Consider the following 104195-nt stretch of genomic DNA (forward strand, 5'->3'; position numbering starts at 1 on the left):
TAACCATCTGAATGCATATATTAATGGCTTGTACACATCTCCACATCTCACTGGGAACGTTAAACTAGTCTCTCACTAATACAGTTAGAAACATAGATAACGGTGCTGTAGAAAGCAGTGTTTAGAGGCAACACCTGGTTGTAAGTACAGTACCTAAGCTCTATAGGAACAGCTGTTTTGGATAAGTAAGAAGATTGTATTCACAAGCTGAAGAAAACAGATTCAGTGATAAGGTCAGAGAAAGATTACCAAATTGTCTTCATTGCTGTACAGATAACAAGAAAACACAAAAGACACCCCAAAGGAGAAAAGTAATTTCAACATACATCATGATACTGGTAAGGTGGAGGCTAAAGTTCATGGAACAAAGAGGTTCATTTCATTTCTTCTGTATCATTTCCAGTGCAGTAAAAACTCATCCCTTGTCATGTTTAGGTGGGTCTTCAGATGGTAAACCTGTTACTGTAAACAAAATAAAAAATCTTCAAATACATTACAAAAAATATAAAATCCTATCATTTGCACATGATGCAACTAATCAGTCCACTACAATAGCTATATAATTATCATCAAAATTCTTAAATACTTATTCTAAATATTATAATCACTTCTGAGCAAGAAAAAAATATATGATAAATGTGTTTTTCTTATAGCAAAACCACATCAAACTATCTGCTGTGTCTGCAGAGAAGAACTGAACCCCTGATTTTAGTGTTGTAAATCTGTAGACTTACAGTTGCAAAAAAATGAAAATTAGCATTTTACATCACCATATTTTATTTCTAATTGCTAAAATTGTAAATATTTCCAAGATTCACATTCCTGGTTATAACAACAAAATTACATTATTTGCAGCAGTTTGTCCACCAAAGAGTTTAAAATAACATATTTGTAGCAGTAATGTTTACTTTTCAAAACTTGTATCTTGTGGTGAATAAAGATAGCTAAAAACGTGCATTTTAGCTTAAGGCTGAATTTTAACAAAAGCTTAAAGTGAAACACCTAATCACCTTTGAGACTGCTGTTAGGGATCAGTAACACAGATTTTATGAAAAGCTACATGAAAAGTAAATGGATATCTTAACCTGTTGTTGGTTTCATATTATTTCTGATGTATGAAAAAATACAACCATATAACCTCAGCACTTACAAAAGTGCTCTGGTTATAGAGTTTTGTATTATTATTTTAAATTAAATTTTTTTAACCTACATGTTTTCCTCACATTATGAATAAAAAAAATACACGTCTGAACTCAAAGTTAATCCATTTTCTTCTTGTAATTTTATAAACACAAAACCTGGGAAAAACATCTTAACAAGAGATTAGATGTGGATGGTCAACAAGATGTATTAATTAATATAAATTCCTTCTACATCCAATAACATATATATTATCATAAATACCAGGACAGCACACATCTCTGGTTGATATCCCCAACTGAATCATATGGTGCACTGTTTGTTCCCTAGTAAAAGCTAAAATGCAGTTCAAAGAACTTCAAAGAGAAATGGTATTTGGATACAGCACAGGTGGTATACAAAGATATGTCATACTAAATAGGTTACATCTATGCAGCAGTAAATCCCCCTGTAAAGTCAGAGTGAATGTGCTGTTCAAAGCATCTCAATAAACCATGTTGCTAGCTCATCCTGGTAGGTCAGAACACAAAGATAAGATACCCTGACAAGTTTAGTTGACAGTTAAGAGCAATCCAACACAGACAAGAACTCAATCTGTACATGGTGATGATAAAACATTATCTTTGTAGCATGGAATAGTAAAAGAGCATCCTAGTGTAAACCACTGCTTTCAGTTGGCAACATTTATCTGACAAAAGCAATAAGTTTCTGAGATGCTGTACTAACCCTTAATTTTTAGGCCATGGCCATTTCTTTTGATGAATCATCCCTGTTAGTTTCCTCAAGTGAATGCATGTTAAGTTGGAGGAGGTCCTCAAATAAATTTATCCCATAAATAGCTGTAATAAAGAATGAAACACAAGGGCATTCCTGTAACAGTGAAGGGACCAGTTCTGTTGTTCCAGTCTTGCTCCAAATTACAGAACAGCTAAATATGTTGAGTGTACAACTGAGTATGCCAGTGGAGAACCAAGGAATTTGTGTTATTCAGAATGAATCATCACTGGGCTTTAAAACCAGTCAGTCCATTAATACCTGATGGATGTCACTCTGAAAACCTTTTCCCAACCCAACAGAGTTCTATCCTTCATATATGATGTCTTTGAAGTTTTGAACAATATAATTTACAAGAATATTCCAGAAAGTCAGTCAAGTTATTACAAGATAACAGCCATGATGCCTTTGTTGAGCTATTTTTTTCAGAACATAAAATGTACATTTTACATGTTCTAGGTGTCTATTTACTTATGATTCTTGCTTGTACCCACCTCAACTGTGTTGAAAAAAATGTAAAACTATTGAATGTTCTGAAATCAATTCCTTTACAATCCACATTATTTCAAAAAGTATTGTGCACTGAAACTTCATTATGGGGCTTATTCCATAAACCAAGACATTTAATGAAATTTATGGAATGCATACACTCATACATATTGATAGCAGCCCAAAAACTGCTCTTCACATAGGATCATATGCTAACTTTATAACCAAAACTGGAATAATACAATAGAAAATCATCATATTAGGTAATACATCTTGCTGTATTACCTGACCAAATACTGCATTAAAAATCAAGACTGCTATAAAACAACATAAAAAACTTCATGTAAAGTAACATATCTCTTTCTCTGTACTTTACTTTCCCAATACCCTGTCTGATAGAGAGTATACCTCAATTTTATAGTACTAAATATGATGGAGATTACAGCTTAGCTGTATAATATCAAATACTGTTGAAGTATAGTTTCATTTTGAGTTTAGTAAATGCTGTAATTTGTAATATAATACTACTGGAATTATAACATACTAAAGATATAAACAATGAAATAAAAGTGATATTCTTTCCAAGTTAAGTCAATATCAGACAATGCTTCGTGGTAGAAGCATTGTATTACCAGTTGATGCATCAATACAACAGCATACAAGATATCAGAGTACAAAAAGTGGACAATCTGCAGGCTTATTGATAGGTGGCTTTAATTACTTACTAAATAAAGTTTATTTATTTTTTCAGGTTTGTTCATTAATTTCTTTGTGAATAATTTCACATCTTAAGTATTTAATCCATGGTTGGGGATCAAAGTGTACATGATCCTTCAATAGAGTGTCATTAAATAATGTATTTGATGTCAGCATTTTCAACTATTCATTTTATTCTACAGTGGTGATTTAGGGATAATTCATGATATATGAGAGTAAATACAAAATACATGAAAAAATCTGTAGATATGTATTCTGAAGTTCTACAAATGTAATACATAAATTGTACAACGGACAAAAATATTTTTATTCTTCACATAAACATTAGTTTCGCCCCAACATGTCAGAGTCAGAGTGATGTGTCAGTTCAAGACATATTTTAAAAATAAATACTTTATTAAACATGTCTGATTTTTTTATGTATAGCACACTTGTACTGTTCACTAAAAGTTTGCTACATTTCATAAAGTTACGTGTGATAAATTTAGAATTACAGTCAACATTATTTCTACAAAGTTGGTTTAATGAAATGACTCTATGCACATTACTTAAATAATTAATTAGTTTTACTTGTTAGAAAAATATGAGACAAAAAACAAGGATGTTCCTTTAATTTACCATTAATTCTTTTTTTATAAAAAAACCTGTTAAGTTTTTGTGATCAATTTTGTAAACAGAACCACACTTGTTGTAACTAGAATATATATTTCAAAGAAATGTGTAATTTCTGGCCTGGTTTAAATCTAAACTGACACAAGTTTTTTTTAGCTATCCCAAACCAAGTATTTTTCAGAGTTAGGAACATAAAATACATTAGAACAGAAGAAGGAATAAGTTTACTCTGGTTTAAAAGTTGTGTTGTGAATAAATACATTTACTCTGGTTTAAGAGTTGTTTTGTGAATAAACATATTTACTCTGGTTTAAGAGTTGTTTTGTGAATAAATAAGTTTACTCTGGTTTAAGAGTTGTTTTGTGAATAAATAAGTTTACTCTGGTTTAAGAGTTCTTTTGTGAATAATTATGTAAAAATTTGTTAATTACTTCATTCATGAAAGGATCAAATAATCCATTATATAATATAAAACAAGTTTTAAATTAACTGATCTTTCCTTTCATGAATCATTTCTGCTATAAACAAAAACAGCATTGTGGAGGACAGTAACTAATTTTTGAATGCGAGCATAAGCTGATTCCCAATGCAGAATCAAATTCATGTAAAATTATGTAAAACTTGATGAACTAAAATATTTCAAAAAAGAAAGTTGTTGATCTTATTCATTTTCCTTAGTAAATTGAAACTTGTATGAATAGTGTTGATATGATCAAGGAGAGATAATCTTGTAAACTGTTGCCAGTGGAAGTAACAAAGACAGAAGTGTAGAGGTAAAATGGAAGGTTTAAGGGCAAGACAAACTTTTATCATACGCAAGTTACCAAGGGTAGCAGAAACCGAATTTCTCATCCTTAGCCCTTGAGTTTCTTTTAATTTAATGCCATTAAATTGAAAACTAGTAATAACAGTTGCAAAGTTAAATTTCAGAGCTGAACCAGGTACCATTATCATAAGTAACACATTCCAAAGCAAGCAGTACAGACTGTATAAAAGGCACTGTTATACATACATTGGTGAGAAACTAAGTAGTGGAATGAAAAGGTTGGATTAATCTTTTTCAATTTTTTTTTTACATTACCTCAGCATATAATCAATACTAGCTTCTGATCAAAAGAAGCTACCTTTACAGAACAGAGGTAGTGATCAACCCAGTAGTAAGTACAGCTTATTAAATAGACTGTATTTAGATTCTTACTTATACTGATTTTAAAGCAATGATTCATCAGTTGGATACCCTTGCTCTTTGTGATATTTTACACTATAATAAAATGATGTTCTAGTCATATACAGGGAAAAAAAAAAGGCATGTAAGGTACTTCAACTAAATTTTAATAACTGGATATCATGCATCTAATGGAACAATTAGCATTTTACACCAAAATATTTTATTTCTAATTCCTAAAATTGTAAATATTTCCAAGATTCACATTCCTGGTTATAATAACAAGATTACGTTACACTCAGCAGTTTGTCCACCAAAAAGTTTAAAATAACATATTTGTATAGTAATGTTTACTTTTCAAAACTCATATCCATGATGAAGATTATAGTTTAGTGCAATGAGGATTAACTAACTTTTATAATACCCAATACTATGTGTGATGGAGATTACAGCTTAATTTTATAAATCTCATTTATCAAATAAATCAAATTTGGTATAATAACTACGACTTACCTTTATAATATTTAATACTTATTATGACAGACACAACAGCTGACTTTTGTAATACCTAATAAAATAATAAACTTTTATAATACTTAAATATTCAGTGGAACTGAAACTAGTATTGGCTTGTGGTGAATATATCTTTTAACTCTCTCTCTCTCTATACAAAGTTGGTCATATTGACTGACTTCATAACCATTTTGCATTCCTTACAGTTTCTATATTATAACTTTTAATATAGTATGTGTACATTTACAAAATTTGAATGACTTTTAGTAAACATTATAAGTCTTTAGTACACACACACACACACACACACACAAAAAAAAAAACAGATTTTTTTAATGAAGTATTTTTACTAAATATTGGTCTGTGAATATACATAATTTTTCTATACACTAGCCTGAGTACTACATGGTTTCCATGTTAAGATTAAAATTACTTTTTCATCTCAAAAAATCTCCAATTTTATTATGCACAATCTCTAAAATCTTCTAAATAAACTTGAAACCTTGCTTTCAGTACAACCTTATACCTTATTTGTTATCATTTCTACCTTAATTTTTATACAAATTTCACTGACCTCATAGCTACAAACACATAAAAAACAATAAATCTAAATGACCTTTTTTTAATTCTAGAATAACTTCAAATTGTAATAAGGAACTAGATTTGTTTATCCAAACTAGCTTTATACTCAAAGCAGTATACATCTGTTTGTATTGAAATTTTATTACTTGACTGCCCTTTGAACCCTGTCTAACTACTATTCATGTCATTATAAGCTGTAAATAACTTGGTGAACATGTAGCCCATGTTACACTATCAAGTTAAATATGAATAAGCTATTTGTGAGCTGCTTTTAAGTGTACCTCTTGAAAACATTTTATTATTAATATTTATTTCACTTAGTGTAACCTCAACTAAAATAAATAGTTTCTTATATTTACATTTTATTTACTTTTATAACAACAAATAAACAATATGTATAAAAAACAAAGAAAAAGTACTTTCCTGAGTTTTATTTTTTTGCTGTTGACTGTCAATGACATTTAGCCTTACTTTTTATACTAATGGTAGTTCAGTATTAACCTTTTCATGCAGGTCATAAGTCAAAAGTCATGTCATTCACTCGATGACTTGTATTCAAAAATTTATTGAACTACTATTTTATGAATTTATATCAATAAGATTGTAATGAAATTGAAGATTATAATTTAAATTTTAATATTATATACATGTCAATTTCTTAATTTAAAAGTAAATATTAAAATAATACACCTAAATATAGATTTTACTGAGTCACATGGTATGTTGAATGCAGCACTGTTTAAAACTAACCGGTTGTGATGTCAAAGTACTAAGTCTACAGTTTCATACAAATTAAGTATTTAAATTACCAATAATAACAAGCTAGAATATAAAATAAGAGCTCATATCTTTTTATTTTGCTGAAATATAGCTTATGTACTGAATAAAACACAGTGGCACCATTCACCTTTTTCCATTTTTTGAAAAGGTCCCTCACATAAACTTATTTCAATATAATGATATGTGAATATGACAGCTTAGAATTTCCCCTAGTGCTTTTTTTAGCCATTTTAATCTGTGAAAAGGCTTTCACATTCTTTTGAACCAAGATTTCAAGATGATAGGTTGTGTCTTTAGTCTGCTCGAAGTTTCGTATTTTTTAAAAACCTAAAATACAGCTTAGTTCCTAAGCTTAATAAATTATAGGGGAATTCTATGGTATCAGTGTAGTTATTTATGATTTTTTGGTTATTCAAATGTACATATAAAACCTAAAAACAATTTTATTTGATATCCTCCATAAGCAAAATTTTAAAAGGCTTAGCAACCTATGTCCAGTAGTAACCGAGTGTAAAAGTCATAGCGACCAGAGATAATTGTTTGCTTTACTTCTTGCCATGAAAATTTTTCTTTGCCTGAACAATAGCAATATTATAGTAAGTAATATGCATTAAATTTCATACTTTATCAAAGGATTGTAAGTAAATTACAGAACAGGGATATGGAGAGAGCAAATGTCATAATTCTCACAACTGGGGGTAAAATCTGAATTATTTTTATAGTGCTTTATAAAAGTAAGAATTTAAAACCTATATATTATTACAATATGATTTATTAGCTACTTTTTATGGTATGCATATTGATACATTATGAAAACAAAATAGCTCAATTAAATATTGAATGTAACTCACTAAAATCTTGTGACATGCACAGTTAAAAAATGTTTATGGAGAGAGTGAGAGTTGATATAGTGTAATTATATTATGTTTTAGAACAAACAAGTATTTATTTCATCAATACATTTATATGACTTAATAGAATTTTCAAGTTTTCGTACAAGAGCATAAAGCATAAATTCTAATAAAATATTCCACTGAATATCAAGAAATGACTATTTCAACTTATTGTGGTATTTTACTGCTTATAAAATACAATACTCACCAGACTTCAAATACACTAAAGACTGATTAGGTCCTAAGGAAGAAAATGCTTCAATATCTACATTTTCCATAACAGAGAACTTGGTCGTATTTCCAAGCAATCCTTTAGTTCTAGATTCTACAGTGGAATTTGCTGACAGCAGTGAAGTAACCGATGTACTTTCCTGACTTTGAATCGAAACTGACTCATCTGCCTGACTATCAAAAGCCACTGGACTATTGACTGAGCTTGTATGATATGTTTCAGGTTCAGATGCTAAGCTGTAGATAGAAGCCATGGAGCTTCTTCTGTCATCAGAGGGATACTCAACTTCAGGAGCATCATTAGGATAAAAACTTAAATCCCCATCAGGAGGGGAATATTTTTCATAGTCACTTTCTTCACTTTGTGTTGAAATATCTGAAAACCTATGAGCCTGGAGATAAGACATTGGTGGAGTTGTCCATGTAGGAAATGACAATGGTGAATGTTGAGAATTGTTCAGCTTGGATGACAAAGTCTCAGATGGTGAAATTCTGTATATCAAAGTGTCATTTTTGGTATCAGTGGAATTCCACTCATGAATATGTGCCTTTACAGAAGTTTCATGAAATGTCTGTTTACTGAAAGTTGTGTTTGGAAGATTCCCTGTCAAGTTAGATGGAGAAACAGGGTATGTTGGGCTTGTTAATGCTGCATGCAAGGCTGGGAAATTTTGTGCTTGATCACAGCTTGGTAACTCTGATGTTATGAAAGATGTAGTATTATTTACATCTGAAATATTATGACATGACTTTATTGTCTGCAAGGTTGATAAAGCCTCTTGTATTTTCTGTAGGTGAAGACAGTCACCAAACTGTGCTGCTTGGATGGACTGGAAGAGAAAAGGTTTCATTTTACCACTGATACGAGGCATGTAATGTTGGGTAAATTCTTGTAGTTCACGTTTACCATCTTCTTCACTGTATTAAAGAAAATAAGAAAACTTGCATATACAAGTTACTGATATTCTTTTCACTCTTACACCTTAAGTGAAAACATCCAAGCTAAAATTCTTTACTTAATACATATTTAGCAGTATTACCTTCTGTTATAACTTATGCAAGTTAAAACTTGTATTAATTCATATTTATTTTAAACACATTCATCACTGTTGCAATTTTTACTTAAAAAAGTGATTATTTTGGATTATTTTAGATCATACTGCTTACAACAACTACTCAAGTTTACACCTACATCAAAACGTGATTGATGCACACAAAGTGATCCACTTGATTAGTACCCTTGTCATATTTCAAATGTCCAAAGCTCTTTAGGTATACCCAGTCTTGGTTTCTGCTCAGAAGTCTGTACACAACTACAGTCTGTTCTCCACTATTTGAAAACACTAGATGGACAAAAATAACTGAGAATCACTATTTGGTACACAAGTCTGTAATCAACTACAGCCTGCTCTATACAATTACAAAATAGTAGAGAGAAAAAGACAAAGAGTTTCTATTTCAGCTGAGATGTTAGTAAACTGCAGCATTTTCATTAACTGAAGGTACTAAAATGACAAGAAAAAGTGAGACTTACGACTTAGATATCTGAAATTACTGCAGCTATAGCCAATTTCTAATATTCAGAAACACTAGAATAAGAAGAAAAACTGAGGATCACCATTTAGTTCTCAGACTTACATATACAACTTAAATTCTGAAAATATCCAAAAATTAATATTAAATGCCACAGATGATTAGTACATTACTCAGTAAAGTTTTTACACAAATGAAGTGTAAAAATCAACTTAAGTTTAATCCTATTTATACACTGGGTAAATAAGTTAAAGACTATCTATAAATACATGACACATTAAGAGAAAGAAATAACTGAGGATTTTTTTGTTTACATTGTTCACACACAATTACTCCCACCAATAAAGTAGCTAAGTTGGTTGGTTGGTTGATTTAGTGTTTTATGGCACAAAGCAGCTAGGCTACCTGTACCAAACATCAGGTAAAAAGTTAAAATTAAAGTAAATTTAGTAAAATTCATGACAGGAAATTAAGGTAAACCAAAACAAAGTTTAAAAAAAACATTATTAGCATAAAACCAATGTTTATATCTAGTTTACAACATTAAGAGAAAAACTACAGTAATACAAGTTGTAAAGGACTTTCTGTAGCATAACTGTATTTATCATAACTCGCCAGGAAGACTAACAGGTAAGTACAAAAACCACCGCCAGTCACCTGAAGTTGGCCATTCCAGTCCGGGTTCCAAGTTATTTTGACGTTACGGCCATTTTCAAAAAGTAAAGTAATAAAAGTTTTAAAAAACGTGTAGCAAAATTTTAATAATAACTTGCCAGAAGGGCGAATGGGTAGTTCAAACACCAGCGTTAGTTACCTGAAGTTAGCCTTAACAGTCCTGGTTTTGAGTTATTTACCATTACAGGCATTTTCTAATTTCAAATCGAATTAATTGAACTTTGATTCTTAAAAGGGAACCACATCAATGTATAAATTAGAAAAACTTAAATAGCATTAAAAAGATTAATGGCCTTTAAAAACTAAACACATTACCAAGGAGGACACTGTCACCATCACCAATAACACTGTCTAACGTTATGGACAAATCTTTGGACAGAACATGTTTAAAATGGTGCTGCTGTTGACAGTCGTAACGATGGCAAAAGAGTAAAATGTGGCTTATTGTAATCAGAATGTCACATAGAATACACACTGGGACATCAGTTCCAGATAAAAGAAAACAATGAGTTAAAAAACTGCGACCAAAGCGTAGTCTAGTTAGAACAACTTCCTCTTTCTCATCCTTACAGGAACAAGATGGCCAAAGCCCAATATGGGGTTTTATTTGGAAAAGCTTGTTTTTCTGTTGCTCACTCCAAGTCGACTGCCAGCTGGCACGGAGCCAAGCCTTGAATACATGTATGGGGCAGATGCATCAGTGATAGTGTCAGAGCAGATACATTTAGCTGCGGTCTCGGGAAGCTCATTCCCGTGAATACCAACGTGGCCCGGTATCCAAAAAAACTGGATAGAAGTAGATGTTAAAGAGAAATAGGCCAGTCGGTTTTGAACATTGGCGAGAACAGGGTGTGAACCAACGTGAAGCGATTCCAGGGCCAGTAGAGAACTAAGCGAGTCAGTATAAATAGTGCAGTTTGAGTACTGCTTAGCTTCTATGTGATCCAGGGCAAGAAAAATGGCATACAGTTCAGCAATGAACACAGAAGCTGTAGAGGGGATTCTGCACACAACCATCGAACCGCAACAAACCATGGCAGAGCCCACAGAGTCACCTGATTTTGAACCATCCTATAAATAGGAATGGAAAGATGGTTTGAAAGATGTTCAGCAAATAAAGAACAGTACTTCAGATCTGGGGTGTCTGCTTTTCTCAGATGACTTAAAGAAAGGTCACATATGGGAATTGTAATAAGCCATGGTGGTAATGGGCTGACCAGTGGATACAGCAATGTTATTCAAGAGCAGACCCAATTCATCCAACTGCACCTGGACATGAAGGCCAAAAGGAGCAATAGCAGACTGTCTGTTCTGAAAAAGTATGGCCCACCGAGGAAGGAAAACACAACCCCAGGTGGGATGCTTTGGTAAGGAACGAAATTTCGAAGCATATAGTAAAGACAGTTGCAAACGGCAGAGGTGCAAAGAAGGTTCATGAGACTCTATGTATAAGCTCTGAACTGGGGAAGTGCAGAAAGCCCCAGTGCAGAGCCATAGACCAATCATCCATAGTCGAGTTTTGATCGAATAAGAGCACAAAATATCTTTAGTATTGAACATCGATCAGTTCCCCAAGTGGTGGTAGAGAGAATATGGAGAATGTTCAGTGGTCTTGTATATTTGACCCGTAGCTATTTGATGTGTGGTATAAAGGTCAGTTTACGGTCAAAGATAAGTGCATGCAATCGGTTTTAGAGAGAGAGAAATTAAAGCCATTTGCTGTGGTCCACTTCAGTAAATGACGGAGGGCAGTCTGTAGGTGCTGCTCAATATACCTCAGGTTCAACAACTGACAACAGTGAGAGGGAGTTGTTCAGTCATGGCATTAATTCTTATACTGAAAAATGTGACACTCAGAGTGCAGCCCTGAGGGACTCCAAGTTCCTGTAGAAAAGAACCAGAAAGTGTTGAACCCACACGAACTCAGAATCTCCTGTCCATTAAAAGGTTTTTACTAAAAATGGGCAAAGGATTACCTAACCCACATATATGGAGGTCTCGCAAAATGCCATACCTCTATGTTGTATCATAAACCTTCTCAATGTCAAAGAATATTGACACAAGTTGTTGTTTAAGAAAGGCTTCTCTGATTGATGTTTCAAGTCGAATCAGGTGGTCCATGGTGGAGCGCTGTCGTCGGAACCCACACTGGGTGGGTAAGAGAAGGTTGTTTGATTCAGGAACCAAACAAGATGAGCATTAACCATCCTCAATAAGGTCTTACAGAGACAGCTCATCAAAGTAATTGGATGGTACTTTGAAGGAATCTTGGGATCCTTCTCAGGCTAAGAGAAAGGTAGGACAACAGCCTGGTGCCAGGCATCAGGAAAAACATTCTCCTATCAGATCTAGTTAAAAACAACCAGAAAGATAGCAAGAGAAGCAGGAGATAGATGGTGCAGCATCTCATTGTGTATATCATCAGGTCCAACTGAGGTACTGTCAGACCAATGAAGGGCCAGTTTGAGTTCCACCAGTATAAAGGGACAATTTATTGAAGCAGAAGTGCGAGATACCTGGCAAAAGCTTTCACCTAGAGATGCTCTGAGTACCAGTTACTTCCTGGCCATCAGAGAGGAAAATCGAGTGATATTGCCCACTGACCTTTCGACTCTTGTATCAAATGACTCTGGAACTGATGGTAGAGGATATGCTGGTTATGAACTTAATCCAAGATTCCTTCTGGCTTTGATGTCTAACCCATCGAGCACATGCACAGGCCCGCTGGAACGTGATGCGGTTTGAGATTGTAGGATATCTATGGAAAGTATCCCAGGCTCATTTTTGAGCCTTTCATGTCATGTGGTAGGCAGGATTCCACCATGGACAAGGATATAGTGGAAAACGTGTCAAGGGTTTTAGGAACACATTGAGCAGCTGCTTGTATAATACAGTCAGTTACTGCTGCCACACAGTCGTCTATTGATGCTTTACAGACAATGGCAGGATCAAATTTTGTGAGAGCAGTGAAAGAGGACCAGCTTGCCTGATCCAGCTTCCACCGGGGCACATGGGTCACGTGGCATCAACCACGGCCAGTCTCTCTTAAGATTATAGGAAAATGATAACTGCCTCATGAATTATTGTCAACCCTCCAAGATAAATGGGAAAATAATGAAGAGGAGCAAATTGAGAGATCAATAGTAGTAAAGAACTGACTAGGTACATGGAAATAAGTAGAAGAACCAGTCCCCAGAGGGTATGATGTCCATTAAAGTCCCACAGGATTAGAAATGGAAACGGCAACTGTTCAATGAGACCATCAAGCTCTGATTGATCACATGTCTCTCCAGGCAACAGGTAGAGAGAACAAACAGTGATGGTATGACCCAAGGAAACATGGATGGCTACGACTTCCAAGGGTGTGTCAAGTGGCAAAGACAGGTGAGCAACATGCTGATCAACCAACAGTGCCTCCCCTCCATGCACTCGTCCGTAACACAGCCTGTCATTTACGTACAAAGAAAACTGCCGAAAGGTGACTGTACTGGTAGGTTTCAGAAATGTTTCCCATAAGGAAGGACATACAGAATGGTAGGAAGCAATCAGTGTTTTGGTGTCATCCAGATTAGAACGTTAACCTCAACAGTTCCATTGTATCAGGGTGGCCATTTTTATTCACTTGTAGGTGAATTGGGTAGAGAACCCTTCTGTTTATGACCACGTCTTTTTTCCTTACGGTCCTTATTCAAGAGAGGTCTATCGACCTCCATGGATCCTGCCCTGGGTCACCTGGGCAGGTCTTTGCTGTTGGAAGGGGATTCCAGTGTCTGAAGCCGTGAATGAATGATAATAAAGAGAGGGAGATTTCGGTGCCTACTGACCCCACCTTCCATGGAGCAATATGAGGGGATGCACTACAATATCAAACAAGGACAATGCAGCAATGCCAGAGTTTCGTGAGCACTGTACCCAAACATCCAACACTGGTACTTGGTTGAGCCTAGCCTGAGTGGACAAGCTGACTGACCTAAGGGTGGCCACCTGTCTTCAGGAATTCTAGGCCAGAATGGTGTATTGTGGTTGAACTCCTCAACCATCTGGATCCTCTCCTCCCTTTCACAGGTCGCCGCACACGGTAGCCACGTGGGTGGATGTTTAGATCCCAGACTGGTAAACTGAAAGAACAGAACCATCTGTGGGAGGTCCCCTCACCATGTACAGGAATCTACACCAAGGAGAAATACAAACAGTTTCCAGGATCAACTTACACGTGTAAGTAAGTAAGTCAGGGGTTTATAACTCAAACTCCAGTGACCTGATCACAAATTGGTTTATTTTGGCTGTGAAATTGGTATACATTTACAGCTTCTTCTTCACTAATCAAAAACACTAAAATAGCAAATAACTTGAGAACCATTATTTTTGTCAAGAAGTCGGTACACAACTACAGCGTGTTCTCCATTATTCAAAAATATAACCTGAAAACAGCTACTGGCTTTCTAAAATTGGTACATATCTACATCATTCAGATCAGAAGTTTGTACACAACTAAAGCTTTAGTTTTATTGGTGACAAAAACTATAGTGACAAGAAAAACTGTGAATCACCCTTTGGTCCAGAAACCAATATACAGCTACAACCCACTATCCTCTACCCTAAATTAGTAGAATGATAAGAGAAACACTAGAGAGACAAGAAAACTGAAAATCATCATTTGGCTGAGAACTCTTCTTAAAACTACAACCTGCTCTCCAATAATTGCAAAAACAAAAATGGCAATTAAAATTGGTTCAAAAGTATGTATAAAATTATAGCCTGTTCCCTGCTATTCTAAGACACCACAGTGATATTAACAACAGTAAATTTCTACTACTGACAAAATACTTCAGGATAACTTCCTGTAAGTCTTGTAAAACTATTGAGAATCGATGATTTTTTGATGATTATTACTAAAAAAGAATAGTTGTCAATCAGTCAGTAATGCATCTTCACAAAGTGCATAAATGATACACAAACAAAAGGCAATTAGCAATGCACCTCCAGCACTTTTTAGTAAAAGCATGCTTCTATTTTATATTCAATATGTACACTGTAGGTTAAAAAAAAAAGAGTACAGAAATTAAACCTTAACCTGTTCCCAGTGAAATAAGAATAATCTTGGAATAAACTTACTTAAATTGTGCTTAAACAAAGCCACAGGAATGTCTTCTGGTATGATGTACTTATACGCAGAGTATCCTAGCACTTCTTGTGGCAAGTGACCTGTTATTGTAGAGATTCTACAAAAAAAACCAAAAAAAACTATAAATATGATTTCACCCATAGCTGAAACTATTGATCACTAGTAGAAATTTTTATATAATATTGGTTATTAAGTACTCATAGTACTTATAATCAAACCTCAGGTGAAAATTTTTTGGAAAGTTCTCCTGAAAAAGATAAATTACTCACTAATCTAGTTTGCTTGTCAACCAAATGGATATCTTAATGCTGTCTAAGTCTCTCAACTGAAACCTTTGTGAACTGATAGACTTGTACACTTTAGGAAGATACAAAATTTGATAATTTCTAAAAGAGCATAACGTGTCCAACAGAAAAATAACTATGCTTTAAGAAAGTAATTTCCACGTTACTTGTAGTGACATATTGATTCAGATGCAAGCCTATTGTCTATAACACAAGCAACATACTTAACACCAATATAACTGATTCACAATCAATTTCTGATAATATGGTAACCAAGGAATACTATATGAATACCTTGTAGCTGGAACAACATGCCACAGTATTTTCCTAGAAATGATGAAATTGTTAAATGATGTGCAACTAAACAATAAATTTCAAAGAAAGGAATATTCAAGTTCTCAATTAAAAAGAAAATTGAAAGGACACAATTAAGACAACAATAATTTCACACAATACTCCAAGCCAAACCTAGACAACAATCATGCTTAGAACATGAAGATTACGGTTATGAAGGACTTTCTGATCCAAAATGCCAGTGAAATGAAGATGAGCACAAATTTTTAGTAAAGTAAATATGAATCTGAAGTTGTGAAGAGTTCCAAGCCACAACTTACAATCAGTGACTGTCTTCAAAAGGAAAAGAATAGATTTCTGACAGTAAATTTGACAATATCAATTGAGCTTTTAAAAATTTTTATGGTTCTAGTCGGCTTAAGCTTATATCCATTTCCTGTGGAGTGTCTGTGGAAAGTCTTTCAGATGTGTAGTCAGAGATTGCACTCAGCATTATTAATAGAAATTGCAGTTGGGCAATAGCACATTAACATTACTAACAAACATCATAACTGCTTAGTAATTTTACTTACTCAGCATTTTCTAAGTCCACCACAATAAACAGTTGAAGCTTTATTAACCTTATTGTGACTGGTCAAGGATTAAAAGACATGTCATTAGATTTGTTGACTTGTATTCAAAATTTTATTTAACTACTATTTTACAAATTTAAATTTGGTATCAAACTGTAGATTACAATTCAAATTTTCATATTAAACATTATTTAATTTCTTAATTTAAGAGTAAGTATTGAACAAACACACCTAAACATTGATTTTTGTGTGTCACATATGTTGAATACAGCACTGGTTCAAATTAGATGTTTGAGTTTTATACTAATTTGGAACTCAAATTACAGATACTGACAAGCTAGAATATCAAATAAAAGCCTTTTATCTTTTCTAATTGCTGAGCTATCACTATATTTATTGAATGAAACACAGTGGCCCCCACTCACCTCTTTCCATTTTTGGAAACAATCTCTTGTATACACTCATTTCTATAAATGACATGTGAATAACCAATTGGAATCTCAGAATGTCTCCTTAGCAACTTTCTCAGCCATTTTCAAATGTAATGGTGTCCTCTCTTTCTCTTAAGACAACATATCAGCACAAAGGTTTGCCATCCTTGAGAGTCATAATGATGGCAAGACAGTAAAATGTTGCTTATTGTGATCTGAGTGTTACAGAAACTACACACTGGTGCATCAGTTCCAGATAAAAGAAAACGATGAGTTAAAAAACTGTGACCAATGCATAGTCTAGTTAGAACAACTTCCTCTTTCTGATCCTTACAGGAACAAGACAGCCACAGTCCAATATAGAGTTTTATTTGGAAAAGCTTGTCTTCACGTTGCTCACTCCAGGTCGACTGCTAGCTGGCACGGAGCCAAGCCTTGAATACAGGACCATAGTCCATGTATGGGACAGGCACAGCAGTGATAGTGCTAGAGCAGATAGACTTAGCTGCAGTGTCGGCAAGTTTGTTCCCACGAATACCAACGTGGCCCAGTATCCAGAAAAAATGAATAGAAGTGGTTGTCAAAGAGAAATGGGCCAGTCAGTTTTGTATATTGGCGAGAACAGGGTGTGAACCAATATGAAGCAATTTCAAGGCCAGTAGAGAACTAAGCGAGGCAGCATAAATCGTGTAGTTCGAGTACTGCTTAGCTTCTATGTGATCCAGGGCAAGAGAAATGGCACACAGTTGAACAGTGAACACAGAAGCTGTAGAGCAGATTCTGCATGCAACCACCAAACCACAACAAACTATGGCAGAACACACACAGTCACCTGATTTCGAACCATCTGTATAAATAGGAATGGAAGGATGGTTCAAAAGATGTTCAGCAAATAGCAGATAGTATTTCCAATCAGGAGTGTCTACTTTTCTCAGATGACTTAAAGATAGGTCACAACTGGGTAGGGGCATAGATCCTGGGGGATATCCCCCTTCATTTTAGGTGGGGGGTATGGTGCATACAATCATCCCCCCCCTACAGTTTGGTCTGTTGAATTGTTTTATTGCATCACAGGCCTACAAATTGTGTGTTTGTTCTTGTGATTATCATGTTCTTACCAACTGAATTACATAATTAGGCTTAGTCAAGTCTTTTTCTGTAGCCAAAATGTACATCTTTAGTATAGGCGTGCGTCTAAGCTTTTCGATCCAAGCGATAGTTCGTAAGTATCAGTCAGTAGGCATAAGCATAAATGCAAGGCTTGCAAGCACTATCATAGAATCTACCTACGACTTGTACGTAGTGTAAGATTAAGTAAAATTTTCATCACAACAGATTAAACAGAGCATGAAATTCGAAAATATTACTCCCAAGCATAAACTCCTGTGATCTAGATCTGGCAGGCCATTTGTAGCTTGTAGCAGCATCAATCTTATGTGTATATTGTGCAGTTTTCCTATGCCATTTGTTCTTATGCATGTCTAGCCGGTTGTATTGTCGAACACCTTACTCTACTTAGCTGCCAAAGCCACTGACTATAGTGTACGTTTAGTGTACAGTTAATTATAGGTTTGGGCCACTCAGATCCAGATGTGCACTACATCAACCCTCTCCACTCCCTTTAGTCTGAGCCTCGATTTTACAACAGGGCTCATTAGACCTGTGTTTGTGGCCCTCATTAATCTATGAAATTTCAGATTATTACTACCCTCTAATAAAGTGTTGGTGCTTTATGGTAAAAGAACAATATATTCTCTTATCATAGATAGTAAAAATATTGTATTTTCTTGTATAATTAGAACACAAAAAGAGCGATTTCAATGGCCTAAAGCCTCTACTCGAATTGTAATGCTAGTTTTTGTTTAGTTGTTTCTATTTAATAGATGTGCTTATAGACATTACATCACAATGTGTTTGCCTTTTGATGAGCTTTAACAAGAATATAATATATTTGTGTTTGTTTAAGTATTTTTCAAGAAACTTGCAATTACTTGTGTTGTAACTAGCACACATTATTGTCCCAGTGATGCCCATGAGGTCAGTCAGCTCAGTAGTCACTGTGAGGTTTGTGCGTTCGACTTAAATAGATTGTACAATTCAGTCCTACTTCAATTCTGTTCTATCTTACTTCATTGTATGTTAGAGTTTTTCAATAAAGACTGTATTTTAGCCTGTTGAGTCATCTGGGAAATAGATTCCAAATATGACAAGCAAGGATCTGAAACTTTCCAATATTAGACAGTTCTGCAAGCCAGTTACTAGTACTACAAGTGACAATGAAGATGCAGATAACCCAACAACCTCAAGCAAAGAAATAGAAACTTGCCATACAGAGGAAATACCATGTTCATCAGAGGACGAGTCTGAAAATGCTTGTGAAACTACTGAACATCATGAACGACCAGATAGTTGTGAAACAAGTTTGTGCAGTAATGAAAAATCTGATACTCTGCAAATACAGTGTGGAAAGCCATATCATCCAGATGCACAACTAATACCATGACAGAAAGCAAAATCTCAAAATATCAACCTTCCAGGGCAAGTGGTTTGATGAGTTCCCATGGCCAAACGTATCAAGGGTAATTACCAATTTTATTAATATTTGAAAATGTAATTCATGCAATGAAAGTTATTAGTAACCTTGTCAAGTATAATGGCCATCTTTTATACTTTGCAGTGTGCAGGAATAAATTTATGTGGCAGTTAATTTGTGACACATTTCTCTTTATTCTATTAACATTTTGAAAACTGTTCACAACACCTCACTTATACAAACCTACATGGAAACCTTGAAGTATCGTTACAACAAAATTACTCTGTGACTGCATGTTTACAGCTTTCAGGTTCACATAATCAGAGATTACTAATTTGCAAATTCAACAGACCACATAAGTGGTTGCAAAAATAATCCCCCTCCATCGGGTGTAAAAAATCTATGCCCCTGCAATTGGAGACAATAAGAAGGCATGGTTGGATGGGCTGACCAGTGGATACAGCAATGTTATCCAAGGACAGACCCAATTCATCTAACTGTGACTGGATACGAAGGCCAAAAGGAGCAATGGCATGGCCCATCAAGGAAAGAAAACACAACCCCAGGTGGGATGCTTTGGTAAGGAACGAAGTTTCAAAGTATATAGTAAAAACAGTTGCAAACAGCAGAGGTGCAAAGAAGGTTCATGAGACTCTATGTATAAACTCTGAACTGGGGAAGTGCAGAAAGCCCCAGTGCAGAGCCGTAGTCCTTGATGATGAATAGGGTCTAGCATCTTTAAGGCCAATGGTCTGGCAGAGACATAGACCAGTGATCCATAGTTGAGTTTCGATAAAATAAGAGCACAACATAGCATAGAACATTGATCTGCTCCCCAAGTGGTGGTGGAGAGGACACGGAGGATGTTCAGTGATCTTGTACATTTGACCCGTAACTGCTTGATGTGTGGTATAAAGAATCACTGTGGATCACAGTCAAAGATAAACCCCAAGAACTTTGTATCAGCGAAGTTGTGCTGCCTGTGGTCTCTGAGACTGAGTTCATGATCAGGGTGAATGCCAAAGAATATTGATACAAGATGTTGTTTGAGAAAGGCTTCTCTAATTGATGTTTCAAGTTAAATCAGGTGGTCTATGGTGGAGAGCTATCATCGAAACTCACACTTCGTGGACAAGAGGAGGTTGTTTGATTGGAGGAACCAAACAAGATGAGCATTAACCATCCTCTATAAGGTCTTACAGAGACAACTCATCAAAGCAATTTGACAGTAGTTTGAAGGAATCTTGAGATCCTTCACAGGCTTGAAGATAGGCAGGACAATAGCCTGGTGCTAGGCATCAAGAAAACATTCTCCTGCCAGAGCTAGTTAAAAACAACCAGAAGAATAGCAAGAGAAGCAAGAGAAGAGACGGCGCAGCATCTCATAGTGTATGTCATCAGGTTCAACAGATGCGCTGCCAGACCGATGAAGGGCCAGTTCCAATTCCACCAGTGTAAAGGGATGATTATAGTCATAGAGACAATCAGCTCAAAAGGAAAGAGGTGATTGCTCTGCCTGAGTATTGATGGCCAAGAAGGTAGAAAAAGAAGCAGAAGTGCTAGATACCTGGCAAAAGCTTTCACCTAGAGGTGCTCTGGGTATCAGTTACTTCCTGGCCATCAGAGAGGAAAATCGAGAGGGGACAGAGTGATATTGCCTATTGACCTTTCAAATCTTGTCTCAAATAACTCTAAAACTGGTGGTAGAGAATATACTGGTTGTGAACTTAATCCAAGATTCCTTCTGGCTTTGACGTTTAACCCATCGAGCACATACACAGGCCCGCTGGAACGCGATGCGGTTTGATATTGTAGGATATCTATGGAAAGTATCCCAGGCTCATTTTTGGGCCTTTCATGTCATGTGGTAGGCAGGATTCCACCATGGACAAGGATATAGTGGAAAACATGTTGAGGGTTTTAGGAACACATTGAGCAACTGCTTGTATAATACAGTTAGTTACTGCTGCCACACAGTCGTCTATTGATGGTTTACAGACAATGGCAGGATCAAATTCTGTGAGAGCAGTGAAAGAGGACCAGCTTCCAGCTGGGGCACGTGCGTCGGGTAGCACTGACCACGACCAGTCTCTCTCAAGATTATAGAAAAATTATCACTGCCTCGTCAATTATTGTCAACCCTCCGTGAAAAATGGGAAAATAATAAAGGGGAGCAAACTGAGAGATCAATAGCAGTAAAGAACTGACTAGGCACATGAAAATAACTAGAAGAACCAATACTGAAAAGGGAAGGTTGTAATCAAAGAGCATACACTTTTCAGAACAACATCTTCTATCAATACCAGCACTTCTCCAGATGGGATGATGTCTATTAAAGTCCCCAAGGTTTAGAAAAAGAGATGGCAACTGTTCAATGAGAGCATCAAGGTCTGATTGATCATATATCTCTCCAGGTGACAGGTATTGAGAACGAAGAGTGATGGTATGACCTAAGGAAACACAGATGGCTACAGTCTCCAAGGATGTGTCGAGTGGCAAAGACAAGGTGGGAACATGCTGATCAACCAACAGTGCCACCCCGCCATGGACTAGTCCATCACACAGCCTGTCATTTCTGTACAAAAAAAATGCTGAAAGGTGACTGTATTGAAAGGATTCAGAAATGTTTCCTGTAAGGAAAGACATACAGGATGGTAGGAAGCAATCAGTGTTTTGATGTCATCCAAATTAGAACGTAAACCTCAACAGTTCCATTGGATCAAGGTGGTCATGTTTATTTATGTATAGGCAAATTGGGCGGAGAACCCTTCTGTTTTCAACCACGTCTTTTTTCCTTACTTTCCTTATTCGAGGGAGTTCTATCGACCTCCATGGATCCTGCCATGTGTCGACTGGGCAGGTCTTTGCTGTTGGAAGGGAATTCCAGTGACTGAGGACATGAATGAATGACTGTTTTGTATCTTGGGGTGAGAAAAGAAAATGTATCAGAGGAAATGGCTGTACCTGGAATCAAAGGATGTGGATCGTGGGGTTTGGTGGAATGTATATAAGGAACAGAAATAGGTGTCAAGGTTGATTCATCAACTTTTTTTAACCATGGAGGTCAAAAGACTTTTGATTTGTTTGGAGAACGATTCTTTAGGATGCACAGAGAGATCTGTCTACACTCCCACAGTAGCTGTGGAACAAAGTGCATCAGCATATGTCGGAGATGAAGTGGTAGACAGCAATTTTCGAGCCTCATGACAGGTAATGTTATGAATCATTTTCAACTGCTGCACCTGTTTTTCTTCTAACCATTTAGGGCAAGAACGAAAGTAGGACACGTGAGAGCCATTGCAATTGATGCAATGAGGGTTCGTTTCACACTCATAGGCATCATGGTCCTTGCCACTGTAATGAGCATATGTCAAGGAACCACAACATAACGTCTTTGAGTGACCGCACCAACTCTGGGATTTTCTTGAAATCCCTCTCAACAATAACTCCTCATGATGAATTCAAAGTAGCATGAGCTGTAACCTCTATAGGTATATCCACAATTGCCTTTGAATGCAACAGGAGTTCACTGTGTTGAGATGTGGATGTTTCCACCAATACGTCACCTGATCAAAGGTTTTTTACTGACTTTGAAGAGCCAGCAAGTCCCTCTAGTCCATTCTGAATGAAAAAGGGAGACATTTGCCCTAAAAGTTAGTGCAATATAAGAAAATGAGGTACAACAGGTGGTATGGATTTTGAGGATTTCTGCTCAGAATCTGCAAGACGTGGTTGTTTACCTGTAGACTGTTTTTCACTATTTTATCAAGATTTTTAATTGGAGTATCCATAATAAAAGAAAGGGAAATTTCGGTGCACACTGACCCCACCCACCATGGAGCCCTACAAGGGGACACACTACAATGTCAAACAAGGACACTGCAGCAACACCAGGGTTTCGTGAGCACTATATCCAAACACCAGCAACAGTTATAATGTTCACAACACCTGTTGAGAACATCCAACACTGGTACTTGGTTGACCCTAGCCCGAGTGAACCAGCCAACTGATCCAAGGGGTGACCACCCCAAGGCTGCCCATCTACAGGAATTCAAGACCAAAGTGGTGTGTTAGGGTTGGATCCCTCAACCACCAGGATCCTCTCCTTCCCTTCATGGGCTGCCACGCACAGCAAACATGTTGGTGGATGTTTAGATCCCAGAGGAGGTAAACTGAGAGAACAGAACCTTCCCTGGGAGGTCCCCTCACCCCGTAGAGGAATCCATACAGAGGAGATGTTCAGCTGAATCATGTTTTTAATGTTTGTGGTTTCACAGTCTTGATAATGGAAATGTTCTAAGATTAAATGTATTTGTAACTACTGCTATGTCTGCCATATTTTATATAAATCTTCATTAAAACCTGATGAATCTATTCCTAACCACAAGATTGTTAATTTTGTTTGCCATATACTACAAGTTATGTGAAACTGTAACTTTACTCTACACGTTCCAAAAGAGTCTATAGAAGAACATTAACTATCTAAACTTGTAACTAGAACCAAACCACAATATTCATCATGATATACAACTGCATTGGAATATGTATATCAGCTGTCCAGCTGAAATCAAATAATATATTCAAAGTGAAAAACAATCAGTGATGTCGAGAAACCCACTTGTTGAGAAATTTATATGCAAAAACGGCTCGTTTGGGTTGAGAAAATATTTTACATAGAAGGTCGAAACGTTGTTCGCTCTTCTATGTAAAATATTTTCTCAACCCAAACGAGCCGTTTTTGCATATAAAGTGAAAAACAGATATGTAAGCAATATATTTAACTATTTCTACTTTAATTTTGAGATATTAAATTACAGTATCAGTAAAGTAAAATGAAAAATTTCTAACTAACATTCAGTGTTACAAGGATGAAAACAGTAAAAGAATAAAAGTGTGAAATATCTTGAATTATAATGCTAGTCATCTAAAGTTCTCACAGAATGCTAGTTGTTCCTGTAGGTAAGATCCCTTGAAAACACACTGAAAATTAGACGTTTTTTGGTGATTCTTGTCTTTTTTTTCATATATTTGTCAGATATAGTGACTTAGACATTACATTAAACTACATAAAAGTGGCTAGTTATTTGACAATTGTGACTTTTTTTCAGTAGTTTCATGTTTCAAAATGGATCATTCTGTGCCAACTCACCTTGTGCTTTCAAGTTCATGTCATGTATTTTTTTGAAAAAATTTAAGCAAAAACTTCATTTTGTTTTATTCAGCCATGCAAAATCCTAAAGCTGTACTGCATGGCTGAATAAATAAAAATGAAGTTTTTGCTTAAATTTTTTCAAGGAAATCTATGATGTGAACTGGGAAAAGTTCTTGCACAATTTATAAGATCATGTATATATCATGCACAGAGTAGCCTTTTTAATGAATTCTTCCATTTTCTACTTCACCGTTTAGTTTACTTCAAATAACAAACAATTTCTAGTTTGTACTTCAACCAGTTGCACTTGAAGTTGTTTTTAACCAAAGCACCAACTTCTTTACTCCGAAATTTGTTTTTTAACCAAAGCATCAACTTCTTTACTCTTAAAGTTTAGCCATTATTCATATTTATTTCATTTGTAAATAAATCTGACACACTAATGTTCAATGAAAAATCTATGCAATAAATACACTATTTTGCAAGACTGGGAAAATTAGATTTTGATTTATCCAAAATAACAGTAGTAATGCATTAAATACTGAAATGTAGAGAATATGTCATTCTTGTGTGGAGACGAAACATGATCGTAGTTATTCCTGAGTATGTTTACTGGAATGGTAAAACAGTAAATAAAGTAATAACCCTACCAAATGTTCTCTCCAGAATATTGTAATTTTTACGAACAATGCTAAAAAGTAGTAAAACTTTCAATGTTTGAAAAACAGCAAACTATAAATTTTGCTATGAGGAAGTTTCAGCTCAAAAACCTAAAAACATATTTCATGTTTCAAAAAAAAAAAAAAAAAAAAAGCAACAGAAGTACACATCTGTAAACATCTACATTTTACATTTACCAAACTTACATTTTAGCATATTGCTGAAATTTTTGAAAAACAGCAGTTATAGTTCTGGTTACTAACCTGTGGTCTGTGTAAATTATGGTGCCATCCAATTTGTGACGTGTTATATAAACATCTTGCAAAGCTTCAGGCAGAGACACTTCTGACAGGGGACTGGAATGTATGATTCGAACAAAGGCTTTAAATAATATCTGTGAGTTATTACCTGGAATGAAAGCAACAACGTTTCTTAAAATATGATATCTCCATATACAGCAGCAGCTAGCTCTGAAATAATTACCATAACTCTTACAAACTTATGTCTTTAGATATATCCTTTTAAATAGCATGTTTTATTATATACACAGCAATAAAATAAATACAAAATCAACTACACTGCAGTTTAGAATAAACACTTTTAACATTACAAGAAATACAGATAAGAAATGGAAATAAGTATTATAGAATACTGCCAAATTTAAAACAGACTAAAATTACCTCATGAGTCAAACACATGGCCTAGTGTTTTCCTAGATACTATACTGAGATTTAAAATAATGTATTATAGTGTAATACCAAATCTGAAAAAAACAAAAATTACCTGCTGAGTCAAAATCATTTTCTCCTTCAATGTGTCCTTTTATTTCAGCTAGCTGATAAGTTAAAATCTCTGAACGAGGCTGGTTGTGTTCTCTTAGTCGACAGTAAAAACTGATCTTTGATAAACATGTTAATTTTCCTAAATTATAAAATATTTTGTAATTATAAAAATGGAAAAATAGGAAGAATATTAACACCCAATATCTTGGAGCTTTTGCTTATTATATTATATTAAGATGGTCATGAAAATGTACAAGTGTTATTCAAATATTACTGTTACACAGTTTCAACTGGGTGCAAATAGCTTTGTTGCTTTGCACCGTAAAATGCCAAACCAGCTAACCAACCAGTTTCAACTAAAAAAATAACAAACAATCCATGTGTACTGAGTTAAATAACTGGTTTATCAACCACTTGTACAAAATATTTCACTTTTTGAAGCAATACTAAAATCAAGCACAATTACAAAGTTCTTTCTTGATTGACTCATTGAATAGACTTTCAAACTTCCAAATATTTCACTTCATTTTCTATATATCCAACTGTTAATAAAAACTGATTACAAAACTCAAAACTGGAAATTTGATTACATACAATTTTATCAAAACAATTATACATAAAGTTTACATCAATTTTTTTTACCAAATGAGACAATTCTTACAGCATCCTCTATCCAAAATCACTTAAAAACAGATAATTATAATGCAAGCTTTTTCAACAAACGATAATATAATTTAGATGTAAATATAAAACATTATTTTACTTGTTCACAACATCACTGTCTATGTGAAGATTAGCTAGTCTATCATCAGTGATACTAAAAGATGAAAACTGGCTTTGATAACTACATTTATGAAATTTGTCAGGTAGTTCTTGACCTCGACAATTAATTTTGTGTATTTTAAAAAATTATCTCTGAGGATATTTTCAATCAACCATCATACAGGATAAACCAGCACAGTGGCCAATTTTTTGAGAATATTTTTTTCATTTCATATTTCTAACAATAGACTCTGCAACACAATGTTATATGCTTTAACCATACACAGACTTCTGACTACTTGTGATGTGTTCCTTCTCCTTCAAGAAAAAGATCATTCTTGTTGTATCCAGCATAAGAAAATAGCTTAAAAGTGAGAAAACTCTCTTATGTATAAATTCAGACCAATAATTAACATTCTCAATTCAACAAATACATTACAGTTGAAGCTGTACAAATGTAGTGAATAGTAAATGATGGCCCTAATAAATCACCACTGCCCAACATTACAGTGTCTACTGTAACATATTTCTACAAATGACAAAAAAAAAAAAAAAAATCAATATTGAATCACACAACTTGACAGATTTCATAGGTCCTCCACTATAAGTGGGTGTTGGCTTCCTTGAATACTTTTAAGAAGATCATAAGAAAAAAAAAATAAAATAAAGTCAATTGCAACTATATCAGAGAATCTGACATATGACTGGTCAAATGGGGCTGTTATGATTCCAGTTCCTTCAATCCCTCTCTCTCTCTTGAAAATAGTTAAGAACTTGAGGGTGTAGCTGGAAAGTTGTAAGCCTTAATCAATTCAAGACCCTATTTATAATTTTGCTAAGTGTTCCAGAAGATACATCCAGCACATTTTTATTACTTTCTGGGTTGAAAAATTGTCTTTTGTGGACCATATCCTCCACTTTACAGATGAGGACAAGCAATGTTTCATACTGGTGTAGGATGTAGTTTTGGATATTTCTTAGAATTATATTTCTGTGAGAACACTAGATAGTTTAACAGCCTCCAACATTCAAGATGTGTCCTGTGACTCTGTACTGTTTAAAAATATTCCTTCTTTGAAATGACATGTCCACTAAATCCACATTGTTTAAGAGATTCACCACACAAAAACACTTTTTGGTGGAAAGTTGTATCAAATTCCTTCCACTACAAGATAACCTCTGGCAACATTACATAGTCAAATTGCTAAGAACTCTCACAGTGAATCAAATATATGTCATATATATTAATTAATCAACAAAAGTAAGGTTAATATACTCGTAAGCATAACAAGTAAATATCACATTACATGTGTTATGTGTAATCCCACTTTTTGCATTTGGTGAAGCAAGTACATAAGTACATATAAAGCTTAGATAATGTTCTGTATAGTCATACATTCAATACCTAGAGAAATAAGTGCATAAATATATACAAGTCTTAGTTAATGTTCATGTAATCTTACATTTAACACCAAATACAATAAGTACATACATACATGTACGGCTTAGACAGAGTCAAAAGTAATCCTAACATTTAATCACCATGTAAAACAAGAACAAATCCATACAAAGCTAAGATGATATTTTCAGTGAAATCCTATGTTCAACATATGGTAAAACAAGAACATAAATACAGATAAGGCTTAGAAAGTGTGTAGTGTAATTTTACATTTATTAACACCAGGTGAAAAAATTATATACATAAATGTAAGGCTAATGTTCACTGTAACCAAACAATTTGTATCTAGTATACCATACATGTTCATTGATCCACATTTCAATACTTCCTGCTACTGAACTTAATTTTGAACTATTCTGTAAAAAGGTAAATTGTAATTGAAACAAATCCACCCTCCATTTTTTCTCCCATAATGGAGGAAAAATATGTTCAACTAACAAAAAATTAATGAAATATACTACTTACATTAAAAACATTATTTCATTTTGCATGTCAAAAACTGTATAACACTTACTTGGTGAAAACTATCAGAACAAGTAGTGCCCTTTTTCTAATCTATCACTTTTCTCAATTGGATTGTAAAGCAGTTTTAATCTTTATATGCATTGCTAGATGAAAAAGGAAGTAGTTTCAGTAGGAAAGAAGCTTTTTCATTTGACCTTAATCCTATGTGGATTTAGGGTTGGCCTTTTGAGTATTATGTAATAGCCAAGAATATTTACATTGAGGTGACAGGTCCTGAAAGCAACCCTAATTGGACAACACGTTCAGTGATAATAATTTCTGATCTGCAACTCACATTACAAATTGTGCACCTTAACTACCAGGCCATGCCAGGCCTTACTTCTTTACTGAAACTTTTTTCACCAAGGCACAGTTCCTGATTACCAATCTTAACAGCTTTAAGCATTAACATCTATAAAATATAAGAAGTTCCTCTGAAAATCCATTGAGAGAGTTAGTTTATGGTAACTATTAGAAAAGTTTTTGTTGGCCATAATTTAATTTCTAAAAAGAGACTTTATTAACAAATGATGAATTCTTAGATATCTCAGAACAACCATAACAGAAATTTTTCTTCTTTCCCATTGATCACAGTAAAGCAATAAAGTTACAACATACCATTTTTTAGAACCATTCGAACTGGCAAATCTTGGAACTGCTGACGAACATAATCATCATCATCAGGATGAACAAATGAAAGTAATGTATGGCCAATCATTTCTATCTGAATAGAAATAATGAATATTACACACACACACACACACACACACAGCATTTCTTCATTATTCATTCTCCTGTTGTATAGTACTTGGGTTCATAAAACACTGATATCATTTACTTCATAATATAATATAATATAAATACAAAACTGAAAAGCACTTAGGTCTGTTGGTTAACTTTAACAGTTTAGCAATCTTAATTTTATACAAAAGAAAGTATTTAATATTCAGACCATAAATTCTGTAATTCATACATTATTTAAACAACTTAGAGGAAAAAATAAAAAAATCAACACATGTACAAATATGTAAACATTTACATAAATTACAAATCTATAGTTTTTGTAACCAATTCTTAGGTTGAGGTTAATGTATAAATTTAAAAGAGCTGAAAATCAACCTTATAGTGATGAGGTGTTTGATTACATTATGATCTATACAACGTGTACAACTTATTCAAAATTCAAGTATTGACATAGATTAAGTATATGCCTACATTAAGACTTACACAACATTTACGGTTTATGCAAAATGTGAACATAGGTAATGATAAGTGTATGGCTAGATTAAGATTTACTTAAAATTTTATGTTCACAGAAACAAATGTATTAACACTGATTAAGTGTACAGCAACAATAAGACCAAAACAATGTTCAAAGTTATATATATATAGTTAATGATTAAGTGTAAGGCAACACTTAGATTAACTCAATATTTAGGGTTTATTCAAAATTCATGTATTAATACTGAATAAGTGTATCACTACAATTCAAGACTTCTTGATACAACATAAGAAAATAATACTGAAAACTAAACACAGGGCATGCTTATTCCTTATGAGAGAAAAAATACTGGATACAACTATAGAGTAACCTGATATATTATGAGTGAAGATTACGGAAGACAATCTACAGGGCAAACTGACAGATTAAGAGAGATCAGTACTGTCTACCAACTACAGTGTAAACTGAAGCATTATAGAAATAAGTTTTATAGACCACCTACTGGGTGGGCTGATTATTTTGTCCAAAATCAATACTGTATTTACATGTGATAACAATAAGCTATTCAAAACTTATAATACTAACATGTTGGTGTCCTAAGAATCTCTCTACAGAATGAGAAACGTAAATTATCTTCCCAGTGGAGGTGGTGACCAATACAAAACCATCAACAGCCTAAATCAGAAAAGAGATGTGTTTTGTAAAACATTTTATCCTATATGATTATATTTATAGCTAGCCTGTACAAGAAATATAAATAAGTTAATTTGAAAATGATATTGTTTTATCATAGAAAACATTTACTAAGCTAATAATGAGTTTTTTTTTTAATATGAAGATGCTCATTATGAAACTTAAACTTGACATTTCAGCGAGACATGACTTAGCAACTATGAAATGCAATTCTATCAATTTTTCATGCAATAGTTAAAATCAAGTCTATGAGCAGGTTTCAACCAAACAAAACCACAAGCTTTGTTTTATTTGAGTCTAAAAGAGTTGGCAAATAATATTAAAATATCATAAAAACTAAAGTACAAAAATAAAGTTATTTTCTGTTATAAACAAATTTAATAGAGTACCATATGCTACCAAAGATATATTTTGATGTCTCCCATTGTAAAATAATTTACATAGAGAAATTCCCAATCATTCCACCAAAAACATGTTCTGAATGTCCAGGGATCTTCCAGATGGTGTAACTGTTCCCAAGCTACTCAAGTGGTAAATATGAAATGTTATCTTAACACTTTAGTTATAATTTTCTTTTAATGAAAATATGTGGGAGAACGCCACAAATAATTCTCATTATGTCACACTTTTTTTCTTCTTTTTTTTTGAGTAAAGTTACCATATTTGACTTGTTCAGAAACTGTTCATAATTTTTCATTTGGCTGTTTGTTTGTAGTCTTTCCAGCACCACTACCATGTGTATACATTACTTAAGATTTTAGACTCATTTTATACAACATTGCATATACCATGATATATACTGAGTGTTCTAGACCAACTCTAGATAACATCTTTGTGTATTTCCCAACATAAATTAGTTTAGTGCTTTGAGCTGACATTAAATAACTGCTTCAACTGGATATTCATGTGTACTTCTGGATATAATTTATTTGTGGGCTCTAGGATCATTCTAAATAACTTGCTAAGCTTGAAATCCATATGTAGTTGTGGATCAAAATAACTTACTTGTATGAACCTACAGCTTATCCAAATCATCCAATCAGATTGCTGTTGATGTAAAATGTTGGATTGCAGCCTCTCCAAACCATCCAATCAGATTGCTGCTCATGTAATATCTTGAATCACAGTCTCTAAAAACCATCCAATCAGGTTGCTGCTGATGTTATATCTTGGACCATATAGTGAAACATTTAAAGGGTATCTGATACACCTCCAAAAGTTTTTAAACTATTTATCCAGGTGCTCTCCTTTTTGTAAAACCATTTCAAACCATGTCAAATAGAATTCTCCTCTTATTATTTTACACTACTCCAGTCACAATCTTTCTTCCTACATAAAAATGAAGCTGATAAAGATTTACTGGATGTTTTACCTCTATTAGTTCCTTCAAATGAGCTTCAGTTAATAGTCCTTCCTGCCACCTTGATGCAAGCTTTGATGATTTACTTCCAAGGCCTAGAACAGAAGAAACAATAATTTCAAAATACCTACAATTTGTGAAAAGCATTACAAGTCAAAACATAATTTGAATTTTAAATTCTTGTATGGACACTCTGTACTTCATGCACACAGTTTTGTGCAACAGAAATGTAAGATATTGCATTTCCAGCACATTTCTTGTGAATGCTATTATATAACACAAGAAACAAACTAGAAAAGTGTTTTCTTTTTCAAATTATAAAACTTGGTAATAAATAACTGTGAATAATTTTATAATCTACTTAAACATCACTGATATCAATAAAAATAAATAGATTTATACTGTTATCTGCAATACTTAAACTTCATTTGAAATTACTCTGAAGGTGTGATGTTAATCTGGTTTGCTGCTTTGGCAGTCTTTTTCACTGGTGAGGTGTTGTTTCAGCAATATTTGTCGTTGTCAACTTGAAGTCCAACCTTCTTTGCCACCCTCCAAACATTTTGTGATGCCTATGAATTTTACTCAAAATACCATTGGTTACCTTTTTAAAGTTTTATAATAACTATAGACCTCTCAGAATTTTGTAATTGCACTTGAGTGCATTTCCTCACAAGATGTTACATTTGTCACTTAACTCCATGACTGGAGTGAAATTTCATTGTTTTATTTTTTACAATAAACAAACAAAAAATAAAAAATAATTGCATTCAAAGTTCTATTAACACAGGCAGATTTTGAAAAATTGAATTTACAAATCAGGAAATAAAAAATACTTAGGTGAAATTATTTTATTATTATTATTATGTTTGTTAATAAAAATGCAAACAAACTAAAGAAAAGGAGAAAACTGGTATCAAAAATCCTCATTTATCTGGATTTTTTTGTGAAACCTCTCTTTTAGTCTCAATCTATGTGTTGTGGTCTTTCTTCTATGTATTGCATTATGTTGTTTTGTGAAAAGTAGGTAGATAATGGAGAGAAATGGATATCATTTTAAGATTTAGTGTACAGAACTTACTATAGAACACGTAAAAATTTCAAGACAATAAAACCATCTCAAGATTGTATAATTGATATATCTTACTTATATAAAACAATACTTTCTATGTACTTGAAGTTTTAAAATTAAAATAAATTTTAGATTTTATGTAATACTAACAAAATGCAAATGGTTTTTAATACTTATTTATTGTTGCACTGGCATTTATGGCATATATTACAGTGGCTTCTAGCCTTCAGAGCAATCACTTAATTTAGGAATATGAAATCATATTACTTTTGTAAAAAACTATAAAACGCCAGTAGCAGTGAAGTGAACTTCACAACCCTGCTACTGGATTCATGTGTACAAAAAAAGGTTTAAAATCATTTAGCATTTAAACTTTAAAACAATTACAACTACACTCAACAAGGAAATACTGTTCCAATAAAATGCAGATTGTCTGCAAAAATCTGTAGTTAATTTTTCAAGTTTGCACATATATATCATTTTGAAATGTGCCAGTGTTTATCCAAATTGTCTATAATACACGTATAGCTCTGTGTATTTATCAAGGGTTTACAAGTGCATGCAAAGTTTGTGTTTGACAAAGTTTTACTATTTTAAAAGGTTTAAGACGAAATAATTTGTAAACTGTTTGGAGACATGTTTAGTTCTAGGAGCATAGTTCACCACATAAATTTAACTTGTGGTTATACTTTAAAATAGAGGATGGCACAAATCTTTGAATGATAGGAACATACATCACCCTAGAAATACAATTCAATTAAATACTTTACAGTGTATTATATGACGCAGACTCTGAACTCTAGAAACACATATATCACCAAATAAATCCAATTTACTGTAATACTTTATATTATATGATGACACAAACACTATATTGCTAGAAGCATATAGTTCTACTTCCTCTGCTCACTACATTACAGTATGATAAAGGTATCATATCAACTGCATTCATAGCTAGAATTATCACTAAAATTATTATTGTTAATAGTATATTTTGTAATAGAGTATTACAAACTGTTTATAATTTGAAAACATATCACAGTAATATTTACTCCTGATTATGAGTGAGCATTCCTAGAATCAAAAGCTCTGATTACAAACAATTTAAAATAAAGCACTTTTCTGTACTTAAAATAGTCCCACAGTTTTCTTTACGTGATACACAAAAATTTCTCTGTGTATTAAACCGTGAGTAGCAAGTAAAGCATGCAATTTTAGGCTACTTGTTAATAAATGACACACACATATATATATGTATCATACAACGAAAAGTATTACGTATATTTATTCATATCTTTCTAAATTGTAAAAATATATACAGATACAGAATAATTACCAGGTGTATGGTTCCCACCCAATTATTGCCAAGCCTTTCATTTATATAAGTGAACTTCTCAGGAGATTTCTAAACTATGTTAAGGAGATCTTGGTTTGATTGTTTAACACAGGGGCCTCCAAACCTTTTTGGATGAGGGCCAGGAAGTAGATGTTTTTAGGCTTTGCAGGCTGGATGGTCCATGGTAAAATTATATAGGGATGCATACATGATCAGAATAGAACATCACTAATTTATGTCTCATAAGAGCACATATTGATGCAAAATTTTCTCTTTTAACATCAGTGGGAAACATGAAAGTGGTGTTTTTCTGACAAAATTACACTTAATCAAGGTTCAAAGTTAGTGCTCCCCATCATCAAAAATGATTGCAAATGCCCACCAGATAAGGCTGATCTGTAATTAGATTTCACATACTTTATCTTTGAAAATGTCTTTTCACAGATATAGGTAGAGCCAAAAACTGAAATGAATTTACAAGCAAAAATTTTAAAATGAACATACTGATCACTTAGATGCATTTATCAGAACTTTTATCAGTTTCCCTTCTTTGTAATTGTCCTTCAACATATCACTGAATTGTGGATCAATCACTTTCATTTGAATATCAGCTAACAGTTCATCAATAACACAATCAAGTGGGTTTTGGAAAATCCTTATTTATGTTGCACTCTCACTAAGGTAGAAAAAAAAACACTCCTTGAACTGTAGTTTCAGGTCAGAAAAGATATCTTGTTTAAACCTGCACTGGAATGTGGATCCTGCTTCTTGCTTGAACTTTCACAACAGAGAAAGTGTATGAAGCAACTTCTTATCAATTGGGACTCAAAAAAATTAGTTTTTGCCAAAATACTTTCACCTCGGTGTACATACTGCAGATAAGCACAGTTTTGCCTTGTAATATAAGACTGAATTCATTCAGGTACATGGTCAAGTCTACAGAAAAAGCTAATTTCTAAAGCCAGTCACTGCTTGCGAGCAATGGTTGAGAGCAGTTCTTTTAATTTAAGATAACTTCAATCTCAGTCCTAAGCTCAAAAAATCATGACAATCTTCTCACAGCTAAGCCATTGAACTGAAATGTGGTAGGGCAAGTCAGAATTTGTTGCTTCTATTTCTACTAAAAATTCATGAAATATACGATGGTTGAGTCCATGAGAGCAAATGAAGTTCACTGTTGAAACCACAGGTTCCGTGACACATGACAGATCCAGATATTTTCCACACAGTGCCTGTGATGAATAATGCAGTGAAGAACCATAGGCTTGGAACAACCGTGCATTTAAACAGCTTTGTAAATTTGTCCAATCAAACCTTTTTCTGCACCACACGTTTTTACCACCATATGTTGTAACACACTTCAGCCATTTCCATTCCAGGTTCTAACGGGTTAGTGATATTTCAACCTCTTTGAAAATGTCCTCATCTGTGGTTGTTCCATGCATGCTTTTTCTGGGCACATTTCTTCAGCTGCTTCAATCATCTTTAATTTAATTAGCTCATTATCAGTAAATGGTTTTCCTTGCTTGGCTAACAGATGTGCCCCTTTGAAACTTGCTCTTGTTGCAGCTTTGTTCTCGGCCTTCTTCCTCTTAAATATAAACTGTTGTGAAAATAAGTTCCATTTAAGAGTTTTTAATTTTTCTGAACATAGCTTTCCTGTAAACTGATAATAGTTTAATGAATGCTTGGTTTGGTAATGTCTATGCATATTATATTCTTTTAGCACTGCAACAGTCTCGTTGCATATTAAACACAACATTTTATTACGAGATTCAATAACAAAGTAGTCCACACTCCACCGTTCCTTAAAAACACAGCATTCAGAATAAACTTTTTATCTTATTCTCTTGTCCTGACAAAATAACTAGGAATAGCTATGAACTTTAACATAAAGTAAACAGCAGCACTTACTAGCACACACTGAGTTACACAGTGCAGGTATGGGTAAAATCACGTTGCTTCAGAGCATTGGGATCAAAAAGTGAAATGATACAATACTAAGTAATACAATGTTTTACAGCAAGTGTATTGCATTTATATTGGCTTTTGCTTAATTATGTTTTATTTTTTGTTTTTATAATATTAAAAAAAACATTATTACTTTAACAAGCTGATGGCGGGCCAGATAAACCAAAGTTGCAGGAGACCCCTAATTTAATGTATGGGTTTGTACTGTACCAACCACAGATCCTGAAACCTAGTTTTTAGTGTCATAATCCTTCAGACTTACTGCTGAGCCACTAAAGCTAAACTTACTTTGATTCAACCTGAGATAAGCTGCACTGAGTCGCAAAATGCTAGTCTTATTCAAGTGCCTTGTTGCCATAGAAACCATAGGAACAATGTTTGTCAGCTCGCCAATGTATCCGTTTAGTTTCTCACGCCGATGTTTTTCTGCCAAGTTCCGCTGTAAACGAATAGAACTGAAAAACAAAGAATAAAACATTAATTCTAACAAAAAAACTGCTAAAGGTAAAAAAAATTATATTATTTATTTTAATAAAATGGGCCAAAATTAATTACACAATTTGAATTTGGAATTGCAACCCAGTGAAGTCCTCAAAACTATTTTATTAAGCCTGAAAGCCAAAACATTCAACTCTACACCCAATCCATTAAACTTTATAAACTTACTACATTTATTTATCTAACACCAAAATAACTAAATGTAGTAAATAATGCAAGTTACATACCACCAAGTTTTCTTTAGTTTGTACTAACACACTTAACTCTATCAAATAACCCAAGCTACCTACTAGCAAGTGTTGTTTAATTAGTACTTACATAATTAATTGTCACAATTAACACAAGTTACTTACCACTGAATTTTGTTGAATTAGTTTTAACATAACTAACTAACATATAACACAAATTACTTATGTGACTGGTTTACTATCATATACTTTTGTTTAAAATTGATGATTCTTTAAGTTGAATTTATCTTTAGAAATGTACATAACTTATAATGTTAAATCTATATTACAAAATTCATGCTTATTCACTAAAACTGTAGAAGATTTTTGAGTGCAAGCATCAACTATATATATGTTTATACCTAAACACTCGTAAAGTGTCCATATTGTCGTGCAAGCTGAAGCTTTCAATTCATGCCTATAAATGTAACCAACAATAAATATAGGATTGATCATTGACAAATGATGAAGGTTCAATTATGGATTTAACAACCAATTATAACTTAATACAATATTATTCTTCAAGGGGATGTTGTATGCATAATTCTATTATATCCTTGTTTTCAAACCATGTCACGAAAGAAACTAAAAAATACACAACACTCGTTTTTATACTAAATCCATGGGCATTTTTCACTGGTTAACAATCACTAAACCCAATGAAGCTGAACTATTGTAAGATATTACATGTATGAAGCAATTCTGGAAAATAATTCTGTTTGAAATGCAACCATGACAGTCTTATTGGTTCAAAATCATATTGTACAAAATAAAAACCAATAGTTCCAATAAAATATCTTTTCACAAAATTTAAGCCAATAATGTTTCGTGTTTTTCAAGCTACGAATTTATATTGGAAAGTATACTATAGAAAGATGGAAAATTTCTTAACAAATACAACTTACAATGTTTTCTCATTGAAGAAAACAGAAAAATGATGCTAAATGTTTCAATCAATGATCAAAAAGAATCCTTATATACCACCAAAACTCAACTTGCATATTTTCAAACAATATTATCCAATGCACATATTAATTCATTTTCTAACATTGTTGCCTGTTTTTGTTCTACATTACTCTTATAATTTTATTTAGTTTATTCACTAAGATTAACTACAGTTATACATTTTATACTTTTATTTTTATTCATTTTATTTCACATATGTTACTTTCCTTAACTCATTTGTAGCTTCAGGAACATGTTCTCGAGCCTTCAAGTTACATCTTATTTGCTCTTTCAACCTATCCCTTATATTAAGTTTCATTGTCACTGGTAACCTGATGAAGGACTGTTGCCTAGAAAACTGTTTTCTTATTAAAGTTATTTTAATTTGGCAAGTTTTTTTTTTACTTCTACACTATATTCCATTTTGAAATTTGTTATTTCCTCACCTATGGAACTATGTTATTACTTGAACTAATAACTCAGTTGCTGTCAAACTCTATATGTAGTTTACTCTATTATCAACACATTTTGTGCTTCACTTCACTATCATGAGAACATAACCAATTTTCAATGAAAATTATAAATACTCACAAAACACATCAATGTGCAACACCACCAGGCTACAGGAACACACCGTTCCCAAGGCATCCCACTTTTTGACTCGATTTTAAATATTAGAGAGGACAGAAGCAGTGTAGTGCAGATATAACAAAATACATATATGTATTACCTTAACTTTGTACAGCAAAATTTAAAACTTGTTTGGTTGGGAATATCCATGCAACTTGTATGATATGAAGTTTTTATTTAATATCACAAAAAGTAAGGATAATGTCTTGTTTATGGTGTAGGCTCAATTTCATTAAATGTACATACAGCATGAAACAGCATCAAACCACACAATACATCATCATCATCAAACTACATACTCTGATGAAGGTTAAGAAGAGTTTAAGTGTATATAAACTTTAGGGTAACTTTCATGTTTAAAAACATCTACTTGTTTCCTAATATAAATGTTTCAGGACTAGCTATTAAAATGCTACAATATATGTTAGCAATATTTTTAAAATCTTATGTCTCAGTCAAAAAATGTTTACACTACTGTTGTCATTTCTCTTAATTAGTGGTTCTCAATCTGTGAACCTGGGGCTACACCTCCAGGTATTCCAGAAAAGGTTGATTTGTTTTGAATTTCACGCAATGCTACTCAAAGGCTATCTGCACTAGCTGTCCCTAATTTAGCAGTGTAAGGCTAGAGGGAAAGCAGCTAGTCATCACCATCCACCACCAACTTTTGCACTACTCTTTTTATCAACGAATAGTGGGATTAACCATCACATTATAACACCCCATGGTTGAAAGGGTGAGCATGTTTGGTGCAACAAGGATTTGAACCTGTGACCCTCAGATTATGAGTCGAATATACCATTAAGAGTAAAGCTACAAATCAAAAGAAATATAACAGAAAGACATAGTTTACATAGCAGAAATGAATTATCCATGTGAAGTTAATACACTCTGAGGAAAGTAAGGTCATTATCAGGCTAACTATCTTTCATCATGTTGTGTTTATAATCAATACTACTTCAAAACAATGTGCCTGTTATGGTGATTGGCAGCAAATGTGTCTATAACAGTATCAATATTGAGTTGTTTTGTCCTCCTGGAGTTTACTGATATGACAGCAAGGTTGCTGGTGCAGTTGTTACCACTGATGTTGTGTAAATATGTCTTGAGAAGCTTTAGACATGAGAAACTTCTCTCACAGGCAGCTGAAGTGACAGGCAGGGTCACAGCAATGCATACAAGTTTGTGGAAATCCATGAAGGCATTCTTGTATGGTTCTAGCATGGTTGCAAGCTCCAATGGTGTGGATACTTCCTGCCCCTTGTCTTTCTTCTTGGCATTTAGCCGGTTCAACTGGTGGACCGCCACTGCAAGGTCATCCTCTGCCACACCACAGTTTGCTAAATTGCAGTTGACCTTCACAGAAAGGCTGGTTTCTTCATAAGTTCACATTATTCATACAGGCCAAACTGTGATTGTGATATTGTTATTATTATTATAAGTGTGACAAGCACTTGTTACAACAATGTAACTACTACATTACATTAAATTAGGCACTTCTAAATAGCCCAATGACAATTTCAAAATTCATTCTAAAATTGTTTAGAAATATTATTTGGTCAGTTAACATGTAAGGTTATTATCTAATCATAAGTATAACATTAATTGGATTGTAAGTCACAATTTTAAGTGTATGCTACAATCATCAGTACAATTTTGGATGGCTGATACACAATGCAAAATGATCTCACAGAGGACACAACACTGGCTAAATGCTTCATAGTTTTGATCTATACACAATACACTTATACATGCATGCTATGTTTTACTATTCAATAAAAGATAAATGAAATTAATGGGTAAATACCTGTGAAACCTTTGGTTTATCAAGAAATTCCCTGATGATCTGTTGTAACTTGAAATCAATGTGGTTGTCTAATCTTCATCAAAGCTTAATATAGAATGGCATTACACAGGGAGCAGCAATACAGGGCAGGAGTTTCAGTGCATTCAGTACGTTGTTATGGGACGCATGACACATACTTCCATCTTAATGAAAACATTGAGTTCTAGAAATCTATGTATCTTTGATATTAATTGTTAAGCAACAATGACGTTTGTGCTTTCCATATTTTATGAATATATGTAGGTAACAATATTGGGGGGGCTGAGGGGGGCTTGGCTCATTTTGGGGGGCTGCCACTGACATCAATTACTTATTATAGTATTGGCACTGCTTAGGCAAAGCATAATTTTTAAAGCTTTCAATTTTGTTTGGTTACAGAGGCATTAAATAGAAAATCAGTACCTTCTTGCCATAACCTTTCTTTCAGGATTTATCAACAGTTCTCTCTTACATTCAGTACTATATTATTTATAGCTAACAGAAAGCCAAATTTCTGATCTATCGATAAATGTACTATATTACATTGTTTTACGTACAAAAAATGTTAATTTCTCTTTCAGTACAAGTTTCATTCAAAAACAAACACACTGACTAGCTAGGATGAATATGTAACAACCATTGTTGTACAGTTAGAAAACAAAAGAGTTACAGCTATGAGACACTGTCTGCTTTTTACATGTTATTATTCTATGTTCTTTGGTGTATTATTTAATTAAATAAAAATTAAATAGTGCACTGCTGTCATTAGTATAATACAATAGGGTCATCAACAGCATAAAAAAGACACATGTAAATACTTTATTTCTTTTTTTTCATGTGTAATCTTTATTTATCATTTTGAAAATAAGTAAAATGTAAAATAGGAAACTCTTAGATTAGTTAAGGTTGGATTAGACAAAATAAGTAATAAGCTTTTCAAGAAGACACATGAGAGCAGCTGGAAGTAACTTGAGTAGCTAGAGAGTAATGTAATTCAATAACCTAATGTAAAATGAACATTCTTCAAGTGATTTAGAACATACATTATAATGGCACTAGTAGTACTATTACAGTAGAAGTTAGACTGGGTTCAAAGGACAATAAAAATTAAGTGTAAAGAAATGTGTACTGTTACCAGTTTAAAAATACTTAGGGTAAACAAATGTAGTTTCATGTTATAATTTGAAATTATTCTAGAAAGAAAGAAAAAAAAAAGATTTAGATTTTTTTTGTTACAACGTCAGTAAAAGTGACCAACCTTGTACAGAGGTATTGTAGAGAAAATAACAGATAAAATATGAAAAAAACAACACATTTGAAATGTATTTAGGAAATTTCAGAGATTATTCAATGCAAATTGCATTTGAGATTTCTGAGATAAAGAAAAAATTTCTAATATTGATATGAAAATGCAAATCTTAACATTTTGCATTAAGACTGTTCAAAAAAGACTCAGTATTTTCACAGACAAATCTTTAGTAAAAAATGCTTCTTCAAAACTTTTTTTTTCCTGTAGAAACATCTTGCAATGTTTATTAAAAGTCTGCCAAATTTTGTGAAGATACTCATAATGTATTAAAAGTTGAAGCATTAAAATTATATGCTAGTAAAAATGGTCACATGGTCTATCCTTGGAACTAAGTCCATATTGAGAGCTTAGTTGGTTCAAGGCTGAATATGCAGTGCATGTATAGCAAGTATGTAATCCAGTCCAGTTGGATAAACTGAGGGCAATGACTGGGTGCATTCCAAATGTCATGAGCAGACTACTGCAAAGTGTTTAAGCAGCATGTGCATGACAAAGTATCAAAACACTCTAGGTACAATTTAATGAGAATTTCCAATAAAAGGGCTTCAGTATATTAAATTGAAATATTATGCCACTTTCATTGCATTGTTGGAGGTCTCAACTACAATATACAGAAGAAATGAATGATTTGTCTATTATACTAAGCAAAGAGAAAAGTGATACATAAGAGGAGTTATTTTGATTAGCAATTTACAGTGCATATCAGAGAAAATACAGTATTGTGAGATTTGACATGACTGTTAATGATATTCAGGTAAACTCAATTTTATTTGCTTTTATGAGCCCCAAACAGCATGTTCAATGCAGGGAAACATAGTTCTTGCACAGGTATCTTCCTTGGAATTATTCAAGTGGATCATGACCAACTGATCCACTAAAAGATGAAGGAAATGGTAACATGCCAGATAAATGGTGAGATGTCCGAGTATATTGATGTGGAATTAATTCTCTTCTAGAGCCCACATGTCCAAAGTCCTGTCAAAGTTCATAAATATGCACTAGCTAAACTGGGAAGCATCTGTAAAAAAGATGTGTATCTGGTTGAGAAGTAGCAAGAGGATACCCACCATGTAATTGGTTACAATCAGATTATCAAGTTGTGAGTAGGTATGAGAAAAGCCTAAGATGGTCTGATAAGTCAGCTTAACTAAGTCACCTTTCACAGAAGAATGCAGTGGAGAAAGGAGTCCTCCCACAAAGGGGTGAGTAGAAGCTAACACCCATGTAATAATAAACTTCAGCCTCAATCTGTGAATACCCCCCATGATTCAAATGAATGCAAAGGAAACAGATATGATGAAGAAAAAAAAAAGAAGCAGAGAACTGAAAGACTCAATCCTAATGGATAAAATGAAGAAAATGTATCTATGACAGGGTAATATGAATGCATAAAAAAGGCATCTGAAGAGAAAAGAAACCTTATATACAGAACCTACAGATGACAATAAACCACATATTAACTGGGAGAGCACCTTGCCCTAAAAAGACCCAAGTATGGAGGGACAGAACAGAAGATGAAGTTTGAGCTAGTATGATGAAAAGAACAGAATGAACTTCTGAAAACCCCTCTCAAGTTTGATGAAGTATTTCAGACATAAAGTGAAGTGACAACAGCTAAGGTAGGAAGGTAGTAAGAAAAAGACAAAGATGTGAAATTTTGAAATTAGAGAGGTAAACAGCTGATAAAAGAAATTCCAAGCATTTGGAGATGAGAAACAAAAATTGCTGTAAGCCAGGAAGAAAAGAGTAAAATAGATGAGGCATATTAGTATGGATGAGTCGGGATGGTTTGTTTACAATTTTGTGCAAAGCTACACAAGGTCTGTCTGCATTAACCATCCCTAATCTAACAGTGTTAGACTAGAGGGTAGGAAGCTAGTCATTACCACCCACTGCCAGCTCTTGGGCTACTCTTTTACCAATGAATAATGGAATTGACCATCAAATTATAATGCCCCTGTGGCTAAAAGGGCAAGCATGTTTAGTGTGATGGGGATCAAACCTGCAACCTTCAGATTACAAGTCAAGCACCCTAACCACTTGACTATGCCAGGTGAATCAGGATGGGCAATAATGTTAGATAAAAAAGAGAGAATACAAGGCATTCGCTCTTTTATACAAGTTTAATTAAGTAAAGCACGTGAGGAATAAAAAGAGATGGAAAAGAGGTATAAAAAAGCATATCAGTGAATTCATATAAAGAAGAAATTAAAAGGGTGTGAATTTTTCTACAAAACTAAAGCTGTACCTAGAACAAGCTGTGATGGAAGAAATAGTTGGTAAAAATCATCCTCATCCTGGTCATATTCAAACTGGAAAGAAGAAACACTGGCCTAATGGAGGGAAGGAAGAGGAGGTCCATTGTGCATGAAGGAATTCACAACACAATGAATAATAGCTCTTACATAACCCATAGACAACAATCATCCAGTAGCTACAGTAGTTAGGAATATCATCAAATCTGTGGAACAAAGTGGTAGTTACTATCATTGTTTTCCAAGTTAACTTAAAGAAAACTGCACTCATTATGAGAAGCATGAACATTAATAAATTAAAAATTTATACAGCTGTAAGCTATCGCAAATGCAACTCCGAAACTTGTGAATTTGAAAAACATTGATTTGGGAATATCCAGATAGTCAGAGTTGTTAATATCCAAACAGCACTCAACTTTATAGGAAGACTTTGAAACATTGTCCTCTACACTTGTTGTTTTACTTTTTTTTGCAATAGTTAGTTAGTGCCTATTCCAGTTTACTCATCATGAAAACTTTGCCTAAAAAATATATTAAAGAACAACTGAAGCATGGTTTCAATATTAGAAACTATTGGTTGCAATCGACATTTATTTCAAGAAATTTAAGAAGACAAAATCTCCTAAATAACTAAATGGTGATTCAGTTTCATTTTAAGAGGTATTTTTGTAAACTAGTTTTTCTTGTATCAATGGGGCGTGGTGCAACTTCACAAACTTACTTGGATCATTTAAAATGTCAACTTTTCTAAAATATTCATCTTAATTCAAAATTATGATACTACCTTCTTCATCAAGTTTAGAAATGATAATACTATCATTCTTACTTAAATTCTTCAAACAGAAGTTAGATTTTAAAAATTTTTGTCTAATATCATAATTATTAAGAAAAAGTCAGTTCATCACATTCCAGCTCTCCTGAGAGCACCAGCATAGCTTTTCCTGGCACCTTATACCAGTGCCTCACCTTTTAAACATTGAACCGCCAAGCACTGAATCAAATGCACATCGTTATCACCTAACCTTATCTCGCACGTGGGGCTTAAGATAAATTAAAATTTCTGAGCGCCCATTTGTCTTGCAAGCCCCTTCGGGACTTGAGAGATTTAAAACTAAAATGATTACAAAGTACGATTGGATTGATTTACTGAAATTTAGTTGTCTAATACTTCTCCATTGTTTTGAGCATCTGTTGTATGAGTCCTGGGAAATTCTGATGCCTTTGTTTCCCTCCCTGTTGCCACTGGCTGGTTTGTTTTTTGTTTTTTTAATCTCATGCAAAGCTACATGAGGGTTATCTGCACTAGCCATCCCTAATTTAGCAGTGTAAGACTAGAGTTAATCATTACCATTCACCGTCAACTCTTGGGTTACTCTTTTACCAATGAATAGTGGGATAGACCGTCACATTATAACGCCCCCACAGCTGAAAGGGCGAGCATGTTTGGTGTGATAGGGATTCGAACCTGCGACCCTCAGATTACGAGTCAAATGCCTTAACCACCTGGCCATGCCGAGCCGCCGTTGGCTGGCTAAGAAATGTTTCGTCCCATACCATATTGGAGTTTGTTTATTTTTGGTAAAATATATGTCCTTTTTTTTCAAAAAATTTAGTCAACTGTTTTACCATTCTTCAAAAGTATTGGGGAGAAAACCTCTACATGTTGTTCATTCAATGCCTGAAAATTATTTTAAAAAATGATACATTTCTACAGACATTCAAGAAGGAGAATTATGGGATTTAAGGGTCATAGAGCAAAATTATACTGTAAAAACTGGCCAAAATATTTTAAATCACATCTGAAAAAAATAATACACAGGTGCACACTCTCAAACTTCCCTCAGTATACATTCAAAGTTTCTCAAAGTCTCTAGATTCTTTCCTCTTGGAGTTACAAAGGTCACACACGAGAGAAGTCTTTATTACTATAGATTTTGACTGAATCAACCAACTTGCTTGTACACAGTGTCATCATTATAAAATAGGAAATTTAATAATAATGTGGACTTGTGGTATTAAGACTGAGTGAAACGACTAGCTTGTTCATTTTCATTGTTCCCTGCTTAAGATGTTCCGTCAGTATTTCATAATAGTGAATACAAAAAAAGTATTTATTACGACTAAGCCAAAGAATTTAGTAGTTCACTGCTATTGTTCCTTACTGAATATTTCATAATACTGAAGACTAATATTATTATGAAGAACTTGATTCACTTACAGGTGCACTAACGATGTCTCTTGTTTTAGATGATCATCACTGCGTATGAGTGTAGATTAAATAGTACTAGTAAAATCGCCACCTATGGGCAGCTGTTTGTGCTATTAATTACGAATTGCAGTATATTCATTTTCATTGAAAGAAATTTTAAATATAAACATTTTGTAATATATATATTTTGGGAAGTGTTCAGGTTATGCTTTTTAGTCATACATAACAAACTGCAACAAAATGATTCAACGTGCAAAGCTCAAAATTTTCATAAATTTTAATGATATAAACTGCAGTGTTTTTATATTTTAAAAGTAGTTCCCTTTATTGAAAAAATGACATTTCTAATGAACTTCCTTTTTTTCCAGGAATATTTTTACAAATTACATCAATAAAGATATAATCAAACTCTCTACATAATCATACAGTCTAGAGAAATTAATGTTCTTGTTGTGAGGAAAGTACTTTTATTTAAGATTGTGTTTTATTAAAAAGAAATTGTTGTTACACATACCAGTTATTTTTTATAACTGTCTGAATTCTGAATACACAATGCGTGAAATGTTTTACTGAAATTTGTTTCTGATGCCACTTAATAGATGACGCAGAAGTTTTGGTTACATACTCTCATACACGATACGTCCGTTATATTAAAAAAAACAAACTGAGCTAGACCAGCCACTTATACAATATCATTGTCCTCTACTTTAGATGTTCACAAAAGAGTATTTAATAATAAATAATAATTGTTATTACAGTGGAGTTAAACCACTTTCTGTTACACTATCATTGTTCCCAGCTCTGGAAATAATAAAATGAATTTACATTTACTTCAGCCAATGCTATCAGGTTGATCACATTTTACATTCCCTCACGTAAAGATGCATTTCCTCATTAATTGCTTTTTTTTATATAATCCATGCAACACACTCACTTTCAATGGTCACAGCTAAAGGAATATGGATGGACCACGCACACCCGATCGTAAATGCCAACCAAAAAGACGAAATTCCTCACGAATGTGAGAATGTAATATAACGATCCCTGCCCTTATATTTCACGTATTATGATGTAAATTTAACATCACAGTTTAGCTAAATATTTTTAGTGGTTGTTATTAAAACTGTGTATTACTAATTATGTTTAAGCATACACTATTTAAGTCTGTTGTTTTACACTTTGAAAGTTGATCCTACATATACATTTTGCTCCCCCTGAAAACATTTCTGTTTGCATCCACACAAATACATACATTCATAACAGTTTTATATTATTTAACACTGGCTGGTATTACGACTGAGTAAAACTACATACTGATACACCATCATTACTTGATATTTTATAGAATATAATATTTTATAGAATAGAATATTTTAAGAATAGCTGATACTATGATGAAAGTTAAAACACTTAATGGTACAATACCATTCTTTGTTACTGAATACTTCGTAATAGCAAAGACTAACTACTATTACAACTGAACCAAACCATTTACACATTCACTGTTGTTGTTCACTGCTCTAGATATTCGTTAGTGAGTATTCTATAATAATAATGGCTAACTAATATGACTGAGCCATAAAACATTGTTACATCACTATAGTTCATAACTGAGAAGACTACTTATTATTTAACATAACGTTAATTCACATACTAGTTCACTTTTTCTCCTCTGCTCTGGAGGTTCACAGATGAGTTTCACAACAATTAAGACTAATAATTAACTTTGACACTATCTGCTATATCTGTTCGTAACTAACAGTTTAACTGATTTTATTTAAATTATTTGGATATTTATGGGGTTTTGAATGAATACTTCACTCCATGGTAATCTAAATTAATTTAGGTGTGGTAAAACTTTATGACATTTCTTCAAATTCATTATAATACAGTGAACCAACCATAATGGCTGTATACATGTGTAAGATTTATTTTTCCATTGGTGAAACTGTAAAAAGAATCTGTCACGTATAAGTCATATATCCTATACCATGGATTGCACCTATTCAAGTCTCATCGGCACAGCTCGAGTCAGCAAACCAAACAAATATCATACCATTAAGACCTCTTATAATAGTGTACAAATAAGTACGAGGTTTTCAATTCGTTTTACATCACCATATACTAACATACATTAATGTAGATGTGTAAATAAGGTTATGACATTTCTTGTAATTCATTATACAGTATTACATAGGGGGTAAATTGTTTAATGGTTGCACGTCTACGTGAATTTTTTTTCTTTTTCACCACAACCTTGAATAGGCAAAATTGCAGTACAGAGCAGAGAATACAGTCAGTCAAAGAATGCATTAGACCTCTACATCATAGATCTCTTTTTAATTTCACTTCTGTTTGTTTGTTTTTAATTTTGCGCAAAGCTACACTTAGGTTATCTGAACTAGCTGTCCCTAATTAAGCAGTGTAAAACTAGAGAGAAGGTTGCTAGTCATCACCACCCAACACCAACTCTTGGGCTACCCTTTTACCAATGAATAGTGGGATTAACTGTCCCATTATAATGCCCCACAGCTGAAAGGGTATGTTTGGTGCGACAGGGAATCGAAACCACGATCCTCAGATTACCAATCGACTGCCCTATCTACCAGGCCAGGCCAGCCCTATTTTACCTCTGGTGAAAAAGAAAAAGACATCTTTAACACACACATTATATATATATATGTATACAATAATTAATTGATTAGTTCATAATAGTCTTAACAATTATAAAATACTTGTTATGTCTAGAATATGCCTCCACATGGTTAGAAACTAATTGTCTTTTAAGCGCTGTTGCATATTTGAGTCAAAATATTCTGGGTATTATTTTATTCAAGAGCTCCAATATATATTTGTACAACTTCTAGTCCAGTTACCAATAGGAGCTCGATCGAACGTTCATGCGCTTTGTCTCATGTGACGTGTGCTAATTTATTGTTGTGCGTACCGTAGCGTAGCCTTTTACTGCAGAGTAGAAAAGTAACTTAGTTTTTCTGAGCTTGGAGTAAATATAAGAATGTTCATGTGAGCATATGAATTTAAAAATGACAAATATGCCTTAACAATTGGGGATTAATAACACTAATAATAACGTTAATAAATTCATGTAATATAACATTAACCTAGGTACATGTTTGATGTGTTAGGTCTAAGCCCTAACATTAGTGTTTTTTTCATAACATCAACATTAAGTGAACTTAACCTACATTAGACCTATGACTAGGTTATTGTAATTTAGCAAATGTTAAATTTAAGCTATTCTTCGTGTACTTTCTGTTTACATTACTTTGTATGAGAAAACACTCTTGGTATAAAATGAACACTACTCTCTTACCTGTAGGCTTAGAGACAAGTGTTGTTATATTACAAAGCCTAAGCTAAGCCTAATGTTTTAATAATAATTTAGGCTTAATCTGTCAGAAAAGCATAGGGGGTGACATGGGTCGAAATGAAACACAGGCTAGGATATGCAGCTATGTATGGTCATTACAGATATTCAAGATGATGCTGAAATTTTTTTATGAATGGAGTCATCCACCTTTAAAAGTATTTCATCAACAAGGTTTCCTAAACATAGGGCCCCAATAGCCTTTTTATGTTTTGTAAATGTACAGTATATACAAGTTCCATTGCCAGTGGCCTAATAAAAGGTTGTGTAATAATAGTATTTTGTCAATAATGATGTATACTGGTTTAGAGTATTAATAACTAATTACTATATCATTTATTTCTAGAGGAATGAGGCCAACATAGCAGGGTGCTAAGACGAGCCCCAGCATCAAATAAAGTGAAATTAAGTCAAACATCATTATTTCTTTTGTAAAATCATCCGGAACTTCGGAAGAGCCAATCAATTAATTTGTGTACCAAAGTAATGAATCACTATCTACTTTATTTTCCAGTATTGTAAACGCTGAGGCTGAAAGAATTAAGGTGAGATAATCACAATTTATGTGATGAGTCTAAGCAGCTCATCAATCAATGAGACATTTCTAAGTCAGTTGATAAATGAGCATGTCAACCAAAGTTACGAAGTTTCCCATGTTCCAAATTTAATAAATATGTTTGGTATAAATAAAACTGACTGGAATATAGTCCAGAAAAGTCTACTTTTTTGACAATCTTGCCAATTTTTCAGTTGTTCAGGTTGTGAGCCTACTTTTGTGGCAAATTATTTCCAAATCCAGGTGAAATCAGGAAAAGGTGTTAAAAATATGAGAACTCAAGAAGAGAAAATTGAATATTAAGTCTGAAATGGCAGAATTTTATATCAAGCTGACACAGCAAATTCCAATTCTCATTTTGTTGAGAAAAATAGAGAAGTACTGAAAACTGTACTAGGTCTTGTGCTTTTTTTTGCTTTTTTTGTACAAAACAATATATTCCTCTCAGAGGTCACTGTGAAGATTCTGAAAGTTTAAACAAAGGGAATTTTTGAGCTAATGCGACTTGTTTGAAAAAACAAACAAAAACATGTTAACTCAATTTTAGAGAAAAATATCATAGACTGCCAAATAACGCTAAAATGGTAAGCCCAGAAATCCAGAGTGACATCCTTGAATCTGCTCTCAATATTCTTTTAAAGCAAATTTCCAAAGAGTTCTCTACTCATAGTCATGCTGCTATAGTGACAGATGAATATAGAAAGAAGTCCAAGCAAGAAATTGTAGGCATATATTTTTAATACTACTACCAGGATATAGTTAAGGAGCAGACTGTTGGCTTCATTGAAACAAGATCTCGTTGCTGCTATTGCTATCTCAAAATAATAATGGAAGTGCTGTCACATTTTCAATTAAATAGAGGAAAGTGAATTGGTTTCTCATTTGATGGAGCTAGTGTTATGCTTGGTGTTAAGAATGGAGTGTATGCCATTTTAAAACAGAAATTTCCAAATGCCACTCACACACATTGTCACAGCCATCTACTGAACATAATTATGAGTTCAGCTTACCAGTCTGAATACGAACTCAGAAATATTTTTAATGTACTTGATAAAATAATTTCTTCACTGGGATAAAGCAGCATACAAAGTTCATGGATTTGCAAACAGAAATGCATCCAGGTTCACAGTTATATAAAATAGCACTTTCTTATGACACCAGATGTACATCAAGGCCACTGCTGGTATACAGAATGCTGAAATTAACACTGTTATCAACATTTTATTTTTTCAACTGACTGAGATTCAGAGGCAAGAATGCAAGCTTTAGGACTATACTAAGTTGCAAATAAAAAATGTATATTTTTGTGGCATTCAACAAAATTTTCCAGTGCACAGATAAAGTAATTTTCAGTTTACAAAAGGATATCACTGCAGTGGATGTAACCATCAATCTTCTTCATGTAGTAAAGGATACTCTGAGGGAGTTCCATGAAAATAAAATATCTGGCTTTAATAAAGTCCTGCAGTTGCTGAATAGCTATGGACAAAATATTAAATCCCAAAACCATCTATTCTGGCTACCCGAAAACACAGAGTACTTGGAAATCTTTCCAAGACTGTTGTATTAGAAACAACTGGCCACAAGAATGCAACTGTAAAGGTCGTGAAAGTTTTAGAAGACTTTGATACTGTGTCTTAGATATTATAAGTGGAGAAATGGATGAGGAGTTTGGAACAGTACAAACAGGTGTTATGAAATGTACTGATGCATGCTGACCAGAATCTTTAAACTTCATGCTTTTGGACAAACCGAGACCAGCAGGTGAAAAAGTAAATGTAGAGATAGAAGCAAGTATTTTTTATTTTTGCTAAATTTATAAAAGAAAAGAAAAAAGACTACTCAGAAATGATAAATTTTCATTTTTGTTTTTCACTTTGCAGGTATAAGCATGAACTTTTTCCAAATATTTATAGACTTTATTCCTATTTAGTTGCATTAACAATGAGCAGCTGTATAATAAAAAAAATGTTTTCTACAATGTATTGATTGAAAACTAAAGCTTGAAAAAGCATGCTAACAAAATGCCTTTCTAATCTGTCTTTGCTGTCATTTCAAACAGAGCTTCTTAACAGTCTCAACTACAATAACATAGTTGATGATTTTAAGTTAAATCCAAGGTGTTTTGTTTTTAATTACTAATATTATCCAAGACTTCGAAGCTGTTTAATTTTTTCAGCATTTGTTAAGTATTTAAACCTATGTATATTGTTGTTTTATTGTGTTGTTTAAAAAAGTTTTAGTTTATCTTATCATAATATTTTTCAGCAAACTATCTATTCTACAAAGTCAAAATACATTAGCCATTTGTATCAAAATACTGTTTAAGCAAAATCTGTTGCAAGGTTTTTCTTCACATTTTTTTCAATTTTGGAGGAAAAAAAAACAGGTTGTCATAGTCTTTATCAAAAGCATATGTTAATTTTCAGCCTTTATCCATCCAGACTTCCAGATCCCTGACAGAGTTTACATACATCACATTCACTCTAACAATAGTAATTTGTAAGTATATTTTGCAGATCTTTGTTGATTTTTGTCATTTATCTTGCTCCAAATACATCATCAGTGAGTTTCATCTTCATAAGGCTTGTTTTCAACTAGTAAATCACTACGTAACTGGAAAGAACTATTTTGTTGTTTCAGTCTCATCACTGGCATGGTAAAAATAGTGATCTCAGTATGTTAACACCACTTTTAATGTAAGTGTTAATTTTTAACTGAATAATTACACTAATCAGAAGTTGAATTTCATAGATTCTACAAGAGCAATTATGTCACTTGTAACAGTTTATAATGTTTACTACCTGCCCCCCCTCCTCAAATGGTGTGTCCCTCCAAAAAAATATAGCTGGCTACACCACTGATAGAACATATGGACAAAACCATCTTCAAAAAGCAGATCCGTTCACAAAACAATACTCAAGACATATTTCAATGACTAAGGTCGTTAAAATATTGATAATAGCAAAAAGATTATTTTCTGGTTGTTAAAAAATTAAACCATACGTTTGTTCTTCATATTATTTATTCATACTTTTCTTGTTTCACAAGCCTATAGAAAGAAAACTGCTATGAATATTTTACTAAAAACTAGACAAACCTATTAAAAAAGTACTGTAAACATCACAAAATTATTTTAATGTAGATCCTTGAAAGAGGTGGTCAGATTTTTTTTATCAATCTTTCATCGAATCCATTCAAGCATCAAAGTCTGCAGCAACAACTGCTAGGTATACTGGGTCAAATTTTAGTATATCTACTAAACAAACTCCTGCAAATGTTGTAGGGCTGTTTTTAAGTTGACTCTTGAAAGCCAAGATTTCCACCCTCTAAAGTTTTCTAAGTTCTTCCCTACCAACATATAACTCTTCAAAATCATTATACTAGTCAAAAACGCCACATTTTATTAGAGTAAACAATGTGCATATTTACAACAGTGTCTCCAGTCTTTTTATTTTGATTTTAGTTTTACAAGCTACTACAGACAAATGGCTATGAATATTTTACCTAAACCTGGACAACTAATGCAGTATTTAGTACATCTATGATAGTTTTAAAATTAATTCAAGTTCCTTCGTTTTTCACCCTGAAGACTTTCTCTAACCCCTTCACTTTCCACCATCACTAAAGAAACACACAAGAAAAGATGTTTTACAAATGCACATTGGAAAATAATTTGTGCAACTTATAGTGCATCAACTGGAAACTTCCACATTGAAGATTCGTCATTTACTAAGTTTGCCGTTCATTGTTTCTCAAACTCACTATTGTACTTTGTCTTTACGTGTTTTTCTGCTACTACTTCAGAGAGTTTTTTAACCAGAAATGATTACTATAGTAGAGTGAGTGGTGATTTTATTCTACTCATTTTCAAACTTGAATTTTTATAATAAAACTGTGAGAATTTTAGTATTATTATTCATACGTTTGTTTCAAAAGCCTGGAGCAAAATCGGCTGAATATTTTGTACTAAAACCTATATGTGTGTGTATATATATAAACACACACACTGCATGAAACAATGAAATTGTCCATGACCTATTTAAAAACTTGACTATTTTTCACTGAAAGTTGATTTACTTGGTTATAAATACATAAATACGATGTTGGTGTGAGCGGCTTTTTCTGTCACTGATGCATGTTTACACGAAACCTTAGGCACAAAACCATCTGTCTCATTAAATAATGGTTGAGTGGAAAAAGCCACTGCACCAGTTAACTGTTGAAGGAGATTTAACATTCAGCTGAATGAATATGCACGTATGTAGCAAAATTTGTCCTCCATAAATGGCATAAAAATTTAATAAACAAGATAACTGTTAATTTAAAAAGGGGAATAAGGATCGTCAAAAAAATACAAAAACAAGTTCAATCAAAATGCAAAGGTTATATTTTCAAGTGTACAACTGTGAACTCTTAAAAAGTAAATAAACATGGCTGAAAACTGTGTCGAGATTATTTTCTCGAGTTATAAATCCCCGTTTTGATTCGACTGAGATTGTTAAGGACTGTTCTAGGTTTGAAAATATAATCTTTGTGTTTTAATTCAACTTGTTTCTCTACGTTTTTGGCTATACCTATTCCCTTTGTTAAAATATTTTTTAATACCTTTCAGTCTAAACACTGACTTGCACACTTGTTTGTTACTGTGTTTTATAACAGTGAGAGCTACTTGTAATGACGAATAAATCATATCAATTAATAATACGTCACCGTTGTTCAATACTCCAGGGTGTTTAATAATTGAGTATTTAATAATAATTAAGGGTGATAATAATTAACTTATGCTCTGGTTTTTATTTGACTAAAAAAGAAAAATCACTATAACCTGTACCGTCTTTAAGTAATCTTTCTGCAACATTAGTGTTTAAGTGTGAATTAACACTATATGCAACTAATGAAACACTGGGAAGTTGCCTCAACCTATCAAACGAGGTAAGCTTGTTAGTTCCTTAACCCATGTGATCTCAAACAGCCAAACTAAGGAATATTACACCATTCCACTAAATAACGGAATACTCTGTTAATAGTAAACCGTGAGGCAGTAGCACCAACTGCCAACTCTTGACTAAACAGTGTATATTTTACTGTTTAAATACTCTTTGTAGCATAATTTGTTTTGTTTTTTGGTTTTAATTTGTACTACTTTCAAACACTGTTTTTTTCTTGAAAGTCCACCTATAATACTTCCATAATGTGGATATCGCAGTATATTTGTAAAAATAAATAATAAAAAAAGATTTTTATGAGTTTACGTTATCTGGGTTTTGCATCATATTTAAGATATTTTATTTAGATTATTTCTATGATTTGCAATAAGTGGAAAAAGTTGTTTCCTCTTCATTCTGTCTACACTAGATCAAGTGCAATTTGATGAAGGAAAGTGTTCACAATCAAAATCATTACAGCAACAACTTGCATTCACTATGTGACCTATTAATTAATGAGGTGTAGACACTTTACCCATCATGCAATTACAGGGTTACAGCAAGGTAAGTCTGTTTGTTTTGAATTTCGCGCAAAGCTACTCGAGGGCTATCTGCGCTAGCCGTCCCTAACTGAGCAGTGTAAGACTAGTGGGAAGGCAGCTAGTCATCACCACCCACCGCCAACTCTTTTACCAATGAACTGTGGGATTGACCATATTATCATAATGCCCCCAAGACTGAAAGGGCAGGCATGTTTGGTGCAACGGGGATTCGAACCCGCGACCCTCAGATTACGAGTCGAGTACCTTAACCACCTGGCCAGCTAGGTAAGTAGTATAAGTGAGTTATCTATGTATACAATACAAGATAAAACAGACACAATTAAAATCAGTTTGACCCACCTGTTACCATCTGTAGTGATGCTTATGGTACTGGATGCCTGGGTCATTTTACTGCTAGATATCAATTTACATTCGCATGCATGAACCAGAAGATTCTTCTTTTATATTGTTTTGCTCGGCTACTTTAAATATCACGACAATCTAAAAAAGAAAAAAAAATGAACATTAATAAATAGGCCTCTGCTCGAAAGTAAATTAAATGCAATAAAATTAAGACTACGTGATAACCTCAATTTCTGAATAACAGAAATGCATTCACATTATAACCTAACTTCTCAAAAGAAATAAAACATAATTATGATCTACTGTTTACCCTTTAAACACTAAAGCATGACTCATCGTTTTCATTCGTGCAAGCCAGTATTATTTTCAGTGCTTGTTGAATGATATACACTAATACTACGTTGCAAGTATTAGTCTGTGTGAAGAACAAATAGACATAAATACTTTATATAAGACTAACAAACAAAAAAACCTTATTTACAAGAAACACATTTACTAATGATTAATGCACCAAACTTTCCATTTACAGCTATCCAAAGTTCACAGTAAATGCTTATACCTCTGAAATTCCATTTAAAATTTTATCTTACAGATTGCCTCACAGACTGTAATTATACTTTGGTCATATAAAAGTAACTTGCATTATCAACGTATATAAGTAAAGAACTCATAAATAAAGTGGACCGGCATGGCCAAGCGTGTTAAGGCGTTCGACTCGTAATCCGAGGGTCCGAGGGTTCGAATCCCCATCGCACCAAACATGCTCGCCCTTTCAGCCGTTATAATGTGACGGTCAATCCCACTATTCGTTGGTAAAAAGAGTAGCCCAAGAGTTGGCGGTGGATGGTGATGACTAGCTGCCTTCACTCTACCCTTACACTGCTAAGTTAGGGACGGCTAGCGCAGTTAGCCCTCGAGTAGCTTTGCGCGAAATTCAAAAACAAACATAAATAAACTGTAACACAAATAATACTAAGAGTAATGTTTTTGTCCTGTTCTTCCTGCCATTGTTTCTCGGACAATGAACATGTACGTAATCCCTAATTACACAGTAAAACGCAACTAAAGCAGCAACGCTTTCGTGTTTAGTCTCACCCTCCACACCTTCATTTCTCAATGAATACGCCGTATATTACAAATGCAAAATCCTAATTATGCAGTACACTAGAACCAAGTTACTCCAACATCAAATCTTTCCTCCCACAACACTTTCGATTACCAGACAATGTCATATATTAGTATCCTCCTACTTATGCAGTAACGTACACTCAGTTAACACTATTAGAAACAATTGAATGCCCACGTCCCGCCATCCGTACCTTCATTTGTCAGATAACACGTCATACCATACCAAATTTCTAATTATGATACAAAACACAATCGAAGGACAATAGTAGCAACTTTTGAGAACTTACTACCGTGCCTTCGTTCTCAATGAATACGCCCTACATCAGAAAATCCCTAATTATGCAGTAAAAAAAACAAACTTAGTAGCATCAGCAACAAAGTTTGGGCGTTTATTTCCCCCCAATCCCACCCTCGATTCTCAAAAAACAGTCATATATGTATATATATATATTATACTGTAACATACAACCATATTAATAGTATATATATCTTCACTTTCTGCCCTTCAGACCCTATGTTTCTTAGACAACAGAAAACTCATAGTTTTTTGTTTGGAGTTAAGCATAAAGTTACACTATGCCTTGCCCACCACAAGTATTGAAACCTGTTTTAAACGTTACAAGTCGTTAGACTTACCGCTATGTTGCTGAGGGCGACTATTAGATAATATTTGTCTCAGAAATGAACGTTTAGAGATCTTAAATGTTAAAGACTTTTGTAAAGAAATATTTTTCTTGTGAAATGGGTTAAGCGAACACAAAACTCTTGCAAGATCACATTTTAAAAGCTGATTCTGGAGAGAAGACACCTTTTCACGTTTTGACCGACTTTTGAAAACTATTTACTGCACTATTTTAATCAAGTATGACATTTAAATCGACTGTAGACCGGTACGATATACAAGGCTGAGTTAAAAGCATTTTTGGCGCACCTTTTGGTCATGGAGGGCCCTCCAAATATGAAACTCCTGTCAACATTATCACTTTTCCAGAATAATGTTCATGACCAAAAAGTGCTACATAAAGAAGTAAATATTAGTTAGAATGTAATTGAATGTAACAAGGTATTTATGTGTTGAGTTCAAAACATTCATATTTATGCTAATATAAACAAATAAAAATAGAAATTGTGTTAAGTACCCCAACTTATGGAGAGCTATGTTAGCTTTTAGGGTCTCATGACATAGAAGTTATTCAGATAATCTACATACACATAGATCTGAAACTGTAGCAGCGTTTGTAGTACTCTTTACGATCATTTAGTTTCATTCAATATAATTTTGTAAGGGCATAGGAAGGGAGTTTCACTTGATAGAGGTTTTAGGGTGGTTTCATATCTATGTTAAGAACCCTAAGGGTACGTGTATTCCTACAACTGGCTGCAGTGAGTGAAAGACAGTAGGAGTTTAGATAGTGCGAGTATAAGCACTTAGCTTCTTACCCTTAATTGATGTTCCATGGCAGTTGGCTAGTTTGACATCAGCGTTTAGATTTTGTTTGATAAATGAGATATTCCCAACTCATTTGGGTGCTATCACAAGCATTATCCAATATGATATCAAGTTGTTAACTAGGACCAACAGTGGCAATTCTATCAATGCTTACTTAATACTTATTTTATATTAAGTTCATTACTGTTTCTTAGTGATGATTTTGGTTGACTATTAACAATTAATATAACTAATAGTATTAGAACTATATATACATGTGAGCATTAAGCCTTCATCATAGGAAGTTTACAAATTGACTTATTTACTGCTTTTGAAACACTGTTTCCTGGTAACTTTGAAATGTTTCTTGTAACCCTTGGTCACAACTCAAATTTGAACCCGTCATGTGATGTTGGTAAACTGGCAACGCTATTACTAGTTCAAGCTTCAAAGTTTGCTGCCACATTACTAATCCCAATTTCTTTATTATGACATATTATGCTATATTACTGACAGAACCTCCTCCATCCTGCCTGCTGCACTGTTCACAACTTGAAGTTTTTGTAACATTTTCACCAAGTTTGTTGCCATATTACTGATGCCAAATTTCCTCATCATGACATGGCATAAAACTCCTCCATTCAACATCAAAATGTTTATGCCATTATCACTCTAGTGATCAGTCTTAAGTCATCAAATATGTTCTCTAATGCTGCTTCTACTCAACCAACATTTGAGTCACTCAAACTGATAAATGTTTCTACTGATATTGATGTTCAGCTGAGAGTCTGTGTGATTATCATCCACGTCACAATAAAAGAATGCTTTTATTTCCTCTTTAAAAGGACTAATTTTTCACCATAATGACCACCATATACTGGACATTTAGCCCATCCAACCCACTTGCACCATTACAATTCGAAATGTCAATCATGCTAGCCATATCAGTCTTTCTACTCAACACGACACCTTGAAGGCTAGTAACATGCATTAAGTCCTTAATACACTTTAATTAAACACACATCATCAAACAACAGAACTGTAATCAGAATGTGGTTTCTTTAGTTTTTATGCTTGAACAACCAAAATTAACTGTGCTGCAAATGATTTCCAATCTAAACTTGTTTTACTCTAATGAAGTATATATCTTTATTCTAGATTTGGAAGTACGTAGAGAACAAATAATAGCAGTTTCAAAGTTACTTACTCATTGGTGCTTTTTCACATGAACTGCCTGTTAAATGTAATGGTATATATACGGAAAGTTTACAGCAGCTGTTTTTCAATATAGTTAGGATATACAAAGCTACTGCAGAAAATATATATTACTTCTTCAGTACGTACTCCCATGTATAGCTATTTGAAAAGATTTTTGTATAGTTTTTAAGCCTCTTAACCCTTAAATTACCAAATTGTTTCTGTACTGTCCACTTACAGTAGGGTCAACATACTATATCCTAATATTTATCTTTTACTTTTAACCTCTTGCAAACACTCAGAAAAATATTGAAAGTAGTCACATTTTCTAGACTAAATACATAGGAACTGCTTCAGTAAATTATAAGAGTGGTGTTTAAAATTTTTTTTTTGCTTAAATGGTAATTTTTTAGGGCCCTGTAATCAACAGTCATTTATTAAAACTAAAATTCAACTTCTGTGTGTTAAGCAGCTTGTCTGAGGAATAATTTTGAATAAATTAGTACCATCAATGCTACACATTCTACAAAGCTCATAAAATTATATAGGTTCACAGTGGTGATTGTAGAAGTAATTAGGAACACAACATGCACTCACAAGCAACTTGGTACACAAATAATTTTGAGGGAGGAAAAAAAAATCAAACAAACTGCCAGACCCCACCAACAAATCTAGTTAATAATAAATGAAAACTGTAATGACAAGCAGAAATACCCACCCTACAGGCAGGTATAACTGCTAGTTCCTGCAGAAGGCTAGTGGACATGCAACCCTTTCTGGAATTGTCTGACAGTTCTAGAATGTTTTATTCATGTTTGACATTCAATTATGTTCACTGTTCACGAGAAAAAGGATTTTCTAGAAATTTTAGTTTAAAAATGAGCTATCACAACAGAGTAAATTTTAATTAAATATTATTTGTAAACACAGTTATTGATAAAAGTGCCTTGCTTTTCTGTTGCAACACTCATGAGATTTTCACTAAAACATGTGAAAGTCTAAGTTTATTCTTTGGTTGTTCTATACTTTAAACTTGTTTCTTTGTTTATAATTTTTATTGGTTACATCTGAGACATATTTTTGTGAAAATTTTAATTGTTTTATTTATTGATCAGCTATAAAAATACTGCATAGTTATAAAATATTACCCACTGACGATTGATGATGACTGGTGTGGCAGTTTCACAGATCCGAGTTTTGGACATATACATCAAAAGCCTCATTATAATAAGATTATAATACTGACTGAAATATTCATTTACAATTACAATATGTTCAAACAATTCACTTCTTAATTTACATAACTCACCAAATCGTGAATTTAAGTTAACCAAATATGACATACAAGACTATTCCATCCTTTAATTTACTAACCATCAATGTTGCTTGTAAATGTGAAACAAATGAATAAAGTAAGCATTATATTGTGGTGAAACATGAGCAGGTTTGTTTAGCTGTGTAGTCCTTTACTCACAACACTTCTAAAAATATGTTAGAAAGTCAACATATCAAATATTAGCATGTTGACAAACATAAGAAAAATTAAAGCAAAAGAGATTACCCCTAAAAATAAAGTTGTACTGTAAATTGTACTTTTGTTTGTTTACTTGTTGAAAAATACAAAGCAACATAATGGGCTATTTGTGATGTGCCCATTATGGGTATTGAAACCTGGCTTTTAGCATCATAAGCCTTCAGACTTTTCACTGTGAGGTAGAAATGGTACTCGTAAATAACACATCAATATCTAGCAGAAACTGATAAAATATCTAAAACTATAAAGATATTTATATATATATATATATATATTAAAATATAATAACTGAATAATTAAAGAAATAAAACCAAGCAGTTTTCAACATCTTGTGGCCCAACTCAAACACTTTATTGGCATGCAGACTTATCTCTGTTTGCACTATTAGCGACTCTTAGTACATCTAATTGATATTCGATTTCAGTCCACCTTCCCTGCAACATGCCTGCAGTTACAGTAGCAATGGCATTGGTTATCCTGGTCTTTAGCTCTGTAATGTTTGTTATAGGTGTCCAATATATGATATCCTTAACATATTCCTAAACACAGAAGTTAAGTGCAGTTTTACCTGAAAATGAGGTGGCCACAAAATTAGCCTACTTAAACTAATATATCACCTCAGTAATATCTATTCTAGGAGGTATTTGACTAAACACCAAAGGTGGAATACCATCTTGGTGAAAGACTATACAGGGTTTCATTTACTCTAGTTTTTTTACCACAAAGTTTCCCAGCATGCCAAAGTACATGATCTTAAAAGTGTCCTTTGGGAGAAAGAAAGTGTCAATAATTCTATCACATGAGACCATGCCACACATTCACCTTTTGGCAATCATACATGATTTTAATGGTGTCATGGAGGTTTTCAGAGCTCCAAATGCAGACATTATGTTAAACTACTTTATACAAAGTATGAAATGTGCCTCATCTTTAAACAACATATAAGCTATAAATATGTCTTCTCCACATGCAGACAAGGTTCACTGCAAATGTCTTGTAATGCAGTCTGTCATGTGGTTGCAGTACTTGAACAAACTGAAGTTTGTAGGCGTATGAACAAAGTCATTTGTGAATAATAACAATCAGAATGTTTTTAGCATGTCAAGTTCCCGTGAAGCATGCCATTACGACTTTGTGGGCTTCAAAGTAATGATTCACATACTTGTTCAGTACGTTCACTTGACAGAGGGCGTTCCAGCTACCAATCACTGTAACACACTGTCTGTCTCCAAGAGTATCTTTATCTACTCCCAAGTAGTTGGTTTCAATAGTGGTTCTTTCCTCTACTGGTTTCTGCAGTTATACTGCATCACAGTCACTGACTTTGTCTCTGCAAATCAAACCACACATTGAAACTCTTGTTGTACATTTACCATTTTACAGGGTAATACTACTCACTGGAGTGGAAAAAAAAAATTAGTTGGGATACAAGATATCAAAACTGCATGGTGGTATTTCTTTATGATTCGGTTATCAAATTTTTAAATAGGAAGAATAGTTTTGGACCACCTTGCATAATAAGTGCTTAATATTCTACATTCATATCAGATGAGATTACAAAGAATACTTGTCAAAACAAGTAAACTTTGAAATATTCTATAAATGAACAAAGATACTCATTTGGTATTTTTAATCTCAACATCCTTTACAACAGATGGTTAATTAAATAGTTAAGTCAGACTTAAATTTCAAGCACATCTAACCCTCATCCACCAGAGGAAGGGAAAACAGCCAGCAGTGACTTCTTATCATAGTTATAATGACTAACAGCAACGTTATATTCAGTAGTAGAAAACAAATTAAATTTTAGACCTTTCGGTCACAGACCAACAAGCTAATCAACAGGTCACATGCACAAAAAGATAAATTTTCAGGATGCAGTAAAAACTGCAAAATCAAAAGTTTACAAAGTAAAATAACAGAATTGCCTACTTCCATTTATTTTGTTCTTTTTGAACAATAGTATTTCCAAGCAACTGTCTTTTTGTCACACTATGAGTGACAAGAATTTCAACACAGCAATCTTTACTGTGTTCCTATGAAGGAAAACATTTACATGCCTTCTTGATGACGAGAAACCCACTTGGAATAAAAATGTATTTCAGAATGGCTGGTATGGATATTAACACTTTTACTGATGATCAGAGAACAACGTTTCGACCTACCTAGGTCATCTTCAGGTTGTTAATACCCATATTAGCCGTTCTGAGATACATTTACACACCTTTCTCTTGTTCATTGTGAATAACAACAGGAACCATAAGACCATTTTTTTTCCTACAAAATATCATTAACAATGAAGCACTCATTTGATGAAATGTTTCTGAATTTATTGAATATTCAATATTCATGTTTATTTGTTAGAAAATAATGTTTATTTTTTATAACTTCAGTGACATAACAAAATATACTCTTCAAAAAAAGAAATGCAAAAGGCAAAATATGAGACAAATTGTTAACAAGTTTATTCCGGGTATGACATGTGTGAAACATTGCACATTCACTGCTGAACATCCAAAGTCTGCAAAGGCAAAGTCCACGCTCACTAGGTGAAGTTTAACTGCTTGGCATCTCCTGCCCATGGAAGCGATGAGATGATGAATCACATCCTGTGGAATGGCTGTCCACTCAGCCTGCAAAGCTGCTGCAAGCTGAGGTAGAGTCTGCGGTTGAGGTTCCCCATCGCAGACGTCAGTCCAACTCGTCCCAAAGATGTTCGATGGGGTTTAAATCTGGTGATCTGGAGGGCCAGGGAAGAACGTTGATGTTGTGGTGTCTCAAGAAGACAGTGGTGAGTCAGGCTGTGTGAGGACGGGCGTTGTCATGTTGAAAAAACATCGTTGACGTTCACCATGATGGGTTGCACATGGGGCCTAAGAATCTCGTCGACGTATCGTTGAGCCGTAAGATTCCCTCGAATATGCAATATGTTCTAGCATTGTAGGCGATGGCAGCCCACATCATGACGCTGCCACCACCATATCTGTCAACATCCTGCACACAGTTTGCTGCAAAACGTTCACCTTGGTGATGGTAAACACGGGTCCTTCCATCCTGCCTACGAAGCATAAAATGTGATTCATCGCTGAACCAAACATGCCTCCATCGTCGATGAGGCCATATTCGATGTGCCCGAGTCCACTGTAGCCGTGCTTAACGATGTTGCTGGGTGCGGATGACGCCTCTGACTGGATGTCGAGGTCGGATTCCTGCATCTTGTAGACGGTTGCGTACGGTCTGATCGGAAATCCTACGCAGCCCTGGTATGGTTGAGGCAGTAGATGTCGCAGTGGTGGTCCTATCCCGAAGGCGACGTAACTGGATGTAGCGATCTTGTGCGGACGTGGTCACACGAGGTCTGCCAGATCGTGGACGGTCACGAGTTGATCCATGTTGTTGGTGACGATTCCATAGCCTTGTGATGGTGCTTGGGTGGACATTCACAGCTCTGGCAACATCTGATCGAGATTTGCCTGCTTCCAAGCGACCAATGGCGTTGTTGCGTTGTGCTTCAGTCAGTCTTGGCGTAACTGTATTGCGTGTCGGTGACTTAACACTGAGCTACGGAAACCGAGAACCTGTCACTTTTATAAGGATTTTGCACATGTTGCACTTGCAGAACATTCAGGTCTTTCAAACAAATTTATTGGACACGCATGCATTTTGGCGAAAATCCGATGTTTTCCTACGTTTTCAAAGTGCACAACTTTTGTCATTTTGGTCTGACAATCAGTGCCTTAACACGTGTAACATCACATACTCTGAGCTTGTAACGTTATTACATATATTTCTCTTTAAATAACAAAAATATCCCTTTTGCGTTTCTTGTTTTGAAGAGTATAGTTTAATTCAGAAGTTTCATGACACGGAGTTGTAGCCAAATGCAAAAAAACATTTGCCAAGTAGCGTTTTAGCCAAATCTTAGGTATTAAATTAGACTAGAAATAAGCCTACTCATAACTAACATTATAGTCGGTGTTTAAAAAGTGATTAATAAATGCTAAGTAATAAATATTTTTGGATATTTTAACACATATATTACCCACTTGGTGTAAACACATGAAAAAGCTTTTATTATCCAATATATTCATCCTTTCTTACAGTTGAAAGACTTGAATATTTATGCCAGAATATCTACACTATGTTTTATACTTCCTGACCTAGAATATTGTGAAAAGGCACCAAAGTGCTAATTAAATCTTTTTCAGAGTGTACATATACTTTTGTTCATAACAATATTTTATTTAGAACCTTTTTAATTTTGTATTCCTATCAATAACACTTTCAACATACAGTTTTTCTGTCATCTTATCAAATAATTTGCAAAAAGTCTTTTTGCCTTCTTGTGCAGGACAACAATTTCCAAAAAAACTAAAAACAACAAACAGCATTTTATATTTGTGTGAATAATTTCAATCACTTTTGTGTTCCTATGAGAAACATGTTACATACAATTATCTTTTTATCCCTGTTTTACTCTACTTCTGTAGTTTTCCTATGAATATAAATACAACAACAACAGTTTATTATTTATTATGTTTTCAACACTTATACAAACTACATAACCAAAGTGGCAAACGTAATGACCTTCACATAAATAAATTATGATTTTATTCAAACCAATGAATTACATATACATACATAATACAGCTTTCTTGTATAAATAAACATCAAGCTGTAATGATGTTGATATTTATACGGGTCTTTATTTTGGAGCACTGTAGCATAGATCACTTTGATAAGTTAACTCCCCTGACATATGTTAAGCTTTATAAATACATCCTCTTCATCTTAGAAGGTCGTTCTAAGAAAGATTGTAAACCAGTAACTATTGTGAGTGAAAGTCATTTTCAGAAAAACTGATGCAAACCAATACTCACTGTTTATAAAGATTGTTCTTAAAAATATTGTTATAAATTGATACCAACTGCCAGCACAGGTTATTTGTGATCAGTAATTGTCATCTTGTTCTGATCAACCTTAGTTGAGTCTAATGGAGTTATTTCAGATGTTTGTTATAAGAAATAGCTGTTCAAGTTCCAAACATGATTACTGATTAAATTTACCAATGTAAAAATGTGTTTGCACGAAAAATCATTGAATTGGGAATAATCAAAATTTTCATGTCTGGACTTACGATGGAGTAACTGTATGTAAATACAAGTTAAATAAAAAAAAGTATATATTGTGACAGTACAAGAGCCATTGTTTCATCAACAATAATATCAAGGCTTCTTCTATCACCACATGGTTCATCAACAAGGACTTGCACAATGTTTTTCTGACCTACCAGAATAACCTAAGGGCTTGTAAAATTTGTTCTCCCTTGTTATTAATGTATAACAAAATAGAAGGCAATAATAAATTTTGGATAGCAAATAAAATCTCACTCATGTGCACTGAAAATAGAAATTAACATACTACACTCTAGAAATATAGCAATTATGTACCCAAAAGCCATGCCACAATGTTGGAATTAGAGTTATTTTTGGAACAAGAGAAGTGACAATTAGAGTGATACTTTATACTATTGTGGCCAACTACGTAAATGATGGTTACAGAGATGTAGCCACTAATTATGAGTGTCATTTTGGCAGCATGCCTTGAATTCAGTTAACAGTGCAGCAGCAATACCAAGAAACATGGGTAGGCTCCAAACATGAACAATGGTTAGAAATATGCAAGAAAGGTGTGTGTTATTTTTGTTATGTACTTGTGACTATAAGCTAGCAGGCTTGTGTTGTAGTGATTATCTTCTCAGGCCTTATAGACCAGGTAAGAAATTCCAAAAACAGGAAAAATACTGCAATGGGTAGCCAAAACAAACATATCTGATAACATCATGAAATTGGACAAGGTTTCTTTTTCATTTAAGAAGCACTGTGGTCTGCATTAAGCAGTGCATACAGAGATGCAAAGCAAGTCTTTTCAGGAAATGCTGGAACCTATAAGCCAATATTAACCAACAACAAGGGTGGGTAAACTTCTTGCATAAAATGTGAATTCTCTGCCACAGACACATGAAGTGATAAACCATTATATATATTGCTTCAATTACAGCAATCTACAAAGATTTTATAGAAACAAAATTAATGGCATAGAAGTGAATGATTGGTATCAACAATGAATGGAACCATGGTTCTGAATGCACTGTGGCATGTTTCTTGTTTCAGTGTTTATCAAGGGTGGTACTTAAAAGAAATATGCAGAACAAGCGATTACATACTCCAACAAGTAACACTCTATGTCACAATTAACACATTGTTATAAAGCAGGTTTTGGAATATAATGTTACTAAATTGTCATGATCAGCCTAGAGACCCCAACCTAAATCCATAATAGCCAGTACAAGCAATCAACAAACCAAAATGCAAGAATAACAAGGGAAATGTTGTTCCATCTATAACATCTCAATCAATAAACTTCTTTGGCTCTTCCCTTTAGCAGGGCCCGCATTCTTAACAAATTGTTTTCTTCCTGTTATCTCTGTTGACTATCAGGTTCTTTTCATTTTCTTTCCCATTCATGTCTTCTTTGACACTTTACTGGTGCTCCTTGCCTTTTCTTGCTGGTTACTGCCAACTCTGATTCTTTCCTTATTGCTTGTTCTTCTTCTTTTGAAAACATTACCAAACCACCCCAATGTTGATTCTCTTGCTTATTCCTCAATTCCACATCTTCCTACTAATTTCTTAATTTCTTCATCCATTTTCTTTTCTTTAAGCAACACTCTCAATGACTGTGTCCAATAAACTAAATCTAAAAACAAAATAAAACTAAAAGCTAGTCATTACCATTCAAATATCTATCATTTTCAACTACCTTGTCAGACAATTAAAACTTAGTTGTAAATGGCTTCCATTCAACCATAATTTATATTCATGTCCCAATGCTCCTGCCATTCTCACCATAAAGTACCAAAATATATGATGAATATCTGGTTTTTACATATGTATCTGTGACTTGTTGACAATAACTCCAAACAATAAATAAACAGCATACTATCCACATTTTTCATAATAATGTACACCAAACCAAGTCCAATGTATGTAAAAAACAAAAAAAAAAAACTTATTACACTACTGGTTATCACACTTGTATCCAGAGCTTTAATATAAATAACTGTCTCCTTTTCATTAAAGACCATAGAAGCTGGTTCAAATACTTTAGACAAGACAAATTCTTCTACTTCATTTCTGTTGTACAATACCACTATGAAACTCACTTTCATGATATTGCCCATTATGGCTAAACTAACAATCATGCAAGCTAACTTCTCTTTCACTCAACTGCTAACTTCACTGAACTTGCTGTATCCACATGTATTATTAATACATAAAAGAAAAATTTAAAACTATCTAGTCCTCTAGTAACAACATAACACAACAAGAAAAATCTGGAAGTTCCAAGTGTAATAGAGTCAACAATATTGCAAAAACCTAGTACAACAATTAAACTACATACACATTGTGGTTATCATCTAATTATGTAGCAAAACTTGTAATAATTATTGCTTTTAAAATAATTAACTTTTAACACTATTGTTATGAAAACTAAATAATCATTAAATATTGAATCACTAAATAATAATTTTTATACTATACAGTTTTGTATATCCAATAATAAGCCCCTCTTAAAAAAATATATTCACATTATTTTTTTTATATTAAATACAAAGACTGCTTTCATTTCATATACACTGCTGGCCAAAATCTTAAGGCCAATGAACATAAAGAAAAAATATGCATTTTGCGTTGTTAGACTCAACCACTTATGGGAGTAGAGCTTTCAAAGATGAAAATAAGAAAAGGGAAAATAAAAATTTTTAGCATTTAATAGGCAAAATGTAAACACCATGAAATTAGCCTACATACTAGCTGGTCAAACGTTTAAAACCATACCAAAAAGAAATCCTAAACAGGGTAGGAAATACCCAATAAGAGGTCTCAGTAGAGAGTTGCATGGCCATCATTGCGAATAACTTCAAACATTCACTTTGGCATGGTTGATATAAGCGTTTGCAGAAGGCTGGCTGGAATGTTATTTCAAGTGGTGAAGATGGCTTCACGGAGATCATGCACTGTTTGGAATTGACATCCAATTCTATAGATTTCCCCTGCCATCCACTCCCAAACATTTTCAATGGGGTTCAGTTTGGGCAAACACTCTGGATGGTTCAAAAGAATCACGTTATTTGCCATGAAAAAGTCCTTTGTCCTGCGGACATTGTGAATTGCAGCGAGGTCCTGCTGAAAGATCAAGTAATTTCTGCACAAGTGAGGGCCTTCAGTCGATAAGGATGCTCTCTCCAACATGCCAATGTAGCCAGCTACTGTTTGACACCCCTGTATATCCTGAAGCTCCATTGTTCCATGGAAGGAGAAAGCACCCCAGATCATGATGGAACCTCCTCCACTGTATCATGTAGAAAATGTCTCCGGTGGGATATCCTTATTGTGCCAGTAGTGGTGGAAGCCATCTGGACAATCCAGATTAAATTTTTTCTATCAGACAATCAAACCTTTGTCCACTTCTCTACGTCCCATGTTTAGTGCTTCTCACCAAAGTTTAACCGAGCTGTTTCGAGGTGGGGAAAGAGACGTGGCCTTTGAAGACATTTACGGTTTTTAAAGCCTTTCTCTCGTAGGTGCTGTCTTATTGTTCTTAAGCTGCATCATGCGTCCGTAAGGGCCTTAATCCGGTTCGACGATCGGCTGGTGCCTCACCGGAAAACCCGTCGAATCCTCCTGCTCAATGCTGGCAAAATTTTCTTGGGCCAACCACTTGAAATTCTCGTTCTGTATCCCTCAGAGTCTTTTAAGAAATTTGCAACAGCAATTTTACTACACCCAATCTCACCAGTGATAGCACATTGAGAAACTGTTTTTGCAGCTCGACAATTCTGCCACGTTCAAACTCTGTCAACTTTTTAGACTTTGCCATGTTTTTACCCAATGTAACACAGGAGATATCAGTGGGAGATGTTGAAACACTAATGCTTGAACATGAATGACTAAATTTCATCACATATTTACTGATTAACACTTTGTTTCAGTATGGTCTTAAACTTTTGACCAGGTAGTATTTAGGCTAATTTCATAGTGTTCACATTTGTCCCTATTAAATGCTAAAAAAGTTTTTTATTTTCCCTTTTCTTATTTTCTCCTTTTAAAACCCTACTCAAATAAGTGGTTGAGTCTAACAACACAAAATGCATATTTTTTCTATGTCCATTGGCTTAAGATTTTGACCAGCAATGTATTAAGTCCCTTCAAATTGTCTACAACAACATTTGCAGTTTTCTTGTTGGTCTCTCTTTGCATAGGATATCTGGTGGGGGTTCACCTTGACAGGATCCCTTGTCTTCAGCATTATCTTGTGTTGCCTGAAGTTTATTGTCTAGTCTGTCTGTGAAGACATCTGCATACTGACACAGCTACTTTCTGCTTGCCAATCAATTCTTCACTTATGTTGATTTCTTGGTTTGTCTCATCTCCACCCAACATTCTTAGGATGAGTAGGTCTTTACCTCCTATAACAAAGTCACTATCTTCATATTCTTTATCTATGACAGCTACACCTGCCATGTCCATTTGTGCCTCAATATCTGCACCTGTTAGGTCTTCTTCCTTCTTGAAGTACCTCTTCAACAGATTGGCATTGTCAATCCTGGTCATCCTGTCCACTTTTGTCATGTCCTTCATTGTGTTGACCTCTTCCTGCACCTCAAAAGGTCTTTTCACTGTGGGTTGAGTTTGTTGTTGGCTGTAAGTAGCAGAACTTAGATCTTCTGTCTAACCTTGGAATATCAATACTTGGCCTTCTTGTTACAAAAGTATTTCTGACCGTCTATGATTGGTCTGGCCTCCCCAGTAGCATTTTGATCGGTTCATTACAATACTCCTTTCTTATCCTCTATTTTGTAAGTCTTTCTCTCCTATATCTTGTGTTTAACTTTCTGTCGGGCACTGTACCAAAATTTCTGTAGTTATAAGTATTTTTCTGTGCTTTCTTCAGTTCCCATGAGCTTGCATTTGGGATGTTATTTTTACAGAATTGAAGGGGCTTGATGCTTTGCATGCTCTTTTTTCTCTTGAGCTGTTGTGTTGACTGTGAATACATCAGTCTTCTTTCTGTCTAGTTCCTCCAAATTTCTACTACCTGGTATGTTTCCAATCACCAAGTCAGAGATTGGTGCCTTCATACACATGGGTTCAATGTCTCTCACTTAGTATGGAGTATCCACCCTAATTTTTGGTATGGGGAACTTTATCACTGTTCCATTAGTCAGTAGATACAGGCATAACTTGTCCATCATCTGATCATTAGATACTATACTGATTCTCACTGCTGCACTATTGTACCCAGTGTCCTATTGTACCTTCACTTTTTTTGTCCCTAAAATAACTTTACCTTACTAGCATGTTCAGATTCGTTGTCACCTCTTCATTTTATTCACATGTTCTAACTGCTTCTAGCAATACTGATCCATTTGATAACTTGGGCTAACCATCAATTAAGTGCTGTTTGATCACTGTGAAATCACTTCCTTGTTGTGGTGAGCCTGATGTGTTGTCTCTATTCAGGTTCTCCTTACAGCAACATCCATAGTGATACTTGCACTTGTTTATTGCCAGCACTATCTTTATAGATAGCTTCAGCTGCTTTATGTTGTGATTTCTATTGTTACTTGTTGGTGACAGACTTCAACTCAATTGCAATGTGCACTACTTTATAACAAATATAGCATCTCTTCTTCCATTTGTCAGTTATCCTTCTGTCACCTTTTAATGGATTTTGTTGACTCCTGCTTCTCATTTCCCACAACTGGTTTCAACTAGAACTGGTTATACTTATACTTAGTAGTTCTATTCCCTTCATGGGCTCCCATATACTGTTCTGCCAGCTTGATCATTTCATCCATATAATTTGGTGCTCTTTCCTTTCAGGAACAGTAACATCTATTAACCACATGAGATGCACAAAGGTCACATCTGGAGATGGTAATAACCCATGGTGGGATGAGCTGACCAGTGAATACATCAATGTCATCCAAGGACAGACCTAAATCATCCAAATGAAGGCCAGTAGGGAAAATGGCAGATCATCTGTTCTGAAAAAGCATGGCCCACTGAGGAAGGAAAACACAAACCCAGGTGGGATACTGTGGTAAGGATTGGAGTTTTGAAGCATACAGTAAAGACAGTTGAAAATGATTGAGATGGTACAGGGTGTTCATGAGAATGTACACAAACTCTGAACTGGTAAAATGCAGGAAACCCCAGTACAGAACCAAAACCCCTGAAAATGAACAGGATCTTCATGGCCAAGGTCCTGACAAAGCCATAGGCCAGAGACCCATAGTCCAGTTTCAGTCAAATAAGTGCATGATATATCTTTAGCACAGAACATTGATCCACTCCCAAAGTGGTTGAAGAGAAGACATGGAGAACATTCAGTGCCCTTGTACATTTGACTCCTAACTGCTTGACATGTGGTATAAAGGTCAGCTTACAGTCAAAGATAAGCACCAAGAACTTTGCCTCAGGGACCAAAGATAACACAACTCCACTGACACTGAGTTCAGGATCGGGGTAAATACCCCGTTGGCAGCAAAAGTGCATGCAAACAGTTTTAGAGAGAGAGAGAAGTTAAAACTGTTTACTGTGGACCACTTCTGTTAATGAATGAGGGCAGTCCACAGCTGCTGCTCAATAAACCTCATGTTTGACAACTGACAGATGCGGAAGTTGTTGACATAGAGCCCATTTGCAACAGGAGAGGGAGTTGTTCAGTGATGGCATTAATCTTTATACTGAAAAGTGTGACCCTCAAGACATTGCCCTGAAGGGCTTCAAGTTCCTTTAGGAAAGAACAGGAAAGTGTCAAACCTACACAAACTTGAAATCCCCTACTCATTAAAAAAGTTTAATAGAAATGGACAAATGGTCATGTAACCCACGTAAGTGGAGGTCTTGCAAAATGCCATACCTCCACGTAGTATCGTAAGCCTTCTCAAAGTCAAATAATACTGACACAAGATGTTGTTGCTTGAGAAAGGCTTCTTTGACTGACGTTTACAGTCGAATCAGGTGGTCCATGGTGGAGAGCTGTCATTGGAAGCCACACCTGGTGGGTAAGAGGAGATTGTTTTATTCAAAAAACCAAACAAGATGAGCATTAACCATCCTCTCTAAGGTCTTACAGAGACTGCTCATGAAAGCAATCGGATGATAGTTTGAAGGAATCTTTAGATTCTTTCCAGGTATAGAGAAAGGTAGAACTGGTGCCATGCAACAGGAAAAACATTCCCTGCCAGATCCAGATAAAAACAACCAGAAAAATAGGAAGTGAAGCAGGATAGAGATGGTACAGCATCTCACAGTGTATATAATCAGGTTCAACCAATGTACTGCCAGACCAATGTAGGGCCAGTGTAAAGGGGCAATTATGCTCACAGAGACGATCAGCCCGAATGGAAAAAGGTGATCACTCTGTTCAACTCTTGATGCCTATGAAGGTGGAGGATGTAACAAAAGTGCTAAATACACAGCAAAAGCTTTCACCAAAAGTACTGGTGATGCTCTGGTCATCAGGAAGTAGCTGATGAGAAAGATGAAAAGGGGGACAGTATTATACTGCCCACTGACCTTTCTAATCTTGTCCAATATGACTTTGGAACTGATGGTAAAAGGGATGCCGACTATAATATCAATCCAAGATTTTTCTGGCTTTGACATCTTACATGACAATAATGGGCACAGGTATGCTGAAAAGCAATGGGGTTTGAAAGTGTGGGATACCTACGATAGGTATCCCAGGCCTGTTTTTGAGCTTTCTGTGCCATGTGGCAGGCAGGATTACATCACGGACAAGGATACCGTGGAAAATGTGTTGTGGTTTTAGGAATACATTGAGCAGCTGCCTGGATAATACAATCACTGTTGCCATGTAGTAATCTATCAATGGCAGAATCAAGTTCCATAAGAGCAGTGTAAGAGGGCAAGTTGGCTTGATTCAAATTCCACCAGGGCACATGGGTCAAGTGGCATCAACCACTGCCAGCCTCTCTCAAAATGACAGGAAAATGATCACAGCCCCATGGGTTACTGTTAATCCTCTATGAAAAATGGGAGAATAGTGAAGGGAAGCAGACTTAGAAATCAATACCAGTAAAAGACTAACTAGGTGCATGAAAATAAGTATAAGAACCAGTATTAGAGAGAGAAGGGTTGTGATCAGAGAGCATACACTCTACGAAGTGACCCCTCCCCTCAATATCAGCACCTCCCGAGAGGGAATTAGCTCATTAAAGTCCCCCAGGATAAAAAAGGGAGACAACAACTGTTCAATGAGAATATCAAGGACTGATTGATCATAGGTCTCTCCAGGAGACAGGTAGAGAGAACAAACAGTGATGGTATGATTCAAGGAAACACAGATAGCTATGGCCTCCAAGGGTGTGTCGAGTGGCAAAGACACACTTGTCCATCACACAACCTGTCATTTCTGTACAAAGAAAACTGCCAAAAGGTGACGGTATTGGCAGGTTTCAGAAATGTTTTATATAAGAAATGACATACAAGATGGTAAGAAGCAAAACATGCTATGATGTCATCCAGATTAGAAGGTAAACCTCAACAGTTCCATTGTATCAAAGTAGCCATTTTTATGTGTAGGCAAACTGGGTGGAGTGACATTCTGTTTTTGACCACATCTTTTTTCTTTAATTATCTTTATTCGAGGACCTGTATGGATCCTGCCCTGGGTCAGTTGGACAGGTCTCTGTTGTTGGAAGAGGATTCCAGCAACTGAGAATGTGAACAAATGATTGTTTCATATCTTGGGGTGGGAGAAGTTATGCAGAAATGCTCATATCCGAATCAAAGGAATCTTGGGGTGGGAGAAGTGCTCTCATATCCGAATCAAAGGAGTGGATCTTGGGGTTTGCTGGAATGTATGTTAGGGATAGAGATGAGTATTGATGTTGCTTCATCAACTTTTTTTTAACCATGGATGTGAAAAGACTTTTCATTTGGTTTGAGAACAATGTTTTTGAAGGCACAGCGATATCCGTCTGCACTCCCACTGCAGTGATGGAATAAAGAGCAGCATCATACATTCGAGATAAAGTTGTGGACAGCAACTTTCTAGCTTCACGGTAAGTGATGTTTTGAATCATTTTCAAATGCTGCACCTCTTTTCCTTTCAACCATTTAGGGAGCAACTGGAGCATATTAAAAGACATTTAGAGTAAAATCCCAAAGGAAACTTTGATTAAATGTTGTAATAATGCCTGAAAAATTTGTTTACGTTTATTAATATTTCCCCATTTACTTTAACTGTTTACTGAACTCAAGCCCTTCTACAAAGTTTCTCTTGTACTGAATATGAAGATTAATAAAATTGGATGTTTAATCTCCGATTTACTTAACATTGTTCTTTGAAAGTAGCCTGAAATCTAATTTTTTGACTTTGTCCAAAATGTTTTTCATGGTACTGTGTTTGTAATACATTGCCTTACAAACAAATATCAACCTGTACTACAATTTTCAAGAATTCTGAAGAATAATACTTTCTTCTAATACTATCGACCTCCATGAGTTCTGCCCTGGGTTGACTGGGCAGGTCTCTGTCGTTGGAAGAAGATAAACCCAAGGAAATTCCCATGTCTGGAACCAAAGGAAGTGGATTTGGGGTCTGCTAGAATGAATGGTAGGGATAAAGATGAGTGTTGATGTTTATTCATCAACTTTCTTAACCATGTAGGTCAAAAGACTTTTCACATGGTTTGAGAATGATTCTTTCATAAACACAGAGATCTGTCTGCACTCCCTCTGTAGCAATGGAATGAAGTGCAGCAGCATACATCCAAGATGGAATGGCAAACAGTAACTTTCAATCCTCAGGATAAGAAATATCTTCAAATGCTGCACCTCCTTTTCTTCCACCCACCTAGAGCATGAATGAAAGTAGTATGGACTACAGCCACTACAATTAATGCAATGAGAGTCTATTTCACACTCACAGACATCGTGGACCTTGCCATCGCAACAAGTCCAAGTTAGGGAACCACAACATGATGTCCTTGAGTGACTGAACTGCTGACACTGGAAACATCTAAGAGGGTTCAGAATATATGGCTTTACTTTGCAATTAAGATAACCTGCCTTCATGGTGACAGGTGGGTATGGTGATCCATAATAAAGAGAGAATGTTTTGATGCCCATTGAACCCACCCACCATGGAGCCCTACAAGATAATGCACGAGAGTGCCAAACAAGAACACCGCAGCAACACCAGTATCAGATACAATGTCACAACACCTTCTGAGAACATCCAACTTTGGTACTTGGTTGACTCTAGTCCAAGTGGACCAGCCAACTGACCCTGGAGTGCTACCCCAAGGCTACCTGTCTACAAGAATTCATAGCCAAAGTGTTGTGTTAGGGTTGGACCCCTAAACCATCAAGATCCTCTCCTTCCATTAATGGGTTGCCACACATGGCAAAATGTGGGTGGATGTTTAGATCCCAGAGGAGGTAAACTGAAAGAACAGAACCTTTTCCAGGAGTTCCCCTCACCACGTATAGGAATCCACACCAAGGGGCTAAATATTAGGTCTTTACAATAGGTACCTGTGACTTGTTGGTAATAAATTTGAACAATAAGTGGACAACACACAATACATTTCTTTTAAAAGAATATATTCAAAACAAGTCAAGGGTATGTATGAATACTTATTACACTATTGGTTACACTGTACAACAATTTTTTTTTTTTAAGTTTTGCTTCCTGAAAAGTTTTTGTTGATTGTGACAGGTACCTGATGGGTACACACAAGTATAGTTTTGGTTTTTGCTTTATCATGTAGGAACTCTGAGAAATAGACAGTTAACTGTTTACCAGCAATAATGTATTTAATTGTGTTTATATTTCTAATACGCTATTACGTTCAACATAATTAAAAGTGTTTTGCTCCTGATTTTCATTTGTATTCAATGTCCGGTACATCACGTTGCAGTGTCCAACAGTAGTCAGCAAGCATTGATGGATTCCAGTTGCCCTGATACCACTTTTCCATTGTAGCAGTGTCCTAGTGAAACTGAAGATTTCAATGAAACAGTATGTCATGGGCAAATGTGGATGTGATTTTTGTGATCAGCAGTCAAAAATCTATAAGGAACACCCAACAGTGTTCAAGAAGCAAAAACTTTGTTGTGCAGTGTTATCACAGTTGTACACCCTTGTGCAAATTAATTGAAACAAGATGAAAAATTACAATTTTTTCAATTTTTTGCATTTTATTTCTGAGAATCCAAAAATAACTCACAAATTAATACATGATATGACTGCCTTTATTTTTCAGAAGATCATTAATCTGCTTTGGCATTGAGTCCACGAGTTGACTGCAATCTTTACTAATTTTTGGATCACAGTACCACACTTCAGTTATGGCCTCAATTAGGTTATTTTTTGTAGTACAGTCTTTTCCCTGAAGTCTTTCTTTACAAATCGCCCAAAGATTTTCAATAGGATTTAAGTTCGGAGAGTTTCCAGGCCAGTCCAGCACCTTTATTCACGTTGTAGTCATAAAATTCTTCACAAGTTTTGATGTGTAGCACGAAGCCAGATCTTGCTCAAAAATGCCAGATCCATCTGGAAATCTCTTTCAATTCTGGAAGGACTCTTCTCTGCAAAACTTCGATGTACTGAGTTCCTCGCATCATACCTTCTATGATATGTAAGCCTCCGACATCACAATAGCTGAAAAAGCCCCAAAACATCTTCTTCAAGGGATGTTTTACGAACTGATTGATGTTAGATTCTCGAATTTTCTCACCTGGAGATCTGCGAACATGAAGACTTCTTTGACCCTGTACAAAGAAATGAGTCTCGTCACTGAATAACACTTTCCTCCATTGTTCTTGCATCCAATTCTTGTATTTCAGACACATTGTTACCATTTTTTCTTCATTGAGTAGGTAAATTGTTTTTTGACTGGTTTCCTTGCCCTTCTAATGTAATTTCGAATGACGTAATATTCCTCAAAATTTCGTCATATATCCCAAAAATTGATCAACCATACTGCAAAACACAGCTAATGATGCCATCTGTGTGAAAAAATGACTATTAAAGGAAATCAGCAGGTCCAGCAAGCATATACCGACCGCCATGCTGAAAATATTATAAAATGACCATTTGTTTCAATTAATTTGCACAAGGGTTTATCTAGAACTTTAAAAAATTGTTTCCTTTTCGTCGAAGTCCACACAGACAGGTTCAATGGCCTAAGAATATCCATTGATAAGACATTATTCTTCTTTATCTCTGTTGTTATAATACCACTCTGAAATTCACTTTACATATCACCCATTAAACTAACAATAATGAAGTCTAATTTCACTTAACTTGCTGTATCTGCCCATACTTATAACCTGTAACAAACAATCTAGGACTATTTAGCCTTCTAATAGCAACAATATTACATATAAGTAGAAACACTTGGAAGCTTCGAGTTAGATGACATCAATAATATTCCAAAAGTAACGAAACTAATCACAACTATATCTTAAAATAATTAACTTTTACACTTGTTATTAAAACTAAATAATCATTAAATAATAACTCTTATAATAAACAGGCATGTATATTGATGTATGCTAAAAGTTCTCTTAACAATTTTAAATATCTCAAGCTGATTCCCTCTTCCTTTCCTACAGAAAATTATTTCAAAAACATTAACATTTCTTCAAATGATAATCTTACTACCAAGTTATTATCCTAGTAGACCTCTTCTGTACCCTTTCCAAATATATAATGTCCTTCTTGAGTAAGAAGCTCAAGACCAAACAAAATACTCCAGATGTGGCCAACCAGAGATCCATACCTCTTTAGACTTCTATTAAATATTTCTGTAGATACAGTGTAAAGTCCTATTTGCTCTACCATTTGCAACAACACATTGCTTGGATAGCTTAAGAAACTAGTCTTCCAGAATACTAATATCCTTTTCCTTCATAACTCTGCTAACATTATTGCCATCAAAATTATAAATTCATATTATAATAATGTACATGCAATATCTTGCCTTTATTAAAATTAATAGCCAACTGTCAATAATTTGCCAAAGTCACCATATAATCCTAATCCTTTTGTAAAGCAGTAGAATCTTCCTCAGAACAAGTACAGTAGTTACGACAAAGTGTTCATACCCCTGCATTGTGAGTAGTTTTTTTCCTCATAATTTAAAAAGCATCACAATTAGGATAATGAAAGCATAGTACATTATAAATATTATACTAACACACATCCACATAATTTTTTATGTAAATTGAACAACAAATAACCAAACATAGGAGGGGCAGAAAGTGTTCGTGCATCTACTTTAATAGTCACTTGTGTAGCCTTTCAGGTGAATTACTTGGCACAATCTCTCCTCTTAGCCCTCCATGATCGTTTGACAGTACTCAACGGGTATTTTTTTCCATTCTTCTTTACAGAAGGCCTTTAAGTCTTGCAAGTTTTTCGGATGATGCTGATGAACCCTGGTCTTCAACACATGCCAAATGTTTTCAATTGGGTTGACATCGAGTGACTGCGATGGCTACTCCAGAACGCTTATATGGTTCCTCTGCAACCAGGATTGCACATATTTCGATGTGTGCTTAGGGTCATTGTCGTGCTGGAAGATCCAACGACGCCCAAGTCACACATTCCGAGCATCATTCTTGATACGAGTGCCTAATATATCAATGTACTCTTCTTTTTTCATGATTCCGTTGACATGGTGAAAACTGCCTACACCAGAAGAGCTGAAGGAACTCCATAGCATGATCGAGCCACCTCTGTGTTTAACTGTAGGGATGGTGTTCTGGCCAAAGAATACTCTTCCAATAGGTAAAGGGTTTATCTACATGCTCTCTTGCATACCTCAATCGTGCTTCTAAATAAATAGGCTTTAAATATGGAGTTCTACGAGGACAGCTTGCTTTGAACCTAGAAGAGCGTAACATGTTCATAACTGTAGAGGTGCTTACTTCAACCCCAGTTTCTGTATGTCATTACTTGTTAAATGAGGGTTCCTACTAACTTCTCTGAGAACCTTCCTCTTGGTTCTCTCTGGAATTTTGGTGAGGCGTCCGAAACGAGGGAGGTTAGCAGTTGATCCTGTAAGCTTAAACTTGGCAATTATGCTTTGAACAGTAGATTTCAGCACATTAACTTGTGTAGCAATACCGGAAAGAGACACTCCAGACTTGTATTTTGCAATAATTCATTTTTTTAAATCACTGGACAGTTGTTTCCTGTTCGCCATGATGACCAATCATATAATGACAAAGACGGTGCTAAATTGCCAGAAGTAAATTTTTTGCTGGCTAAATTCCAATAATTATGAACCAAGTGTCTAGTTCTGAAGATACTTTTTAAGTTATGAGCAAAAAACCACTCTAGACGCAGGGGTACGAACACTTTCTTTTGTAACTGTAACACCCAAACATTAATGTAATGAGCAAGTTTAAGTTGCTTGTAAGCCACTTTATCTATGGCTTTGATACAAGTCAAACACAAAGATCCCAGTACTGAGACCTGACATACCACACTTGTAACTTTAATCAAGTCTACCTGAACATAATTTATAACAATCATCCTTTTTCTTACATTTAGCTGTTTTCTGATCCAGTGACACAACTTATCATCTCCATCCACAGGTTTTTAACAAGTCTTTTATTTGGCACCTTGTCAAATGCTTTTTCAAAATCTAAATAACAAATACACATCTTTGGCCTGATCAATTTAAACTACAACTTCTGCATAAAATATCAGTAAGGTAAGATTATATGGCATCTGCCTATTAAAGGAGTTCCAACGAAGTGTAAAATGTGGTTCATTTATCCAATCCTTAACTTCATGCAAAACCCTTGGTGAAATATTATCTCCACCAATAGTCTAAACCAGTCTTTAAACTTAACAAGTTCAAAATTAAGGTAATAATCAATTCCACTTGACTTGCTTTTCAGGACAAATAATAATGAGTAAATCATCACTAATAGAGATAAAAATGCAGAATTTAGTAACCCATAACATAATATATTGGAGGCTTATCTGGGATAAATTATAACATGTAACTGTAACAATCTATATCAAAGGTTCCATAGGCATTGTTAGGTTCCATTTGCAACATATCAAGATAAACTAAACAAAACTTTAGTTACTAATTTTCAGGAAGGTAATTTTAAGGCCCTGAGAAAAAAAGATTGATCTGTAACAGTCTGTAATAAAAGTTTAGGACTTTTAAAAAATAAATTATTTTTACTTAAAGATAGGCATGTTCCTGAAACTACGAAGAAAATGATCAAACATACCTGACCTACTATACTAAAGACTTAAAGAAGAAAGCTGGGAATAAATACCATAAATGAGATTTCTTAATTGACAGATAAGTTGGGAGACTTCTTTATCTATATAAAGATTAAGGATATGGTTAAGAAAATCATTAATAGATGAAGATCTTATGAAAAAGGAAGAGCAATGACTTTTTTTTCTTTTTTTAAGTATGTTAAACTTCAGTGAAATAGAGATTAGCCCTTAAAGGATACTAATGGCAAGGCTTTTGTTAAATAATAGGAGATGGTTTGGCTTTTCTAGTTCTCTCCCATTTTAAAGAGAAGATTTTAGAAATAATCCTGGCCCTAAGCTTATAATGAGAAATATTAGAATTAACCTGAATCACACAGATATTGATCACATGTTGATGAGCAGAAAAACTAAAGATATTTAAAGGAGATAAAACACCAGGACCACATGAAGTTTTAAAGGTAATCAAAAACTATTTTTAAAAGGGGTGGTAGGAATTACACTGGAAATTACAGGCCAGTTAGACTTATTTCATAGCAGGCCTAATAAAGGCCTCTGACTTATTTATACCATATTTTGAAAATAGCAGAATAAAAGTACAAATTTTAAGATCAGGAAAAGACAGATTGTGTACCAGTTAAAACAGTTTTATTTTCTAACAGGGTGATTAACCTGTACATGTGTGTTTTCTTATAACAAAGTCAATTGGTCTATCTGCTGTGTCCACTGAGGGGAATTAAATCCCTGATTTTAGTGTTCTAAGTCTGTAGACTTACTGCTGTTCCAGCAGGGTATGTTTAACTTGTATAATGGTTTGCATCATTAGCAAAGGCCAATACCTAACAGGTATTGACAAAGGAATCAATAATTTCTTAAGAGTAAAGAGTGGATTTAAATCAGTTGTTCTTAACCTTGTTGAAGGTACTGAACCCCAGAAGTTTCATACTTGCATTCACTGAACCCTTCGTAATTGGAAAAATAAAATGTTTTTTTCAAATTCAAAACATAAGCAGATATTTTATTAGTGCACAAAATAAACCATGCATCAGTTGCACACAATATCACTGTGTTCAAAGAACAAAACCAACAAAACATGAATTTCACACAAAAACAAAAACATAACTCAATGAATATTTACTGCAAATCAATGTGACTTTTGCTGTTGCCTTTCAGAGACAAGTTTAGAAATACGCAGCTTCACCTTGGCAAGTGCCACTCTCATATCATTTTTACAACAAAGTCTGTTCCTTTTCTTCCTTTTTATGTCTACCATCCTCAAAAAGGATTGCTCACAAAGAGACGTTGTAACAAATGGTATGAGTATCTCAAGGGCTTTCTTAGCAATAAGAGGGTATGGTACAATATGGTGACACCAAAACGTTGAGAGTGTTGTTGTTCTGAAAAGTTGCTGTTGAACCTGGCTCTGCTGAAGTTCAATGATTTTGTCAAGGTATTCATCATTGACATCTACTGTTGCAACACTAAATGTGAACGACTGTCTCACCCATGCTGGATAGAACTCTCTGGTGAGGAAGTATCCATCGAGAGACTTTGCAAGCTCATCTAAGTGCATGGCAATTGCGTGCTTCAGTTCCCCGGGTAGAGAAATGTCTCCAATTTCAGACACATCTTTGATCTTACTTACATAGTCGTCCAGCAGGGGAAAGTTTGCGAAGTTATCATTCTCTGTTTGTCGTTTCCATAACAGTAGCTTTTTTTGAAAAGCCCTTATTTGGGCTTTTTTTCTTCAACTTTCATGATGTTGACTCCACCGCCCTCCATCTGTTGATTGAGATGATTGAGAGCATTGAAGATATCGGCCACGTACGCCAAAATAAGAATGAACTCAGATTTTTCAAAGCAATCTGCATGACAATGTTGGTCCTCTCACAAAAACAGGGCTAATTCCACATGCATGGTAAAAACACGATTCAGCACCTTTACCTGGGATAACCACCAAACGTTAGAATGGCACAGAAGTACCTCGAATTCAGAGCCCATTTCATTACACAGCTCTTTGAAGATGCGGTACTTCAGGGCACTATTCTGCACAAAGTTCACACATTCCACTACAATTTGTAATACTTCTGCCAGTTTTGAAGGCAAGGTTTTTGTTGCCAACACCTGCCTGTACAGAACATAGTGCATTACAATGATGTGTGGTGCATCGGCTTTCACCAGCGCACCAAGACCAGAGTTTCATCCCAGCATGACTGGAGCTCCGCCCAAATAAACTGCAGAAACCATATCCCATGAAAGATTGTTGTCTCTGAAGAAGTCATCCACAAGTTTCTTCACATCGGCTGCCTTAGTTGTTGTTGTAAGAGGCTTACAAAATAAAAAATCTTCTTTTACCTCATTGTTCTTCACAAAGCTCACGAATACAACAAGCTGGCTTAGATTGGAAACGTCGCTGGTCTCATCGAGTTAAAGGCTGAATTTTGCTGGACTTAAAATCAGATCTGCAACTACTTGAGCCAAGATGTCATTGCTCATGTCATCTATTCTTCTGCTGATGGTGTCAATTGAAAGAGGAATTTAGGATAACTTATTTTCAGTAGCTTTTCCCAGCATGATATTCACCATCTTCAATGCAGCTGGTTTTACTAGACTAGAATTGCTCAACTTGGCATTGCAAATCATGCATTGAGGATGCTGACTCCCATCATGTTCTGTTATACACGTTAATCCATATTGTACATATTTGTCCGACCACTTTCTGTTTTTGCTCAACATAGTTAGTATGAAGGGATTGAAAAATTAGGAAAAAAATCACAAATGATGCACGATTGCTACAGTTACAAGTCGACTGCTATGAGTGTGAAGTTCCTTGCAGCACAGATGTGATGTAATCAGCCACAGCCAATGATGGCCAAGTGGAGCATGACATCACAAATCATAAGATTGGGGTGAAAGGAACAGACACACACACAATGTGTGTCTTGACCTCTGCCAAACCCCTGAGACTGACTCACCGAACCCCTGGGGTTTGACTGAACCCAGGTTAAGAACCACCGATTTAAATCTTTAATTTTTCAAGAAGTGTGTGCATATGTATACAAGGATAGCTTTAAAGGATCAAATGGTTCTTTGCTGTCCATAACTTATGTACAATAGTAACAACTGTCTACAAGCCAGGCAAGCAGATTCTTATAGTATCTATAAGAAGGAAACTATAGCAACAATATACATGCCAGACAGGTTCATATAGTCTGCAACACAGTAAATACAGCCCTTTAGTATCACCTGTCTACACATTAGACAGGTTCATTCTGTATGTATAACATGATATGTACAATTGCCTACATGCCAGACAGGTTTATACTGAATCTACAAAACAGTAAACACAGCCCTGAGGCCAAATGCATAGGTGTTCAGGAAGGCGTAACTTGCATTTTTTCCCACATTATTTTCCAGTTATTCAGTTTATTAAGCTCTAAACAGGCATTAATAACTAATCTATGCCATTAGAACACCAAGTTCAACATTATTTTAAACCAGTGGCAATATATTCATTTTATAACTTAGAGCTGAGACATTTCATGTCAATCATTAGATGTAAATTTATAAATCATTATATTCTTGTGCCAGAAATAGGGCATCATCCATTCTAAAATCCTGTATCTTTCCTTAAGTCTTGTAGTAACAGCTGTTTACACTTTTTATGTATTACCTTACACAAGTTACATGATATTTTATTGCTCTAAAATGTTGTACATGTCTTACTGGAAATTTTGTTGAAATATTCACATCTAGCAGTTTCCCACAAGAAGTTTCCAATTTTTCACACAAAATATTTTAATGTTTAATTTTTTTTAGTCTTGATTACAGCCATTTTCATTTACACTATGATAATAGGAACATAATTAATTCCTTTTATTTTTAACTATCAATATACACTTTCCTCACTATTTAAAGGCTCATGGGTGCAACCGTTTTTATTTCTTGAACGTATACAAATTATTAAATCAGCATGCCTATTATTTACAAGTTATTAAAAATACATCACAAAAGAAAAGCAAAAGGAGGTGTAAAAAAAATTAAAATTACGAGCTAGCATATAAAACTAAAAGTAGGTGAGAACGAAATAAGTATTTGCGGTTATACTTTTGTATATATTATTACGATAATAAACTATTCAGTAGTGGTTGCATACTATAACGCATTATATAACAGCAATACGTGTGTCACACGAAAAACCACTCAAGCAGCCTAAATATTGCTTCTCATTTTGATTTTTATTATGCTTAATTAATGGTGATTTTATTTTTGATTTAGGTACTATATTGTTTCAATATACAATATATTTTGCAGAAAGCATGCATAAATGAATGTCTTTGAAACGTTTTGCATATGCGTAGATGTGGCCTCTAGTAGCTCACGATTTCTTCCATGACTTATCGCTCTCAGAAATCCAAATATTGTCTTGTAATTGTAAGCATAACCGAGAAACCAAAATTTCTTCAAACTCATACCGATAGACTTAACAACACGCACACATAATTCTTACTTACCGGTGATTTTAAATCCCATTTATTATAAATCCTTTTGCAGCTAATATTTTCTGCTGTTGACAGGAAGTACCTAAATGGAATATAAAGACAAGAACGCTGCTCCTGTATTGTTTCACTAACATTTCAAACACCAAACCACCAACAATTCATATCAAACCTTTTTTAACTACAACGGCACGCAAACAAGTCGTAGTGCATATTACCCGAAGAGGACGCATCAATCATAAATGGACGAGAACTAAAGTTGCACGTGATGCTCATATATATATATATATATATATATATATATAGGGGGAAAAACAACAACATTTTAATGGATGTTTACAAAAAACTCAAGGCTTATTAGTACACAAGGAATCAGTTAAACAAAAACTGTTTAATAGATAAAATTGGAAAGTAGCTTGAAAACATGATTTGTGAATTTATTCAACACCTTGAGGTTTATTACATTGTGTGCAGTTATCACATTGTTTAGTTTGTTTTGAATTTCGCGCAAAGCTACACGAGGGTTATCTGCGCTAGCCGTCCCTAATTTTGCAGTAGAAGACTATAGGGAAAGCAGCTAGTCATCACCACCCACCGCCAACTCTTAAGCAACTCTTTTATCAACGAATAGTGGGATTGATTGTACACTGTAAGGTCCCCACGGCTGAAAGGACGAATATGTTTAGTGTGACGGGGATTACAAGTCGAGTGCCTTAACCACCTGGCCATGCCGGGCCCATCACGTTGTTACTGAATGAAATAATATATGAGTATAAACAGTCCTATAATATTAACACGTTGTAGTATTATGAGGAGAAACTGATTTCCCACGATAGTAACAAGGTAGATACTCAGAATAACGAATGATTTAAACAAGACATTTGCTTCGCAGTACTGTAATCCTTTGAAACTGATTAAGTTTGTGAACAGGGTATAAAGAGATTGGTTACTGTAAGTTACTATAAACAGTCTATATTACTTAGAACACCAACAAAGTATTTGTTCTTCCTCGGACCCTGGATTGTCGCTTTTACTAGAATTGAGCTATACTTTTTTCAAATTGCTCTTGATGAAACAAGGCAGTAAAATATATTTAAACACGAAGGTGCGCACCTTACTTGCTTTGTTAATCGTGAGAGTTTAATTGAAAACTGATACATGTACTTTTTGTGATAACTATATACAAGCATTTATTTTTCTATTCAAAATTAGGGGGCATATGCTCTCCCCGTTCCGCCGCCTATGCGATGAATTGATAAAACCTACTGTTAAGCTTCCAGTTGCAAATCATTATGCCATCATTCTATTGAAGAATTATCTTCCTCAACTTGATAACAGCATAGAAACATTATCAGCATATAAATTATGTGTTATAAACGTTTTTCACTAATGTTTGTATGTAAAGTGTGTCTTCTATCAAACTATTTAAAAAAAATTCTATATTTTTCTTGTTATTATTTTGCAGGCGCATATAATCTAGTTGCTTTGCGCCATAAAACTCCTAACCAATCAACTATTATTTTGCTATTATTAATATTAAGCTGTGAACAGAATTAAGTATTTTCAGTATTGGAAAAGATTCCCTTCTTTGCTTTCTGTCTTAATGAAAGTTTCACTGCCCTGTACAAGAAGGTAAAATTTTGAAAAAGTAGAGTATTATAAGAATAAGAGAAAATTATACGAACTGTCGACTTTGTCTGTAACTTTAGACGCAGTAATTAACAAATTGTTTGATATGTCTAAAACATATAAAAAGTTTGTTTGGTTAGATTGGTTGTTTTGAATTAAGCTCAAAGCTGCACAATTGGCTACCTGTGCTTTGCCCCCCGTATGTATCGAAACCCAGTTTTTAGCGGTGTGAGTCCGCAGACTTACCAATGTGCCACTTGGGTGCAGGCTTGATTGGAATTTCATATCAGCGCAAGCCGTCCCTAATTTAGTATGATAGACTAGAGCAGTGGTTCCTAACCTTTTTTATGCCCTGCACCTCTAAAAAATGTTAATATTGTCTCACACCCCTCACTGTAATTATTTATTTAAGAATAAAGGTGAAGGTGGCCAAAATAAATGTTATCACGCACCTCTGGTTGTGAACCACTGGGCTAGAGAGAAGACAGCCTGTCAATACCATCCGCTGTTAACTCTCGGGCTACTCGTTTACTAATGAATAGTGGGATTAACCATCGTACTGTATCGTCCTGGTGATTGGAGGGGCGAGCATGTTCAGTGACTAGTATGATAGAAAAAGCAAATTAATAACATAATACACAGTCTAAAATTTTGTTTCTAGTGCAAAGTTACACAACTGGCTATATATGCTATGTTTACCATGGGAAATCGAAACCCACGTTTTAGCAATGCAAGTCTGTAAACTTATCACTGACTAACTAGAGTTGAACAAAAAATATTGAATGGACTGTCTCCACCTTGGATTATGAACCTAGAATATTAGTGTTACATAGTTCCAAACTTACCGTTTAGTCAAAGGGGATAATTATGATATAAAAATTGGCATGGACTCCTGAGATATTTTCAGAAATTACATTTATGTCAATTTCAAAGATCTGAGAATCCTTTTGTAGTTGTAAAACATGAACCCTTGCATTGCAAATATTTTACGGTTTTTACCTTTAAAGTATGTAAACTCAGTCTACACTAAATATTTTATGAATTCTTAATTTTTATGAGAAAATTAATGTAGATCTTGTATATAACGTTTTGATAAAGTATAACAGTTATATGAAAAGTTTCATTAAAATGTATATAGCATGTTGAAGATACATTTTAATTAATCCAGGGCAAACTCATTTCAAAGAAAGCACTTATTATACCTAATAGCTGCCATTTCCAAAATTATCTAAGTAAAATTTTGCCATGATAGTCTTTGGATTGCCAATAATTTCAAAGTCAAACTTCCTTATGAGGTTCAGTTTTCTGAAATCTATGCAGAAACAGTTTGAGCAGTCCCTCTTTTTCAAAATCACAACTATTGAACAGTAGGCTGAATTTGAAGGCTCAGTTATTACTTCAACTTCTTTATTGATCAGGTCTCTCATTGTATAGGACATTTGGAAGAACCTCATCTCGACTATATCTCTGATCCTGGTCTCAATCTTGTGTTATACAAGTTCTTTTCTTGCTTGGTCTATCTGTGAAGACATCTACATACTGGCATAGTAGATCTTGTAACACTTTCTTCTACTTGTCAGTCAGTTCTTCACAGAGTTGATGTCCTGGTATGTTTCTTTTCCACCCAGTGGTCTTAGGTCTTCATCTTCTATGACATATTCACCATCTTATGGTTCTGAATCCATGATTGCCACACCTGCAATGTCCATCTTTACTTCAATAGCTGAGCTTGTTAGATCTTCTGCACTTTTTAAACAAATTAACATCGTAGGTCTTGGCCTTCCTGACTACTTTAATTGTATGGTTCATTCTGTTGACAGTGGAGCACGAGAATATGAACTGTTCACATGTTAGTAGATCTGCCAGTCCTTCAAAACAATCTTCACACTTTCCCATGTTAGCTCATTTTGTGGCATCATTGCAAATGTGCCACAAACTGAAATACAATTTCACCAATGTGAGATTTGACTTTTCTGAACTTCTAATGAAAGCTCTTCTTTACATTCACAGTGCTTCAGCAAGGTCACTTTTAACTTGTCATAGTCCATGACTTCTGACATCCTAACTGCATGCACTTGTAGGCCATTTCTTGTGAGAAAGGAGCTGACAGACTGCCTAATTGCTTTTGTTTTAGTTCTGGCTTTGGGTGAAGCTTTCACACCTCTCTAGGAGAGCAACCATATGATCTTTCTGTTCATAAAATCTGGGAAGCTTGCATCAGCTGGCCCTGACCCCACTCTCATTCTTGGATTCTCCATCTTTCTATTGAATAATCTTGGGAATCTCAATTTTTGGTCTTGTTCTCTAAATTTCCAGCCTATCCTCTCTCTTTCCTTTTCTTCTTTCTCAACTTGTATTCCACACTCACATTATTCTTTCTTATCATAGTTTCCATTATTTGAATGATCATGTTTGTTCATAACATTTAATGGCACTAATGAGTCTGTTGGTCCACTGATGATGCCTCAATCACTTAAATGCATGTGTGTGTAAAGGTAACAACACTAAAAAATAAAACTTACTATCTAGATAACTTAAAAACTCATGAAGCATTTCATTAAACTTACTCTATCCACCACAACTGAAGGTAAACTATTCCAAAAACTTACTGCAGTGTTTGAAAATTAAAACAGTCATAAGTTAAAAATGTCCCATCTCCCCCAGTTCTACTATTCCCTCAGTATTAAGTATGCAAAATGATGATGCACTAACACTATAAATTCCTTTAACCTTAAACACTTCAGTCTGATCCCCTCTTCCTCTTATCGTTTCAAAATAAAACAAATATAGAGACCTTAAGATCATATCCATATGATAATCTCTTCATCCAGTTGTTATCCCAGCAACCCTCCTTTCAATAATTTGCATTATTTTAATGCCTTTTTAAGACAAAAAGTAAGGTTAAAAGAATACTCTAAATAAAGGCTAACAAGTGGCCTATACAATGAAATAATAGCTTCTTTGTAGTTATATTCAATACTTCTGTAAACACAATCTATAGCTTAAAAGAATGGTAAACTAAAACACCAAACTTCTTTTCTGCCATAGCATTGAGATTATTCATATTAAAATTCTTCTTATAATTTACATAAGGGTGATCCACACTTGTAACATCTTATGGCAATTTGTGACATTAGTCCAGGCTAACAAACACAATTTATAAGAATCATCTGCTTTCTTCGCTCTGTTTTTGATCAAGTTAGCCAACTTGTTACTTACACCCACAGAGCTGAGTTTTGTAACAAGTCTTTCATGTGTTACTGTGAAATGCTTTCTGATAATCTAGATATAACAAATACAAGCTGTTCTCTCATTAACGTAAGTAGCAACAAAACAATGTCAAAAGAGCAGTAAAGCAAAATTTCATAATGAAATAATGTTAAGTGTTAGAAAAATGTTAAACTTTGTTAAATGCCTTTGCAAAGCATCTTTCATAAGACATTCAAAACATTTTCCCATAATTCATGTAAGAGTAATAGGCTAATAATTACCAGTCCAATTCTTATTACACCCCTTAAAAATAGAAGACGACATTAACTAACTTCACAAAGATATTAACTAGTGAATCAGACATCCAATCCTTATTCTCCTCCAAAATTCTTGGGGAAATATCTGATGCAGAAACTTTGTCATTCTTTGAGCAACCTTTTTTTTTAAAAAAAATATCAGAATTAATGTGATCATCATTTATGTTCCACTCAAGAAACTGTTAAGGATGTGGAATATAGTTTAAATCTTTCAGTAGTAAAAAAGTGAAAAGGATGAATTTACTAACCCAGCTATTTCATAATTGTGAGAAATAAGCCTTTTATTATCATCCTTCAAATATTCCACACCCATCTTTACATTTTGTTACCTTTTGTGTGTTTAAAGATATCTGCTAATTTCTTGTTTCAATAAATCTACTAACTTTCTATAAGCCTCCTGTCATAGCATTCAACTTAAAATTTTTAAATTTCTAGCATTATTCTTTAAAATTTATCCCTTATACTCTTGGTGAGCTGAACTGGTTTTTCCTTGAATTCATTTTTATTTCTATAGGGTATATGTCTATCTTGAACATTTGAAAACCTTACACATCTGGCCATTATCATCATTTAATTCAACAGCCAATCCATAAGAGACAATTCTTGTTGCACCCCCTTCAAAATGTTTAACCACAACCTTATTTTTCTCTGTCTCTACATGTAGTAAAACATCAAACCTAATTAAGCAATAATCACATGCACTCTGATGTCCCACAATCTTCACCCTTTCAACTATTTCTGTGTTAGAAGTTTACAGTAAATTTAAAAATAGCCTTGTTCCCAGTAGAATGACCAATTGATTAAGAAAACCATTCTTATTCTGTTCTAAAAACCCATTTCCCTTTCAGTTCGAGTCTCATAATAATCCAATCTATATAACTGAAAATCAAACACCAAATAATTATAATCTTTTTAATAGCTGAAATCTTAATGTCGCTGTAGCGTTTTTCATTAACTTCATCAGTCTTGTGTGGTAGCCTGTTTTACAAATTCCATATAAAACCCTTCTACCCTTTTATCAAAAACCAAAATATCTTCAACAAGATGTAACTCGCATTTTACATGTGATGACACTCTTATATTTTCAGTACTCTTCCCCTTTTAAACAATCACTAACCACATATTTCAAAAAAATTTTCATTAAAATTGTGTATCTAACAGTCTCAATTATTCAGTTAATTTCCAAATATTCTATTTTAACAAGTGTTCTAAGCTCACCTATTTTATTTCTAATGCAGCAGTAAGAATTTAGCCTACTCTTAAAACTACTTCTGCACATTATTCCTCCTATACTATGCTTTTCTCTGTGTTTACTTCTGCATTCAGTCTGTTATGGCCTTCAATAATGCCTAGCCTCAGTTTCACACTGTCTTTAAAATTGAGTTAATACAATTTGCAAACAAGCAAGCCTATTCAATTGTAAACAATCTGTTCTGGAACAAACCTTTCTTTTCACATCAAACTAAGTCTACAAATTCAGTCAGCCAATTTCTCATCCTTATACACTGCTGGCCAAAATCTTAAGGCCAATGAACATGAAGAAAAAGTATGCATTTTGCATTATTAGACTTAACCACATATTTGAGTAGAGCTTCGAAAGATGAAAATAAGAAAAGGGAAAATAAAAATAAAAAACTTTTTGAGCATTTAATAGAGAAAATGTGAACACTATGAAATTAGCCTAAATACTAGCTGGTCAAAAGTTTAAGACCATACTGAAATGAAGCGTTAATCTGTAAACACGTAACGAAATTTAGTCATTTGTGTTCAAGCACTAGCGTTGTCAACATCTCCCACTGACATATCCTGTGTTACATTGGGTAAAAACATGGCAAGGGCTAAAAAGTTGACAGAGCTTGAATGTGACAGAACTGTTGAGCTGCAAAAGCAAGGTCTCTCTCAACGTGCCATCGCTGGTGAGATTGGGCATAGTAAAACTGCTGTTGCAAATTTCTTAAAAGACCCTGAGGGATATGGAATGAGAATTTCAAGTGGTCAGCCCAAGAAAATGTCACCTGCGTTGATCAGGAAGATTTGACGGGTTGTCTGGCAAGACACCAGCCAATCATCGAACCAGATTAAGGCCCTTACAGACGCAAAATGCAGCTCAAGTACAATAAGACGGCATCTACAAGAGAAAGGCTTTAAAAACTGTAAATGTCTTCAAAGGCCATGCCTCCTTTCACACTATGAAACAGCTCAGTTAAACTTTGTTGAGAAGCACCAAACATGGGATGTAGAAAAGTGGACAAAGGTTTGGTTCTCTGATGAGAGAAAATGTAACCTGGATGGTTCAGATGGCTTCCAACATTATTGGATGATAAGGATATCCCACTGGAGACATTTTCTACACGACACAGTGGAGGAAGCTCCATCATGATCTGGGGTGCTTTCTCCTTCCATGGAACAATGGAGCTTCAGGTTATACAGGGGCATCAAACAGCAGCTAGCTACATTGGCATGTTGGAGAGAGCATCCTTATTTACTGAAGATCCTTGCTTGTGTGGAAATGATTGGATCTTTCATCAGGACAATGCTGCAATCCACAATGCCTGCAGGACAAAGGCCTTTTTCATGATGAATAACGTGATTCTTTTGAACTATCCAGCATGTTTGCCCGAACTGAACTCCATTGAAAATGTTTGGGGATGGATGGCAAGGGAAGTCTATAGAAATTGGCATCAATTCCAAACAGTGCATGATCTTCGTGCACCTTCACCACTTGGAATAACATTTCAGCAAGCCTTCTGCAAACGCTTATATCAACCATGCAAAAGCGAATGTTTGTAGTTATTCTCAATGACGGCCGTGCAATTCACTACTCAGACCTCTTGTTGGGCATTTCCTACCCTGTTCAGAACTTCTTTTTGATATGGTTTTAAACTTTTGACCAGCTAGTATTTAGGCTAATTTCATAGTTTTCTCATTTTCTCTATTAAATGTTGAAAAAGTTTGTTTTTTTTCTCTCTTTTTCTTATTTTCATCTTTCAAAGCTCTACTCAAATAAGTGGTTGAGTCTAACGATGCATATTTTTTCTTTATGTTCATTGGCCTTAAGATTTTGGCCAGCAGTGTATATTATTGTAACCCTAGCATTCACTCCTAATGACCTGCTTAGTAACATAAATTATGGCCTTTTCCTTAAGTAGCCTTAGTAAATTCCTCTGACCTACCCTTCTTTATAACATTATTCCCCATGTGAATGACAGAAACTGTATCACTGCTAGCATCCTTTCCTATCTCACTTGCTGTGTCAGTTATATCCATCATTCTTGTCTTTGGATATTATGTTTTTCCCTCTTTCTGTTTTACTTCACAAAACTACTCTTTCACATACCTTTCCAAATAATCACTTATAACTATGACCTCTTTAAACTTGGGATTATCATCCATTCCTATCCACTTTCCCTTTTCTGCTCCAGCTCACCTCTTTCATTAGTAGTAAATAAAATCTGCTACTTAAATAAAACATTCTCCCTATATCTAGACACATTATTCTCAGAACACCTTGCCCTAATACTCTTATCATTCTGAAATACCTGGTTATTTAATGTAATTATTTTCTTCCCAATTAAAATTATTTTTACATTTTTAATCTCATAAAAACTCAAGCATATTTAGAGGCCTAACTTTTGTATGTGTCCACTGTCTATGAACTGCATAAATCTAGACTCAGTGGGAAAATGCGTGTTTGAAAAGGTAAAGTATGTGATACCATCTGTGATTTTGTCAACATACAATATCACAAGGAGTGAGGAGTGGCTTTTATCTCTCTACTCTGTTATTGTCTCATGATAAGGATTCACATTCTTGGAGGGGTCAGTTTACTTAATGATAGGCTGTACATTTTAATACATTCACTGCTATATCACTTAAAACGACACTTTTCAACATGTTTAATTGACACTTCTTTGAAATACAGTCATAACTGAAATTAATATAAATTACTTCATGTATGTATTTCTAGCATAATTTAGATGAAAATGTCATCATTACTTATAATTCAGTTGTTTTTGCTGTATTAACTCACAGTTCTCAATGAGATAAATGTCTTGCATAAATTGTTTTTAAACACTACTACTATGACTCATATCAGTACCATGATTATGACTTATTTTTGAGTTGTTGCAAACAAATGAATTTTTTAATTTAAAAAAATTTTTACACTCACTATTAATATGTGAAGACATTACACGTTCTCTTCATTCGTGTTACACATCATAAGTTTTGTTTTACACTTTGAAACTCTTCCTTATTCTCATTAATTCACTTTTTTATACTCAGATCTATTCTATATAAAAGCCAGTATGTGTCACATCACACTTGATTTCTCCAAATAGAAGTCATAAAAGCCAAAATGTATTTATCCAGATAGAATATTTTGAATATTGTCTTAGAATTATGATTTTAGTGATTGGAGTAAGATGGAGCGATGAAATCTTGTAAGTGTCATGAGTTTTGGTACAAGTTTAAAGGTGTAGTGTGAAATCACTTAGTCTAGAGCCAGATGCATAAAATTAAAAATATTAATTTAATACTAATCTTAAATCATTTCTGAATTAAGCTATATTCAGTTATTATATCATGAACATTTTAAATAAACAAACCTCTTTAATCAACAGACTCTAAGTTAAGAAACCAACAAATATTTCTTCAGTTTTGTTGTCTATACATTTAATTTCATACTTTCAGTACACAAACTAACAATATCAGGTTATACTTTTGTTGCTAAGTGGCATGACATAAATGCCATGGTTGGAATGGAGTGTTACAAAATTCACTAGTTTTGCTACATACTACAAGTTAATATAGCTGATTTTTATCAATAATTATTCTATGAATATGGCATGAATTTCTTTCATGAATGATCTTAATTTTGATTGGCTCACAAAGGAATTTACCAACATCTGACTGCCTGAATTGTACTCTTTTGTCTCTTTGTTGGATAGGTTTGATTTCACAAAATTTATCAGTTAGGTACGAAATTGGAGGTTAGGGTACACTATAATATGAGCACCATCATTTTTGACAGGCTAAATGCTAATATACATAATAAAAATATACTCTGTATACCACAGAATCAGAATATTTTACATACGCTATTTAATAATTTATTTCACAAAGCTTAAAAAATACATTATTTAGAACTTAAAATTTCAAATATTCTTTCTTTATTCTCTATACTAACAACTGTTCTACTTCATTAGGCTGCGTAACATATCAAATGTGAGTACTTCTTGGCAGTACTGGGTTAGAATGAAATACCTTATGAAAGCTTAAAATTGATAGCTACAATTTTAATGATGTTGTGGTTAAAGCTATGGTACTAAGCATCTAATTACATAATTACAATAAATCACTTTGTTTAGGTGCAGAACATTTCAGTTGCTTCTAGTGGCCTAAGATCTCTGTGGGATACTACACAAAAAAGTCATGCTATGGCTAGGAACTAGTTTAAAAAATTTAGTAACTAGCTTTTCTCAAGTCTTATGGTCACAAATAAAATAACTTTTATAAATTGATCACTTCAATTAAAAGTTATGTTCTCTTTTTCATTCTATCACCTTGAAAGAAGTGTACAAATATTGTTGAAAATAACTTTAATATTTTCAAAATATTTATTTCAATATTTTGTTTTAACACTACACAAGTACACTTTTAAATTTTTTAAAACATATGAAATTCTGTGCAAATATCTTAATGTGAAAACTAATGTTTTTGAAACAGTAAGCATTACCAATTGTATACAACTTTGAATAGTCTATTTTATACTTTCAAACAGAAAAAAGTTCACTGATTAGAGCATTTTGAAGCAAGTTTTCAATGATGTATTGGAATCATTTGAATAAACTAGAAGGTTCAATGCTGTGACAGAAATAAACATAGCCAGTTTGAGAACTCAAATACAGAGCTATTTAACATGCAAAATAACTCAAGATTAACAACAACAAAATAAGTGACAAAGGATACCCCGAACATTTTATTCCCATTAATTTTTCATAGGTGCCAAGTTTTCACTTCCATATATTTCAATATACTTCAACAGTGTTAACTTATAAATGTATTAGGCTCAACAAAAAATATACCAGTATAACACAAAGTTCAGTACATTCTCTCAACAACTTTAAAACAACTAATTAAAAGATAGGAAATAATTTTTTAGTTCTTATTAGTATTTCCTTACAGCAATATCATATATTTGTTTATCAATAGGCTGTCAAGTAATTAGATACATTTCTTCTGTTACTAAAGAGAGTAATACCATTAAAAAGGGGAATTTTTATCACTCTGAGAATATTTCAGTTTATCTAGTTGTTACCATGCTTTCTTCCCCATTTCAAATATGCTTCAATACCAATAATTCCCAGTTCCATAAAAATTATCACAATAAGAAGAACTTTATTTGTAACAACTCTTCTGTACATAGAACGTATAATATTTCGACTACGAGTGAGATTTTCATCTGTGTCTATCAAACGCTCTTTGGTCCTGATAAGTGTCTCTCGTTGAGTACCCAACTCTTCTACAACTTCTACTGCTACTTGATCAGTTTCTGCTGCAACTTGATGAGTTCTCGACAAACTTTCAGTTGTTCGACTAATTGTTTCATTCATTTGCAAAAGCTTGGTACGGGCACCAGAAGGTTCAAAACCCATTCCTTGACCTGCATTGTTTGACCCTACATTGTGTGTTCCAAACAGTTCCTGGTGAATTGTAGCACTTCCTCCTACTCCAATACATTTTTTATTTATTTGCTCCAAATCTTGTTTATACTGTCGGACACAAGCCATCATCTGTATTCTATAAGGATTTGGGGCTGTTTTTGCTTCACTTTCTAATTCATCTAATAAAGTTCTTGATTCGTCCAAATCTCTCTGTATTTCTCTTAACAATGATTTCTTCTGCTCACCTAATACACGGTTAAGAGATCTATCAACCTTACGATTAACTTCGCTTATTAGACTTTTGAAGTCGTCTTCAAGATTTTCAAACTTCTGAGAAGACATTTTAATTTTAACTATTCTTTCGTACTTCTTCACTATCTTCAGCTTGTTTTACGTTTATAAAACCTCAAAAAAGCGTTCATAAACATACACATATAATAAAGTATAAAATTTTAACTTCTGATATCATAAACACTTATTAAGTTTATCAGTTTATTACTCTACAATACATAACCAATAAATCCTCGACGTACATACATCTTACATCTTCGTACAACCATAACTAATTGAATATCATGTGACTTTACAAAGCACGACATCTAGTGACTTAACCTTTGTTTATCAAAAACTGTTTAATGTTTATCTCTTAAGAACAATTCTTATTTATTTTAATTAAATTTATTTCAATATTAGCCAATGCACCCGAATACCACAAGTAGGGATTAAATACTTGTTTTGTTTTGAATTCCGCGCAAAGCTACATGAGGACTATCTGCGCTAGCCGTCCCTAATTTAGCAGTGTAAGACTAGAGGGGAGGCAACTAGTCATCACCATCCATTGCCAACTTTTGGGCTGCTCTTTTACCAACGAATAGTTGAATTGATCATAACATTATAACGCCCCCACGGCTGGGAGGGCGAGCATGTTTTGGCGCGACTCGGGCGCGAACCCGCGACCCTCAGATTACGAAGTGCACGCCTTAACGCGCTAGGCCATGCCAGGCCCTATAAGGATTAATATACCCCTTCTCCTCATATCCCCCCATTGCAACCCGTCACTAAAATCGTAATAGACAGTCAGTAATCGAACTATTGTATCTGGATCAATGCATTTTGGTTTTTATGACTGTTCTTATTTCTAGGAATCAAGCGTGATATGACACACAACAGCTTTTATATAGGTTAAATAACGTTTTTTAAAACTTAACTTTAAAGAACAGGAAAGGACTAACAAGTGTGTATTATCTACTTTATAAAATATGAAAAAAAAATTCAACTACAGCGTTGTTCATTTAAGTACCAAACATAGCTTTTGAGGACAACAACGGGCCGTTAAAAATCTAATCCATTCCTAATTATTTAAATTTTCATACTCTTCTCTTACACTCCTTTGAATTTACAGCTACCATCTAAAGTACCTATTCAAAAAGCAACTAATATGTTAAAGAAGATAAAACTGCCTTAGCTGAAGATAACATATATCTCGTCAAAATATTTGTGCTTCTTTTCCTGCCACTTTCACATTAAATACAAAAAGTACACGATCAATCGGTATTATATATTTCGTGAACAATTTTAATCAGATCCAACTTAACTTTAAATATTTTTCTTTTTTAAAAAATTTTCTATGGTAGTTGTTTAAATTAAGTAATTAAATTAAATAATAATATCATCAAACTATGGTGTTCAGAGACAGGAGGCTTCTCTAATCCCTTTTATGGTTTAAGGAAGTATTGCAAATAATAACATGTAATGGTAACTTCAAATACTGACTGTATTGTGTTGGTATAAAATTCCAAATATATTGTTCATATAATTTATTCCTTCTCAATATAATTGTAGAGAATTGCACAATTTTTTTCATTCCCATTCTCACCTGTCCCATCTTAAAATCATGAAACCCTTGTGTTCATTTTGCTGGAATATTTGGGAAGACCCTCGATTGAGTATAAAAGGGACAAAGTCAGATGCCTCTCACTCACTTAATTGATCACATCGTCTCAGTCCACGTACAATCAAAATGAAGGCTAAACTTCTTCCTTTCTTCATATTTGTAATATAATCAAATTCTGCAAAACTTTGTTTTTGAAATATTAAACTCTAATAAATAAATAAACTTACCATTCTAAAAATTGCTTAACCTTGAAGTCTAAATTCAAGGGAGATACAGTTCAATCTACCATCTGATCAACATGTGTGATTAGGATATATTAGTTTTGGAAAATTCCACTCCTCATCAGTAACTCTGAACACAAGTTAACCAAAAAGAGATAAGATGGACCTTTATCATAGTGAAAAGTATCAAATAATTGTTGGTGTGAATGTACTTTACAGTCACTATGAAGAAAACCTATACACGTATACATTATACAGCCATGCAGTAGTCAGTAAGAGCTAGTTCTGTAAACATAAATTCTTATTATATATATATATATATATCTTTTAAAATCATTTGAAATACTGGCTGCCTCCAGTTCAAGTAACATCCCAAAGTGAATAAACTCATCTAAAGTGTTTATGCCACATTCGTAGAAAATACATTACAATTTCACGACAAAAACATTTTAATCATAAGGTAAAAGTAGCATACTACCACTTTTTTTAATGTAAAGTTGGTAACTAGGAAAAACATTGAGCTCCACATATGTGCTTTACAGTTTAAATCAACTGTGACACTGGTTGAATAAGAAGACAGCAAGTATGCCATTTGCAGTTCCTATGATATGACATGATCCCAAAGGTCATCTTTCTGACTATTATTTTAGCATAACTAATATTTCTGGATATTCAGGCAAAAGAAAACAGCGCCTGAAATATCCAGGTACTGTATCTGCAATGAAACCAGTACCTTATGGGAAAGGTATTTCCACTCCCACATCCACCAGTGTATTGGAAAACAGAAAAGTTATCCTGCTAAGATAACAAGGAATCATATTCACTTTCTTTATCTAGTGGTCCTATTCCTGCAGCATCTCAACTGCTTCATTTGATCAAGCAAGCTGAACTGAATCATTTCATTCATGACTTGTCACTGTTTTTTCATGTCACTATGAAATCAACACGGAGAATTTCTTGGCTGTCATTTATGACAATAGAATTTATTAGCTCCAGGAATAAATGTTTCAGTTTATTGAAGTCATCAATAAAGTCTCACTTCTCACTACAGTATGCAAAATACTTTGTGTTCCTGTATAAATGATGATGCACTGATGGGAGAATTAGGTATTGGACACCATGCTCAAGAATGGATAAATTTTATTGACTCATCTGAAGATAGTTTGAAAGATGTATTTTTGTAAAATTGGAACTCTAAGCCACCAATTCTTATTGCTCATTCTGTGAACATGAAAAAAACTAATCAAAGAATGCAGATTACATATTCTTAAATACAATTTTTAATGAATAAATACAGTTACTAAAGAAGGTATTTTCATAACACATAATAATTTGAATAAATCATTAATTTTAAAACTAGAGGTGATCAGTAATTTTCAACATGATTTTTAGGAACAGTAACATCAAATTACACAGAAACGGTTGCATATTTTATAGTAGCAGAAAATTTTTTGTAGCTCAGTGTTATACAATAAACTTGATTAATAATTATAAAGTTAAAAATTGAATTGTTATGGCCATCAGCATTGTGTAATTAAATACAAAAATATAACGATTAAGTAGCTCTATTATGTTGTGCTTTAGTTCCTTTAATGTGTTATGCTTTAATACTTTATTATGGCCCCCTGCCAGTACAGCAGTGAGTCCATGGATTTATAACACTAAAATCAGGTGTTCGATTCCCCTCGGTGGGCTTAGCAGATATCCCCATGTGGCTTTGCTATAAGAAACACACATGCACAAGCACACACACCTTTATTATGTTGTATTTAGTACCTTTATGTTTTTATGCTTTAGGATCTTTGTTATATTATGTATTAATACCTTTATCACTAAGGGATAAACCAGTTAAAAAAGGGACACCACATATTATGTATTGCTCATCATACTCTCAAATTTCTCTTATATCAATCTAAGAGATTTTTATCAACACTTAAGTTTTCATATTTTTCAAAAGCTATTAAGACTTTCAGTTTAGCCAAAAACAAGAACAAGGGAGTATTTAACAACCAAATGTTTTGCTGATTATTCTTATTCTGGCATCAAAAGGACTAGCTCACCAGTGTTGATTTTCACACCCAAATGTTGCATTTTAACTTGCAGAGTGTAGAAGCAGTTTAGTGTTTCACTAATTTCATAACATGATAGGCATAAAATCAGGCTAAAACTGATGCCTTTGTAATAACTGCCATTCATTAATATTGAATGTTTACAAAATGAGTGGAAACAGGTGACAGAAACAAGTTGAAAATAGTAAGGATGATGTTGGGATGGCAATGTAAAAAATTGCAGGAGCAAGGTAGGGTTGAGTACACAGTACCATACAAAATCCTTATATAAGTAGCCACTGAGTCAATGTTACAAGCTTATGGGAATTAGCCATTGTAAGACTTTATAACATTATTCAGTTTAAATGACTTTATTCTGAATAGATGCAAATGAAAGGAATTCAACATTTAGTTGCAAATAAAAAAGTTTTAGTTAAAAGATTTGACTACTTATATAAGGATTTTCGTATGATTTTGTATGTATTCATTCCTAACTTGTTTCTGTATTTTTTAATATTGTTATCCCTACATTTTTCAAACATTTTATAACTTGTAACATTTTGCTTTAGTATCTTTATTATACTTTGCTTTAGTACTTTTATTACACTGTTCTTTAGTATCTTTACTATGTTATTAGTTTAAGTAATGATACAACAATATGTGGAGAAAATTCAATTAATATGATGGAAGATGTAAGTATATGAATGACGAGTAGACTTATTGAGAATTTTGTCTACCTTAGCTTTTCCTGGAACATTGTTATACCATTCTGAGATTAAAAGCTCTCATGAATCAAATGTAGTTGTTGACATTCTTCAGAAAGTTGAAGTTTTTATTGTAAACTTACATTGTAGTATTTGCATTATTGTTAGAATGTGTATTTAAGATATTATTCAAAAACACAAATTTAATGCACAATTTATTCACAAATATTTGTTATTCTCTTCAAAATTGTTCTTACTCTTCCTTGGCTTTGTGACAGTGGTTTATTAATTTCTATAACTGCTGGTGATAGAGAAGCTTTGTCAAATCTATTCGGACTCTTCCCAAACTGTTTTCCTTTATGTAGTTCTTACAGACCTCTTCAAAGCTTTTCACAGTAGTTATCTTTCTTTTATTGTCCCTGTTCCACAGAATCTGTTTTTTCCTTCTTTCTTGTAGGAGTTGTTGGTGTCATCTTTGTATTAAACACTTCATCACGGAGATAAGCTGAATTTTTTCTTGAACTGCTCCTTACACAAAGCTCATAGATGTCCTGGATTTTTTTATTTTTCATCTACAAGAGTCAGCATAAACATTAGATTCTAAACATAGCACTTAAATGCTTCTTTTAGACTGCTTGTCTTGCTAATTATACTCAATACAGTACCAATACTTTTACAGTACTCAGTACTGTTTTTAGATTATTAGTTCTATTTTAAACTTATTTCAACAGCAAGAAACCACTTTATCATCCAAGGACACTTAAACATGATATAAGTAAAACGTATATTAAACATTGTACCATTGTGGTATCCTCGGTGAAATGCTTTTCCTCAGTCATTTAAGTCTTTTAACAGCAGGTTTGGAGACACCAGACAACAAAGTATAATGATTTCTTCAATCTACAACTTGGATAGTTTGACAAGTACAAAAATAATTTCTGTTTGTGCTCAAGCAAAGACAGTTCAATATGAAAACAGTAAGAAGCAAATGCTTATTGGTGTATTTCAAACTGATAAGAGTAGAATGAAAAGCTCTTGAGTTTAATGCATCTTACCTTGTTAGTTAAATTAAACCTGAAGCTTTAAAGCAAAACCACAAGATATTAAGTAACAACTAAAAATTGAAGCTAAACATTATAATAAAACCTTGCTTTAAGTAAATGATAAACTCAAATGAAAAACAATCTTCTAAAAAGTTTAACTTGTGGTATTGTAACTCAAACAAAGCAAAAATACCTTAAATTACTCATAGGTTTTGCTATATTGAAATAAAAATTATAAAGTTAAGCACAGCTGAAAATTATTCTAAAAGTTAATGAATAATTTACACAAATTTGTCTAATTCTCCTAAGATATATCTTACAGAGACAA

At 34.1% G+C, this 104195-nt stretch overlaps 2 protein-coding genes and 1 long non-coding RNA gene across 6 annotated transcripts; all 3 read right to left on the reverse strand.

Moving 5' to 3' along the window:
• Positions 1 to 242: 242 nt before the first annotated feature.
• Positions 243 to 86433, reverse strand: LOC143250496 (aryl hydrocarbon receptor nuclear translocator-like). 4 transcript variants are annotated; one of them, XM_076501118.1, is made up of 13 exons: positions 86152 to 86319; positions 80942 to 81041; positions 55989 to 56129; positions 36605 to 36771; positions 31950 to 32032; positions 30470 to 30559; positions 29281 to 29386; positions 25939 to 26076; positions 25419 to 25563; positions 15220 to 15326; positions 9089 to 9239; positions 7874 to 8814; positions 243 to 462 (listed from the first exon to the last, which is right to left on the reverse strand). In XM_076501118.1, exons 3-13 carry the CDS (start codon positions 56033 to 56035, stop codon positions 416 to 418), a joined length of 2022 nt encoding a protein of 673 aa, XP_076357233.1. In that variant the 5' UTR covers positions 56036 to 56129; positions 80942 to 81041; positions 86152 to 86319; the 3' UTR covers positions 243 to 415. The 4 variants fall into 4 exon arrangements, with proteins under 4 accessions (XP_076357233.1, XP_076357232.1, XP_076357235.1 ...); XM_076501117.1 differs by lacking the exon at positions 80942 to 81041 and having other exon boundaries at positions 86152 to 86391; XM_076501120.1 differs by lacking the exon at positions 80942 to 81041 and having other exon boundaries at positions 29281 to 29382; positions 86152 to 86355.
• A 9516-nt stretch (positions 86434 to 95949) lies between these two features.
• Vti1b (Vesicle transport through interaction with t-SNAREs 1b) lies at positions 95950 to 98539 on the reverse strand. Its single transcript, XM_076501125.1, has one exon. The coding sequence runs from the start codon at positions 98297 to 98299 to the stop codon at positions 97601 to 97603; it is 699 nt and encodes a 232-aa protein (XP_076357240.1). The 5' UTR covers positions 98300 to 98539; the 3' UTR covers positions 95950 to 97600.
• A 4454-nt stretch (positions 98540 to 102993) lies between these two features.
• Positions 102994 to 103886, reverse strand: LOC143250224 (uncharacterized). Its single transcript, XR_013028091.1, has 2 exons — positions 103625 to 103886; positions 102994 to 103396 (listed from the first exon to the last, which is right to left on the reverse strand). It is a non-coding gene; the product is annotated as an uncharacterized LOC143250224 (long non-coding RNA).
• Between the last annotated feature and the right edge of the window lie 309 nt (positions 103887 to 104195).

Source organism: Tachypleus tridentatus, chromosome 5 (assembly GCF_004210375.1).
Source record: "Tachypleus tridentatus isolate NWPU-2018 chromosome 5, ASM421037v1, whole genome shotgun sequence".
Taxonomy (NCBI): Eukaryota; Metazoa; Arthropoda; class Merostomata; order Xiphosura; family Limulidae; genus Tachypleus; species Tachypleus tridentatus.

What these genes read in the sequence shown, in the direction of transcription:
- LOC143250496 (XM_076501117.1), bottom strand. Translation starts at nt 56,035, where the DNA reads ATGACCCAGGCATCCAGTACCATAAGCATCACTACAGATGGTAACAG. An exon ending in ATCACTACAGATGGTAACAG is followed by an intron (nt 36,772 to 55,988) that starts GTGGGTCAAACT and finishes TTTGTTTTTCAG; the next exon opens with TTCTATTCGTTTACAGCGGA. An exon ending in TTTAGTGTATTTGAAGTCTG is followed by an intron (nt 463 to 7,873) that starts GTGAGTATTGTA and finishes TTTTGTTTACAG; the next exon opens with TAACAGGTTTACCATCTGAA.
- Vti1b (XM_076501125.1), bottom strand. Translation starts at nt 98,299, where the DNA reads ATGTCTTCTCAGAAGTTTGAAAATCTTGAAGACGACTTCAAAAGTCTA.